Source organism: Carassius gibelio, chromosome A7 (assembly GCF_023724105.1).
Source record: "Carassius gibelio isolate Cgi1373 ecotype wild population from Czech Republic chromosome A7, carGib1.2-hapl.c, whole genome shotgun sequence".
Lineage (NCBI taxonomy): Eukaryota > Metazoa > Chordata > Actinopteri > Cypriniformes > Cyprinidae > Carassius > Carassius gibelio.
This window is the reverse complement of record NC_068377.1, coordinates 33,773,003-33,917,181: the sequence shown is the minus strand read 5'-3', so window position 1 is coordinate 33,917,181 and position 144,179 is coordinate 33,773,003. Positions and strand designations below refer to the sequence as shown.

At 35.3% G+C, this 144,179-nt stretch overlaps 5 protein-coding genes and 2 pseudogenes across 9 annotated transcripts; 3 read left to right on the top strand and 4 right to left on the bottom strand.

Annotated features, from left to right (window-relative positions):
- Positions 1–23,332: 23,332 nt before the first annotated feature.
- LOC128017334 (A-kinase anchor protein 13) lies at positions 23,333–93,312 on the bottom strand. 5 transcript variants are annotated; one of them, XM_052602679.1, is made up of 38 exons: positions 93,163–93,312; positions 84,146–84,189; positions 80,642–80,798; positions 77,706–77,993; positions 75,719–75,902; positions 74,778–74,967; positions 71,880–73,620; positions 70,295–70,377; positions 58,275–58,338; positions 54,945–55,066; positions 52,294–52,577; positions 49,094–49,141; positions 48,203–48,262; positions 46,619–46,805; positions 46,331–46,433; positions 43,701–43,743; positions 43,497–43,605; positions 41,722–41,884; positions 40,558–40,625; positions 40,380–40,431; positions 40,130–40,274; positions 38,842–38,945; positions 38,256–38,402; positions 37,040–37,287; positions 35,585–35,710; positions 35,380–35,497; positions 33,812–34,063; positions 33,162–33,238; positions 32,298–32,479; positions 31,709–31,791; positions 31,008–31,184; positions 30,654–30,806; positions 30,447–30,508; positions 29,059–29,103; positions 28,725–28,775; positions 27,452–27,889; positions 25,647–25,941; positions 23,333–25,413 (listed from the first exon to the last, which is right to left on the bottom strand). In XM_052602679.1, exons 2-38 carry the CDS (start codon positions 84,176–84,178, stop codon positions 25,355–25,357), a joined length of 6,741 nt encoding a protein of 2,246 aa, XP_052458639.1. In that variant the 5' UTR covers positions 84,179–84,189; positions 93,163–93,312; the 3' UTR covers positions 23,333–25,354. The 5 variants fall into 5 exon arrangements, with proteins under 5 accessions (XP_052458639.1, XP_052458640.1, XP_052458641.1 ...); XM_052602680.1 differs by having other exon boundaries at positions 28,725–28,772; XM_052602681.1 differs by lacking the exon at positions 48,203–48,262.
- Positions 93,313–97,820: 4,508 nt separating this feature from the next.
- Positions 97,821–110,452, top strand: LOC128017333 (synaptic vesicle glycoprotein 2B-like). The gene is made up of 13 exons (XM_052602678.1): positions 97,821–97,964; positions 100,067–100,735; positions 102,128–102,308; positions 102,609–102,760; positions 103,073–103,206; positions 103,751–103,840; positions 104,000–104,113; positions 104,316–104,404; positions 105,354–105,518; positions 106,052–106,185; positions 106,286–106,489; positions 106,566–106,725; positions 109,295–110,452. Exons 2-13 carry the CDS (start codon positions 100,276–100,278, stop codon positions 109,476–109,478), a joined length of 2,067 nt encoding a protein of 688 aa, XP_052458638.1. The 5' UTR covers positions 97,821–97,964; positions 100,067–100,275; the 3' UTR covers positions 109,479–110,452.
- A 2,550-nt stretch (positions 110,453–113,002) lies between these two features.
- mespba (mesoderm posterior ba) lies at positions 113,003–114,771 on the top strand. The gene is made up of 2 exons (XM_052600834.1): positions 113,003–113,707; positions 114,536–114,771. The coding sequence occupies exons 1-2, from the start codon at positions 113,003–113,005 to the stop codon at positions 114,587–114,589; spliced, it is 759 nt and encodes a 252-aa protein (XP_052456794.1). The 3' UTR covers positions 114,590–114,771.
- A 4,828-nt stretch (positions 114,772–119,599) lies between these two features.
- LOC128017331 (mesoderm posterior protein 2-like) lies at positions 119,600–121,104 on the top strand. Its single transcript, XM_052602677.1, has 2 exons — positions 119,600–120,337; positions 120,849–121,104. Exons 1-2 carry the CDS (start codon positions 119,723–119,725, stop codon positions 120,933–120,935), a joined length of 702 nt encoding a protein of 233 aa, XP_052458637.1. The 5' UTR covers positions 119,600–119,722; the 3' UTR covers positions 120,936–121,104.
- A 14-nt stretch (positions 121,105–121,118) lies between these two features.
- LOC128017330 (aminopeptidase N) lies at positions 121,119–133,990 on the bottom strand. Its single transcript, XM_052602676.1, has 19 exons — positions 133,222–133,990; positions 132,089–132,231; positions 130,062–130,201; positions 129,773–129,899; positions 128,660–128,814; positions 128,452–128,565; positions 128,222–128,365; positions 128,079–128,144; positions 127,914–127,979; positions 127,653–127,828; positions 127,365–127,572; positions 127,128–127,183; positions 126,886–127,033; positions 126,604–126,695; positions 125,813–125,923; positions 124,543–124,710; positions 123,899–124,039; positions 123,736–123,817; positions 121,119–122,941 (listed from the first exon to the last, which is right to left on the bottom strand). The coding sequence occupies exons 1-19, from the start codon at positions 133,824–133,826 to the stop codon at positions 122,789–122,791; spliced, it is 2,895 nt and encodes a 964-aa protein (XP_052458636.1). The 5' UTR covers positions 133,827–133,990; the 3' UTR covers positions 121,119–122,788.
- A 498-nt stretch (positions 133,991–134,488) lies between these two features.
- On the bottom strand, positions 134,489–140,012 carry LOC128017329 (aminopeptidase N-like; annotated as a pseudogene).
- On the bottom strand, positions 139,881–141,618 carry LOC128017531 (aminopeptidase N-like; annotated as a pseudogene).
- Positions 141,619–144,179: the final 2,561 nt, after the last annotated feature.

The following is a 144,179-nucleotide window of genomic DNA, read 5'->3' as shown; positions in this document are numbered from 1 at the left end:
TCGTGACCTCTTTCAAGGCAGAATTTTAGATCCCTCGCTGACCTTTGATGTCTTTTTAGCAAAGCCTCAAATTCTCTCTCTGATTTACACAATGCCATATCACAGCTTTTCAAAACACAGAGAAATCATAATGCCGTGAATAGATTTGAAAATACAGAGACCATGAAGAATACAACAGGAAAGTATCTGACATGGGTAAAAGACCTTGAATATGTTTATTTCTTAGGTTGTGCAATCTTTACAAACAGTGCCCTAATTCCTTATATTTTTGTATGTCTTATTTATGAAATATGCACGAAACCCAAAGCTTATACAGATCTCCTCATGGCAATGTGATCTACTTTGACGTTTCGTATTTGTTGTGTAAACATCACTGGACTCTGCCTGCATATTTCTGGGACATTTTCAGAATAAATGACTATAATAATGCATCACCACACATTCACACACAGATTCGCTGTTGTTGTAATCAGACGCCATGAAACTGCCGCATAATGTGACGTACTCGTGAATGAAACAAAATGAGGACAAAATGCAAGGACCATTCCATTGGGAATTGATTAGATTGCAAATATTGGCTGTTTCATATCTGAATAAGAGATTGCAGCTGTCTTGGATGAAAAAGGAATCAGTTCATGTTTATCTTAGCCTCCACCTCTCAGGTTCACCCTTGAAAGGAGCTCATCATATCCTAATGATAACACTTAAGCTACATTGAATTACTGTACTAACTGGCATTTCAAAGGTTGTGTCACCCACCACAATAGCATGAAGAAATGCCTAAATAGCTTTCATTTTCACCAGCTGTACTGTCAGACGAAAAGGAAAACCTTTTCAGAGGAAGAGCGAGTTATTACTGTACTTTATTTGGATGAATGATTGTCAAGACAAACGTTTTTCTTTGAAATGAAGTGAACTGCTGATTCAGGGAGCAGAGACAGTAAATAGGACCGATTTAGATGTCATGTTGTCCTTAAATCTGACATAAATGATCGGTGTTAGCTGTGTCCAAGCAAAGAGGGAACTGTTGCATTTATGGTTGGGAATCATTTTTTTAAAAAAGGTGGATGTTAAATGCATCACAATCTTCCCTGATTTTTATTTTCTAGCCTTATATCTCTCATCCTGCAAAGAATTTGGATTAAAACCTGCATAGTGAGCTGTGATATTTGACAGAGGTGCATTAATGAAGGGAAGTAAACATGTAGAATGAGTATTTTCTGTTAACTTGGAACTTTTACTGTTTGCTCTATTCAGCACCTGGTTTGAAAACATACACCCTTTCATTATGATATTTGTCATCTTATCAAACTATAATTGCCTTTTAAATTTATGGTACTTATAATGGTTAAATTAAGTATTTGAAGTGACAAGGATTTGTACAATTTGTACAATTCTCTCCCCTTAACTGCTCAGCTTGGCATACTGTTAGCCTGCTAGCATATTGTGATGATTATCTTTTATCACTTGTAAGAACATGCGAATAATATGATATTGTGGTAACAATAGTTGCTTATCAGCATGCATATTACTAGTATATTGGCTGTTAATTAGTACTTTTGTAGTTATTTTAATTATTGATTTAATAATTGGCAAAACACATTAATAATTCAGAAAAAATGTATGTAAAACATACCACATTTAGCCAGGGGAGCTAATTTTCATCTGTAGTCCCAGGCAGGGTTGATATTTAAAAATAATAAAATAACTAAATATATAAACAAACAAAAAAATTTGACATACATAGAGCATTTGTAACACTAAAATCACAATAAATGTCCACAATTTTGATTTGACAACAACTCTTCTATTTTATTCTATTCACTTACAGAATTGTTATTGATTTCATTATATAATCTTTATTTGTTGCTTGTGCAAGTGTCTACAAATGAAAGAATGTAAATGAAAATGTTGCAATTGAGCAATCAGCCGTAGATATTCCAGTGAAAATGTCAGCATTAGATGTGTATGCATACATAAGTGTTGTTTTTATTTCAATAGATAACATGTCTCATATTCAGACAAGGAATGCCTAAAACATCTCTTGGTTCTTCAGGAGTACCGCGTGCATCACACTAAATAATTGAACAATGTAGCGGTTAAGAGTGAAATATTTATGCATTTTCTGCAAAATAAGGGAAGGTTGGATATTGTGATTGAGCTCACAATATCTGGTGGTTTACGACGGCACTCAAACCAAACTGATTCAAGTAGTGCTTGTGTTAAGCGCCGGAGTGCGGGCGGATGACGGGGAAACAGAAGTGGGTAAGATCAGACGAACCATCACAACCTCTCACAGAATGTGTCACGTGGTCACAGATTTTGGTACAGTAAGTCATTAAAATGAATCTGTGATGAGATGAGCTCATGTAACCGCCTCCAGACTGCATGAACCCATTTGCCTCTTTCTGCATCTGCTAAATGTGATTGTCATAAACAAAATTGTCAGGCCCAATTACTTTTAGTCATATTGCTAATAAAATACTGTGTTTTAAACTGTGGCAACATTTAACATCTCATATGGCTGCTGTTTACATTTCAAATCTAAAATAATAAAATACTACTGAATAAAGTGAGGCTCCTATTCTTCATATTACTGCGCTACATTTTTGCCTTGACATTAAATGTGAAACAAATGGGTTCAGCCTCCCTAGGAGGACTGGAAATGTGCAACAATGAGGTGTCAAACTGAAGTCAATTGAATTTGGTTGCAAGAGAGCTAAAGATGGAATCATTCCATAAAGAGGCATTGATAGAACAGACCGTGACATACAAAAGATCCAGCACAGACACACACTAGACATGCTCATGTCATGTCATGTTATTTTACAATCCCTGTACACATGCATTGGTTTATGAGATGTAAAATGAATCAGTTGTAGATCAAACAGTTGATTTATCGGATGTTCTTTTCATATTCTGTACTGATTTTGGGCAATTAATTTAAGCATGGTAAAATGCGTTAAATGTGTTAAAAAAGTATCACGCACTGTAGCTGAAAGCATTACATTCACTGAACTACTGATCAAATAACATGCAGATGGGTATATGCAGAACTTGGTGAATTATTAATAATACAACCAGATGTTACAACAACAACAAGAAAGCAATGAATCCATGCTTACATTTTATGTTTTTAGATCTAAATCAAAAATGAGAATCAAAACTTTAACTTTAACTTTATTGCTGAATTTTATCATCAAACTATGGCTATTAATTAAACAAATTCCATGTTGTTACAAAAACAAGTAATGAGTGTAATGCATGTATGTCTTTGTATTTAGATTAAAATATATGTATATATGGGTGGGTGACGTGACATGGCAGTTTTGCTGTCTTCAGTGTCAAACATGTATGAATGCAAAATATATTTGCCAAAAACCTTCTCAATATTGTGCAGAACATTATGCTTTATGTGAACATATTCAACATTAAAACGGTTCATAACTAATTTTTTTCAGAATTTTCAACCAAACATAACAAAACTCATATGCTGTGACTGTCCGGCACTTGTTTCTCAAAGTGAGAACTTGAATAAAACAAAAAAAAATAAATGCAAAAATTCTCAAAAAAATACAGACAAATAATACAGATGTCTATTTGTGAGCCTACTGTTTTCAAAGTCCAAGCATAATGTTTTGAGTCAGTTCTTATCAAAAAGATTTTGTCACACAAATCAAATTCATATGGTGTGACACTATTTTGGGATATTTGAACGGACAACTGTTTTGACACCCTTGGGAAGGAGAGGACCTTCTTCAGCAATGTTGTACAGAACTAGCAGTGTATTTCTACTGTTCAACCTGAGGTGAGTCATCATTTTTATTTTTACAATAAATCAGATCTTGTTGGCACTCTGACAAAAGTCCCACTTCCAGATGTCTTTTGGTGTGACACATTTTTTTATAAAAATGCAAAAGAAATGTTATTATTTTGTCATAATTATATGTAAATCTATGCTGCTTTGTTATAGCTAGCATGTTGTTAGTATGCTAATGTGTAGCTACAAGACTCAAGGTTGTGCTAAGTGCAGAAAACATCATATGGTGTGACATGTCTGCCTGTCACGCCATATGATTTGATTGTCACACCATATGATATGAATTGTAATTCCCTGCATATATAACAATAAATAACAAAGTCCAATGTATGTTTTGTCTTTTTAAACATTTATTTGGGTCAATCATCACATAAAAGTTTAGTTTAGTTTAATTCGGTGATACAGATTTCTAGTTCATCAGACAGACACCGCAGATCCCTTCCCAGAAACCTTAGAATGCTGTTTAAGTCTAAACAATGTTGTCTTCATCTCAAACCATACATTTCCTTTTTTTTTTGTCAACTTGAGGCAGATAATGATGACAAGACTTGGGTTGGACTCCCAATCGAAGGGTTGTGGGTTCTAGTCTCGGGTCCGGACGGAATTGTGGGTGGAGGGAGTGCATGAACAGTTCTCTCTCCACCTTCAATACCATGACTTAGGTGCCCTTGAGCAAGGCACCGAACCCCCAACTGCTCCCCGGGCGCCGCAGCATAAATGATGAACACTGCTCCGGGTGTGTGTTCACAGTGTGTGTGTGTGTGTGTTCACTGCTCTGTGTGTGTGCATTTCGGATGGGTTAAATGCAGAGCACAAATTCTGAGTATGGGTCACCATACTTGGCTGAATGTCACTTCACTTTCACTTTCACTACTCTCTCCAAATTTGACTGGCTTATGTACAATGGAGTCTAGATGAACTGATTTATTTGTGGATCCACTCAGCTACGTTGTATGTTCACGGTTCATATGATATTAAAAAATTGGTTGTTTTACTTATTTTAATACATATTGCAGACCAGTTTTGAATTTAAATGAAATTTGATACACAAACATATGTTCATATGGTTCATACAATATTAAAACAATGTTTGTTTTATTGTTAAATATAAAATAAATCAATAAAATTTGAATATTACCTTGCAGCATTTAAGAGTGGTTAAATATTTCCTGCCATATGAGTGATCAGTACTCACCAATAAGTAGGATAATACATGGTTTGCATCGACACATGGCGACATTATCATATGGTGTGACACTATATCATTTGGTGTGACATTCCAAATTGTGAAAATAACATACCTTTATTAATGATAAAACCTGAAAATGTTCATGGAATACATAGAAAATAGTATCAGCAAGAGTCACAAATATTTTTATAATTTTCTAGCAAGGTTTGTCACAATAAATAGAAAAATTTTTGAAAGACCGACGGCATAGGTCTCACATTGAGCAATGTTTTAAAAAATAATACACAAATTTAATTAATTTTCACAAAACTATAATGGATCACAGTTTAGTTATGATAAATGACTTTGATAAAGTGAGTAACTTAAGAAAGATATAATCCATTTTCAGCTTATATACAATTATTTTCATGTCACACCATATGACGATTGTAAGCACTAATACAACAAATTGTCACATAAATTCTGATTCCAATTGAAAATTTTGAAACAACATATGTTTCTATAAAGATGAGAGTTAGTAGAACAAAAGTCAACCATTTTTATGCCTGTTATTTGAAATTTTTGAAAAAACACTTTTTTATGGTACATATGTCACTGACCCATATACATTTGGAGGATGCTTTCATTCAATTCAGATTAAATTCAAGGTACATATTTACTGACCACTCATCAGGAAAGTGTTTAAAACATGCTTTGAAATAAAGTTTGGGGCTTTAAAATCAGCAAGGTTATTATTATTTTTTTAAACATTGACTCAAACCTTCCACAAAAATGTTCAGCAAACATAACAGTTGTCCTAGATGGGTCATTTTTTAAGTTTACTGCAGTAATGTTTCATATCACTTTTATATGTAAATGTCCAATGCACTGCATGCCTGTCATATTAAAGCCTACTGTATTATGATATGTACATTTCCATGGTCTGAAAATTATTAATGTCATCTGATTCATAAATGTTACTTTTTTTTTTCAAGTAAAAGGCCAACAGGTGTCTTTTCGCTGTGAAACTGTGATGATTTGTATAAATTAACAACTTTTAAATTGTCAGTAATATTTTAAGACGGACACTTTGTTACGGCTGCTGGTGTGTAAATGAATGCGCACAAAGGAGACAATATACTAAAGGGCTCTTTTAATAATCACGGGAGAATAAGGACACAGCCAACATAATACAATACATCAACTTAATCACAGACAAGGAGGAACTCAAAAGACAGGGTATTTAAGCACGAGGGGAGAAATCAGGTGAATGGAGACAGGTGGGGATTAATCAATTAACCAAACAATAACAGGAAAATTACCAAATAAGGAAACAGAAAGTCAATGAATGTAACACACTTACTGGACTGAAAGAACTTATGTTCACTTGATTATCCATGCATCATTTTTTTGGAAAAATCATGCTAAATATTAAACATGATACATCAGGGGACGAAGAACGTTTAATTATTCATCTCCATGTATTTTACATTTTACGTCACATTTTGTGTTTTGCCCCTATAATAAAAACTATATAATTTTTTTAATAAAACGAAGCATTTTAAAAGAAATATTATTGGGAGATATACAGTAGAGTGACAACTGATATTAAATGCATTTTGTGTGAGTAGATCGTAGTAGATCTCATTGATTTATTTACTATCAGAACCTCAGCTCTCTTTTTGGTCATATAAATATCAGCAACTGCACCAAAGTTCATATTATTATTATATTCATATTATTTTTTCCTTCTCAAGTATGAGCTCCATATCATACTATATGAAGATAATACATCAAATACGATACTAAACAAAAGCACAAAATGCTCATTCAAAAAAAGTGACTTTTGTAACTATTATTTCACATGTCAGTCTTTTAATCACTACGTAAGGTCTGGTCAAATTCTCATATTATAACTGATGAACTATAGATCTTTTTAAAGATTCACACTTTTCTGAAGGCCCTCACTAGCCAGCACTTGTGACCCGTCGTGTCTTTTAGTCACATTACTCAGGTTAAACGATCTGCCCGCAGCTCTCGATGGGCGTGACAGCAGTCTTTACACCTGGCTGGAGCCCGTGGATCCTGAGGGGCCGTGCCAGGGCGTGGAGGCATGATGAATAACAGATGTTTCCTGATTGGCTGTGCCATTTGTCATACACCTGCCTCGCCTCAGCCGCAGAGAGCTCCACAATATGTCACTGTCGCCGGGCGGATGGCCCCAATGCATCACCCCATCTAAGCAACACTCAGCTCTCCAGATCCTTCTGCTTTTATAGAGTCATATTTCTCCTCCCAGCGAAAAAAGAAAAGAAAACCGGACAGCTCATGTTTTTCTTTCTTTTTTCACTCAGTATGTTCTTAGCTCAGGGGTAAGGTCAAATGGACACAGTTGGTTGGGTTTTTATTGTAAGTTGCGCTAGGCAGACTGCATTAGCAAAGCTGTGTCATGTTCAAACCACAGTGAGAAGGCCTTTAAGCACCCCTTTAAAAGTCTTAAATGTAAAATTGTCCTGACATCAGTAACACCACAATCAGAACCCTGAATATTTCATTTGCTTTGGTTATTTGGTGTTTGATATGGCAGCTTTTCCATTGGTTATGTGATTTTCAGTTCAAAGAAAATGATTTGTGGTGTGCAACATTGCCATTTCTTAAATGATTATACACTTAACTACGAGGTTCAGCACATTATTTTACACATTAGGTATCCTAAAATAACAATTAAAAATGTTTACAGCATGTACTACACTAATCAAGGTTAAATGTTCATTTCTACAGATATTAAAATTCATAGTTTAAGTTGCATAAATTAATATTAAAGCATTTTAAAATGTATTAAGAATCAGCATCTTCAAATAGTGGGTTGTTAGTTTAGGACAGGGTTTGTTCTTGGTAAATACAACGATTTAAAATGATTTTAGTTCACTGAAATGAAGATGATATGAGGTCAAATAAAATATAAATGTTAAACTTGAACTTAAAAATGTTGCCTTGGGATCTAACTGAAATTAAATAAGATAGAGCTTGTACAAATACGGCTCACTGGCAAAATATACAATCTAATAAAATGGAATATTAGCAGTATGCACATTTCTATCAAACAAACAAACTGATACATACATAAATAAGATGAATAATCAGTCGGCATCTAATTATGAATGGTCATTAATAAAGAATGGTGCAGTTATAACATCTACCTGCATGGACTAACTAGTACAGCACTTACTGTAAACCAGTGTTTTTTGACCTTTTTGACTCCAAGGCCCCCTACTGTTGACAACAATATTAGGAAAACCCATTACTTTATTCTTTTATGTTTTACTTGATTAAAAATAAAGATTTTTTTTAAGCAATACATTTACTTAAACTAAAACTAAAATAATAAAAAAAGCACATGAGAATCACATAACAACACCTGCACCTCTAACTAATGAACTTCAGAGCATAACACACACTGTACCATTCGTGCTACCTTACATCACTAACACAGGCTGAGAGGTGAGCAATGACATTTCTAAGTGACTTAAGAAATACTGAGACAGAAAGAAAATCCCAATGACTTTCAAATTAAGGATAAATCTGGAGTGAGTCATCTATGAATCAGCAGGACCTAGCAACTATCACAAACACAATAGCAACCACACAACAACAAGCTTACAACCAGAACAACATCCTGCCGTGCGTTTCCAACATTTCATGAACTAATGTGCCGGCTCTCATATTGAGTTGCTTAATGTAAGAATAATGCATTTTAATGCATCCCAATGTGAAGACAAACCTGAAAATCAAATTAGCAATCAAAGAAACCAACAAAAACCTGCTAAAACCAGAGTGAGCTTTTGCAAGACAAGGCCGAGATCAGAGGGAAATAAAATAAATCATAAAGGGGAAGCCTGTAGAAGGCTTTGGGTTTTTGAAGTTTTGATCTTTTGATCTTCGTGTATTACTTCTTCTTTTACAATCTATGGATGAAACGCTGATCTCTAGCCATCGTCCGAGGTCACATGTTGAATATGCTGATTGTCTGGTGTCATATCTTCTTTATAAGAGTAACCTGGCTGACATCTGACATGGGCAAATCTTATGTATGTACTTCACTTCACTTCACTGTACTTCGAGCTGCTGCTCAGCTTCATATTCAGCTTTCAAAGAACTAAAGAATTTACTGATTCCATACAGTGTTGCCGTAAACACACTTCTGACCTGAACTTCTGACTCTTCTGACCTGAAAAGTGATCAAAAGGAAGCCTGAACATTTTTGTAAAATGTTATGATTGATATCTAAGATTTCTCGGCCGCATTATCATCTCTGGTTCAGCCATGAATAATTGAAGAGAATGTGTTTTCTCTTTGCACATCTTATTCTGTACCTCATATCCAGGCATTATTCATGCTTGAATCTTTAACGCTGTGATACTTGAATGGAGTGGTGCTTTGTCTCGATCAGATCAGCTCTGCTTACATCAAACAACAGGCTGCAGGATTACGCACAGACGGCTCGGGTGAGTATTATTAGCACTCGTGATGACAACCAAGTTAATGTACGTGAACAGCTTTTTCCCAGGAATTACTTGAAGTATTTTTGACTATCAAACAACAGGCTTTTACTTTATACTTGAATACTATTCATTCGGCCAAGATTAAAGTCATAAAACCTCTAGAAAGCTATTCATTAGCTAACGTTAATGTTCCCAGTCAGAAGACAAGAGGGAAAATAATAAACTATTAACTTTTAAACTAGTAACAATTTTCAATCTCTGAAGAGGATCACTGGCAAAATATTTAATATAATATAATGGAATATTAGCAATAAATATGCATTGCTTGCGAAGAATAAAAATATGTATTCAGAAAACCCAGATCATTTTTAATGGCAACATGAAAAAAAACTGTTGTCATCTGATTGATAGTTTAGCAAGTAAAGGATGGATGGATGGATGGATGGATAGGTCTGATCTATCTGATCAAGTTGGATTTTTCTGCAGTAATGGTTCTTCTGGTGGAGAGGGATATATTTTACTCTCCATTAAATATCTGATTGGACACAGTGATATATAAGACAGTGATTGTTAAGTGTTTTATGTGGGTTTGAGATAACAGAATAAGCACTTATTCTGGCCACCACATGAAGAGGAAAGCTACATTTAGCATGTCTCATTAAGATCTCCGCTGTGATTTAGTGCCACTTTATGGACTCACCTGCTCAATGTTTTAGTGCAGTATTTGCCCCAAGATACAGAACAAAAAAAAAAAAAAAAATTGGGGGGAAATTACTTTTACTTTATAATACCATCATTTAAATATAGTTAAATGATGGGGAAATGTGACCGTATATATTGAGACACCACAAAAGTATGATTTAAGGATAATATTTGTGTTATAAGATAAAGTTGATTTAATTTTGCTTAACCAAATGTCCATATTGTTCAGTGCTTGAAAAATCATGTTAATTCAAGCACCTCTTATGACCCATGTTTTTCATCTTGCTAACAATTAATTTAAGAATGCATTTACATAATTTCCAAAAGCATCATGACATTAATAATAAATAGTTTTATTTTTATACACTAGTTTGTAATTTAAAGGAAATAATAATATAATAAAAATGTAAGAAATAAATTGAGTGGATCACAATACTTCAGTATTGTCTCAGTAAATGTAAATGTCTTCTTTGGAAGCATCGCAAAAACAAATTCAAACAGATCTCCATTACTTTTTCATTGATTTGTATTAAAATAATAATAATAATAATAATAATAATAATAATAATAATAATAATAATAATAATGCTTTAATACCTCTGCTCTGAATTACTAAATTATGGAAATAAAAATGAACTGAGTGTATAATTAAAACCAGCAAAATAGATCTCATCATAAAATATCTTAAAATATATATTGTTGCTAATAATATGTGATTCTGCAATAAATCATGACCCTGTCCCAGAATAATATTTTTTTAAAGTTAAACTGCTGAAAATAAAAAGCATCTTAAAAAAAATTGCAGTGAAATGCACAACAACAAAAAAAAAAAAAACGGTAAGACACACATGCAAACAAATTTTAAAAAAAGCCTCTTTTTATTATATCCGTGCATTACGTCTGCCTTTAATTATTTTTATTTGGAGGCTCTTCTTGATTATTAACATTTGATTATTAAACAACACACTATAAATTAATTTAATTTAGAGCCCTAATCAAGTCACCAAAAGCTACATACATGGCATCTAAAACTTGGCATGGCATGCAAGGAGAAAAACATACACAGCAGCAAATGAAACAGCAGTCATATGAGATATTCATGCGCATACCGGCATCTGCAGCCAATAAAACCACAAAACCCTCAAAGGCATAAGTAAATCAATTTATTGTTGCAAAGATGATGCTAAAAATTACATCTACCCTGAAGCAAGAACATTTGCATAGTGACTTAACTGACCGTGTGAATGCTCATTTTAATAAATGTGATTCAATTGTGTCTTTGTACTGCATTGATATGAAAAGCATATTTGGCCAAATGCAATAAAGAAAAAGAAAAAATCCGCAAGCCCTTAGGAAACAAAAAGTAAATACAATATCTCGTTGCCTCTGAGGAGTGCTGAGAAACTTGGAATGAGATTAAAGATTAATCTTCTCTGTCCCCTCTGAAGATGCTTCGGCACAATTCAGAAGTAACGGCACTACATTTTAAGCTTGTTCTATGCACAGAAGATCCAGAAGGACTCATTTGTATTCACTATATACACTGTTGTTAAATATGGCATCTGAAGATCTAAAGATCAACTATAAAACCAATGAAATGTTTACTATTAAGAATGCTTGACAATAAAACAGACTGAATTCATGTAAGAAAGCTTAATTTATTTAATATACTATGAATTAAACTGATATGCAAAGATTAGCCAACCATAATGAAATGTATATATAGAAGTCTCAAAAGTGCAGCAGGGTCATGTTATTATCATGTCGTAATTAGTGCTCTCGATCAATTAAAAAAAGTTACTAATTAATTGCAACTGTTTTCTGAAATTAATCATGATTAATCCCTCCTAAAGTTTTTAATATACTTTAATATTGCGATAATTTCACACTCAATCTTCAAATTAATGTAGAAACGACAGAGTATATTTAGAATATTTGTTTAATGGCATCTTTTGTATGTCTGAAGGTGAGTATACCAATACTATTGATGTCTCTATGAAATAGTTTTTTCCCCCTAATATTTAACCATTGTATACAGCCAATCAATATTACATTTACATTTATAAGACTTTAAGAAATAACAACTTAAGTGAACTAAAATGCTGACTGCAAAGTCATTGCCTGATAGGGCATCCAAAACAATGATGGATGTTAATTCTATAAGCAATATCAAAAACAAAACTAGCTGTAGACAAAACACAAGACATCTCAACACAACAAAAGCTATGCTTTGCTATATTTCAATGTGCACTTTTCTGTCTTTGAGAGGTTGATTTTTTAATAAACATACCAGATGTGATATTATTTAAAAACTACTTTTCAAAAGCATATTGTATTAAATTCTTAATTTAATATATGAAACTAATATTCAACCCAACTTTGGGTCTAATATGGACTAACCCAACTATAAAATTTTAAATAAAATGTTTACCCCAAAAATTGGTTTAGTTCACATTTGACCTTAGTTCACATTTGATTTCTATTCACCCATCTTATTTTATCTGGCCTTCAACAAACACATACATGTGAATCAAAACATGTCTTCCCATCAGCCTTCAGATCCTGTGCTGATTCTGCTCAATGGCCAGAGAGAAGCGAGAGATGAAAGACTTAAACAAGGAGAGGCACTCAAATATGTATGAAAGCACACATCCCTCTCACAGACAAGAGAGGGAGTGTAAGGTGCTGTCAAGGTGTTTGATCGATGTAATGGAGTCCGTTTAAGAAGCAGTGGGTGCGTGGCCGATTCCCTGGAGCAGAGAGTTTGATATGATAATGCACCTCGTGCCAGTTCTGTGCGCCATATGCCCATCCTTTCATTGGGGGGATTGGTGCAGATGGTTGGACTCGCTGCTAATAAGGGGAATAGAGCAGGCTGGGAAAAGGGATGAAGGAATCCCTGGTGCAACACTAATGACAAACCCACTGACAACACCTTCAGTCTAGAACAGCAGGGTCAACTTGTCCTGCCTTCTTCCAAAAATCACAGAAATCTGTCTTGTTGGCTACAGGCTGAACTCCTCCTTGACTCTTGAATAATTGATGTAGAGGTAAAGTAAGAGAGTCATTTCTGTGCCAATTGCGGCACCACATGATAAAATAATGATTGTTTCCAAACAGGTCTCATAAGGGAAGAGTGCTCATAAGAGTCATTTGTTTGTGAATCAGTATTGAGCATGCTGCAATTTACTAGACTATAGTATACTAGTTAGAACCTGCTCGCATGTAATTGTTTGTGAATTACCACTGGTCTTACTGCATTTGATTCATTTACAAACAAAGAAAGAACTCATAGTCATTTTTGTTTGTGGATTGGCACAGGTCTCACTCATTTTTTGGCCACGAGAAAAACATGTAGTTCCCTCAACATAAGAAATCGTGGCCACGAGAAGTGGATGTTGTTAACCTCAACATCATCTCGAGGCCATGACATAAGGATGTCGTTACCTCGACAAAATGATCTCGTGGCCACGACATAATATGATGTTCCCACAAGTTAATATGACGTTCCCACGAGTTAATGTGTCTTTCCCACAAATTAATATCTCGTGGCCACGACATATTATCACGTTCCCACAAGTTATTATTTCGTGGCCACGACAAAACTAAGCAAACCGAACCAAGTCACCTTACAGGCACCGTAATTTTCTCTCCACAATATGCTCTTCTGTATCAGCGGCACCACAAGGATAAGTTTACGTACATTTTACGACGTGGGGTAAGTGATTAAAGAGCCAGTAAGATGAAAATTCTAAGCTTCCTATCACTGTTTATAAGTCCTGTACATTAGGTTTAAATCCATCCAAGGTTAAAAAACATTGTCATTTTGTCAAAATATCATTTTAAAATTACCTCAATTCTCAGAGATCCCCAAACGGTTCGTGCGAAGCTGTTCAAAAGATTCAGTTTCCTTAAACCCCACCTTTTGGTAGCATACTGTGTTCTGATTGGTCAACTAACATAGTCAGGTTTGATTGGTTGTTCCGCACACACCTCCACGGTAAACTATGCGTTAGCATCATAGGTTAGCATCTGTTTGGGGTGAATTATGTCTTATTCCTCTCATCGCGAAGCAAACAGTAAAATATAAAACTTGAACAGTCTCGCTGCTTTTTCTTCTGCGTGGGTGTATTCAAGCCGCGCACTTCAGTTTGAATCTGAATAGCGCGTTCAGCGTAGGGGCGTGGTCACATTCGATATAACGAAGGGAGACATGAAAAATAGACATCGCGTTGTTATCATATGGATTACGTCATCACAGAATATCTGTTTTCGGCAGCACTTGTTTAGTTTTAAAGTAGACATGTCAAGCTTTCTATATATCTCTCTCATGTCTCTTTGTTGAGTATTCACAGAGTTACACTTCATTTTAATGACGTGTTTGTAAATGAAGATCAGCGCAGACAGGCTGCAGACAGCACACATACTGATAAGACGCTCGGGAGAAAACAGACACATAACTTCATAATCATACTTCGCGTTGTGATTCGGAGATGCTCGTTGTTCTAAATAAAGTTGGTAATGAACCCTCTTTTATGGCCAAACGCTTTGAAAATCCCGCTGTACTCACCGAGATTAGAAAAGCAGTCATCAGTGAAATGTTGTGAACACAACAAAAGGGATTTGTTGTACTGCTCTGGTATTGTTGTAAAAATTTATTTTAGCCATTGGTTCTTCTGATCTTCATTCTTTGGCAGTGAAAATAAAACAAACTTGCCTTTACAATTAAAAACACACTGTCTCCTCGACATGATGCTCTCACACCAAACAGAGCGTCTGTGTGTGGGGGTGGGGGGCAGGTCAGAGTTCCGTTTCTCCCAAGACGGTAGGCGGAGATTATTATGCAAAGTGTTCTAGTGACGTACATAGAGATTTGAAATCTATAACGACTCGTTTCAGCGATTCAGAGTCGACTCCTTACTTTAGAAGCCAATAACTTTATAAATCGTGTACTTTTTGGTTTAATTACTTTGCACATTGTTTACACTGATGGACAGCATCATCATACACTGTAATACAGCTAATTTTTGATTTCCCATCTGTGTGGCTCTTTAATGACAAAATGTTCAATTTGGTGTAGTATCCCTTTAAACGTTTACCTTTAAAAAAAAATACATTTCTATTTCCATTAACGTTTAATTTACTTCAAGCAACAAACTGTTTTTATGGTTTTAGTTAACTTACCCTCTACAGCTTTAAATAATTACATTTTTGCTATATTTCTTATCAGGAATGAATGACTGCGTGGCTTGTATTCAAACCGAGGCTGAAAGGAAGGTCTACACAAAACTGCACTGCATCCATTTGAAATTGACCTGCAACTGAATCAATAAACATGATTTCTGTTCATTTCTTTACACTCCACCTACTAATAAAAGGATTCAGAATATAATTCCTTTGAAAGCAGTGAGGTCAGAGCACAGAGCATTATTGATGGAAAGTTTAAGGCCTTATGGGTATCATCACAGTCTCTACTGATATTTCCATGCTTGCTTTCTCACTGTCAGCGGCCATCTGCTGTGTCAAAGTGTAAGCAGTGTTAAGTGATGGCAGTGTGGGAACGTTGGGTAAAGATTCATTCTCTCTGACTGGCATACAGTTCATGACAACAACTCAGTGCTGTCTTTAATACCTGGACAAGCATTGATTTTCCATGCAAAGACCACCTGCATGAACGTGAATATCAAGAAAGAACAAAAATTCAATGAATGATTTTCAGAAAATCATCTCTAAACTAAAATAAAAATCAGACACACAAGACATTTATTCATGAACTGGAGCCTTGTGGATTATTGTGATGTTTTTATCAGCCATTTGGACTCATTTGGACGGCACCCATTCACTGCAGTGAGTCCAATGGTGAGTGATGCAATGCTACGTTTCCAAATCTGTTTAAGAAATTATAGGGGGGGAAAAAAAGATCTTGAATGGCCTGAGGGCAAGTAAATATTCAGCTAATTTAAATATTTTGGTGGAATATTCCTTTAATTGGTAATCAATCAGTAAAACTTTAATGTTTTCTAAAATCAATAGAAAAAATCATTACTGGACTTAAATGATTGTTATAGGTGATAATATATTCAATAAAATTATTATCTATGCAGACAAACGAAAGAAAAGAAAAATGCATATAGATTTGAAGGGACATTTTTGGGTGAACTTTTCCAGTAATATTAAATGCATTTTAGAAATGTTAAAAGAGTTTGTTAAATGTGAATGCCAAAAAGTAATCTTTCCTCTGTGTCACAGAAGTGATTTCATGTTGTTTTGAGCAGCCGAAGATTCCAGCTGTTTTCTATTTAATTTGATAATTCTATATTATATATACCTTCAGTTCTGGCACATAACTCATCCCGCGTTTGATCAACAGTCAAGAACGATGCCTCAACTCAACGAACTTATAAAGGTGAGGCGTGTTATTACTTTTCTTTCTGAATTTAGATTTTTTGTCTGGAGGCTGAAAATCAGGCGAAACAATCCCACTCACTGATGACATGTTCAGACTCTGAGCCCCTTGAGGTCTTAGTCATATCTAGACAAGAAACAAAAAGCAGATATACACATATTTCTGTAACACTTTACAAGGTTCATAAATTAGCATTCAAATGAACTAAGCATGAACACAGCATTTATCAATCTTAGTTAATGTTAATTTCAATATTTACAAAAGCATTGTTTAAATCAAAAGTTGTGATTGTTAACATTAGTTAGTGCACTGTGAATTAACTTGAGCTAACAAATAACTAACATTAACAAAGATGAATAAATATTATAATAAATGTATTGTTCATTGTTTGTTAATACATTAACTGATGGAACGTTATTGTAAAGTGTTACCGATATTTCTTTGCAGTATTTCAGAGCGTTTTAAATCCAACACTGTCATGTAACTTGCAGGTAATGTGCATAAGGATTAAATTAGGACAATTGTTTTGTATGACTAGATTTCTGAAATATTATGCTTAAATATGCAAATATTATCTAACTAAATATGCACTAATTTGCATACAGAATAGAAATCTGAACATGAGACCAGATTCAATGTTTTTTTTTTTTCATTTTGGTTGGCAAATTCAAGTTAAAGGTTGTTTTATATCTATTTTTATCACTCCATAAATCAGAAAAAAAAAACTTCATCATATGGATAAACCTGTGAATTTTGGTGTGAAAGTACTTAACTGGAGATTCCTGACTCAGTGCATGAGACAAAAAAGCCAATTTGAGAAAATAACCTGTATTGAAATAGAAATCTACAGATGCAAATGGGTCATTACTTCTATATCATTAGAGAGCTTCTGGAAAAAGTGCATGTTTGCATCTCAGTAGTGTATCATTGCAGGCATGTGCTTTAAATATGAAAACCACAATCCATAAGTTACTAGTTTTAGCATTGGTTGCTTAATGAAATATTGTATGTCTCATTAATTGCATTCATTTGATTTATTCATTTTATATTGTCACACTAGCTGTGATTCAGATGCTTCAAAGAGCAGCTGAAGTCAAGAGTACCTCATGGCATCAGAAAAATGCAAAGAATATGACAGATGTCGGAGAAGTTGCCTGGGCAACAGGGATCTTTGTTCCATGATTGATTCACTGCAGTCACCAGCCAGACATTACAAATGAGTCAGAGAAATGAGTCCCCGGGAATTATTAATGCTGACAAATCTATTGACTGCTGCTCAGCTGAGGGGAATGTAGATGAGGAACCATAAAAACAGCGAGTGTGTGAAAAGCTCCACTACTGAATGGCTGAAGCGGCCATATGGTGCATTTGATCCCCTGAAGTCCACTGATGATGTTAGTCAAGACTAAGTTTGTATATGCACCTCAACAGAAAGTTCATACTGTGAAATTGCATTTATGGTTTAAAGTTTTCATTTATGAAAACATCAGCTTACGTGTTTCACATCAGATGCAATCAGATTCACATCAGTTGTGTTTTGTACTCTGTCCATAACACAGTCAAGTACATCAAACATTTAATACATTTTTTTATTTAATTATTTTTTTTAGTTTATTTTGATCTAATCCAAGGTAAAATATTAGATTTACGTTAGTATTATTTATATGCTATTACAGTATTTATTTATTTTTGTTTTTAGTTTTCAGTTTTAATTTTAGTTTGGAATTTGCACTTTTTCAATTTTTTCCCCCATTTATATATATATTTTATTGTACATTTCTTTATGTGCATTTTCTGAAAAAAATGTGAGTGGTGCTTGCTGTGGAAAATCTCAGCACTGGGGGTAGGTTTTTTTTTTTATGATCTTTTAACAATTCATTAGGATTTTTAGCATTTTTAGTATGTAGCTATTCAGTGCTAGCATGTTTATAATGTTGGAAGTCTTGTTTGCTAGCCTGAGTCAAATGAGCCAACTCATATGTTTATACGATGTTCTGATGCAAACTGATGCAAAGATTTAGGTGTTGCTAAACGGTTGCTAGGGTACCAAGTTTGGTTGCTAGGGAGTGGTTTGGCAGCTGCTAGTCCAGATACTCGAAAGGCTATATATAAAGCAACTCTGATGCCTTTATTGACATTTGGATTTGAAGATATGCGGCTTTAGGTTCGGGTTGCTAGGGTGCTCTAAATTTGTTTATTTTTATTAAACAATAAACAAATAAAAATATTACTATAGCAATAAAATTATTTTATTTTAGTTATTTACCAAGGATAAATATTTATTAATTTATTTATTTATTATTTATTTCAGCTTTATTTTGTTTAACGAATATATTTATTTACAAATAAAATCACTAATTCCAAACACAGTGCTCAGATCAGGATGTTACCAGTTGCTTTTGGTAACCTCCGGCTATCTGTAATCCAAGAACTGATTTTTAAAACATAAATAAATACCTCATCTGAGGAGAGTTTTGCTATCCAGTCAGAGCAGTATGTGATGAATGCTTGACACTGATCAGACGAGGAATATTCAGCTCCTCACACTGCACACAAGTCAAAGCATGATCGAGTGTTTCTCAGAGGGAATCATTTCACCGTGTGACGCAGGACAATTCCGCTCCAAACAAATATCGACATATAATACATCTTTTTAGCTCCAGTAATAGAAATGACCAGTATTCCCTGATTTAATGGGAAGAAAAGTGAAAGCTTTCTGTTGCCTGTGGGAAGTAGAGAAATTGAGTTTGGTAGTAATGAGAGAGTTAGTAAATGAGTCATTTCACTGGCGGTGGAGGAAATGATTTCACAGAGCTAAAACATGGATTGACTGAAATAGTATCAGAACACACTCAATACAATACACTGCAGCTCTATTGAGAGTTTCACTCAACACGGTTTAAATAGCTTATAAAAGTAACTGCTTAACTAAAGTCATTTCATTTTAATATTCTGAAAAGGTTTTGACGGGGGAATAGATGTCCTTTTTTCGATTACAAATGGCAATTGGGTTTGAGGCAACAGGGCTGTTATAGCAGTATTACCGTTTTCAATTAGCAATATAAAAATTATGATTAATGTTCATACTTTTTTTTTTAATTGTCTAGCCTAGCCCCCCTCCCCCATTTATTAGGATAAATGTAATAATAATAATAATTATTATTATTATTAATATTAATATTATTATATCAAAAAAATAAATAAAAAAAATCTAATATTTGCATTTATATATTATTATTAAAGGTTTATTTACAGAACAGTAAAATTACAATACTTATATTAATATAATAATTTGTACTTAATTTTTTTTTTTACTAATGTACTGTAGCTACAGACTGTAGACTAGCTGACTTTTGGTTTTATCCATAAGTTAAAGATAATATATATATATATAAGTTATTAAGCTGATTTCCCTGAAAAGTGTAAACACTGTGGTGCTTTGCAAAAGACAATTTATATTTACTTAAATGATTTATTTTTATGCAATCGGCAGGTATTATGTGAGTGGAACAACAGTAAAATTACTAATTTAATATTTAGTAAATGACACAAATCTGATGTACTGAAGCTAAACTGACTGGTTTTGTTTAAATTGTTTAATTGTTTATGGATGTAAAATACATTACTGACCTAAAAACAGTTTTTTTTATGCTTGTTAAAATATAAATATTCCCGCTAACTAGTCAACAATACACATATGAAACTGTTTCCTCTGAAAGTCATAAATGACACACTTTACCTTATTTATATATATAAAAAATAATAATAATAATAAAAAAAACTTTAAGTGACATCAGAAAGCTTTTAGGCAGACATGCCTTTAATCACATTATGGCATTATCAGTGTATTGATGATAAATATTGTTTCTCCACATCCTGAAGTTGTTTCCACTTTTGGTTCCGCTGGGCAAAAGCAAAAGTCAAAGCCAAAAGCCTTTCACATGCTGAAATGCAATTATAGATGTGTATTATTTGATCTGTTACTGGTCCAGCTTTCATGATGACTGATAAACAATTAGGAGATATGATCTCCATCAGTGACATAACATTCAAACAAGTTCACTTCTGAGAACAAAGATGCTCTCACAACTTATTGTCATTGCACTTTGAATCTTTTTATATATTTTTCCCACAGATACGCTATGTTTCCCTAACCCCTACATCACAACACAAAGGCAATATAGCAGAAATTCACACATGACTGAGCCAGTTGTAAAAATACAGAAACTGCTCGTTGCCTTTAACCTAACTCTTAGCGGGTTGTAGCAAACATCTAAAAAATCACTCATTCAATAAATCTTGATGACATTCAGTGATCCCTGCATCGTGCACTCACTCTCTTCCCAGCAATCTACATGGATTGTTACCTTAGCAACAGGTTTCTCAGCACTGCAACCGACAGCTGGCATCCCGCATCACTGCAATGGAGCTAACAAGGAAACACAGGACAGAGCATTTACACACCATCAATGCATTAAACATGTGAATGTCATTGCTAATCACAGACCGGCCTCAATCCTGTTATGCAACACCTTAAAAATATGCTTGAATGTGCACGTGCTGTCATGCATTTAAGTATTTCTCTAAAGGATACATATTTCTAGAAATATGCTCTGGTCAGTGAAAAAAAAGACATTAAAAATTAACAGGTTAGAAATAGAGCTGGTTAGTAATTTCAAAACTGCTTCATCATGCAAGAACACGTTTTTTTCAATACTGAGGTCATTTTTTTCGAAACTCTTCGAGCAGTCTCCAATGTTCAGCTTGGCAGAGCAGTAAATTTCACATCCAAAATGCACTGAAACTACCGGAAAATAATAATTCCATATCGCTAGCAAAGGTTGTCACCCAGCAAACAAACTTTGTCAATTTGTCGGTTGTACAGAAAACTCTCTAAATCAGAAACATCTTAAAGACATTTTTGAACGTCTACTTGACATCAAGGACAGCATCACTGTTTAATTATCTGGTGAAGGGGATTTACTTTACTACAATTTTCCAAACTGGCCTGTAGGTACATTGGATTTTGGTGATTGTTGTGTCTGAGTGAAATCGTGTTATTAGAAAGATTTTGGTAGTTTTACAAAGCAATTGGTTCAAATGATTCAGAAAACTTTGTTCATTACTAGCTAAAATGAACCACTGCTAAAAGTTAACCAACATGCGGATGCCTGATTTTAATATCTTCTGAAATACTGATATTACAATGACTTATCGAACAGTATCAAACCGTTTAGACTGAAACAAACCAACTCTTACCACAGAACTAAAGAAACTCACTGCTATACTAACTGATGTTTGTTTGTACCGTGGTTTTCCCTCCAAAATGATCTCACTTCCTGGGTGATTATGCCATTATGGAACTGTTAAAGGTACAATTTGTAGGATATTTGCAGTAAAATACCCCAAAACCACTAGGCTAGTGTTATATTTTTTTTTTCCAGCTGATTACTAACAATATCTCTAATGTTTTCAACTACTTGTAAATCATGAGAAAATTCCCATTCTGAACAGTGACACGGGGCAGTGCAGTTGCCTGTCAGTGACGTTAGTTCCCCTTTGTTACGGCCTTTACTGACATAGAAACCACATGACAACAGTGTTGTGGACAAATGCAGAAGTAGCTTCGTGACAAACTTCAACTAGAAAGAGACGCCGATGTGTTTTACAGGATAGGTGAGTTGTTATGATTCGCATCTTTACAGAAAACGTATGCTATTATAACGATCAACAAGATTAGTATTATGGGGTATACATGCCAAACGCGTGGCATCGCGTCTCTAGACCCGCGTGACGACGCGTCTGATCCATAGTCTGATCACATCTTTGCATTTGCTTTGTATGTAATCTACTCGCGAAAATTGTTGAACTCGCGTTTAATCCATGATTTATCTTTCCGTCTGATTGATGGCCGTCAGCGGTTGGGTAGAAGACAACAAATCCCATCATTCCACGCTCTTTCTTAGCGTCATCAAACCATGTGATTGTTATCGTTTTGGTAGTGCGCCCTCTAGTGGAAGGTCCTACAAACTGTACCTTTAAGGTGTACAGCATATGGAAACAATTTTGACCTTGAATTTAGATCTCATGTTTTTATTCTGCCAGTGTTAAAAATCATTTAATCCGCAAAAAGATAGCGGTTTCATTACAATGACATTAAATCTCTGGAGTAAATAAAAACATTAATATTGCTTAATATTACTATATTTTAAACAAATTCCAGCGTTTTCGCTTGTGTGCCTTTTTATATTTGTATTAAAATTCCTCCATGATATCTTAGCAGACATTAAGAAACACCTTGAGTTGTCTCAATAAATTGGTCAGAAGTTGGCAAACATGAAACATCTGCTCAAGCCTAAATTCACCCCAGTGTCCTCTCCATTGTAAAACGGATACAATTTTTTTGAAATCGAGTTTAATGTTTTCCAGTTTATTAAGACATGTGATGATGATGAAGAGGGGCATGATAATTAGAAATGACCCACCTCTAATCTCGGTCCATCAATGAGAGGTTAGTGGAGGAGTCATAGTGCAGACTGCATCGAGATCAAAGGTTCTGCATATTCTTCATACATTGGCAATTTCTTAAATAAATGCTTTAATCTTTTTAAAATCAAAAGGTAACCTTGATCTGTTTTGTCCAGTGAATTTGAATCAAACACAATAACCTGCACTTCAGTGGACAGATCACACACACACACACACACACACACACTACAAGCCACAAAATTAAATAAAAAAAATTGCAATAGATTTTAATGTGAGGAAATATTGTCTTCTGCTTCAAGACAATGGGATGAATGATAAATAAACCTTAAGTCTCACAAAACACATCTTACAAAATTAATCACAAATTAAACATTTTCAGAATTTTACATTTAAACATTAAACTCTAAAATATTTACATAACATTAGTTCTTTTTTATAGCGAAAAAACATGTACCTCAATGTACAAATGATACCTTACTTTCAAAACACAGATGAATAAACAAACCTATACTCCTGAGAGAAAGCTGGATTATATTTTAGAGCACACCATCATTTCTTTAAGGCTGAGCAACAGAGACGTGACAGCACTTTATCACCTGGATTGAGTTTTCCCTGTTCGGACAGAAGTGACGTTTCTAAAAATCATAGGCACATGAAATGACAAACCAATGATTCCCTTTGTGCATGTGAAGAAATAATAACTCCTGCACTGCGTCACTGTGTCTCCTCTGACATCATCACCGAGAGGTTATATAAATCCACAGAGGAGCCTTCAATTATAAAACGCTTCTCTGCTGCCCCCTCATGGTGAATTCAAGTCAGCGCAGGTGAAGACTGCAGTGCAAACCTACGCAAACGGGGCTTTAAGAGCATGCACTGCTTAAAAAATAAATTCTCATGGACCAATACATAGCTCCTAACAAAATCAGGCCAACAGAACAAAATCCTGTAGGACTGTAATGTGAATATTCCTGCATGATGAAATAAGTGGACACTCTCAAATGTATTTTTACTGATATTCATATGATATGGTGCTTTGATCCACAAGGGAGGATTTGTATAGGTGAGGTACCCTATCTTTCGTGGATGTTTATGTCTTTTACCTGTCCAGCAGGTTGCTTTAAATATCCCTCAGGGGTCTACAGTTCATCCAGTATTTACAGCTCATCCGTGCTGCTAAAGTCATGAAGTATTCAACGCAGAAGAATTAGAGAATCTCAAACTACCATGAAATGTTATGTTAAACAATGGCCCCCAAAAACTGTCCTTAGGTCTTTATCTTTGGAATGCTGATGAAAAATTGATTGTCACTTTCGGGGCAAGGGTAACATGTGAATGGTGTTAAAGTGCTCTGTGGCATTTCAAAGACGGGACTCCTCGGAGAAGGTAAAATAGAAAAACAGGGGGGAAATGGAAAACCACCTCTCTCCCCGAATCCCTTTAAATGTTAAAACTGAGATTAAATTTTAAATTGTCTTTCTTGCGCGCAATAAGCAGAAATGATTTTTCAGCCTTAAAGAGTTGGCCAATATGGGGAGCAGCAAACCCCATTTTTGCAATTTCAAATGTGTTGGTGGCACAATTCATTTGCAAATGAGTGCAATAATGGAAATTTATATACAATGTACATTTTAACAATGTATCCAAAGATGGGATTTGTCTGATAAACCTGTGACAGCAAGTGCAAATCTAAGAAATTAATGTGTAGCATATATATGCTGTCTGAATTAATCATTATATATATATATATATATATATATATATATATATATATATATATATATATATATATATATATATATATAAACACATACACATATACTGTATATACACACATGAGATTCCCATTAACATTTTTGCATGAGTTTTTTTTTTTTTTTGAATAATAATAAATAATTATTATTCTAAATGGTGATTCTCATTACTGTGATAGAACAAACTTTATTACAGCTGTAATAAAACACTATTTAAAGCAGTACAAAAACATTTACCATAGTATATAAATACTTTACAATTGAAATAATATTTTACTACTATTTATACATTACGGTAATGAGAATTTAGGGGCTAGACTGTTATTAAAATAATGCCACAGAAAATAAAAACAATCCTAAAATAGGACTGATTTGACTCATTTCTGTTGATTTTGCGGTGTAATGTGACCTGGACATGTTTTGTGAGAATTTTTAGATTGTAGAAAGATGAAGAGGGCACTTTGGGTGACTTCCTACATGATTTGATAGAAGACAGAAGGGATGATGGGTAAATCAGCAGAAGAAGATCTCTCCGTCCATTGAAGGCTCTGTCAGGGGCAGCAGATGTGATGCTGAAGACACAACAGAGCAATATTTGAGGAGAAGATTCATCTACACTGAACCACAATAGAAATCTTTCTCAACCAACGTAACGAATAACTGAGATTAATGCATAACACTCAGAAAGCCAGCATTTATACAGAATGTGCAGAACGGATACAGCGGTTGTGGTTTGCAGGCATTGAATCAATTCTTTATCATTATCTCAATACTGAATGAGTGTGTGTAGGTTCACAGTGTTTACCTGCATCCTGAGGAGGCTGGCTCTTGCTCTTCTTCTTCTTCTTGTCCTTCTTCTCCTTAGATGAAGCCAGCTGCAGCAGTCGTGTGGGCATCTGGTTTTGGCCTTCTAGGCTCTGAGTTTTGCTGCCCAGGGAGAAGAGGCTGCGGCCCTTCTGTTTGGAGTCTATCCTGGACAGAGAGTTCTTCCTGGGGCTGGACGATAAGTCTCCCTCCCAGATCTCTCGCTCGATGGAGCTGCTGCTCTGGAGCTTCAGGGAGTCCTCTGACGTGCTGGAGGGGGTGCGCTGAAGTCGAGCCTGGGGAAGAAAAGAGAACAAAAAACAAAACAACAACAAAAATCATGTTAAAGTCTAAAACAAATTCACCTTCTGTAAGTTTGGAACTTATCATTAATTATATTATATATTAATATAAATTTTCAAAGCTATTATTTGAAGAATGGATATATGGAATACAAAAATTCTGTCAGATAGTGATAAGCCAATAATAACTATTATTCATGTTATGCCCGATTATAATAAATTAAAATGATGTACTATTGTACTATGTACTCGTCCTTCGGATGAGACGTTAAACCGAGGTCCTGACTCTCTGTGGTCAGTAAAAATCCCAGGATGTCTTTCGAAAAGAGTAGAGGTGTGACCTCGGCATCCTGGCTAAATTCACCCACTGGCCTCGGACCATCATGGCCTCCTAACAATCCCCATATCTGCTGATTGGCTTCATCACTCTGTCTCCTCTGCACCAGTAAGCTGGTGTGTGGTGGGCGTTCTGGCACACTATGGCTGCCGTCGCATCATCCAGGTGGATGCTGCACAATGGTGGTGGATGAGGAGATACCCCTGACTGTGTAAGCGCTTTGAGTGCCTAGAAAAGCGCTATATAAATGTAATGAATTATTGACTAGATAAATGTAAAATAATATTATACATGTTTGGGTTCAGCAAGTAATTATTTTTTTTATTTTTTGGAAAACAATTCTGTTAATCAGCAAGGAGACAATAAACTGATCTAAAGTGACAGTAAATCCCCCCCCCCCCCAAAAAAAAAAAAATATTTCAAATTAATGCTGTTAGTTTCTATTTAACAAAAAAACTGAAAAAAAAAACTAATGATGCTGAAAATTTAGCTTTGTCATCACAGGATTTTTTAATATATAAAAACAGAAAACAGTTATTTTAAATAATAATATATTTTGAAAATAATAATTTAAAAAAATTAACAATATTACAGTTTTTAATGCGTTTTGATCAAATAAATGTGTCCCTGCTAAGCATAAGAGACTTTTCAAAGCATTATATATTATATATATATTTTTTTTTTTTGTATATTTACCTGAGGGGAGAGAGTGCTTGTTTATTAGTCAGGATCAAAATGTACATTATGAAAATTATTCATTATTTATTTTGAAATGTTCTAATGATTACATTCAACATCCATAAAAAAAACTCTAACACTGGCTGATAACTGATATGATACCAATGTACTGTATTCTGCATCCCTAATTTTTAGTACTTCATAGCATGCATGTTTTTATCTCACAATAAAATGTGAACAAGACACTGTGCCAATAGTCAAACATCTGTCGATGGTTCATTTTTTAAATTAGACGTTTCTTAATTCTTCTCATTTTATTCAGTCATATGCAGTCAAATTTTAAGAACTAAGTCTTTTAAACCATTTCCAAACCAGTTTTTGGATGCCCTCAAATTTTCAATTAAATATTGCGTGTAGAAAGATGATGGCCTTCGGATCTCTATTCTGAGTGAATTAATATTGTATATTACTGTAGCTTGAATGTCTCACCTCCACCTCGCGGAGGTGCTCCACTCTCTCCATCTCCTTCTGCAGCTGCTCCTTCTCTCTCTCCAGCCTCCTCTGAGCGTCCCTCAGTCTCTCTAGATCCCTCTGATAGTCCTCCTTCCTCCCCTGCAGCTCCTGCCGCACCTCGTCCAGCTCTTTGTTCCTCCTGCGCATCTCCTCCTCCTTCACCTGCAGCAGCAGCTCGTGGTCCGTCAGCTCCTGCTCCTTCACATCCCACTCCTTAACCTTGCGCCGCTTCTCTTCGGCGTGGACGGCCTGCTGGTGCTGTAGGGTGACGGCCTCCTGTCGCTGACGCTCCAAACTGCGCTGTTTCTCCTGCTCCACCAGCGAGGGGGGGCGAGAGGAGGACCGGGACGGGGTGCGCTCGTTTAGGGCCTGACGCTGGTCCTCGATAAAAGTGTCCTGCTGCAGCACCACGGCCTGGAAACAAAATCCATAAAGTAACCATTTAGAACAAGACACGGCTGTCTTCAGGTGACACCACAGTATTAAGAATCAAGCATACGTAACTTTTGAACAGGGCCATTTGTTTACATTCAACAAATATCATCTCTTTTGGATTACATATAAACCTCTTTTATGTGAAATATCTTGTTCAGGTCAGAACTAAATAAAAAATAACATGTATTTTGTATGATCCTTCTTATTTTACTAAAATAATTAACATCTTGCAGATACTTCAAAGTGTATGTAAACTTTTGATCACACCTGTGATAAAATATATATTTACACACAAACACACACACATGCATTAATATATATATATATTTATATATATATATATATATATATATATATATATATATATATATATATATATATTTTTTTTTTTTTTTTTTTTGAAAGAAATATATCGAAAGATCAAAAGTGACAGAAAATGTATTTCAATTAAATGGGGTTCTTTTGAACTTATAAAAAATAATGATATCAACATTATTAATAAGAAATGTTTCTTGAGCAAATCAGCATATTAAAATGATGGATCATGTGACTCTGAAGACTGGAGTAATGATGCTGAAAATTCAGCTCTGCGTCACAGTAATAACTTACAATATATTAAAATAGTAAAAAAATAAATAAAAGTATAATATTTCATGATTACAGTTTTACAGTATTTTTACATTCATATTTTTTTTTTTACAGTATTTTTCTATTTTAAGATGCCAGTTCAGATGTATTCTTTTATATTCAGATTTTCAAAATGATTTCTTATTTGTCACATCAGCATATATAATATCGGCTGTGAGATACACACCTGAAGTGAGGTCAGGAGGTCATGCAGGTGAGTGACACCAGTCAGGATCTGCTGTCAGGAAACACAAGCCATCAAGAAAGATATTGTCATTTGTCTCGATCTCAAAACAGCATGCAAAAAAACCTCAAAATGTGTATGCTGATTGTTAACATATTTATAACTAATTATATCGGAGACTTATCCAAGACAAGACAGTTGTTGTTATATCTACATGTTATCCAAGTACACTTTGATTCTTTGCCAGTTCTGCAAGCTAAAAACGTCATCCACAGCCCCAAGATGAGCTGAAGGATAACACCCTGAACTCTAAAAGATGCGTGCTCTTCTGTCTTACCTCGCTGTTTCTCTTCTGCAGGAGCAGCAGGTTGGCGTTTCCTCCCTGTGGAGCAGACAAGCAGAGACTGCAGCTTTACTGAGCCCAGCTGAGAGTGTTTAATCAGCCCAGCACCAGACAGAGCGAGCGCAGGCCTGAGCCCAGCTCACGCTGCTTATTACACACATTACAGAGTCAGCCGATGCTGGGCGCTCCTAATGCACGCTTATTCATTTTCCACCCTCCACTGAGCCCTCGCTCCACTAATGACTCCCATTAGCTACAAAACCTGACAGCACATGTGTGTAGTAAACACTAAATGACACTAGGGGGGAGTATGGTTCTGGTTGGGGCTGTTTATTGATGAGGGTTTTCATTTTGTTTTAAAATATTTTAATAAATATATACCCACGCTGAAACACACACACACACACACACACACACAAAAACAGGCGTTTATAGTTATTATGTGACATTAATTTAGAGCAGAAGCACAGCAATCATTAGAAATTAATATTTTTGAAAAATAAATCACACTATTTTTAGAGTGTCAATTTAACCTGGATGTAGTGTAATGAAGAAATGTGGAAGACTGTATAAAATACAGAATTTAAGACCAGCAAAAAGCTTTCAGTTGCATCAACTAAAAAAAAAAAAAAAGTTTATTAAATTATTTTTATTAAATTGAATGTGTCGTGCTTTTAAGATTGTTCTGACAACTGATTTAGATGTATGTGATTTGCGTGATGCTGTTCGGACTTCAATATTCAGATTTATTCGCTATTATCTTTTGCATTCTGACTTTTGCATCAATAACTCCTAGTTACTGCTTATTAATAGTTAGTTAAGATTAGGTACTGGGTAGGAATAGAGATGCAGAATATGTTCATGCAGAATATGTGCTTTATAACTATTAATAAACAGCCAATATGCTAGTCATCTGCATGCTAATAAGCAAACTAGTTAATAGTGAGAATCGTTCCCTAAACTAAAGTGTTACCAATATTTATCATGGAAAAACAGTTTAATACTATTTAATTATTATAGAAATGCTTTTCAACTTTAAAATGTCCTTACTGTCACTTGCTGAAGAAATGCTTTAATTTCTTTCAAACAACAACATATCATACAGACCCCAATCTTTTGCATATATTTTATACATATATATATATATATACATATATTGAATTATTAATATAGTAGAAGTAATTTATTGTAGTTTTCATTTTAAATTATTCAGATTTAGAATGATATACTCAAGATTGACTTCTGTATATTTCAATATATATCGAAACAACAACTCACATTGTAACTAAAAATTCAGGCTTTATATTTATACATTCAGAATTATGAACATAAGTTCAGATAATATAATGTTGGACCAAAGCTAATACTTCTAGACTTCCTACCTTCTTCAGAACACTGTCAGATCCTGTCCTCCGAAGATCTTCAGCTTCCTCTTTGTCGCCATCTACAGACACACAAACACAATGACTGAGAGCAGAATCGACTCCGTAACTGTGCTTTATATACAGATTTATTACATTGCAACCATCAGCTGCACTGCCAGATCTGAAGCATGAGAGTAATCATAATGAGCAGATTAAATGTCTCACGTTTGCAGATGTTTATCTGGTGGCTGTCAAACCCTCCGAAGGTCTCGGCTCTGCGTGGCAGACACACGGGTCCCATGTTCCCCGGAGCGCAGGCCAGCTGCTGTCCCACCACCCCTCCCAGACTGCTGTTCACCAGCGCCTGCAACATCTCCACTGCCACACACACACACACACACACACACACGCACGTCACTAACCGCATTACATTAAGTGAGTTACTAGTCCTGGAAGAACATTACAACTGGAAATGAGATGTTGCCACAGCTGCCACCAGACACAAATGACTCATAAACAACACATCAGCTTTCAGACAACAGGTGAGGAGCATCTGAAGACGCTGGTGGCATTTCTTACCCTCTCTGAGAGCGTCCATCATGATGGGTTCCCCCTTGGGCAGGTCCTCGTTGTTGGCCCTGAAGAGCATTTTAACCGCCGAAGCGGTGTCGTCGGACGAACCGCACATTTCACGGAAAAGCTTCATCTTCTCCAGCAGGAGTGAAACAATCTGTTCATCCTTCCTCTGGAGCATGTCTAAGACACACAGGAGTTTGTGTTATTTGCATATATATATATATATACACACACACACACATACATATATTTCCTGCACTACTATTCGTGATGAAGAACAACACCATGTCAAAAGATTGCTTTTATTTCTAATTTTAGGCTTAAGAATTTATTAAACTAGTTAGCTTGCATTGTCCTTGCTGACTGCATGCCACAAACAGTACAAAGTGATTCACAAGCAAATGACTCTTTTGAATCAGTTCATTTTAATCAAATGGTCAAAAAGGCTTACAAATCAGACTCAAATCTTGAGTTACTATTTAATGTGGCTTAAATGCTTGTACTTTCATAAAATTGTTAATGTTCTATACACACACACACACACACACACACACACACACACACTCCTAAACAAATCAGTTGTGATTATTTATTTATTCTCTATATAAGAAATATATTACTTTGAATAATTGGAATAATTTGGGGAAAAAATGTATAAACTGAAAAATGAGCTAAAGTAACAGAGAGAAAGGAAAGCTGCTCACCTCTCATTTCTTTTGTTTTTGTTTCGAGTAGCTTCCTGTCTTCCTCAGTTTCACTCGGGATCCCCTCATCATCATCCTTTTGTCTGTGAACACACACACAAAAAAAAAGAGAACCTTTAATATATACTGGTAATTTCTGAACAATACCATCCAACTACCCTTGCTATTTTTTTAATTTAATAATAAAACATTCAAAATTAGTAATTTTGATATAATTAAAATATTTAATCTTTAATTTTTTTTAAGAGAACTCATTTTAAAGCCATAACCACAGCAAAAAATATTTTTAAAATCTTTCTGTAAAATATCCATAAATGGCGATGATCAAGATGACTGAATAAGGAAAAAAAAAGACTAATAAGACTATATTAAGACAACTGTTTCACTGAATATATCCTAATTTAATGATGCTCATGCTTTAAATGAGAAAATTTGTTTGTTGATGCATTGTTAGATTTATGCTTGGCACAAGAAATAATTATTACATTGAAGCAAAAAAATTAATAATTAGCAATTTTGCTCCTCAAATAAATGCACCTTGTTTTTAAGCCACGATGCAGAGGGAAGTATGCGAATATCTGCTACTCACATTGAGTTCATGGCGTCCTGAATCAGCTGCATCCAGGTGTTACGTTCCTCTCGGGAACTGGCGTGAACCTCCACCATTTCGGGGTTTGCGATGCCGGCGGTGATGAGGAAGAGACCTCGCTCCTCGTGGGCCACCTCTCGCACGATCAGCTTCTGCAGGGAGATAACAGTGGCTCGCTGGTCCTGTTGATGAGAAGAGGAAGAGGGCGGAGTGAAGCAGAGAGAGGAAGAGAGATCAGAGAGACGGTAAACCAGCTGATTGAACCAAACTTCAACAACACTGTAGTGTAAAATGTGTATTCAGTCAACCCATGTGTTTGCTAACCTGAAAAAAAAAAAAACTCTAAACCCAAGTATTAAAATTAATGTCACATTTGTGTTACGGAAATTTTATTTAATCTAATTCTTTGCTTTGATAAGGAGGCTAGCTTTTCCTATTATATTCCCATGAAGAATTTTCCGTTACACTATTTTTTCAGATATGAAGTCAGATTAGATATGTATTCACTGCAAACGCAAAGCATAGGTCCATTTAGGAAGTTAAGAATCAAAAATAACAGTGGAGGATACTTTTTTTCTGAAATTCTGGGGGGTTTTAAAATAAAAACATCATGAACAAAGAATGCCATGAATAAATATAATAGAAGCGCATTATTAAAATAAATCTTAACACTTTATTATAAGGTATAAGGACACTTTTATTAAATATAGTTAACTAAGAATGAACAACTTCTACAGAATTTATTAATCTTAGGTCAGGAACATTTCAACACAATTTCAACATATACTCATGCATTTTTTAAATCAAAAGTTACAGCTTCAGCGTGTGACATTAAATATAAAAAACTGATATCAAATCACTCACCAGAGACGCAAAAACATATTTCTGGTCTTTTTCTTGGAGGAACACAAAGACATCCGAAAGAAGAAGTGCATGGACATCTTAAGATAAAAACAAAACAAAAAACAGCTGTGACAGTAAACATTAAATTCTACAATATTACATTTTTATATTTAAAAGAACAACTAATTATCTAATAATATTTGTGGAAATATGCAATATTGTATGTACCTTTGATAAATAATTTGTATGTAAACTTATAACTTAGTTGGTAAATATATATATATATATATATATATATATATATATATATATATATATATATATATATATATATATTTTTTTTTTTTTTTTTTTTTAAATAAAAAATACAATTAAATAAAATGTAAAAAAAAAAATATATATATAATTACATTGGTGATTTTGTCCCCTGTGATGATTGAAATAATAATTTAATGTTAACTTCCCATTAATTACTGGCTAGCTAAATGGTTTAATTACCTTTTCCTTCAAAATGAAAAATGTCATTACACTCACACATCATTACCAAAGGGATCTTAAAGATGTTGATTTTTTTCGAAACGGAAGAATCCCTCGTTTATAAAAGCTGTGAGAGGTGGAGAGTTTTCTCTTCTATCTACTGCTGAAGAAGATTTAGGGTGAGAGAGTTTTACCCTTCAGTCGTCCGGCAGCGTTTTTCAGCTGGAGAGGACCATCATGGAGAAGCTTGCGACTGCGCTGCAGATCCTCTCGGGCGAACATCTGACCGTTCTTCATGCGCGTGATGGACTTGCTGTCTGTACGGCCGTGGATTTCTTTCAACCTTTTCTTCTTCTCATGCTCATTCACTTTACTGTCCACTGAAGCGATGATGTCTTTCACCAGCTGTAGCGCCTGCGTCAAGTCTTCAAAATCCTTCTCGTTCTCTGCACAAGCACACATACGCTCAGGTTCAGATGAAATTGAGTTGTAAGAAATTCCTATAAACAATAAACCAGGCTATTTTGTTTCTTTATAGTCTCAATCAAATCCTCTTGAGAGCAATAAGCTCCTTCTCAAATGGCCCCTGAAAAGGATATTTGCTATACTTGACACTCTTATTCACTTTAAAACCTCTTTGTCGGGAACGTGACCAAAAAGCCTTTCAGACGGCTGTGCAACAGTTGGAAGTGATTTGCAGTGAATGTGAAATGTTTACACGCTGTGTCTCTATGAGGATCTGTTTGTCTCATTTGTGTCTAGATATCATCATCTCTGTGTTTTTGTGCAGATCGGAGAAGTTCAGGACCTTCAGAAGTAGGCAGTGATGACTCAATCTGTCAAATACAGTACCCGAAAAAAAAAAAAAAAAAGTCTTTTTTTTTTATTTATTGACACTATTGTGAATGATTATTACAATTTTAAATAATTGTTTTCTATTCTTATATAAAAAAATTACAGTTTTATATTTAGAAGAACAAATAACAAAGCAAAACTATTTATATGGACGTGAACAATGTTTTGTACTTTATGTATCTTTGATGGAAATTTTTTATTTTAATCTTGTGATTTTGGTTAATACAATTAAAATGCTATAGAAATTTCTACATGAGTGGATTTGTGTACTCTTATGATTTTTTAAAAACGCGATTATAAATATTTATTTTAAAATGTCTTTTTTTTCCTGTGATGCAAAGCTGTATTTCCAGCATCATTCCTCCAGTCTTCAGTGTCACATGATCCTTCAGAAATCATTCTGATACGCTGAACTAGTGCTTGAGAAATATTTCAGATTGTTATCAATATTGAAAGCTGTTTGTTTGTTAAAAAAAAAAAAAAAAACGCCCAAAAGAATAGCATTTATTTGAATCTGAAATATTTTGTAATATTATAAATGTCTGTACTGTGCATCCTTGCTGAATGAAACCATTATCTTTAAAAAAATAAATAAAAAATCCTGCCTACCCTAAGCTTTTGAATGGTAGTGTAATCTTTTTTTTTTTTTTGGTCTATTCATTGAACAACTATTGGGAATGGGGGTGGAATGGGACTGGATCACATGGGTCACAAGTGAATTAGAGCTCCCACAAAATATGCATTTTCTGCTATAATAACCATTTAGCCCAAACACTACTACTAAGAACTGATTGATCGATTTCTTATATAAAATAAATAAATAAATAAAATTCATTTTGTGGTGGCCTTCATAAGATGCTCGAACCCCTGACAGCTGGTGACTGAATCCAATCAGAGTTAATCTCACCTTTGGTGTGCAGCAGGATTCGCTGTAAAAGCACCGGGTACTTTGTTATCCTCTGAGTCACCAGTAATATGCACTCTGGGATGCCCATACGCCGGACAACACTGCTGCTCATTTTTTTCTGGAAACAAGAGCACATTGAGGACTGTTAGGTATCTCTGTGCATTTAATGGGAAGAATGACCAACATAATAAAGTGCAGCATTTACCCTGATGAATGCCTGGAAGCGTCGGTCTCTGGCATGCAGCTCCTTGTAAAAGTTCACTGCTTCACTGTGTCGACTGCAAAATTTGCCATAGATTTTCTTCATGCCTTCTGCATTGGAGTCTGAGAACTGAAGCATATCATGTGGCATAAATCAACACAGGAGCTTGGATATGAACAATGAATCTGTGGTCTAATTCAAGCTGACATCTGCACGTCATACTCAACAAGACGTCTTTATATGCTAATAAGTTACAATACAAGGCAACATTACTACTCACAAATGTAGTATAATAGCGATTTGCAAAGTTTTTTGTCAGCCAAACCCCTTTAATCTAAAATATTTACCCTCAGACTTTAAGTTAACATTTTAATAATTTAAAGACACATTTGCATAATCACAGTTCTTTGATGTTGGTTAAAGGTCACATGACATGCAGGTAAGCAAATAAAATATTTAATCTGTTAAATACATAGTCTAAACAATACATATTGATTATTTATTATATTCTTGACATTTATTATTTTCTTTCCATTTTTAGGATGTAATTAATTCTGCAATTAATAATCTTTGTAGAAATGCTGTAAAATAATAAAGAAATAATTTAGTTTTTGTTTTCATACATTCAAATTTTCACTAATAACATCTGCAATTTCAACTCAATTTTATGAGTTTTCAGAGGGGATTAGTAAGCAAACCGAAGTGCAATGAACATATCACTGTAGGATATAAATATTGAAATTATTTTACCATTAAAGCACCAAGTTAAATATTAAATTATAGACATTTACATTTTTTATACTGTTCACTATATATTATATATATATATATATATATATATATATATATATATATATATATATATATATATATATATATATATATATATATATATATATATATATATATATATATATATATAGTATAGCATAACAGTTCCATACAGAAGAGTACAGTATATCATACATTATCACAACAAAATTGTATGATATACTATAGAACAGTGAGGTGCATGCTTCAAAACTGGTTTTGTTACAGACTCCAAATTTTACATTTAAATGGCAACAGTACACAAATTAACAAGAAAGTCCTAAAATTCACACAGAAATGCATTTATTTATATACACACACACACACACACACACGTATGTTTTTGTGAAAAGTGGGGACATCCCATAGGCGTGATGGTTTTTATACTGTAAAAACGGTATATTCTATGGCCCTACACCAACCCTACCCCTAACCCTCACAGGAAACTTTGTGCATTTTTACTTTCTCAAAAAAACTCATTCTGTATGATTTATAAGCATTTTGAAAAATGGGGACATGGGTTATGTCCTCATAAGTCACCCTCTCCTTGGAATACCTGTGTCATACCCATGTCATTATACAGAGTTGTGTCCTGATATGTCACAAAAACAAGAACACACACACACACACACACTCAAACACCCATACCTGGTTGACCAGCACATCTCCTATCCTGTTGATTATGAATCCGTCCGTTGCTTCCAGCTTTGCTTCCTTCTTCTTCTCCAGCAGAGCGCTGAAGAAGAACGAATGGAGTTCCAGGAGCTCGTCCAGCATGGGGAACATCTTCTCCACCGCCTGGACCTCCAGCTGGAGATCTCTCTGCAGGCCCTTACAGTACACATCAGACATGATCCGTAACGTCCGCAGGTGATGCATCTCCGTCTGGACCAGCTCTGGATTGATAAAGGAACAGGATGTTTAGATCCAGACATCTGCAAGTGCAGCAGTTTGCGCGCTTCTTGCTTTCAGAGCAATCAATGGAGATGTAGACTCCTTGAAAAGGAAGAGATTCCCATGTGTAAGTTGTCAACTACTTCTGAACTATTCTCTTCAACTGTAAACATCCACTTTGAATTAACTTAAGTTAGTTGTTACTTTTTACCTATTGTTGATCAGAGAAACTAAGAGCAACTATTAGCAAACAGCTTTAGGACTTCAAGTAATAAACTTATGGAAAAGTTAGAAAAATCTACTTGACAATAAAAATTGGCTGTGCTTTCAGCAAACATAATAAAATAAGATTAAGTACAAAAGAATTATAATCTATACTTGTGGATGATAGTTCAACAAGCTATCATACTGAAGTTAGTGAGTGTTAATGTTAATGTTGTACATTAGTGAAGTTATATTTTATTATTTTCACAGACCTTTCCTCAAATCAATTTAACTTTAACTTTTTTACATTTAGATTGTGGTCCATGCAACCTTTAAAATAGCGTTTATCTGACAAAACGGAAGTAAACATGAATAAACATTTAGGTCAAAACTTCCACATGCAAATAAAAACAAAAAAAAAACAATTGCAACAGTGTTACTTTGGTATCACTGATAAACTATTATAGTTTATTATTTAGATTTTTGTATTGACCTTTTTCTTTAAATTTAAAGTGTTCGTAATTTTTAGTTTTTTTATTGGTTATCGTTTCTTCAAAAGTTTAAGTTATTTTAGTACATAAAGTTAAACTAAATGAATGTGCTGCAATAAAATAAGTTTACGAGTTTTTTTTTTTTTTGTGGTTTTAGTTAAGTATTATAACCCTCTTTAGCATTTTGCATTACCATAATTTATTCAGAGTAAGTGAATAAAAACTCACAGAACAGCAAATGCTTATAAAGAAATGGAAATTGCATTAAATTCTACCATAGATGACATCTTGTCTCTTAATGACGTCCTTCTTGAGTTGCTTCAGATATTTCTTATCTACAGTAAGGCTCCAGGAATCGGCCTCCAGTTCTTTAACATCTGCTTCAAACTCTCCCATCAGCCGGCTGTCAACCATCTCAGTTCCTATTAGAGATACAACAATACAGTTAGCTCACGGTTCAATAAATATCTCAGTTTTTGGTTTGGTTCGCATGGCGTGGCACATCAGTGTGTGTTTTTTTGTTATTCTACGCTTTGGCGTCAGGAGCAGTAAGAGGTTAAATATTTATTTCTTAAAATTCCACTGCACACAATCTTAGGGTACTGTAAAATATACATAAAATAAATGGACGGTAGTAGGAATGCATGGTCAAAAAACAATTTCATTAATAGTGAAAGTGAGGAATGACAGGAAATAACTGAGTGGAAAAGAAAAGGATAAAAGACCATGAAGCCACAGCTCTGACAATTAATAACCTATACACTCTCCCCTGAAAGATCTCAGCTTGAAAGCTCTTTGAAGCTTTTGAGAGGGCAAGAAATTGTACCTGGTATTATACTGGGGGGAAATATGTCTGCTTACCTTCATCTAAAGACTCAGTGGACGCTGTAACCTTGTGGGGTTTGTGGAGAGAGTCTGTGGATTGAGACAGATACCGCATGCCTCTTAGAGGCATATCGTCAAACCTACAGGAAGAGGATGAGGTGGTGTGGTTATGACAGAAGGTCAGTAAGGTCAAGTGCCCTAAAGACAGATTCACTGAAGATTCTGTTCATTTGTATGTTGGGAATGGCTTACTACTGTACCACACTTCTTCTGCTAAGAATGCAGCACCCATGTTGTCTTTATGCACTGAACACCCATATAACCTACAGTATAACATTTGTCCAAATGTGTAGAATACTGGGGTAGAGCCCACAAAGGAAGAAGCTTCATTTGATCTGATTTTGTGTGTTTTTTTTTTAAGTCTACTTAGTGGCTTATTTTATTTAAGTTTCAACTCAAAAGTAGATCCAAAAATGCAATATTTGTACATACTGCTGAGAAGATACCAGTTATCTGTAAACATGCAACATGAGGTAATGGTCACACTTCAGTTTGGGGACCAATTCTCACTATTAAATAACTATAAACTATGTTTTTTCCTCAATAAACTCCTAGTTTCTTATTAATAGCTAGGAAGGTAGTTGTTAAGATTAGGTATTGGCTAGGAATACGAGATGTAGAATATGCTAATGCAGAACATGTGCTTTATTACTTCTAATAAACCGACAATATGCCAGTAATATGTATACTACTAAGAAACTGGTTCATAGTCAAAATTGATCCCCACACCGAGGTAATTTTAATTTATTATACTGTACAGTTTCATAGCCATCTTTTCATAATAGTTGGCAGGAAGCAGCATATTCTGTGCAGTGTTAATTTAGTATCATTATATACTATTATAGTATTTATTTAGATTTTGAATTAGCATTTATATTTATTTTTTTTGGAAATATTTTGATTCAGCTTTACCTTATTTTTATTTCCGTTTAGTTTGAGTAATTTTAGTTTGGTTTTACTTAAGTTTGGCTCAGTGGTAGAGCATTGTGTTAGCAGAGCAAAAGGTCATGGGTTCAATACCCAGGGGGAAAAAAATGTAGCCTGAATGCACTGTAAGTCACTTTGGATAAAAGCGTCTGCTAAGTACATAAATGTAAATTTTTCTTTTATTTTACTTTATATTAATCTATATTTAACTAGGTTTATTTCAGACAGAATGATTTTTCATAGTTGTAGTTTGAGATAACTATTACAAACATATACAGTAATTTCATTCTCAGTTAAAACATAGAATACTTGTTGGTATATGTGTTTAGGAACTAACATTGCAATGTTGTTGATGGACATGCTTTTCGAGAGGTTGCTGCCGTGGAAGGGCATAATACTGGTGGCTCGTCTGGACGGGGCAATCACCGAATGCTCCTCTGGAGAAAAGATAGCAGACCAGGGACGATCCCGCATTGTGGACGCTACACACACACACACACAAAAATAATAACTCACATGCAACATTAAGATCAGCTGCCATAAAAAAAATAAGACTATACAAAGAGAAACAAAAACAACAAACCCACATTTTGTTCGTAGAGTGACGGCAGGCATATTGGTGGACTCTGGTACAGCAAACTGTTGTTTACGAAACAGAAAAAAGGAAGATATTTTAAACAGAAGACAAGGCAAACACCTTTCTTGACATGTAACTGAAAGAATATGGTACATTTTAGAATAAAAAAAAAAAAAAACGTATTATACCTGCATTCTGCTTTTGGGACAAACTGGGATGTTTTCTCTACAACTCTTGTGAACTCTCACATTGCAATCTGCATAAACACACGTCAAAAGAACACATTAGGAAAGTACTCACTGCTTTGATAAAGATGCTATATTACAGCGTTGCAGTATAATATTTCAGTTTGCTACCCAAGCATAAACACAGCTTTTTCTCTTTGCAGAGACTTCATGTCCATAACCAAACACAAGGGACTGATGTAGCTGGAGGTCTATGTTTGTTATTTTGCTAATCTGGCTCATGGTCGAAGTGTTAAAGACAGTTGGGCTTATGCTTAGGAATTCCTTCCAGTAAGGAAACTCCACCAAGCACACAAATTAAACCCCACGAACATGACAACAAGAAACACACTTCTCTCTCTAAGAGCAAGAATCTAACCACAATGATCTTTAGATGCTTCCTGGAGAAAATACAGCATTAGTAAACACAACAACACTTTCAAACCCCATGAGAGAACTAATTATGTGTGATCGGAATTAATTAAACAGTATATTTTCTTTGTTTATTATTTCTTCTTAGCATAATTTTTTTTTAAATAATTGCCATTACTGTATGTTATATCATTTTTATTTATTTATTGTGTTATTTTTATATAGATCTACAGTATTGGTTGGTCTAGAAGGCTATGGACAGATGCTTAAATAAATTCATCGAGAACTTACGGGACATTTATACACCTAAATGTAAAAAAGCATCAAACAAACAAAGAGGAGGGAAAGGAATAAAACAATATAACAAAGACTTCCCCCTACATGAATACGTTTTTCTCTTCAGCAGCTCCATGAGGAAGTGAACAATGTTACCAAAACTGCTTCCTATTTTTAAGCAACGAGTCTTTTGAAATACATGACACATCAGTTCAGACATCTTTAAACCCCCTTAGCATTTCTATTCTGTATTCATACTGATAATCAAAAGATATTATATGTGTCCTGCACATACCATGCATGATTCTGCTATTTTTCCTATTTATCACTGCTTTGTCTGTACCCAAAATAAGCACTGTACAAATAAAGGTAATAAACGATTATACTACACAATATCTTTGCATGTGAAATCTAGTTTAAGGGAGTAAATAACTCAAACGGCGGTTAACACCAGAGGTGCAATGCCGAATGGCTTCTTACTTGTGCAGCTGACAGTATCTTTAGTGTTGAGGGTTTTGTTGCATTGCTGGCACAAAGCTGGATGCAGCAAGTTTGACGTGCTGAACACGTGTCCATTCACTGATTTCTTCTCTCTCTCTTTGGCCTCTCGGACTTTCTCCCGATTCTTTTCCTTTTCTTTTTCCTGTGCCAGAAAAGGAATAAGAAATATTACAATAGGCGACAGACTCGGTGCTTAAATATGCCAGGCACCGTAATGCCCATCAATAGCTACTTTAGTTTAAACCCATCAACTCAAACTGCTCATCGTTTTCTTTAATAGCATTTCTGCAAAGTAATTTACTGCACCACCCTGTCGTCACGTTCTTAAACAAGGTGCTTGTTTGCCATTACTAAACTTTACAGGACAACATTTTAAAGGATGAGCACCCCAGATCAGAGCTGATACGTATGCTAAACAAGAGAAGGACCTTTAGTTGGAAACCCTATTATCCACAGCTGCTCATTTGTGTAATATATTAAAAAAAGAAAAAAGAAAAAAAGGTGCGATGTCATTTCAAACTGAGTGCATTTTCATTGTGATTCAGACAGTTGTGCATAAACATCCTCTAAATTGTTGTCAAGTTCTCCTGTAACAAAGTTCAGCTTCCTGCTTATTAAAACAGGCCTCCAGTTAAGCAACTGTATAGAAACAACCATTTTTGGCAATAAGAAGCAAAAGTAACATACCATCTGGTTTATTCTAAACTTTAAATATTCATTTAAATTGCACACGGTTATAAATATGTATCTTTTTTTAAACAACCGTCAATAATGTGTCAGGTGTGGATGAAATGCACTGAAAAGACCATCGCTGTGACAAATAAACAGTGAGCGTGTCACTGTTAGGCAACTAAGGAGTTCAGAAAACGTGAACATCTAGAAGTGTGAACAGAAGATACACAACAAAAAGTCAACGGGACAAATCATAGCTCTCGTCAAAAAAAGCGATTGAGATTTGGCTTACCTCTTCTCCCTTCAAGGTCCTTATCTTCTGATAGCGGCCCTGCACCTCGCAAAACTTTCTATATAACATTACTGTAGGAGGCAGAGCCTTTGCAAGACTCTCTACCGAGACAACAAGTTCAGCATCACCTCAGATTCGGGAGGAAGTGACTCAACCCGAGCTGGGAGGTGCTGTGACTCTTACTTCCTTTTTTATTACACGGTCATTGCTGGTCTAAGAACGGCAACGTGCTGATGAAATCTGTACGTTTTGGTGTAAAAACACCCTTATGAAAACATTTCTAGCCGATAGACGAAAGCCTTTCAGGGTATAAATTAAATGTGTAAAGTATTAAATTGATTTGAATGCTTTATTTTACAAAGCACAAAATGTGTAAACGTGAAACTAGGCCAAAAATATCTTGACTTTTGGGAAGTTTAGAGTATTAATAGGAGGTCAATTCTGAAATGATATATGCAAAGTAGCCTAAAAATAAAAAATCTGTGCCTCTTCCCATTATGTCTCTGCAGTTTGTAAATAAGGTACTGGCCCTTTAAAATGCTAAAATGCTGAGCTAACATTAAAGAATGAAACATTACCGTGCCTTCTCTTCCTGTCTTATTTCCTCTAATGCTCAGAAAGAACCTGACAACATTTACTTCTTCATTCATTTTAGTACCATGGTAAATTCCTGTCTTACGTTGACTGACTTTGCATCCAATCATCAGTATGAATGAAAAACATGATCTAATCTACATTACTGGTATAAAGGAAGTAAACTGAAAAAACTTGACAACAAAAGTTGACATACTCTGGCCTTCTTGTACATTTTGTTCTTCAAGTAGCTGAACGTCCGGCTCACTTTGGTGGTATTTTTTTCAAAATCTCCTCTTAAAGGACCAGGTTCCTCCTCTGTGATGCTAAAAAAATAAAAAATCAAGATATAAATGAATACAATACTCTGTTTCCACAAATGCCTAAATGAAATGAGCCAAAATAGTCATGGGTGTCTGACCTGTATCCCATTGAGCTGGTGGCACTGGTGAATGACGTCATGCCTGTAAGTACACAATGGATTCAAATTAGCTTCGCCAACAACAAACAGCCTTCGTGCCCGGTGATAGAGCCTGATTTACGTACACATGCAAAATCATCTTTTTGCAGTAAGAGTTAGTGCTAGGTCAAGCAATTTAACCAGATTAAAAGAAAAAAAAAAAAATATATATATATATATATATATTTATTTATTTATTTCTATTTATACACACACACACTTTTTTGGGGAATCAATAAAAAATGCTGGGGAATTTCTCACAATAATATCTAAATATGATTGTAAATATAAAGGCAGGGGTAGTAAGATAGGGCTAGTTCAGAATATGACCATGTCCAAGGGTGATATAGCTAAATGTATCTCTCAATATTTTCACAATATTGATATACACTATTGATGATACTTTTACTTTGCCTGAATTTTTTTTTTTTTTTTTGCCACCTCATGAAAAGACATGATCTGCATACCTGAAACAGCTATTTTTGAAAAAGTACAAAGTTACGCAATATTGCCTAGTTTATATAGTCAGCATATTTTCTTTTTTCAAAACCAACATTAACGTTTTAATGAAAACTGAAACTGAGAATAAAATGTTGGTAATTAAATTTGTGTAAGTAGGCAATGTTTTCCAAGTCTTTTGTTAAGTCTTTGGTACTTTTAATTGTGATGATTTTGGCTAATATTTAACAAAAACCCACCAATTCACTCTCTCAACAAATTATAATACTTCATAAGACCAATAATAATAAAAAAAACATTTCAAGTGAATTGTTGGCCTTCTGGAAAGTATGTTAATTTACTGTACATGTTCTCAATACTTGGCAGGGGCTCCTTTTGCTTTAATTACTGCCTCAATTCAGCGTGGCATGGAGGTGATCAGTTTGTGGCACTGCTGAGGTGGTGAGAAGCCCAGGTTTCTTTGACAGTGGCCTTCAGCTCATCTTCATTGTTTGGTCTCTTGTTTCTCATTTTCCTCTTGACAATACCTCATAGATGCTCTCTGGGGTTCAGGTCTGGTGAGTTTGCTGGCCAGTCAAGCACACCAACACCATGGTCATTTAACCAACCTTTAGTGCCTTTGGCAGTGTGGGCAGGTGCCAAATCCTGCTGGAAAATGAAATCAGCATTTTGAAAAAGCTGGTCAGCAGAAGGAAGCATAAAGTGCTCCAAAATTTCTTGGTATATTGGTGCAGTGACTTTGGTTTCCAAAAAACACAGTGGACCAATACCAATAGATGACACTGCACCCCATATCATCAAAGACTGTGGGAACTTAACACTGGACTTCAAGCAACCTGGGCTATGATCTTCTTCACCCTTCCTTCAGACTCTAGGATCTTGGTTTCCAAATGAAATACAAAACTTGCTCTCATCTGGAAAAAGGACTTTGGACCACTGGGCAACAGTCCAGTTCTTCTTCTCCTTAGCCCAGGTGAGAAGCCTCTGATTTTGTTTGTGGTTCAGGAGTGGCTTAACAAGAGGAATACGACAACTGTAGCCAAATTCCTTGACACGTCTGTATGTCTTGACCCCAGCCTCAGTCCATTCCTTGTGAAGTTCACTCAAATTCTTGAATCGATTTTTCTTGACAATCCTCATAAGGCTGCGGTTCTCTCGGTTGGTTGTGCATCTTTTTGTTCCACACTTCTTCCTTCCAGTCAACTTTCTGTTAATATGCTTGGATACAGCACTCTGTGAACAGCCAGCTTCTTTGGCAATGATTTGATTGTCTTCTGGACATATGGCATGTCACAATATTCTAATTTGTTGAGAAAGTGAATTGGTTTTCATTAAATGTGAGCAAAAATCATCACTATTATAAGAACCAAAAGATTTAAACTACTTCAGTCTGTGTGCATCAAATTTTATACACGAGTTTCACAATTTGAGTAGAATTTCTGAAATAAATAAATTTTCCCACAACATTCTAATTTATTGAGATGCACCTGTATGATAGCACTCTTTTATATGGAGGATCATACTTTTAATTTATTAACTGAGTGTATATATATATATATATATATATATATATATATATATATATATATATATTTATTTATTTGAGGGACAGGTTTCGAGTGTGACTAAGATATTTCATCTATCTCTACATCTGCTGTGAATCACAGGACATCATCTAGGGATGAGATGCTGGAGGTCACTATACTGAAGATGCTATTATCCAGTTCTTACTGTAACTTACTTATGATGTCCTCCTCATCACTAGATGAAGAGGTGACAGCAAAGACACTTTTAGATTTGGGGAGGAGTGGTGAGAGCTTGAATTTAAATGAGATCTGCCTCTTTCGTCGAATTCTTCCTATCGTTGTGCGGCCGCATTGGGGATGGAAAAGTCAGAGCAAGTACTTATTAAACCATATGATTTAAGGGCTTGAGAAAGGGGTGGAGGACAACTAACACAAACCAGATGAGGAAAACAAATGATGTTATATTGATACCACCTGTTTGTGTACAACCTCTGAAACAAGGAATTAAGTAGAACAATCTGACACCAAAAGATGTTTCTAACTATAACTCAATCTCTAAAAGCCAGAAACTGAGAAAAGAAATGGAAATAAAGCAGCTTTACTTACCATCTATGTCCCGTTGGCTGATGGAAAGCATAGAGACTGATTTTTTGAGGGGGAGAGTCACAGATGGACCACTGTGTCTGAACTGATGATACTTCCTTGATTTCTGAAATCAAAAACTCAGATGCTCAGTGATAAAGTTACAGAAGTAAAAATGTCCTGAATGTGACCTAAATGTCCTGATTTGGAGAAAGTTACAGTAAGTAAAACAAGTAGCTCATGTCGTTTCATGCTGGCGTCAAGTAAACCTAAATGTCCTGATTTGGAGAAGATGGTTCTTCGATAGCTCACCTGACCAGCTGGTATGCTGCATTCTCCCAAATCAGACTCAGGACCTTCTTCTGTGAGAGACATCAGTGAGCCCCTCTCCTCACTTTCCTGCCTCTGAACCCCTCGCTGATGTGTGGATGGACCTCCGGACTGCGGTATCCAACGTTTGCCATCCTCAATCCCTGCTGCTAGACCCTCCAAACTATAACTGCAACAGAACACACCATAAAGAACCAAGTTAGACTAAGAAAGAAAAAAGAAAAAAAAATGATAAAAAAATGCATGAATAGAATTTAAAAAAGTAAAAACAATTTAAAATAGAACATAATACATAATAACAGTTAATTAAAAAAAATTAATTATAAAAAATAATTATAAATATGTAAAATAAAAGAAAAATAAAAGAAAGAAAGAAAGACTTTGAGAGTCGCCTTATTTAAAGTGATACAAAAGAAAGCAAAGCTGAGCGTGTGCGGAACATACTGTTTTGTACCTGTTGATCATCACGTCTGTCCCTCACAGATTTTTATATCACATCAAAATAAATATTTTGTTTACATGATTTCTTTTTCACCCAAAAAGGCATACACATGTCTTTTTTTTGTATACTACCAGCCAACAAGATGCAAAATATGCAAAGTGCATGTTGATTTTACACTAAACGCACCAAAGTAGCATCCAAAAATGATTCAGAACTTATTCATTTTACATTATAATGACTCTTATGCTGTAAGAAGTTTTTATCAAGTTAATTTAAAGAACCCATTTGGACATCTTCAAAAAGTGCATTATTGAAATGTAGTCGGTGGTTTTCAGACTATGAAACGTTCACAGATTTAAGCTATTTCTGTTCAATCTAGCACACCAAAATAGTGAATTTCAACAGAATGGCTGCTGTTAGTATGAGACACCAAGACTCAAAGCTCAAAAAAAGCTCAAAGCTGCACACAGAGTAGCACAATAGCAAACCAAGGCAAACTGAGAAGTGTTTTAGGATGCTAAATATATATGTGAACATACAGGTGGCTAGAATATTTCCAGCTGTATCGAGATAACAATTATTTTAAATCTCAAAATGGATAAATGGAATAGTAAAAAAACGAACAAAAAACAAACTACACTGAAAGTGAAAATGATGATTACGTCTTACTGATCTGACACTTAAACATAGATTTAATTGGTGTAAACTATTTTAGTCAAGTTAAATCAGGCATATTCAATATTTATTTAACATTTCGGTGCCACAATCTGAAGCAGGTTTGTTACAAACATCCGCTTACCTGACATTCAGAGCAGTTTCGAGTACAACAATATTAGTCATCACGTAACAACAAAAGAAGCTACAACAAAAACTACACCGCAAAAAGCCCCTCCTATGTATCTCTGAAGGAACACGTCTAACTTTCAAAAGCCATCATTTCTCTAAGCTTCGCCGAGGCTGACTGAAGCAGCACAGAATAAGGCCTAAACAAACGTTTCACTTTGCTCTGACAAACAGGTAATGCAAATGTTGATGCAAAAGCTCTTTGTGCAAGTCAGAGGGGTTGGCTCTTCGGTTGGATTTACAGGAAGCTTGCACACAACGCAGTCGTACACTTGCAGTACCTGATGAGCTCTCTAATTTCTTCCAGCTCTCGACAGGGTTCACTGGGGCACCAGCTCAGACTGGACAAAATATAGGGGGCGTCAGAGGGCACAAACCAGTTAGAGGAGTAGTAGAGCGGAAAAATGAAGATTTGTTCAGTTAACAGTTTGATGAAAGACACTGGGTTGATTATTACGCTCCTATAGATCACAACAGTAGGGTTCCAGAAGTTAAAATACTATTCATTTTCTCCATAAAATCTTCTTATTTTGGGGGGGAGGGGGGACAGATGGGGGGCAAAACATATATTAAAAAAATTTATGGGTTTAATTTCCATCGCCAGTATTGCAATTTATGCAATGCCAGCATGGAAATTATAATATAAAATCTATTTAATATAAATGAACGCGCACACACACACACACACACACATATATATGAATTAGTAAATAAACAATAAAAATGAATAAATACATTATTAAAAAATAAATTATGCATTATTTTATCAATAAATAATTAAAAAAGAATAGCTAAATAAAAAATTTAAATAGATAGATATATAGATAATATATCAAATATATTTAACAGAAAATAAAATGTAAAAACAAATATTTAATACATAAAAATGAATAAATTATAAACAAATAAAAAAATGATAAATGAATTATAAAATATACAAGTGATTTAAACAAACAAACAAACAAATACATGCATACATACTGGGTTTATTAACTGTGGGGGGGGGGGGGTATGGAGAAAATGAACAGTTTTTTTTTTATTTCAAAAACATACAAAAAATTGGGTTTCATTGTCAAATATTCATTACTGTGATGCATGGAAATGGGAATTTATATTGATTTCAGATACTAATGAAGATCTTGAAATAAAGATTATAAACGAAAATATGATACCTTCTTCTGTAAAACACAGGCTTTCTCTCTCCTGCACTTCGTACAGAACTGGAAATGAAAAGATGAGATGACATGAAAATATGAAAGATTAACCTACTTTGACTTCAAAGATCTGTATGATAAGAGTCTCTGAGAGGTAAAAGTGAAACTAGTAAAGTATGGAATTACTTCTCAAAAATGAGTGAACGCAAATGAAGAGCAAAGGGAAGAGCGAGGTGAGAAAAGGGTGTCACATGATGAGAAGTGTGAGCGATGTCATTCTCACAGCATGTCATGTTTAAGGTGCTAATGCATTAGCATTCAGTGCGTTCTGAGCGGGAGTTAATTCAGTGCGTTAAAATGTATTATAAGTGAAAATATTTCTTAAGCACAAAATCAGCATATCAGAATGATTTCTTAAGGCTCATGTGACTCTGAAAACCAAATATAGAGTTATGTAAATATGTAAACTTTTCAGTTGTGGTCTGTCTGTATATTAGGATCGCTAAGATTCGTCTTGCATTGCAACATTATGACAATTAAGCACATTACATTTTATGTGTCTTATTTCTTAACTACTGTAGAATTTTTATTATATCATTATAAATTAAAACCAATACAACAGATAATATTATGATGTTTAAATAAACCATTAAAAAACATGATATTTATCTTTTAAATAATATTTTATTTTAATTGACGTTCTGACGTACTCCGTTTTCACAGAGCTGAAAAATAATAAATGTTCCTAAGAACAAGCTTTAGCATCATCAACATCTCCTCGTGTACCTCAGAGGTGTCAAGTAACGAAGTACAAATACTTCGTTACTGTACTTAAGTAGAAATTTGGGGTATCTATACTTTACTTGAGTAATTATTTTTCAGCCGACTTTTTACTTCTACTCCTTACATTTTCACGCAAGTATCTGTACTTTCTACTCCTTACATTTTAAAAATAGCTTCGTTACTGCTATTTTATTTCGGCTTGTTTTCATTCTGGCTTGTCATAATTGAGAAAAAAAAATATCCAGATAAATCGCACAATCCGGATGGAGTGAATTTGATTGTGGTTGGATGAGAAGTATAAACATATACCATTCCGACACCCACCCTATTGGTCTGTAGGCGATCCATCCATCGCACCTGCACATGACACAAATCACATCACACTCCAGCAAGGACATAGCCGGTTTTGGGTTATTTTATCAAAAATTATATTTCTTAAAAGTAGGGTGGAACTGGCTTCCGATCGCCTCAGAGTCAGTCCCCTTAAATTTCATATGAAACCGGCGTCAGACCGCGGTCTCCTCTCTGTCTTTCAGCGCGCTCTGCAATCCGAGCTCAGTGATCAGCCGTGAAACAGTGATTCAATGCGAGCTCAAACAGAGACAGAGGACACAAGGTGTGTGTTTCTCGATAGATTGTTAGAATATCTGTATCCGTGCAGTTCTTTGTCATAAATACAGTTTACAAAAGGTCACGAGTGAGCAGTCGGTTTCTCATGATGAGAATCTCATCTAGTATAAAGTTTTCGCTTGTCACCGCGCGCTCATCACAGCCGTTTCCTCCAGCGAAAATCTAGCCCTTAACACATATGAACGAACGCATATTTTAATTACTCTTATTTAAATATACTTAATACACTACTGTGCAAAAGTCTTAGGCACGTTAGTATTTTCACTTAAAAGAATGGTGTTCGTCATGATGGTGTGTCAGTATAAAATATCAGTTTATATTTCCTAACATCCATTTTGCCGTCGTCAAACTGCTTGTGCATTCAAAATCGCACTAGATTATTATTAAAATTAATGGCAAACTGATTTTTCCTAAGGACACACTACAGCAAAATATATAAATAACTGACTTAAAACACTCTTTTTGGGGTGAAAATACTATATTTTCTTTTCCATAAAACTTTTGCACAGTACTGTATTTTAAAAACGACATTGTTGCTACTTAATAAAGAATGACCATACAGTAATTCACAGAACTGATTAAAGACAGTGACAGACAGCACTCATCTTAACTAAATATCAGAGTGAGTGACAGAGCTACAGTAGAAACATTATGTGTACTTTTGTATTAAATAATGACCCAGATTGTGAAATACATTTATTAGCCTTATTAAGGGAAGCACAACTTGGGAAATGAGAGCATCCAAGGTGAAAGTTATGGATTTATTTTAAATATTTATAATATTCTCTAATGTTATCCATAGTTTTTTTAGGTTATTTTTTTTTAAGTAGCGTTTAAGGCACCGTTTAGGCGCCGGTACCGTTTTAAAAGTATCAAAAAAGGCACTGGACCCTTCTTAAAAGTTATTATTTCTCACTGGCTCATTTACCAAATGGGCGCTTTCTCTTCATCCTCCACAAATTAAGCTGTAGCTAGTTCGGTAGCGAGACGTTTTAATAAATTATCGTTTGCGAATGACGACGCGATTGACAATTTTGTGATATAGGCTTTACCAACTTTGTAACCCCGAACACTGGACATAGCAGACATATGTACCGAATACAGGAAGCTATCGATCAAGAAGGTATCAGGATTATGAGTTATTTTTAGTTTTTGATTAACAATGTGGATTAATCATTAATTTTGACAGCACTATAATATTTATTGTATATAGACAACCATACAAGGGTAATTGTTACTAAGCCTGCACCAATGTTCTTGTCCATTGCCCTCGCAGATTCATGCAGCTAAGCTTGGATTTACATTCCATTAAAGCTTATTGATGACATGCCTCTAAAGTTTGACTTTTTGCACCATAACAATAGTTATTGGCAACTAGTCATCATATCTCTAGCTCTTTAATGTATTTGCATTGTACTAAAATGCGTTCATTTTCAGTGGGCATATATGCGGCTGAAAAAAGGTAGCCTAGCCCTAGTGCATCACAAATTTTTCAACATGAACATTTTAATATAACATTATAGTCATTATGGCCTTTAGAAATTTTTTTTTTTTTTTTTGAGAGGTGGGGTAGTGCACAATAGGCCCCTCTGGCACGGCCCAAGCTTTTGTTCTTAATGGCATTTTTTCTTACATTACTTTTACTTTTATACTTTAAGTAGTTTTTTAAACCAGTACTTTTACACTTTTACTTGAGTAACAAGCTTGAGTTGATACTTCAACTTCTACAAAAGTCTTTTTAAACCCTAGTATCTATACTTCTACTTGAGTAATGAATGCCAATACTTTTGACACCACTGGTGTACCTGCGCTGGTTCATTTCTTCTTCCCCTCCCTGGTTCTTCCCAGGACCCCAGCTGTGTCTGCGTAATGGAGAGAGGGAGCGTACGGTGGACCGGCAGAGAGAAGCAGGCAGTGGCACCTCCGTCAGCCTGTCTTTGGCCTCCTCTTCTGCCTCTCCTCCTTGCCGCACCTCCTCAGAGCTTTCGGCCGAGGAGCTGGGATGTCCCACGCTGGCCGTGTCGTCCGTGGAGGAGCAGGAGACGGACACCTCGCTCGTGCTGTCGCCTCCACCTACAGCCTCGTGCCCCTGAGCAACAAACACCAATCAGACACAAATTAACTAACAGACTTTGTTAAGACAGATGAAATTATTCAGCACAACAAAGCACTACTGTGCTATAAAACCTGGCTATGTCTCGTAAACAAAAAAATAATATTTAAAAAAAAAAAACTTAAAAAGCTCAAGCATTTGTTCTGCCAAAAATCCTACTGAGAGTATTTAACTAAGTACCATATTTTCCGGACTATAAGTCTCACTTTTTTTTTCATAGTTTGGCTGGTCCTGCGACTTATAATAAGATGCGACTTATTTATCAAAATTAATTTGACATGAACCAAGAGAAATTAACCAAGAGAAAACATTACCGTCTACCGCCACGAGAGGGCGCTCTATGCTGCTCAGTTCTCCTGTAGTCTAATCACAGGGCAGCATAGAGCGCCCTCTCGTTTTATATATTTCTATTTAGCTTTAATCAATTGTTTTTTATTCAGTTAATTTCAGATTTTGTCAACTTGTCAGTTTCCAAGGCAACATCTCTAATATTTGTAAAAGTTTGTTTTAAGTTTTCCATCTAAAATTTTGGCTTTGTTTTTGTTACATGGAATAAAGATGTATATATATTTCCCCTCCCTGGATCTTCTTTCTATTTACCTTTCATTTATTTTTATCTCAATTTTAGATATTTTAGTATATACTTTTTTAAAGTTTTTCTTAAAATTTTTATTATTAAATTATATTTTGTTTTATCATCTAATATATAGTGTGTGTGTCGGTGTGTATTTCTATTTAGCTTTAAATTATTTTTAATTAAGTTTTAGTGATATTAATTTTAGTATTTCAGTTAGTTGCAAAGGTAACATTTCTAATTTTCATTAAGTGTAGTTTTTTTAATCTAAAAATTATATTTTATCTTTTTTAGTTTTAGGTAACAATAACAAAACTAATCCTGACCTCATGACCTATTTTTGATTCACTTTTGAATTCTATATGAAATGTAATATTGAAGACTAAATTTTGAAGTTTGCATTGAGAACATTTCAAAATTGAACAGAGCAATAATATCATCGTATTATTAGCATTTTTTCTCCTTTTTATAGCTTTTTATTTATTTCCTCAAATGTATTCTATAAAACTGATTCACGTCTGAAGTATAGCTAAACTGTAAGAGTTTGTTTGCCTCAAACTTGTGTGCATCTCTCAGACTGCTGTCTGTCACTTTAAAGTGAAAAAAGTATGTCACTGAATCATCACCAGGGTGAAATGAGTCTGCTAGACCGACCAAGACGTCTACACACCAACACACACTCACAGACTCCTTATTTTCATCCATCCAGGCATCTTGTGACACACACAAACCGTATCCTATGTTCTCACACACCTAAACTTCAAGCAGTTGTGAGCCGCCTTGGTGTGAGGTTTTGATGAGTCTATTGCACCGAGCGCTGGAGAGACAAGGTGAAGAGGATTTGAGCTTCTGACACACATTGAGGTTTTTCGTCTGTGTTCTGGGGGGATGAAAGCCCTCTATTCATGCACCCCTGAAATAGCTTCTATTGAGCGTGTGTGTGAGGAAGCAGAGGGGGTGGTTTGTAAGTGTGTGTGCGAGTGTGCAAGAGGTTTAAAAAAGGGTTCTGGAGAACTTATAGACACGTGACCTAGTTATAAAAAAAAAAAAAAAAAACCTCTAGAGGTTTTTAACATTTAGGTGTCCTCAAAATCAACAAAAACCCTAGTGCTCACATGAACACACAAAATTACCAATTCTGCATTCATCACCGGATATGTATCATACTTCTGAATTTCTTTTCTGCATTAAGTGGTTATTAGCGTTTTTTTTGTAAAAGCAGGGCTTTTAGTCGGTGCAAGATGGGCCAGAGAAATGTTCAGAGAAAAAAAATAATACAATGAAATTAAATAAAAGTAAATTAAAATTAAATTGAAATATTTTATAGTATACATATCTCTTTATATTGCATTAAAATTTGTAACTCACTTTAAATCAAGGGGATCATCACATCTGGAGGTCCATGGCATGAAAACATTTTAAATCCCCTGTGATAAGCAATCGCTTTTACTGTTCCTCATGTTTCAAGTTAGGGACTTTTCAAAGCTGTTAAACCTCGGTATTAAACTTTTATACATGAGTCATCTTGCACACTTGTGCAGACACGAATGAAACCTCACATGTGTGCAGCTAGTTGTGCTCTATTCACTTTCAAAATAAGCAGTCCAATTGTTTTGCCCGCTGGAAAAATAAAATAAAATATAATAAAATAAACACTGAGAGAGACAATCAAGCCATATATAGGGACCAAAATACCAAAGACTTAAGCAGTAAGCAACCATATAACAAACAATGCACATTTCTTCCAAAAATGTAATGATTTTGCTCACCTTTCTGAAGATGTTTTCCTCTCCAGTGTCAGGACTGAGAAATCCATCTGTATCGCTTCCTGAGTCCCGAAACGTGACTGTTTCAGAGTTGCAAGTGTAAAACTCTGGATACTGCGAACTTTCTGCAACAAACACACACAGTTTCACATGATGACAGACAAATTTATAGCATTTACTATAAAAAGCAGCGTGCTAAAATAGCTTGTTTATCCAGATAAAGTCTATCATAAAAGTCTCCAAAGAAGTTCTCTTACTGAAGCCCAATGTCCTCTTAAACAAAACATGTGATGTCCTCTTCAGAACAGATCTTTGTACAACAGCACATGTGTTCACGACAGCAAAGTCTGACTATCTTGATAGAAGCATCTGAAGCGTCTCTCAATAACCATACCGCCGCGTGGGTAACAAAACCATTTCACGAGGGAGACAAAACCATCATGATAAACCTCAACAGATTCCATAACCTAGAAAAATACCGCCTGTTTCCCTCCCTCTCTCGCTTTCTTCTAGTCTTTTAAAGTGCAACACACTCACTGTCTAAGCGTTAAAGAGAGTGAGTGTGAAGGCTGGGATCAGATCTGTCATGAGGGTGTGAGCTTCATCAGCTGTCGCACAACACACAGGTGGCTCCATGTTTTGGGATGTGAAGGAGGGGACTCGCTGGGACCGCTACAGTTGCCCTTTCTCTACGCGTCTGCTCTCAATGCTAAAGTAAAAGCAAGCGTCATTACCTCAGCCGCAGATAAACAACTGACAACATAAACACACAGGTCATGACAGGCCCCTGAGAAAGATTCTGATTTTGAATTGATTTCTCATAATTTTTTTAATGCTAAATGCCTGAATGCAATGTAAGTTAAAATTAAAAATTAAAATTTATGCATTTAGCAGACGCTTTTATCCATAGCGATTTATAGTGCCTTCAGGCAAACATTTTTTACCTAACATGTGTTCCCTGGGAATCAAACCCACAACCTTTTGCGTTGCTAACGCAATTCTCTACCACTTAGCCACAGGAACTTACATAACAAAGTTGCTTTGGATAAAAGTGTCAGTTAAATGCATAAATGTTCATGTAAATGTAAAATACTTTTTTGCATGTTATTAAAAACAGAGGAGCAAAAAATAAAAAGAACAATATCTTGGCACGTAAAAAAAAAAAAAAAAAGTAAATTAAGTTTAAAATAGTCATATTTTTCAGCTGGTTTTAAAAACATTGTAATTTGATGAAACTGCAACCATGCAACTAGAATGTGATGTTCAAAATGGAACGCACCACAAAGAAATGCAATGCAATGCAATGCAATGAAATTAAAACATTTTGCTGCATAATAAAAAGGTTAAAAATGAATAGTAAATCAAAAAGAAAAAATTAAGCAATACAAATTAATTGAATAATTAAATACAAATATAATGGAACAATATGTTTAGCATGTTAATGAAAAAAATGTAAATAAAAAATATATGTATTTAAAAAAATATTTTTTGCATGGTTTTAAAACAGCACTGTGACAAACCTGAAACCATGCACCTATATTGCTACATTGTTAAATGTTTAAAAATGTTTGATGATTGCAAGGAAGTGATTAATAAATCTCAACCCACTTCCTGCATTTACAAACACGCATCAGTGATCAGTGATAAGTGATAAAAGTTGTGTGTTTAAGACAATCCATTCAGGGTAGTCTAACTGGAAAAAAGCAAGTTATGCCACTTATGTTCACAATTGGTGAAAAAAAAAAAACTATAGTACAAATACACTTTTCATTAAACAGGAAATCTCTCTTTTTAGCACTGCATCATGTTTGCGGCTTGAATGCATTCATGCATTTGAATGCATCTCTCTTTTTTATACCAGAAACTGTTGGTGTATTAAAAGGTGAACAGTCTTCAGAAAGGTTTCATGTAAAGATCAACAATGCCTTCATGCTCCTCTATACGAGCACGTGCCATTACTATCTTCTGTTCCTTGCGTACCACACAATTCATCATACTTCCTTAAGAACCTCACTACAAGAAAACAAGTTTTTCCTTTCTCTTTTGAAATTAAATGGTTCAGTCTGTGTAGACACACTCTCGTGTTTTTACAATGCAAAGTTTACGCCTTCCTGGAAAGCAAGCCAATCATAACTGAAGTCATTTACATATTGTCATTTACATATTTGTAGAAGTCTTAAAGGTACAAACATCAAAACAGCCCGTTTATTTCTAATGGTCAAAGAGAGGGTGGAAATGTTTTTATACAAGAAACTGTGGCTAACATTACAGCCTACACAGACAGCATCCTATGCGTCGAGGAACCTCATAAGCAGGCACACATGCCACACAAAACACTGCTCATCACATGAAGTGCATGAGCGACGTGACTCACAAATGAATCAGAGAGAAAATTACGTTAACATGTTTCCAAACCTACAACATATGCACAAAAAAGCACACAAATACATAAAAGCAGAATGATATAATTAGATTTTAATTAACTGTTTCAGACAATAGTTTGCTATCAAATTTTTGCAATAAGCTCCCATTAGTTAATGCATTAACTAAAATTTACTAAAAAATATCAATTTATTTACTGCACTGGTTATTAATCTGTTTACATATAAAAAATACTGTTTATTTTTACTTCATGTCAGTTCAGATACATTAAATATTATCAGGCACTATTATTGATTTTATGTAACTACAATTAGAAGTATTTTTCAATGTTTGTTTGTTAACTAGTTTAACTTATGTTAATAAATTATAATTGTAAAGTGTTATGAAAACTTTTTAGTACTGAATTAAACACACACTACCATTCAAAAACGTATAATGTATAATGAAAATACATTAAAAGCAGTAATATAACAAATATTATTATATTTTAAAATAACCATTTTCTATTGTAATGTATATATTTTAAAATACAATTTATTCCTGCTATGGCAAGGCTGAGCTTCCCATTACACCTACGTCACATGATCTTTCAGAAAACATTTTAATATGCTGATTTGCTGCTCAAGAATTTCAAGAACATTTCTTATTATCATCAAAGTTGAAAACGGTTGAGCTGCTTAATAATTGTGTGGACACCTTGCTACACTACCACTGAAAAGTCTGGGGTAGGATTTAAAAATGAATGCATTTTTTTACATTAATAATAATAATAATGAGTAATTATTAATAATTGAGCAGCAAATCAGCATATTAGAATGATTTCTGAAGGATCATGTGACACCGAAGACTGAAATAATGGCTGCTGAAATGGGTAAGCTTCAACTAGATAAATATAAGCATTAAATGACATAACCATCAACATGATATCAGGTCGTGGAAGTGTGATCTTACCTGTGGATAAGTTGTGTCTCTTCTGGGAAACACTGGAACACAGTGCGTCTTTGTCTCTGTGGATCTGGGGACAGAAAGAGGAAGATATGGTCTTACTCATGTGACTGTCTAGCTGGAAAAAAGTTGTTTAACATATTCAAAGCAAATATAAACATCAGACTGCATTCAAATTTGATGAGTTTTTTTCATTTTCTTTCACTGCTGAAAAGGTCAATGAAACCGTGGGTTTCTAGTGAATGCCTAGGCCACAGAAGCAGCAGCTTTGCTCACATACGCTCAGAGTCTGCAGCATATATGAGGTTAGAGCTCAGTCTGTGGTTTGTGGACCCCATAACAGCTGCATCTCACTCATCATAGACCACACACCACCTCGCACCGGCCCTGAGGGACCACAGCGGCTTCAGCAATCAGGATCCAATGCTGAGATGCTCCCCACAAGCCAGACATCCAAACAAACTACTGCTGGCTGGATTCAATCCAATGCATAGAAGAAACAATGGCTGCAATTATGCTGCACCTTATAAAACAGATAAACCTTATAAAACAGATAAAGCTCAAATAAGATAAGCTAAGTTTGAATATGTTGTAAAATAAAGCAATTAGCCATGAGAGGCTGTGCGCTACAGTGATTTCACTCCCTTAATCCATAGATAAGTTTAATTATTACCTATGAAATATTTTATTTCTATGTAAATAAATGAATACATGGAGTTATACATTATAGCAAATATTTTTTTTTTTTTTTTTTTTTGGAAAGAGGAAATTGTGGTAAAAAAAAAACATTTAATTAAAAATATAAATATTATTTTTTAGCAAATATAAAAACACATTAAAAAATGGTGGCCAACAGAAAAAAAAAATCCCTATTGTGTAATTTTAAAATAACAATTATGAAGAAAAATAAACAGTTCCTCCACCAAATATGGCTTTGAAAAAAAATATATATATATATATTATTAATTCTGCAAAGACACATTAAATGTATTAGTATATTGAAGAGACCGTAAAGACATGAAAAAAATATTTCTATTTCAAATAATCCTGTACCTTTTAACTTTCTATTGATCAAAGAATCCTGAAAAATGTATCACGGTTCCCTTTTTCCAACACTGATAAAAGTAAGAAATATTATATATATATATATATATATATATATATATATATATATATATATATATATATATATATATATATATATATATAAAAATAATGATTTCTGAAAGATCGTGTGACACTAAAGACTGGAGTAATGATGCTGGGGAAAAAAAGCAGGGAGTGTATTTTGCAATTCTTATTTTGTTTTAAACAAACCAGCAGACAAAGTAGTCCTAACACAGGTCACATATGGCTTGGTGCTAAAAAAAAAAAAAGTATTATACTAAAGAGGCCCAATAAATTTCATGCCTGCTTGCCTTCTCTATGTCAGCTTTTGATCTGAGGCACTAAAATATGAATAAATACAGGATATTGAAAATGTTTACACAGATCTCATGTTACGAACAGCAACCTGTACAAAGCACCCACAACAGAAAGCCTGTATTACAGCGATCTGCACCGCTGACGGTTATTCACTCGGCTGGAAAGCACACTGAAAAGCTCTTTTGCCTTTGTTATAACCCAGCTACAGGGTCGTTCAGGTGATGCAAGATCGGATGGGGGAGAAAGACGGCCAACAATAGATCCCTAGAGGGAGGGAATACAGGAGAAAAACGTCAAGAATGAGAAAAATGGCTTCTGATTTGACCCAAGAGCAGGGACTAATTATGTTCACACCCTCAAAAACCAAGTGGCCATGCACAGTTTTAAAGCAGTTAACAATGCACAACGCTCCACTGATGAGCACGTCCATGCCAGGGCTCTGACTAACCACTGTGTGCCTCTGGGAAGGCACTGCGTGTGGAGAACACTGTCCCAAACACAAGCCCTGCCTACAGACAGGCCAGAGAGCACAAACACACACTCTTTGGGTTTCTGTACAGCAGTTCCCATCAGAGTGACTGATGATATCACACATCCACTGCGGCTGAAACGCCAACAAAAGATGAAAAAGATTACAAATGAAAAGAGCTGTACTGTTTAGGCATAAGCGGCAGAACTCTAAAGAGACTTATAGCTGCCAGACCGTGAGCGAATAGGTTGAGGGTTTATTTAATTATAAAGTGTACGAGATGTTTTCATTCGATGAATGAATCCCTTCTTAGGCATTGTTCACACTAAAATCAGATCCATTTGTCCAGGGGAGTCAGAGACGGCACGTATAGAGATCACATGTGCGAGATGATTTTAGGAAATATATTAATAGTAAATTATGCACAAAACAATTACAATCCATTTGTGTCTGGTAGAGTTTTTTAATGGTTTTGAAAGAAGTCTCTTATGCTTAGAAAATGGTCCATTTCTCCTCGTGACTAAACAAAGGGTGCAAAAAACCACAAGGTGCCAAAAACGCCTCAGGCTCATTTATTGGTTTGACGTGCCCTGTTAAAAACTGGCTGACCAATGAGATTGGCACTTTTGTTCACGTGCCTGGAGCTGCTGAAGTTACAGTAAAACACAACTTGGTGGCGCTCAAGCACAAAGCGGTCTTGCCGAGCACACTTAATACCTAACAAAGAAGAGGAAGTAAGTAGACCAAGAAGATGCATCTTGGCAAGATGAATGTTGAACTGCTGGTCTCATTGGTGTCTGAACACAAAGGGTTTTACGAATAACGCAACAGCGACTACAAAAATCAATAAAAGGGAGTCGTTATGGAGAGGGATTGCAGATCAAATAGGATTCGATGTGTCCCGTGGTTTTTCTGTTTTTCAGTAAGTGCCATCTAATGTCAGGGAGTGAATTTGCACAATTTAATGTGATCTTCACAAAACACAAAAGACGCGTCGAAAAACACCGGCGATAAGCGTGCGATAATCATTCCGGTGTGTACGAGGCTTAATACTGTGAAATTTATTTACAATTTAACATAACGGTTTTCTATTTCAGTATACTTTATAATGTAATTTATTTCTGAATTTTCACTATCATTACTCCAGTATTCAATGTCAAATGATCTTTCAGAAATCATTCTAATATGACGATTTGAACTTGCTTATTATTATTCGTTAACCAAGAAACATTTTTTTCATTGTTTAATGAATGTAAAGTTCACAAGAACACAATTTATTTTAAGAATTTCTTGTAAAAGTGTAAAAGTCTTGCCACTTTTGCGCAATTTAATACATCCTTGTTCAACAGTGTTCGAGTTAGAGTGTTCGGTTGCATTTTAAAGTATTAAAAAAATAACTTTATCCATAATATATTAATACTGAGTCAATGTAAAAGTTTGACTGAGCAGGAGACCACAAACTGATAGGGCAAAAGGGTTCAGTTCTGCTCCAGAAACAAATAACTGAAATATGGCATATTTAACCTATCAATCGCATTCAGTATGTACAGTAACAGAGACTTTCTTTTGTTTCAAAAAGCAACTCCATGAATCAGCTTAAGGGGACTAAAAACCAAACCAGCTTGAATATAAAATAAACATTTGCATCTCTAACTGCCACTGAGCTATACGTACTGTATGCAAAAGAGACAGACATTTAAATATATAAACAAGATTGATATAAGAGGCATTTACACTTTTAAAGGGGGAAGTCATGGCCTAGTGGTTAGAGAGTTTGACTCCTAACCCTAGGCTTCTGGGAGTTTATTCATCAAGTACTCATTAATTTTAGTTTACTCAGTTCAAAATGCAATTAGCAAAATCACTGAATAAGTGTTACAACAAATGTGCTTGAATCAAACCATAATCCATCTAACCGTCCATCCATCTATCTATCTGTCTAAAAAAGAATGAAAAAAAAAAACTGCATGCTTACATGTCAACCACTATATATTGTGATGCTCTAAAGATGCTTCAAACCGCTCTCCATTACACAGGCCCAAACCCTGAAGTCTGTTTAGAGCCAAACATGGCCCAGTGTCCCATTCCAGAATCTGGCACCGCTGCCGTTCTCACTGCATATTTGTGGCGCTAGGGGAGAAACCAAAAAGGCCATGCCAGCAGACTCTGTCAAGCTCAGAGCATTCAGAAGTCTACCCAATAAAAACACATCTGGTTTGAAAAAGCACAGACCATGCGCTGGCTCTCGATGCATGCAGCGGGAATTAAAAAAAAAAAAAAAAGCTGTAATACAAAAGCAACTGCTTAAGGATAAAATGTATGGCATGATAAGACCACGTTAATCAGTTAGTGGGACATTTTGAATCTAATTTCTGTTCCTACAACACCATTTGTGTTTCCAAAACCTGCGTCTTCAAACTGTGCAAAGCTTCAAAATCTCTAGTTTGTGCTGATTGTAAAGATGGTGATTTTTTAGCTGCGGTACAGCGCTATGAAGTCACTTGGCCGACGGCCCGTCTCCATCATTCTCTCCAGGCTGAGAGCCAAAGGAAACCGTTAGGATTTGAGAAGCGGCTCCCAGACGGTCACCAAACTGAGCTGCCCCTTCCACTCACGCAGTTCCTGACCTCAACATGTAAGCGCAAACACACGCACACACTCATGCACAAACTCCATTTACAGTCAAAACATTGTATCTGAGCTTTCCCAGAGGCATTTCTCCAATCCAACAGCCATCCAGTCTTTAGGAGTCATTAAGCACGGAAGGCTAGAGAAATGCACTAGGATCACTTGCAAAACATTTTACTTTTGAAATACACTACAGTGCTATAGTTAGGGGTCAGAATGATTTTATTTGAAATAAGGATGCATTAAATTGATCAAAAGTAACACAAATACTATTTTAAATAAATGCTGTTCTTTTGAAATTTCTTTTTAACATAGAATCCTTGAAAAAAAATGATCAGTTTTTACAAAAAAATATTAAGCTGCAAAACTGTTTTTTTTTTCTTTTATAAGAATAAGAAATGTGTCTTGAGCAGCAAATCAGCATATTAAAATGATTTCTGAAGGATCATGTGACACTGAAGACTGGAGGAATGATGCTGAAAATACAGCTTTGCATTAGAGGAATAAATTCGATTTAAAGGATATTAAAACAGAAAACCGTTATTTAAATTGCAGTAATATTTAACAATATTTATTTTTATATCACGATATACTTGTATTTTTTATCAAATAAATCCAGCCTTGTTTAGAGACTTTTAAAAAAACATTTAATACATTTTACCTGAAATTTGAGTGAAAAACCATAATCGAAAAGAAAAGGGTGTGGGAGTTAATTTGATAAATCAAGAATTAATTTTATTGTAAAAAGTTGACTATGATAAAAGGTTGAAAAACAAAAGGGATTGATCAAACATTATTTTTTTTTACAAAAACTAGTACTTCTTTGGAATAATGTGCAATGATGAATCATTTACAATAAACCTATGAACTCTATTTATATTGGCTTCAAATACACTGAATCAACTGTACTGAATCAAATGACTCCGTGACTCTATGACCACAGGCATTCAAATTCAAAAGAGGAAATTGAGTCATGGACTGCCATGTGAGAGCCACTAAACAAATAGTTCAATAGTTTACTGAGAGCTTGGGGATTTAAGGTTTGGAAAGAAGTGACATCTGTGCTAATGACTGTTAAGACCGATCAAGCCACACATCTTCATTGTTTGATCAAACTGGCAGATCAACGCTTCAGTGTGTGTGTCTGTTGAACCACATTAAACAGCTGAAAACAAGTGTTCGGTCTGGCATGATGTGTTAATGGCAGAATGTCAAGCCAACAAAAGAACTATGAATCAACAAATAAGACATGAGAGAGTTCAGACACTCAGAAATAACAGCTGACTGCAAATGCACAGACATGGCTTACAGGAACAGACGCTTTCTATGAACATTAGCTTGGAAAATCATATAAGTTAGCAATACTTTCTGAAAATCAATTATAATAAGTACAGAGCCATACTTGAGTATATAGGAAAGATCATAAATGAGATATCAGTTGTGATCTGTTCTGAAACTCCTGAGGAGACCCATGTGAGATTACTGTATATATTTATTAATGTCTCAAACTGCGATTGATGGCAATGTCTGTAGTAAAATGTCAGAGATCTCATTTAGTCATTTAGCAGCACTTTTATCCAAAGCGTCTTACAAATGAGGAAAATGGAAGCAATCAATCAGTTTTATAATGATTTAGTAATTTGACAAAAATCCATTTCTGTACAAGCTTTGTGCCGTGAGACTAGTTTAAAACCTACAATTTATAGCATATATAGTCACAATGCTGCAGCATCGAATGTCAACCTTTCTTTTTACAGATCTTCTTACCTTGATTAAAACTACATCCACAGTTCTCTCTCCTTTGGAACAAAAACTATATCTCCGCTTGTATCGCTCGTACATCTTTCCAACACACGTAAGAAGAAACCGTGACACTGAACAAAGCTTATTTCCCACATGAGGTCCTGACAGGCACAATCTCCACGGCTCAAGCGTTTGGAAAAGTGAGACGCTCCTAATCTTTCACATCTGTGTGAGGACCGGCCCCTTTCCCTCGCTCATCCTCCACTCCCCTCTCTCTCTCTCTCTCTTACACACACACACACACACACTCGCATATGCAAACAGTCTCTTTTCCTCTTTCGTTGCGCCTGCCACCCCATCCCACCCCATTGACTCTTTTCCTGCACACGGGTCATTCCTGCAGTACTTTTAAATAGTCCAAAGTGTATGCGAATCATATTATTTGTGCACATTATTATGCGCATTATTAAGTGCACATGAATTTAAAATCATTTCTTTACTTTGGTATGAGCAGAAAATGTGTCATGCTGCACCTACTAAGATGAAAAACTGTCTAAAGAAAATTTCCATGGTTTCCCGTTTTTTGTTTTTTCTTCCTCCAATCAAAATGTTGTTTTTTTTTTAAAAAGGTTTCCTGAGAGTTTTTATTTTTATTTTAGCTATTTATAGTTAACATTAACACTAACTAAAACTAAAAGCAAAAAAAAAAAAAATAAAAAAAAAATAAAAAACATTTACATTGAAATGAAATATGAAGAGAAAAAAAAAAACAAGAAAAACATTTCTGATTTTCATTTGGTTTAAGATGAAGCACTAAATTAGCTAAAACTAAAAATGAAAAAAAAACAATGAATAAAAACTAAATAGAAATAAAAACCAATAACTAAAAAAAACAACAATTACTCATATTTAAATTAAAATTGCAATGAAAACAGAAATTGCAATGAAAACAGAAAATACATATGAAAAAAAACATCTAAAATATAATTAAATACTATATTAGTATATTAAAAAGAAGAAAAAACCCACATTGTTAAAAGGTTTTTCTTCTATGTCTTTAATATCCATATTCCCATGCTCTAAATGTTGTGTAACATCCCTGAATTCACAAAGCCAGGTCCTTGATTACATCATCCTCCAGGAAGTGACATCATTTGGGAGGGAAAGCAACAGCAATGCTAATATCTAATAAATATTAGAAATGGATTTGAGGAATTCTGTCATATTAGTTGGCTTATTTCAGTTTAACACGGGTACGTTAACTTTCACACAACAACGGCTAACTTAAGCTATTTTATTATTATTATTATTATTTTCCTGTTAAACGTCGTGCCATTGCGTAAATAACCAATTTCTAATTAGAGCATCTTAGCTTGTCCGGAGCACAATCACAAACATAGGAAACGAGGCTGAGCAACACTGACTAGTGATTTCTTCCATCTGCTCATGATGTCCAGAGGTCAAATAAGCAAAAAAAATAATAAAAAACGTGGCTTCGTGTGTTGCCAGGATGGGGCTGGTTATAATTTGCAGTAAAAGGCCTTCAGCACTTGTGGTTCACATAAAAGGGTAATCCCAGCCCCCCATTCCCCCAAACGGATGTAAAGAAGCCTGTGGATGAACAGCTGGCCCAGATGTCACGCCATTAAACTGTCAATGTCCAACAGGAGAATAGCTGATCTTGCCAAACTACAGCTCAAAACACTGTGCTGTGAATAATCATTTTGTAACCTGATACACCGTGCCTCCCAAAAAGTCAATTAACTGCATTTCGTCAATTGCTTCACATGTATGCATCTCTATCAGCTCTTTCTAGTGCTCCGATTTGAACTTTAAAAAAATAAACAAATCCACGTTGCTTCTGGACTTCACGCTAGAGCTGTAGTCAAGTCCGGCTTTGTCGAGTCCAAGTCAAGTCCAAGTCCAGGACTAGTCGAGACCGAGTCAAGACCGAGTCCAAAGAGGTTCGAGTCCAAGTCAAGTCCAAGTCCAAAAGTTTTGAGTCCAAGTCCAAGACCGAGTCCAAATGAGTGAAAAAAGGGTCCTATTCAAGACCACATACTTAACTACTGATAATGTTTGTGATGCGAGAGAAAGCATATCTCCTATTCTAAGAAAATCACTTTACATTATTATTTGTAATGATCAAAAAGCATGTGCAAAGTAACAACTCTGTAGGACATGGGTCTCCAAACTACATCCTGGATGGCCAATGTCCTGAAAAGTTTAGCTCCAACTGGCCTTAAAACACCTGGAAGATTAGTGTGTCTAGTAAGAGCTTGATTAGGTTCAAGTGTGTATAATTAGGGTTAAAGCTAACAGGGGCGTTAAACAAGATCCTGGGCCCTATGCATAGGCAGTCCTGATGGGCCCCCATGCCCCCCACCCATGAAAATATCCAGGTAAAATAAAATATATTTCAGATTCATACTTTTCAAGGGCCCTCTCTTCCTTTGGGGCCTTGCTAATGAGTACTGGTTTTACCCCCAGTCCGACCCTGGGAGCTAAACTTGGATAAACAAACAAAGTTTGGAACTGTAAGGTCAAATAATTTTTATGTACTTTATTTTTTGTTCACATTATATCTGTGGTCAAAAATGTATATGACTATGCCTAATTGGCACAGTGCACAGACACACGCAAAGCTCGGGATATGACAAATGCACGCAGCAAGGCTAGAATGGATACGTTTGGCTCTACTGGGCATGCGCACATAAATACAGCAATTTTTGTCATACTGTGCTAGTGTTTGCATAGACTAGTCGAGCACTGTCGGAAACAATCGACTACTCCAGCATGTATTAACCATAATGCATACAAAGTGTTTGCAAGTACGACGTGAATTTTAGAATTACAATATTGCGTGGAGCTGTTACTATATGACCTTATCTATGTTGCATGTAAAAATAAAATAGGCCTATGTAATGTAATAATTAGGGTTGTGCCTGAAGCCGAATACCTTATTCGGAATGGCACGGATAATGGCTTAAAAAACGAATAACGGACAAGGAATAATTCTGCCTGAATACGATCGGCTGAAGCTGACACAGTCTGGTGTTTGCTAGATAACAGGTGAGCCAGGGCATCAGCGCCAGAAGTGAATGAATGTAAACTTTATGAGTGAAAAGCGCACAAATCAAACACCGCATTGTTGTCGCCTCTCTGTGCATCTCTCAGAAATCAGAGCGTTGCAAGAGTAATTTTACCTATAATAATACATCATAGCTACACGTTATATTATTTGTATATATTTAAAAGGCAAATATTGAAAGCTTAGGCTACCATGATACGAATGAATGGAATAAGCACAGCGCGCTCACCAATCAAACAGCCGCGCTGCGCGTCTCAGTCTCTCAAAAACCAAATCAGTTCTCTCTCAAAAGTAGGCTAATAATCAACATAGATATGGATACATTGTCTACTTGTCCTACATGTTTGCATCTTTATGTTTTGCTGGTTTGCGCGGCACACACACATCTGTTTAGTGAAGTCGACTATACATTATAGACTCGCTCAAAGTGTTCTGCGTAATGAGAATGTGTGCATTGAATGGATTCAGTCGTGTTCAAATGATCACTATGACACGTTTGTCATGACATCTCTCTGCTTTCATGATAAATATTATTTTAGAAATTAATAATTAATTCAGTTTAACACGACATACTTGTTCAGTGATAACTACGAAAAAATATATAAAAAGTCATAACAGTCTTATCAAGTAACTGTAGGCTACGATGTTGTATCCGAATGCAGATAGGAAACAATTTGTGATTGTTACAGATACAAATACTGGCTGTTACATGAAAATGTAAATATGTAATGTCATATATAAAGTTTTTAAAATTTACATATTTATTTGTTGCATAAGGCTATACATTAATACGCGTTTATTGATAAAAAAAAGGCTATCTAGGTGTAGACGTAAATAAAACACAATCTAACAGGTAGAAAATTAAATTAGAAACATCTAAACATTTCAGATCGCAATAAGTGCACCACTGGTCATGCACATCCTTTCCCGGAACAATACTGAAAGCTAAGGCAAGATGGAGAAACAGATGATCATAGTTGTACAAGGATAGCCATTTTTTAAATGAATCTATTAGCAGAGCTACTGCAAGTGATTTTAAGTGTTGGAATTCCATTTATTCTTTGCTGAAACTTCTGCGTCATCATGGAGAGCGGGTCATGGTTGCCCAGCAACAGCAGACGCCACTGGAGCGCGAGCGCAGATTACAGAGTGCTTTGGAAATAAGGAGAGCGGCGCGCCTAGCGTTTTCCACACAGTTTCAGTCGCGACATCATGCAAATGTGGTTTTGTTTTGAAGGAGACATTTTTTATTTTATTTTTTTGCTGGACTCGGTCGAGACCAACTAGAAGACTTGGCGAGTCCAATGGCCAAGTCCGAGACAAGTCCGAGTGCAAATTCAACGAGTCCGAGACAAGTCCGAGACGACAGAAAAATGTCTCGAGTCCGGACTCGAGTCCAAGACCGGACTCGAGTACTACAGCCCTACTTCACGCCTCAACGCTACCACATCTAGTGTTTCTGTGAACCCAGACACACAAGCAACTTTTTTTTACCTTGAATAACAAGAGCACAATCACATTGTGTGTGCAAGCACTTTAGAGTAAACCAACAAAACTGAAACCAGAGCATATGGCTGCATATACAGTACCATTCAAAAGTGTGTGTTTAAGTCTCTAGTTCACCAAGGCTGCATTTATTTTATTTGATCAAAGAAATACAGTTAAATCAGTAATATTGTGAAATATTATTACAATTTAAAATAGCCATTTTCTATTTTGATATATTTGAAACTGTAATTTCTTCCTGTGATGCAAAGCTGAATTTTCAGCATCATTACTTCAGTGTCACATAATGATTTGCTACTCCGGAAACAATTCTTATTATAATCAGTGTTGAAAACAGTGGTGCTGCTTAAAATTTGTGTGTAAATACTTAATTTTGTGATTTTTTTTTATTTTATATAAAAATCTTTTTAACATTATAAATGTCTTTACCATCACTTTTGATAAATTTAATGCTCTATTGATGAATAAGATAGGAAAAGATAAAAACAATATGAACAGACTTTTGAACGGTAGTGTATTTCTTTTCTGTATTGTATTCTGCACTGGCTCCACATATCCAAAGATATTACTTCGGGATATTCAGATGTTTATAATAATTCTCAGATCTTTTCATAACTAGCAGGCCTAAAGATAAAAGGGAGGACCACATCTGTTATTGCTTATACATGTGCCCGACACCATAGGGAACCGAACGAAATGCTGCTGAGTAACAGGACGTTAAGTTATGTTGTTTCAGGGAAATATCGCCCCCATTTGGAGCTCGGTATTCAAAATTATTTACTTCAAAGCAACTGTAAATACTGATGAATGTTAGGATCTCACTGACAGAGATACTGGCAAAAAAGCACGAAGCTATTTCAGTTTAAAAAAAAGGTTTGAAATCAATTTAAGTGTCCTGTTGGGACAACTAAATAACTCTTTTAAACAAAAATGGCATGTGATTCTGAAAAACAGTGAAACCTAATAGTAAAAATCATCTATTAACATACATTAAAACAAAGTAGTAACAAAAACAGTATTAAAAAAATAATAATAATAAAATTAATAGTTGCTAACTATTATGGGATGTCATTAATGTCACAACATACACCCACAGCGTATTTCATAAGTCAAGTGTAGTAAATTAAATATAAAGTCTATAAACACTATATGTTTAGTACTTACCACTAGTGCATCATTTTTGTCCATGATATCCGGCCACATTGTCCTTTGAAAGTCCATCTGATCTTCCAAACGTGCATCCGACACTGTGACAGAACATTTCAAATTCATAAAATCAGTGAGATCTTAATGTTCAAAAAGGTAAAAGAAAAAAAAAAAACTGTATAAATTTGTTCGTGAAATTAAAGAAGAAAAAAAATTATTATTATTATTATTATTTTTATTATATATTATATATATTATATATTATATATTATATATTATTATTTTAATAACATTATTTGTAGTGCACTCAAGAATGGAATATACGAGTCATGATAAATGAACTAAAAACATGTCCTGCACTGCAAAAGCATCAACCAAACAGGCATATTTCTGGAAATAGTAAATCTGGCTATTTTAGTTTAGTTGCGTAACTCAGCAACGATAACAGTACTCTTTTAAAAACATGGGTGTACCAATGTACTTTTTCGGTCACTGTGAGAACGGAGAAAGTTCAGTTCAGGAAATGGACGCTGACCTCGTCTTGGAACTTCACTTTCCTGGACATCCCATAATGACATCACCTGTTGCTAAGTTACATTTTGTTATGTACATAAATCACGATGATATACACCCTGTTCGCTCAGGCATGTGTGTGTGTGTGTGTGTATGTGTGTGTGTGTGTCAGAGATGCACAGGCTGCTTTTAATCATTATGTTGGATCAGAAAAATATAATAACTTAATTTTGGTTGATCATTGAAGAGACTGTCACAAGAGACAATCAAACTGTATTGTTTCATCAGTGATGAAATTAAACAGGAATCTTGGTTTCTGATGGATTCATACTAAAAAAAAAAGTTTTTGAACCACTAAAACTGTAGGAGCTACAATAAATACTGCATACTGCATAATAATGCATATTGCAACTTTTATTCCAAAGTGACCTATGCAATTTACATCAAGCATACAAAACATGCACAAAAATGCACATATTTTAGATTTGTGTCTGATGACAGAGGTGCATGAGCCCACGTTTATCACTTCATCTCTCTAAATAAAGTTGTATAGCCTTGGCCTTTGTAATAAATGTTTATAAGGAATACCACTATAATTTATAATTGTCTATGCATTTTTCAAGATTTTGTTGTTGAGTGACTGAAATTAAAATACATATCAACAGTGTTTACAATGTTTGTTTACTGGCATTTCACATTATTGCAGAATAAAATCCTGTGATCCCGTGGATGTATCATTTCCGACACGCGCTGTACATGGTAGACCAATCACAACAGACTGGGCCATCTGGCCAATCAGAGCAGAGTAGGCTCACGGAAAGGAGGGGTTTAGAGAAACAGAATCTTAGAACACTTCGAACGAATCATTTGAGAATTGTTAAAAATAGAGGTTATATTAAATGCATATTTTGAGAAAACTAAAGTATTTTTTGACCTTGCATGCATGTAAACCTACTGTAGGAGATGCCCAAAAGAACATTAGAAGCCTTAAAAATTGCATAATAGGGGTACTTTAAAAATGCAATTTTGTTTTTTTTTCCAGAAAGCATGGTACATCATCGATATTTTAAAGTTCTACTGTTCCGCTCACCTTTCAGTAGGTCTTCTTCACCCATTTGCTGCACAGCCTCCTGCACTGCAGCTTCTGTTTCTTGAGACACAGGATCTAAGTTTGCTTGGGCTTGTTCAGGACATACAGAAGGAACTACAATGCCATCCTCATCCAGAGCATTTGGGACATGTATGGCACCATCTACATGGTCACTGAGGACTGAAGCACCAAACAGATCTTCTGCATTGACTGCCAGGCTTTCCTCATTGAATTTAAACTCATTTGACTTAAAGATACACTGATCTCCAGATTCATCTGTGTTTACAAAAACAACACCCGCATCCTCTTCTAAAAGGTCTATTTCTGCTGTGTCCTGCATGACCTCATTGTTTGAGGTCATATCCTGTCTGGGATCCTGAGAAGAGTCATCTCGGAGACTCACTTTCTCCATATCTGTAGGAATAGCTGAATCAAGAAATTCACAAACGGGTTTGTTGTTCTGGTTCCCTTGAACGTTCTCCGTCACCTCGCAGCCAGAACCTAAAGGAACTTCTAGATCTTCAGGTTCTAAGGTGTCCTCACTAGTTGCTGCGGAGGATCCAGGTTCTGGATTGAGCTCAGTTTGTAAGACGCTGGAAGAACTAAGTTCACTTCCTTCCACCACTACGTCTTCAGTTGAAAGAATTGGTTGTTCTACACACAGCAGCTCTTGAATTACTTCACGCAGGTGTAAAACGCTCTCATCTTCAGCAACTGAAATCCTTGAGGGTGTATCACTAAGTTCTTTGTTCTGTTGGTCTCCATCTGTTTCCATGTATGGCATTTCTAGACTCTCCTGAAACTCCTCATCAGCCTCTTCTTCTTCTTCATCAAAGGTTCCTGGAGGTTCAAGATCTCGTCTACCTTCCACACCACACGAGATCTTCTCACAATTGTCTCCCAAAAGTTTAAGGGTTCCTAGGTCACCAGTTGTTTCACAAATGCTTCGACAAGCATGCATTTCATTTTCCACCAAAATTTGGTGTGAGCTATCTAGAGGTGTATCTCCATCAGGATTCACATCCGGTGCTTCCTTGCTTTCTTCTCGCACCTCCTCTGATTCTGTGAGATCTCCGCATCCATCCTCTTCCTCAGCATCAGTCTCAGTGCCTAGAGAAGAAGATCCACCATCTGAGCTTTCTGGCGTGTCCAAAGACTGAATGATTCCCATATCTCCTTCCTCAACGGTGGGGCTACGTTCAGATAGCTCTTTCTCCTCCGAAAAGTTCTCCTCTACAGAGTTTTGCCCTTTTTCATGATTTTCCCCCAGTGCTTCACAGATTAAGTCGTCTGCCTTATCAGCTTCCTCTTTCTGTTCTCCGCAGGAAGAGGTTCTGTTGACTATGCACTCAGAACCACTCTGCAAACCATCACAACTATCTCCAACGTCACCGGTACTAACTACACCAGCAGTTGAACGCTCCTCTTGCTCTCTGCAATCAGTCTCACTGTTTTCACAAGCATACGCCCGGTGATCTTCGCTATTTCCATTGTGTAGGAGAGCCGGGGCAGTTTCACAGCTGAGCGAGGGAGCTCCGTCACCCTCCCTGTTTTGTGAGGGATCCAGCCGGTCATTACGTCCTTTGTTTTCTTCTGTGTTAAAAGAAGTGAACTCTCGTTCTCTTGTATCAAGGGAGTCGTGAGGTGCCTCTTCACAACAGCAATCCCTGGTCTCCAGGTCGTCATCACATTCTTGGGCAATGTGCGGAGAGTCTGAGCTCTGCTGAAAGGCAACTCCTCCCTGAACACAGAACAACAGCTTAGGGTTTTCTCTCCTTCATGCAATTCTCTAATTCTACAGTTATGCAACTGCAATGAATTGCAGATCTACAGCTGTTGGAGAAAAGTTATGGTGGAGGTTGCAATCTGTGGGATATTTCTTCCCTTTTGTAGACCGCAAAATAGTATGTATTCATTTAGAAAACATTTCTGATATCCAAAGCGACTTGCAACACTTATTCAATTAAATATATAAAATAACTTTTTACAATATATTATAGTATCACATAAACTACAGTTCAAAACTCAGTAGTATATTTTAAAGAAACTAATACTTTTATTCAGCAAGGCCACATTAAATTTATCAAAAGTGACAGTAAAAGACATTTATAAAGTTACAAGAGTATGAATTTCTTTAATCATCCAAGAATGATGACAAAACAGCTTTATGGCTTCTACTAAAATATTAAGCAAAAACATATTATAATATATATATTAAATAGTATATATTATATTATATACTATTTAATATTTTCAAGTAGAATTAATAAGAAATGTTTCTTAAGCGGCAAATCAGGATATTCAAATTATTTCTAAAGTATTGTGTGCCACAGATAACGGATTACGGAATAAACTGGAAAATAAAAACATTATTTCTCATCCCAATTACATCTTATTTGCATGTTGAAAATTAGCTTGGCATCAACATTACATATTAATAGGTTACAGGTATAATTATAAAACCATAAAAAAACAAAAAAAATGAATTCTACTTAAGTGTCACATTTATTGAAATGAAATGTATAATGCATATTTATATTTTTGCTATTGTTGTTTTATTTTCTTTAAAATATATGAATGTTGAAAAGAATAACCACTTTCTATTCTGTCATCTCAACTTTTTAGCAAATTATATATCATTTTAAATGAATTGATATTACAGATTCAACCACATGGTTGAAACTAAAGTTATCGTTTGTCTTTGTCAATATATTATTATTATTATTATTCTTATTAACACATGCTGTCCTTGTCGTGCTGAATAACTAAATCACACTCAAAAAAAAAAAAAAAAAAAAAAAAAAGTACAAAACCAAACAAACAGACAGAAACAGACCAAGTTGAACATCTAGAAAAGGGAGTTTCGCCAACACATCTCAGCAAACTGTCCTGACTCACCTTCCCTTGAAAATGGCAAAGCATCAGTCTGTGCAGTTCCAGGATGTCGGCCTGTATGTTGGGTGGTGTGCCGCCCGGCTCGGTGCCCAAAGACAGGGTGTAGGTGTTCAGAGAGGGGTGGTGCTGTACCACACAACTGCTCGAGGAAGAGTCCTGTCTGAGCGTCTTAACATCTGTATCCAAATCCTCCCTAAATCAAAACAAGCCATCAGATGAACAGGATATGCTCAAACTGTTCCATTTCAACTTTCAACAAAATAACACCCTGCTGTCATCAAGACACTCTACATAATTACAGTTCTTATAGATGTACTGCTTTGATTTATTTGCTCAAGAGGCAGTGGGGAATGATCGAAATATACAAATGGAGTAATTATGCAGCTCCATGCATATTTTCTATTCGTCCGCCAGCTCGAGAGCATTAATAATAAGAGGTAATGGTTCAAATCTGGGCCTAGAGTGTTGACTAATGCAGGGTGGAGTGATTTTTGTAACAGGAAAGCAACTGTCACTGTTTTCTGAAGCAGCACGCAGCAGATGAAAGAACAATAAGCGATCAGAACATTTAAATGTCTCAACAATGAGATTCCACGGAGAGCTAATGGAAACTTCCTATTTCTCTGATGTTTCTTGTGTGGGAATAAAAAAGCTTAAAAAATCTTTAAAAATTACAATAGTTGGTGAACTTAAAAAACTGTAAGTATCAGACAGCTTTATTGTCAACAAACCATAGCAGAAAAAAAAAAAAACATGTTAAGCTTCATAAACGGTTTACTCGTGTTTTGGACTATTTAACCTAATGCAAAGATAATGATCTATATTTAAAAGCAGACTGGTGGCCCATAGAGTGACAACTGACTTCCTGCCTCTCCATCATGACAGATTTATGCTGTGTTTATTTAAATACGATGCTGTGTATGCACAGTAAGTGCATCACTCACAGGCTGAAGAGCTCCACCAGAGCTGCATATCCTCGACTCTGGGCGATGACCACCGGTGTGGCGCCCTGTTTGTTACACAGGTTGAGGGCCTCTCGGGCCCCTGGCTGCTTGAGGAGAAAACTGGCCACTCTGAGGAGCCCGCGGCAGGCTGCAAAGTGAAGGAGGGTCTCTTGAGGTTCCCGTCCTGAAAGGGACAAAAACAGAGGGATGTAAACCAATGTCTGTCTGACCTAGTCTTTTGGCCTAATTTACAAGTACTAGCATTTTATTTAATTGCAAATAAAAAATAGTCTATGACATGAATCATACAAACTATGTTTATCATGTTTTTTTAAAGTATTTATCCTCCTATTAGCTAGATTTATTTGATCAACAATACAGTAAGAAACAGGAATATCTTGAAATATTATTACAATTTAAAAATGACTTTTTTGATATATTTTAGACATATGTCCTGCTTAATATTTTTGTGGAAACTGCTACATTTTTCAGGATTCTTTGATGAACAAAGTTAAGAAGAGCGTTTTATTTAAAATGGAAATCTTTTGTAACATTATAAATATCTTTACTGTCATTATTAATCATTTTAATGCATCCTTCATAAAAGTATGAATTTCTTTTTTAAATAAAATCTTTACTGACCCGACAGTTTTGAATGGTAGTGCGTATACAGTATATTTCTATATGAAGAATGTTTTTGCATTGCATAACAAAATATCATGTGCTATTTGTTTTAAAAAAATTAAAAAATAAAAGAGCACAAGCACAATTTTCAAGCATAATAATCCATTAAAAAAAGTTTGTTAGGACAAGGACATAGTACTGTGATTCAGCAGAGAAGAACAAAGCCACAAATTATGTCAATTTATTAAACAGATTTGCCACCTGTAATTAACATCACATTGTAACTGACCCGTAAACTGTCACGTGACCTCATTTAGGGACGTTTATTTGGCTGCAGATATGTGCTGTAGAATAAAATCAAGTACATTCTCTTCTAAATTTGTAATGATATAAAAAAAAAAGAATGAAAAAAAATTGAAAAGAGATTTCCACAAAAGTATTATTAACCCTCTAAAATTGTGCAGTTTGTATTTTTAATTTATAATAGATAACATTTTAAATTAAATTTGGCTGTAAATTTTATTTTTCATTTGATTTATTTTATGGAATAAAATAACATTATGGAATGTTAGAAATGGAACGTTAGAAATCAATCAATCAAGTGTGATCTTGATGATCTACTAATGCTATAACGCCCCCTAAAGGATCAACGCATCTTAACTTCTGCTGAGACAATCCTCCAGTTTGATAATAAATATATGACAAAGTCCTATTGGATGATGTAAACAGATCTTAAACATCTCAACCATTAAGCCAAACAGAAAACTTTAAAATAAAACATTAAAAGTAGATGTACTTAACTTCTGAAATCAAATGGACCACATTCAAAACCGGAACAGATGTAAAGAGTTGCCATTTTTCCATTTTATATGAAATAAACAGCCATCAGACCTCCACATGCACTTTTCCTTGTCATGATCATTTAAGCTACAAAATTATGCTGGTTTAAGTTCTTGTGATTAATAGTCACAACTAATTAAATTAAAACATTATTAGAACATGAATACTTTCTTTAGTCTAAAACCCTTTCTGTAAAAACCTTTGACTCTAATAAAACAAAATGAAACAAGAATCTTAAATCTGGCTTTATCCAATGCTCAGATTTCTGTTGCAGAAATGTATGTAAATTAGTGCATATTTAATTACATAATTTCCATAGTTAAACAGAAAACCTTTTTCCAAAAACAAGTTTGTAATTCTTAACAGATAATAATTAACTGGGGAAATTTTCACCTGGGATGTCTTGCCTTAAAGAACAAATACAGAAGACAATTACAGTCACACATGGTGTAACGGACGATTACTTGAACCTTTTGATTACCAGCCCAGATCTAAGCACTAGCCACCACCAAGCCGTACTCACGTTTGTTATTACTCAATAGGCTCCAGCCAGGGGGCAGCGTGATATGTTTGAGGGCCAGGGACAGATTCTGGTCCAGCTTTTCACACTCCTGCAGTGGGATCTGATGCTCGTCCAGTAGCAGAGCCTCTTCCAGTAGGTTTGTCTGCCCCACCGTGCTCACCAGGAACTGGGCCATGTCGTAGGCCAGGTCCTGTACGAAGTGCATGCGCTCGGTAGCCAGAGTATGAATGTTACCATCTGGTCCCATTGAGCACAGGGTGACCAGCACCCGCTCACAGCAGTTGTGAGCTGTACAGAGAAGAAAGGTTCATGACAGTCAAACACATCCAGTACAATAAATAATGTTGAAATGAAATGAAATAGGTCAACCTCCAGGGAAAAAAAGGACAAACTTATATTTACTGTAAAAGCATTATGTTATGTGCATAGTACAACTCTCTATAGTTAGTTACTCAAATAGCATTCATAGTAATATACATACATTCAAAGAATGCTTAAAATCTACTGCATATAACGCTATGCAAAATTACTGCTTTTGTAATGCACATGACTTTGTAACCCATCAGCCACGTGACAAAACTGTAAAAAGTCAAAAAAATTATGTAATTTATATTTCCAGGAAAAAAAAATAAAAAATTCTGCAATGTCCCAATAACACACTTTATAACAGTCATGCAAGAACAGGACACCGGTTTTAGAAACATCATTACTCCATAATGTTACATATTTCAGATCATCTTAATCTTAAATAAGAAATAATACAGAGTAGGACCCCAAATTTTATCCAGAAAGTGATGCTTTAATGTTACTGGTTTACTATAATTTGTCCCTGACCCAGTACTGTAAATTATTACATTTACATTTTTGTTGTTGTTGTTGTTGTTGTTATAATAATCACTGACATCCAAGATGTTGATGAATTTGTTTCTTCTTCTTGACAGATTTGGATAAATGTATGTATTGTTACATCACCTGCTCACCAGTGGATCCTCTGCAGTGAATGGGTGCCGTCAGAATTAGAGTCTAAACAGCTGATAAAAACATCACAAAAATCCCCTCCAGTTCATCAGTTATCATCTTGTGAAAAAACTGAATGTTTATAAGAAACAAATCCCTCATTAGGGCATTTTTGACCATTGCTGCTGGATAAAATATGAGTCCTCATACTGCTGCAAAAGAAGCAAAAACAGTCAAAATGGCTCTAAACAAATATTTTAGTGGATTTTTTTTACTTTTTCAGGGAAGTATTATTATGGATTATGAACATGTATTTTGGCCAAACAGCTTTTCACTCCACAGGTGTGAATTGATGGAGTGGTGTGAATTACGGTGATGTTTTTTTTTTTAGCTATTTGGACTCTCTGACAGCACCCATTCACTGCAGAGGATCCTTTGGTGAGCAAGTGATATAATGCTACATTTCTGATGAAGAAACAAACTCTTCCACATCTTGGATGGCCCGAGAGTAAGAAAAACTGCAACAAATTTTCCTAGTATATTTAAATAGAAGGTCAATTTTCCCATTGACTTCAATGCTAACTCTATATACAAACAAGAAGCAAACACAGCCTCTCCCTGTAATCTCCCTCCATCAGCGGATCATCCCCTTCACTGACTGCTGAGGCATCTGACACTGAACATAATGACTGAAACACAAGCATCGCCATTCATTCAAGCTGACCGAACATCTCCATAGAGAACAGGTTCGCTTCAGTGACCAAACAGCCCTAAATAAACGCACATATCATTCAGACGATGAGATAAGAAAAGACCAATGCTGTATAGATATGCCTAAAAAATATACCACAATCAGTTTCTCCACTGAACTCTCTCTATGGGACTGAGCTACACCGTGTTCAGTGTGACTCAATCCACCCGAGTCCTTAATAGGATCACCAAGCAAACGTGTGTTGACAGGACCAAGTGCTGCCACCTTTATCTGTCCGCAGTGAGGACTTACATGAGGGTTAATTCATATAACACTATTTTTCTTTAAACTTAAAACTCAGATTATGTATATGTGCATGAGCAAAATTAAAATTAGTCAACTATGGAGAATGCAAATTTCTTTCATTTCTTATTTTTACATGCAGTTTATTTTTAATCTTTGTAGTGCTATTGAATACCTAGAGCACCAAATCACAATTTTACAACAAACTTTATATTAAGACTTTTTTTTTTTTTTTTTTTTTTTTTTGCCAGCCGGACCTATTTGACCTAAAATATTTCATGTCCTGAGAATGTCACAGGACATGCAGGTAAATGTCACATGACATAGCTTTTAGTAAATGTTTTAAAGGGACACTCCGCAACAAAACGGAAATGTTGTCATTAATCACTTACCCCTATGTTGTTCCAAACACGTAAAAGCTTAGTTACTCTTCAGAACACAATTTAAGATATTTTGGATGAAAACCGAGAGGCTTGTGACTGTCTCATAGACTGCCAAGTAAATGACATGGTCACGGTCCAGAAAAGTATTAAAAGCATCATCAGAATAGTCCATCTGCCATCAGTGGTTCAACCGTGACGTTATGAAGCGACAAGACTACTGTTTGTAAGCGAAGAATGCAAAAATAACGAATGAAGTCGTTATTTTTGTTTTCTTCACTTCATAACGTTACGGTTGAACCACTAATGGCAGATGAACTATTCTGACGATGCTTTTCATATTTTTCTGGACCTTGACAATGTAACTTACATGGCAGTCTATGGGACAGTCTCAACTCTCAAACCTCTAGGTTTTAATCCTAAATATCTCAAATTGTCTCCCGAAGACGAACGAAGATTTAACGGGTTTGGAATGACATAAACCCAGTTTTGGGAGATGTGTGTAACAAAAAACTTTTTTTCCAGCAGAAAAAAGGCTGAGAGGTCACAGTTGGGATGTAGTTAGCTATAACATCACAGATCTAAGGGCCCGATTTTATGCTCACCTGGACACACAGCCTGAAGGGTGGCATGGTTGACCTTCAGTGTGCTGGTAAGATGTCTCTGAGCAGAGCCAGTGAACAACAGGAAGAACTGCACCTCCCCCTGTTCTCCTTCACCGAGCGCCTCATCACACAGCTGAACTGTTAGAACACACTCGCCCTGATACAGTAAAAGAGAGAAGCATCAAACACCAAGTAATGTGTTTATGAATAAGGATTTTAGGGCAAAAATCACAAACAAAATCTCAAAATGATCCAAGCCTCCACCTGTCCCAAAACCTTTTGATTAAATGATGTGTTCATATTCTGCACTTTCAGCAAACTTGATCACTAAACTACCATTTGAAAACACAAAGAATACAGTTCTACATTATTTATTAGACGCAAGCACTTGATGATTGTGAATGGTTTGCAAAAAGTTTACTATCCTTGCTTCTAAATGGAACCTTTCATACATGTTTAACCCTTGAACTCAAAAGAGCCAAAACTGAAGTTGTGGTTACAACAGGATATCACACTCGTGTCGGTCTGCACAGATTAGCACAGATAGCAATGTGAATTTAACAGCACACGCCCCTGATGTTCTAGATGAGAAGCTTCTCTCCTGCTGTCACACTTTCACGAATGAACACACGGTGGGGGGGGGGGGGAAACAACAACAATATAATTCATATTCAAACAACCCGCTCAGAGGCCGATGGAACCACCATTGCAGAATTTAGGAAATCTAAGTTATCTAAATTATTTCAGGAGAGGAAAGACGTCTTTGGGGATATAGACACAAAAAGGAGTGTCACACATACTTCTGTGCTCAAAACCGACCTAATCCATCCTCTATCACTTATCACCATTGTATTCATTTATCCCAGCCCTTTGGATAATCTAATATCAGTTGATTACAGATGTTAACACAAAGATAAGTCTCTTTGAACCCTCATCAGATTTCAAAGCAGTGGAGGGAAAATCCCTTCTCTTTGTTGACTGTACTTCGTACGTTGGATGAGCTTCTTGTGATAGAAACATTATACCACTCATACATCCATACAGTCATATTCCCCTTCGGGTCTAGATTAGCCGTATTCCCTAGGAAGCATTCAATCAGGGGTCACTGCTATCCTGAATGAGAATTTGATTGATGCTTCAAGATCTGTGTTGAAGACGACTGAAAGGATAGCTGACTTTGAGTAGACTGGTGAAGATAGACTTTTTTTTGGAATAGGATCTGATTATATTATTGCAGATAATGTATGTGGAGAAATTTCTTTCTAATTCAGCTTCTTGAGCACAGACAACTATAAGACAGACATGTGTTAGTTGATCTGTTTGATCTATTTGTTTGACCATCTTGAACATCCTGACTCAGCATGATCAAGCAAGGAATTCAAAAGAAAAACACAATAACCATATCAATAGCAATATTGAGAAGAAAAGTAAGAGAAGTCTTGTTTTCAGGAAACATATATTGAATTGAGTAGGGCTGGACGATATGGCCAAAATTTATATCACAATATATTATTTCGGTCGTTACGATATAATTCTGATATCGATATGTATTTTTTTAAAAAGCCTAGTAAAAACCAAGAACGCCCCACAACAGATGTCTGTGCTGTGCATACAAATTTATCAAAAATGTATTTGCCAAATCTATGAAACATCATTTAAATTTGTATAATATTTTAGAAAAAAATCAGCGAAAATAAGTTTATGTTCAGCTTTTTTTTTATTTAGGCTTTATACAAAAAATAAATGTGAAATCACTGTCAAATAATCATCTCACTCACCTAATTAATATTAATATCTTTAACAAACTATATACACTACCAGTGAAAAGTTTTTGAACAAAATATATTTTTTAATTATCTTCTGCTCACAAAGCCTGTATTTATTTTATCAAAAAAAAAAAAAAAAACAGCAAGATAAGTAACATTTAGAAATGTTATTACTAATAAAAATAACTGTTTTATATTTTCAAATGATTTAAAATTTAATTTATTTATGTGATTTCAAAGCTATATTTTTTGCATCATAACTCCAGTCACACGATCCTTCAGAAATAATTATTTTATTTTTGCTGCGCAAAAATATTTTATTATGTTGAAAACAGCAGAGAATATTTTTTTCCGGTTTCTTTGATGAATAGAAAGTTAAGAAGAACAGCATTTATCTGAAATGGAAATTGTAACATTATAAATGTCTTTATCGTTACTTTTGATCAATCAAATTTTGAGCATCCTTGCTAAATAAAAAATTCTATAATTTCTTTAAAAAAGAAAAAAAGAAAGAAAAAAAAGAAATCATATGGACTCAAAGCTTTTGAATGGATTAGTGTATAATTTTACAAAAGCTTTATATTTCAGATAAATGCTAATCTTTGGATCTTTATATTCAAAGAATCCTGAAAAAAAATGTACTCAACTCTTTTAAATATTGGTAATCAGCAAATCAGTATATTGGAATGATTTCTGGTTTGTGTGACACTAGAGACTGGAGTAATGATGCTGAAACTTCAGCTTTGATCTCAGGAATAAACTACATTTGAAAATAAAAAATATTTTAAATAGTAAAAAAATTTGTATTTTTTTTTACAAGCAAACTGGCCGATTCCGATACCAATTTTTTTCTCTTTAAGCAACAAACAAGAAGGAAAGTATGCATAAACAAAATGTTTATTTGGTATTTAATAGGCCAAACTGGCTTTTGTGTATTTTAATCAAAAACTGACCAGTTTTTGATTAAAATACACAAGCGGAAGAACTAGCGGTTTGTTTCTCCAGTAATGTCTGTAATCAAAGCAGCTCTGCTTATGGACGATTCTATATCAGATTAAATGAAAATACCAAACTTTTCTGAAGATAGACGGATACCTTCAGATATACATTCATATAAAACACCCGCAACGTGTTTTGATTTTGAAACGTGCAGTTTTAATGTTTATTCAACAAAGTCAAATGCCACAAATAAATCAATGTATGGAAAATACTCGTAATGTATATCGAGAATGTATCGGAAATATGTTTAAAAATCACAATAATCCCTAATCGTTTATATGAGATGAAGATCTAGTGTATGTGAGAATATATGAGAGAGCCTTGGTGACATTGTAGATGTGTGAGCTCTACTATCCCTCCAAGTTTCAAGTCTCTACAGCTTAAATTTTGCTCTGCCCGATCAGTTTTACTTAGAGAATGCTGATCCTTGGCCATTCTAACAATAACAATCAGGTTTATGCGCTACAGACTTGATCCCCTAAAAATCCCAAATATCGGCCTATATATTGACCTGGTTGATTGGTCATCCACTGGCGCAGTCAATGGACAACAATTAAACTTTCTAGTATGATCACATTTGCTGAAATTGCAGCTACCTAACACTTAGCCTCGTTTGAAATTACTCACACACATGCTAATGTCTAATTGTGTTTGCATGAAACAAAACTGCATCTCCATCTGAAATAGATTTAACTGAGCAAATAAAGAGGAATGCAAACTAAGCATGAAGTATACTTACATATAATGGGGCTTGACAAGGACTAAGTTTCATGACTCTGGACACTGAAAAGAAAAAAAAGCAGTATGAAGTCAGTGCAAACAAAGCCGTACATCATCAAATCAACCAGAATACTGATGCCGTTTGCAGCCTAATTATAAAAAGAGGTTTATGATTTAAAATAAGTTTGAGCATGAAAATACCCTGAACAAATGTGGAATGAATTCAAATTAGTACCTCTACTGACAATATAACAGCTGTTTGATAAATGGCACTTCAGGCCTAAAAGATATTCACAAGTGTGACTCACACCTTCAGTCTCGGTGAGTGCAAGACATGCTAAAATACAATGCTGACTCACAGGCCTGTAATTACCAGAAAAGCGATCTCAAGAAACATGTCAAGATGATGTCCTGGTCATATTTCAAAGCAATAATCAAAAGAAAGAGACAGACAGGGCCATTCTTGGAGGGGTGCAACTGACGCGGCCTCAAGGGGAACTAAATGAGGGGGATGTTTTTATGCTGTTTACCCTTATAGAACAAAAATTCTTAAACAACCAATCTGACATGCAATCCATCAGCCAGCCACTCTTTCATTGGTTAAAACAGCGCTGCTATATTTAAGGTGAAAGGTGAAAGGATAAACAGACAGCTCTAATAATACCCATCCTAATCCTCTTCTCTTGTACTCAGGTTGCTCTACCTTCCCTCCTCACACAACCTACAAATTTTACCTTTTATATCTGGTTTTGCAATGCAAATTACTTTGTTTTTAGCATCATCTTGCTTTCAAGAAGAAAACATATCAGCATTTATGTGGGAGGCAAAATAGTGTTTTCAGTTTTACTTGGGAGTGAAGTTTTGTTTACAGAAAACACACATTCACACATTTCCATGTGACTTCTTTTCTCTCTATAGCTGCTTTTAACACTTTATTTTAAAGACCAATTCTCGCCATTAACTTGCATGCATATTACTAACGTACAATTGGTTTATTAGTAGTTATATATAAGTATAAAAAATTGTATATACAGGTGCTGGTCATATAATTAGAATATCATCAAACAGTTGATTTATTTCACTAATTCCATTCAAAAAGTGAAACTTGTATATTATATTCATTCATCACACACACTATATTTCAAATGTTTATTTCTTTTAATTTGGATGATTATAACTGACAACTAAAGAAAATCCCAAATTCAGTATCTCAGAAAATTAGAAATGTGAAAATTAGAATATTACTTAAGAGCAAAATATGAACATGAAAAGTATGAGCATAGGGGTGGTGTTGAAGCATTGGATAAGACACATGCCTTTGGTGTGAGAGACTTGGGTTCTAATCCACTGTGAGACACCAATGTGCCCCTGATCAAGACACTTAACCCCTAGTTGCTCCAGAGGCATGCGACCTCTGACATATATAGAAATTGTAAGTTGCTTTGGATAAAAGCATCAGCTAAATGAATACATGTAATGTAAAATGTAATGAGCATGTACAGCACTCTATACTTAGTTGGGAAACCTTTTGCTTGAATTACTGCAGCAATGCAGCGTGGCATGGACTCGGTCTGTCTGTGGCACTGCTCAGGTGTAATGAGAGCCCAGGAAGCTCTGATAGTGGCCTTCAGCTCTTCTGCATTCTGGGGTCTGGCATATTGCATCTTCCTCTTCACAATACCCCATAGATTTTCTATGGGGTTAAGGTCAGGCGAGTTTGCTGGCCAATTAAGAACAGGGATACCATGGTCCTTAAACCAGGTACTGGTAGCTTTGGCACTGTGTGGAGGTGCCAAGTACTGTTGGAAAATGAAATCTGCATCTCAAAGTTGGTCAGCAGCAGGAAGCATGAAGTGCTCTAAAACTTCCTGGTATACGGCTGCGATGACCTAGGACCTCAGAAAACACAGTGGACCAACACCAGCAGATGACATGGCACCCCAAACCATCACTGACTCAGAAAACTTTACACTGGACATCTCAATGTCAAATGCAGAAATGTTAATCCATGCATTTATGACCTCAAGGTTAGACTATTGTAATGCTTTATTGGGTGGTTGTTCTGCACGCTTAGTAAACAAACTACAGCTAGTCCAAAATGCAGCAGCAAGAGTTCTTACTAGAACCAGGAAGTATGACCATATTAGCCCGGTCCTGTCCACACTGCACTGGCTGCCTATCAAACATCGTTTAGATTTTAAAATATTGCTTATTACTTATAAAGCCCTGAATGGTTTAGCACCTCAGTATTTGAATGAGCTCGACGTCCGCTGCGTTCTCAAAACGCAGGCAATTTGATAATACCTAGAATATCAAAATCAACTTTGGGTGGCAGATCCTTTTCCTATTTGGCGCCTAAACTCTGGAATAACCTACCTAACATTGTTCGGGAGGCAGACACACTCTTGCAGTATAAATCTAGATTAAAGACCCATCTCTTTAACCTGGCTCACACATAACACACTAATATGCTTCTAATATCCAAATCCGTTAAAGGATTTTTAGGCTGCATCATTTAGGTAAACAGGAACCGGGACACTTCCCATACCACCCGATGTACTTGCTACATCATTAGAAGAATGGCATCTACGCTAATATTTGTCTGTTTCTCTCTTATTCCGAGGTCACCGTGGCCACCAGATCCAGTCTGTATCCAGATCAGAGGGTCACTGCAGTCGCCCGGATCCAGTACATATCCAGACCAGATGGTGGATCAGCACCTAGAAAGGACCTCTACAGCCCTGAAAGACTGAAAGACCGATGGAGTTTCGGTTCCTTGCCGCTGTCGCCTCTGGCTTGCTTAGTTGGGGTCACTTCATCTACAGCGATATCGTTGACTTGATTGCAAATAAATGCACAGACACTATTTAAACTGAACAGAGATGACATCACTGAATTCAATGATGAACTGCCTTTAACTATCATTTTGCATATTGACACAATGTTTTCCTAATGAATGTTGTTCAGTTGCTTTAACGCAATGTATTTAGTTTAAAGCGCCACTCAGCAGCAGTCCAGTCCAAGACGCTTCTGACGCTGTTTGTTGTTCAAGAGTGGCTTGACACCAGGAATGCGAGAGCTGAAACCCATGTCTTGTATATGTCTGTGCGTAGTGGTTCTTGAAGCACTGACTCCAGCTGCAGTCCACTCTTTGTGAATCTCCCCACATTTTTTTATGGGTTTTGTTTCACAATCCTCTCCAGGGTGCGGTTATCCCTATTGCTTGTACACTTTTTTCTACCACATCTTTTGCTTCCCTTCGCCTCTCTATTAATGTGCTTGGACACAGAGCTCTGTGAACAGCCAGTCTCTTTTGCAATGGCCTTTTGGGTCTTGCCCTCCTTGTGCAAGGTTTCAATTGTCGTCTTTTGGACAACTCTCAAGTCCGCAGTCTTCCCCATGATTGTGTAGCCTACAGAACTGGACTGAGAGACCATTTAAAGGCCTTTGTAGGTGTTTTGAGATAATTAGCTGATTAGAGTGTGGCACTAGCCGTCTTTAATATTGAACCTTTTCACAATATTCTAATTTTCGGAGATACTGAATTTGGGATTTTCCATAGTTGTCAGTTATAATCATCAAAATTAAAAGAAACAATAATTTGAAATATATCAGTCTGTGTGTAATGAATTAATATAACATACAAGTTTCACTTTTTGAATGGAATTAGTGAAATAAATCAACTTTTTGATGATATTCTAATTATATGACCAGCACCTGTATGATTTCATGCAAATTAGTAACTCTGCATTGTTACACAGTCTCTCAATACTCAATTTATTAACATTAGAACTAGTTCAAGAACAAATACATGTGTATGAATGTTTTGAGAGTAAGGCATAATTTTTTTGTGAGAAGACCTTCAATGCGTATGAATATATATAATTTATGCAATTATTAGTAAATGACAGATGATGATTTCTTCTGTGAAGGACCGAAACACCTGGCTGAACCTGAATGCAATAATGACCAGTGAAAGTGCCTTTAAGCTGTCTAAGATTTCATTACAATACACCTGTGCTGTAAGATGATATATAAGCTTATACTTCAAATACATGGAAGTATAACTACATCAAAGGAGAAACATGGCTTCCCACCTTGAGGTGTGGCTCTTCTGGGTTCCTTTCATAATGTTCTATTGCACAAAAAGTAATGCCAGCAACAACTTAAAAGGGGAAGTTGTTTCATCACACAAAGGCATTGAAATACTTTGCTGATGTGACAATAGCAAAGATCAAATATAAATTTCCTCCCAGCTGAATTGGTTATGGAAACCTCTTTCTCTGACACCTGCTTATTCATAGTAATAAACAATAATGACTTCATGAGGACGGAAGGAAATCTGACAGCAGACCTGAAGATGAGAAACTGAGTTTTATCAACACAGGCATTTAGAAACAGTTATATGAACAGACTGAGTTAGAACTGGAAACATATACATAGTATATATAGGTAGGTATATTTTATACCACCTGCAGGGATGATGTATTTTTGAAAGCTGAATTCAGATGCTGAAAATTCAGCTTTGCATCACAGGAATAATTTACTTTTTAAAATATGAACAGAAAAACCTAATTTAAAATTGTAATAATATTCTTTTGAAAATTGAAGTTAAATCTTGAGCTTGAGCTCTAGAGAATTACTGAAAAACCTATTAGCATGTTTCACCCTCAATTGTAGCATTCCATCGCATGATCCATGAGGACTCTGCAATTAATGTCTTCTTGAATTCCATGCATCTGAAAAATGAAAAATTATAATAATTTGATCTGATCTAACAATCGGGGCAGCTTATCTGAATTATGAAATAATTATCATGGGTCAAAACTCTGAATGGAGGCCCAAAACGATTATTAAGCCTCTGAGTTAGAGTAAATCTCTGATAGTAATCAGCATAGTGCGACTTTTGTGTGGCAAAATACTATACAGTCAATGTTTAAAACAGACAAGAACATGCTCAGGTACTGGCCTTGCTGGTGTAGAAATAATCAGGACTGCAGTAGTTCCTCAGGTGTGAAATTTAACTAGTGGACAATGCTGCTGAAGAAGCACCTGCTTTCGTTTTGCTTTTTAATATTTTTTTTCCCCCTGTGTGACAACAAACCCCTCTACATTAAATGTATTTCCATATTGAATAAGCCTGTTTTTTTTTTTAAACAAAGCAGAGTTATTATGCACACACTAGGAGTCATTTCATACAGAAGACCACAATATAGATGTCCATTCGAATTCTAGCTGGATATTTAGATGAATATGAAAATGATTATAGGTTTTTTTTTATATGATATGATGTTCTCACCTGGTGGATTGCAACCCAAAAATGGGCCACAAGTCTGATCTGGTAAGTTTGTGGACAACAGAAATGTTTTTTTATAAATTCAAATAATTAAACAATACAATTTAGATTATTTTTTAACTACGTAAATTTTAAAGTTTTAATTTAGCTGAAAACAAAACTGAATAATTAATGTATTCAGGCCACCCTGTTTTCCAAGATATTGGCATGAGCCACTAGTATATGAATAGCCAAATAAGTAGGTTTACAATACAGTTAGAGCACTATTTTTGTGGGTTTCAGCTATCATTCAGAGGAAGTACCGAAACATACACCATATTACCAAGTTCAGGGGGTTGATTGCCAATTGTGTGAGCAAAAACCTGATCGCACTATATAGAAAATTGTACTGCATCAGGTGAACACCACTGTTTTTGTTTCAAACACATGGAACCTCAACACTCAATAGTGACATCTGATACTGCTGTCCCTTACTGAAACCTGCTTGCTTGTGACTACTGAGAAAAAACACATATAGTTTGACTGGAAACGTATAACCAACAGGAATTTCAGTTTCTCCCTGCATCAAAACAGATAAACTTCTGAAATAGTAATGAAGTAGTTCTCAGTGACATGAGTCTCAAGATTTGTCATGAATATCATAGTGCAAAATTATGCCAACAACAAACCTCAGTCATTATGAATGCAAAATTATAAATTTTCCTTCTTGGTGTGGAAACTGAGTGCTATTAAATGTCATTTGAGACATAAAGCTTCTTTTATTCCTCTGACCAGAAAAGACCACACCTTCTGATCAATGCACGTTTTGAAGTGGTTCCTGATCTACTGCAGTTCAAAAGCTGCAATGAAATCGTAACTGTTTGTAGTCTACGTAGTTCTTCAGAGAGCCACATTAGTAATGCTTGAGTAAGTGAGTGTTTGTGTGTGTGCGCGTGTGTATTGGGGAAGGATCACAACTGAAAGGTATGGAGGTGGAGCTTGATGTTGTCACGGTCTGGTGTGCAAAACAAAGCACATGACGAAGTATAATCAAAAGATTTCTTTTAATAATCCACGGAAGAGAATGGGCACAACCAAACACAAATCCAAACAAATAAACATCAACAGCAGACAAAGGAACAACTACTAACAACTAACTAGTCAGGGTAACGGAGACACAAAAAACTAACCTAAAACAGAGCATACACGTGACAGATGTGTAACTACTCGGTTTGTTTGAACTGCCATAGCAAAGATGATTAAAACTTCAAACCATGAGGGCTGCAATTCTGTCCAAGACCATGAGATAAGTGTAACGACTGGAAAACCACAGCATTTTTTTTTTAAACATACCCATTGAAAACCATCTGTTTAATCAGATATCTACCTGCCAAGACAAGCAGAACTTTGATTCCTCAAAAACTACCATTCAAAAGTTATTGAAACAAATGTTAGTTTTTTTTCTACTTCCTGAAAGTGAAAGTGAAGTGACGTGTGGCCAAATATGGTGTCCCATACTTGGAATTTGTGCTTTACATTTAACCCATCCAAGTGCACACACACACACAGTAGTGGACACACGACTCTCTATCCATTAGCCCACGACTGTCCCAAAAAGACTCTTTCAGGCCTGCTGCAGTGGTCTATGGTAACGGTACTACCTGGTGTTTGGCGGTACACCAAATGCATTACTTGTCCACCGTGGTTTTGCCCCCACTATATTTTTGCTTTTTAAAGAAATAAAAATCATTTAGTTCAGTTGGACAACGGATGCTACAATTAAGAGTCTGCTCTGCTCCATATAATGCATGCTCCAAAGCCACAGCAAAGTTAAAGACTAAAGAAAACCCAAGACATGTTCCTCGAAATGGGCAAAAATGCAACACTCAATATGGCCGCTATATCGGGGAGGAGTTTCCTCATCTCAGCACATAGACTCACGGGGACACACTAACAGTGCCAGTTAAGAGGAAAAATAAAACACAGAAATTATATTAAAAAAAAAATAAATAAAAAAAAAATTTGCCAAAAAAAGTAATGACTACTTTATTGTGCTCAATTAAGAAATCAGAAGGCGGGAATGGAGGAGGGATTGAGCAGGATTTCGTTGCTATTGATTTGTTGCCTCTTTTTAATGAAAGGCCTTATGCATTTGTCAATTTGTCCCTCCTTGCTATTCAGGGAATGAACCCAGCACTCTGATTGGTCGAACTCTTCTTCTTTTGCTGTAGCTTGATTTGAATACTGTGTGTGCACAGAGGCGTCACCAGGCTTTTGCGTATTTTAAAGCGACAAATCGTACCAGCGTACTTTGAGGTTAAAATGCGTACTCGCTACGCAAAAAGCATAAAGGTTAGCAGGTCTGCGTAACAAATTAGAAAACATTTCAACTAATGAAAAAAAGAAATGAAAGGAAATTCTAAATTCATTGTCTGCTGCCAATCACATGACACAGGTTTTTATTACATATATTTCATATGCATTTCTCCTCACATTTTAGCAAACTCCTCGTATGACATCTTACCTCAGATCTTAAGAACTCCAAGCTGAGTCCATCAGAGCTCATAGAAGCATTTTTTCAGCATATTACATGTATCAAACGTACAGAAAAGCACAGCTAAATCTTCATGCATGTCCAGTGCATGGCAGGTTAGGTCACAGCGCCGATTACTGCGAGCTAAATGCAGCTTTGTGTTTGGCAGCAGATAAGAGCTGTGTGATGTCATGGGTGGGGGAGGATGAGGAGGCTGTGGCTCAGGTGTCTGTTTCCAAAAGCACTTGAGTAACAGAGGCCATTGCTGCTTGCTGTGCTGCCTGATGCCTGTCTGGTTAATGTTCTCCTACCTGATGCTCTCAAAACCTGCAGTTATTGCTGTTTGCTCCTGCTGCTTTACTCCCTCAGGGAACGTGTCCCTTGTTTATAGGTCAACATTTACCTGTATTGCCTTACTGATGTCACATTGTGAAAACTGGAGGAGGAAACTCTGCCAAGAAACACTAAAAACAACAAACATGACTAATCAATAGATATGATAAATGGGTCATTCCACCAGAGACTGAGAAACTACCATAAGTTTCAAGAGAACGTCTCTGCATTGGTGAACTGACTTGAATGAAAAATGTTACGCTTCAATTAAAGCAATGCATTTTCATATGCTACCACAATACACCAGACTAATAAATAAATAAATCAACAAAGAAACTTCTATCTAAAAGGTAAATGCCTATGTTTCAGATGTAGCTGTGTTAAACTGCATTATTTTTCAGTCTAAATATGAAAGTGAGAATAAAACACAAAAGAAAAATTTTTTTTTTTCAACCCTTTATTTATGAATAAATATAATGTAAATTTACAGCTCAAAACTTTTTTGATTATTATTGCATTGAAGGCTTTTTTTTTTTTTTTTTTTTTTTTTTTTTTGATTTAGGCTAAAAAAAATATCACAATTTTAGATGCTAAAGATATAAATTCAGTTTTCTGAATATATTTTGAATAAACACTTGTCATTAGGCGAATTGGTACAGTCTGTACACCTGCTGACTTTTTAACAAGATGAATCGACAGTCAAATTTTATTTCTTTATAACCGATAAAAAAACATTTCTAAACATTAAACTTGTTTTGATGTTTGCCCTTTTAAAACCACGTCCGTGATAATACACGCCGGGTATTTCCAGAAAGTATAACTAAACAAAAGCTGTCAAGCATTCACACGCCTCTATATTTCTCCTAGAATGCATGAAATAAACCACTTAACTTACCTCTTAACTACACACGTCTACCTCCGTAGTTTGCCTTTAGGACGCATGCGGATGCAAATAAACTGGAAACAAGTCGGATGAAATCCACTTTTCATGATACTCTTTGAGGAAACATATTAACCGTGATCTTTAACCAGTGAGAGGCAAACGCTGAGCTGATAATCAGAAAACTTCCCTATCAGTGTTTTTGCGTCTTCCAAGGGTGGCCCAGAAATCATAATCCACCATTGAAATACATTGAAATCTAAGGTCATTTTTTTCCTTAAGGCAGACGTTTGTAAACCGAAAAGCATAATCATTTGTATTTATTATATATAAGGAACAGAATATGGCAATCAAAGAGAAATCCGCTTCAGTAGTCTCTATAAAATTATCACACAAAATGCATCATTCTTTAATCACAAACGACTGTGATTGGTCCATTTTGATCAGCGGTGAGAAAATAATCAGGTATCATGTGACAAGGGCTGCGATATCGGCGTTTTGAATAATAAATTACTATTAACAATGACACTAAGAAAAGTTGCTATACAGTGAATTTAAACTACACAGTAAATAGTTAAAAAGTAACAATTATTATCTAGACCTTGCCCAATCACAGTCTAGCTTCGTGCCGTCTAAGCCACGCCCTTCCGATTTCACTCAGAGGAAACATCATGTGCGTCTCTACTATGTTCTCTGCCAGAGACGGTTCACGAGTTTGGTTTCTAATACTGGTAAATTAAGAGCGTTTTATTGATTATTTTCCCTTATGCACTTCTAATGTACCTTTCTTTTTTTTCTTTTCTTTTCTTTTCTTTGCTTTTTTTATTATTTTTTTTTTTATTTGAGGATGTTGAAACAAGTTGAATATTTTCAATCAGATTTGTCATCAGCAGCAGGTGTTTTATAGTTCATTGTGCCGCCCCCTGGCGATAAGTAAATAGACTGCATTTCAAAAACTCTTAGTGATATCTAGAAGTGAAACCAATTATATTAGCAGCTTGAGGTCAATTAGCAACAAATCAAATAATGTTCAAATGAATATGCTTCTAATTTTATATTCATTCTGTCAATATGAATAAATTTGCCCAGCACAGGGGTGTTCAAACTTGGGACCCCCTTGAAGGCAATAAGGGGTCCGTGAAAAGTGTATGTATATATTTATTTAGGCTATTTATTGTATAATATGTATGTTTAGGGCTGTCAAAGTTTGCGTTAAAGATATTAATAAAATACATTTATCATAATATTTCTTTACATTTAGCCCTATGTAGTTATTTAATTCCCCTTTTTAAAGACTAGTCAGAACTCAGTAGATGAATTGCTATTTTTTTTTATATTAATATATATATATATATATATATATATATATATATATATGTGTGTGTGTGTGTGTGTGTGTGTGTGTGTGTGTGTATATATATATATATATATATATATATATATATATATATAAACTTTTAAAAACTTTCAAAGCTAATATTTTTAAAAGAATAGTTGAACAATTTTAGTAAATTAACAAGCGAAATGTTTTATATTTATTTAAAAAAAATTACTAAGTTGAAAACATAATATTTAATATTTGTTTCTCATCCAGTAGCCACATTACATTTTCATACAACCAAATATATCAATGAGGTCCGCACAATATTTGGTGCCCTTAAAAAGTTTATCAAAACATATCCAAGATATCTTGCCCTGGAACCATTAGAGTCTAGATGAAAAGTGTAGTGTGAAAGAGTAGAAAAGTGTTTACGTCTAACACTATTAACCCTTTAAAAACAAATAATATTTCCTAAACATACTATTTGCATATATATAGTGAGGCACAGCTTGTGTGCATTGTGGATGGAAGTTCATTTCAGATCTTCGATGGCCTGTCCCCAGTGTGTTCAGAGAGCCCTCTCCCCCCAGCAGAGTTCTGAGGTTAATGATAAATAAGGAAACAGTGAAAGAAAAGCCTCTTCTGTGTGTGTGTCACACTGAGCTGCACTCACACACATAGGCAGAGATATGCAGAGTAGGGGGAAACGTGACGTGAATTTCAATATCCCTTCTGCAGTCCGTCGCTCCCAGTCTGCCACCAATGAAGAGAGATGGGAAACAAGCTTGAAACAATGAAGAACATTGCTGCCTTTGTCCCATCACAAAAGCTGTTTTGTATGTTGAAGGACATGCTGGAGGAGGAAAGTGACAGGGTGGGCTGTTAGACTCGGGCCAATTCTGTCAAAGTTGATTCATGCAGATTTGGAGATGTTTTATGGTTTGTCAACAATGTTGTTGTGTCTTCCCCTTAATTATGCATTCAAATATGACCTGTATTGCTACTACTGAAGATTTAAAAAGACTTTTAGGGTTATAAATAATTAAAAGGCTTTATAATGTAAGTTGTAGAAAAGCATTTTGTCTCCTTCACTCATTACTGATATAATTAACGATATTGTAAGTATATTTAACTTATTTTAATATATTTGTTTTTGTTTGATAAATCTATCTCTGAATAGAATGGTGTATAATGCTCATTTAGTTTTAATTTTATATGTATTGAATTTATTTATAGAATTTTGCTCAATATCAATATTGTGTGGTATTCCTGTGTTTTGAAAATAACGCTTCAATGTTTCTGACGATGTTTAAAGGTGTGAAATACACAGCCATTCTGGTAGGAAAGATTTTTCATGATTTTGATTTTGATTTCTTTGATCAAAAATAGAGTAAAAGAGGTGATTTTGTGAAATATTATTACAATTTAAAATAACTATTTTCTATTTGAATAGATTTTTTAAATGTTATTTATTTTAATGATGGCTAAATGATTTTTCAGCATCAGTAATCGGCTCTTCAGTGTCACATGATCCTTCAGAAAAAATGTGTGTGTGTGTGTGTGTGGGCATGTTTTTGTGACATATCAGGACACAACTTTGTATAATATAATGACATGGATATGACACAGGTATTACAAGGAGAGGGTGACTTATGAGGATATAACCCATGTCCCCATTTTTCAAAACGCTTATATATCATACAGACTGAGTTTTTTTTAGAAAGTAAAAATGCACAAAGTTTCCTGTGAGGGTTAGGGTTGGTGTAGGGTTGGTGAAGGGCGATAGAATATACAGTCTCTACATTATAAAAACCATTACGCCTATGGGATGTCCCGACTTTTCACAAAAACAAACGTGTGTGTGTGTGTCTGTGTGTGTGTGTGTGTGTGTGTGTGTGTGTGTGTATTTTTATATATGTATTAAAATTGACATGCTGCAAACTGCAAAATATGTAATAAATAGTAAGCAATTATATTCCATTACTTCGTTGCTATTGTCTTTCTCCAAAGAAACGCTAGATGGCGACTTTCTCTTTCCCTGTGGACTAAATTTGAGGATATATGAGCCTTCAGCCTTATTTCTCAAGTCTTTCAGTCTGGTGACTGGAACTGCGGTCACGCTCCTATCAGCTCTGACGGTTTTGATTGGGTCACTGTGGTTGTGACGCTCTACCGTCTTTCCTTCCCACCTACGTTCCACCGTTCGTGACCTCTGACCTCTGGAAAACAAGATAGACAGAAGACGACTGACCGAGTATGACACCAACACAAACAATCAAACACTGTCATCCAATAGAAGATATTTTCCCCTACTTGCTTACATTTTAATTTACAGACAGCTGATCCCTGGTAAATATACTCTGGCAAATATTATAATTTAAATATTAACAATGGTATTAGTAATCATAATAATAATTCGATCAACAAGGGATTAGTGCAACCTTAAATACCTGTGATTCAAAAATGAAATAATATATCATTAAATTAATAAGAATTACATTACATTGGAATAATAGGGATTATTAGTAACTTAAAGTTTTGGACATAAAATCAGTCCAGCAAAATGATGGATTAATTGGTGACAACAGGACATTAAATGTGGAGTATTAAGTGGTCAGCCACTGACAAGGTTTGAGAACAACAGTGTAAAACCAAGGGTTTGTGGAGGTAAAGCTGGTCTTATTGTAGATGAAGTTTAGATGAATTGGTGGGAGGGGAAAGTAAAGAGGCAGGGCAAGCAGAGAAATCACAGGGAATATGTGATCTAAAAATAGCCAGTGGTTCTGTTGGGGTGGAGCTAATCCTCTTTGCGGCAGAATTACTGGCTGTGGGATTAGGCAGCTTTACTGCAGGCAAGACTTCTACCCTCTATAATAGGCTACTGTCCTGGAGCAGGCCGTGCAAACCTGCGCGGAAAAGGACTTTTTACTTCAGCTAATTAGCCCATAATATGTCACTGATGTCAATCTGAGAAGGAAGTGATGTCAGCAATCTTCTGTGTCCTGAAAGAACACGTTAATAAGAGTTTGGAAAATGTTTGCTTGTACTGTTGGGGCTAGGAAAGCTAAATTATACATTTGGCCATTCAAAGGCAATAGTGCTGTATCTGAATAAATAAGTCAAAACATGATATTTTCTCATTCAATAACATCTCATTGATTACTTAAAGCATCAATTGCATAAGCATGTGAGGTAAATTGTTTAGCATTCATGATTTTACTGTATTCTCCACCCTAAAGCATGCTATAGCATCTGCTATGGACCAGCATGTGTTCTTTAAACTGGATTCTACCATTTGGTCTGGCAGCATCAAGTTTAGGGAGAATCCATCTGGATGAGCCGGAGGTGCTGATCATGAGGTCGACCCATAATCCTCTGGTCTGCCCACCAGCCTCCTGTTAAGGTGACATTTAGGGCTTGCCTTATGAAACTCTGCCAGGATTTTTCCTTTGGATTTATGTTGAATGCCATTAAACATAAAGGAATACTAATTCTGGTAAGTTCATTTCATTTCATTTAGATTTTAAGCTATTTTAAAACTTCTTTCAAAGCCTTTTGCTTTTAAATAATGCATGCAACTTTAAATGTCAGTAGTCCTACAAATTACAGATCACAACGGTAAAATTAATTAGAATTACAGTTTGAAAGTGACTGTTGCATGTTAGTATTTTGCAGATCTATAAAGCTGATGCAAAGCTTCATGACACATTGCCTTTTAGATGGTTTATTGACTTTTAGCCATTGACATTTTTTGCTTCCTGTCCTCCAATGCCATTATAATTATAAAATGACAATAGCTCTAAAATGAAATAGCCATTGAAACTCTATAGCAAGAGTATGTCACAAATGAACTTAGTTGGGAAGATTGTATAAACACTTCAGTTTAGCTTTCAGATGTTTGATATAGAAATGTTGGTTAATGTTTTAAATGCAATTTAAAATGTAAACAATGAATCATTATTATAATTAATTAATTGTCAATATTTAATATTGGTTAATATGTTAAATGAAATTTAAAACATACTGATAATTTTTTATATATATATTTTTTTTTTATGTGTAGCATGAATGCTCTGTAAATTGCGTTGGTTAAATCGTCTGCTAAATGCATAACATTTAAATGATATGAAATTTGAATGTGTATTCGATATATATCTGATATTGTGCCAGGACATGTATGTTCACACTAGTTTTAAATGCAGATGGCATTCAGAAGAATATCATGATCTAATCCCATAGAGCTAGCTGCGTGCATTCGCTAGGCTCGCTTTAGCTTATTTTGTCACAGTACAAGTCTAAAGTTACGTAATGCCCATCTGGGGCTGTCAGATCACAATGGATACTTGGGGAATGTAGATGTATCCTCTCAGTAATCACTTTTCTACTGCTTTTAATGTTTGGGCAAAGGACAATTGGGAATGGGTTGTTTTTTTTAAGTGTTGAAGAAAGCATTTCTCTGCAAACCAGTAAAATGTATGGATCTGGATTCAGTCATAGAAAAGCAAGAGAAAATATGCCACACGAAAAACTGTTTTTATATTATTTAGTGTGCATTGTCATAAAAGCAGACACATTTTGTTTTTTCTTGAAATGTATTTATCAGGTGCACAAAACTGTTCAATATAAAGTGCTTTGATTTCAGGTAGCAATGAGCTGGATGTGTTGTCTCTGGTGTGGTCAGATCAAATACCTTGGACTGGATAAGAAGGGGGTTTAGTATGAGGTCCAGTCTTGACCAATGAGAGTGTGGGATTATTGTCTTGTACTGTATTGTCTTGTGCTAAATGTAACCATTGTTTGTAAACATTTCAGAAGTTATTGGCAGCACATAAGCCTCGATGCTTTTAAAATTGTTTTCATTAAAAAGTATATTCACTATTTAAAACATTTTGATAAAATAGTTTGATGACAAGTAGGTTTACTTAAGTGTGTGCATTTTGTTGTCTAATTACATTATTTTTAAGTGTTTTTTTTTTCAATGTAAATTTGCATTTGTGGATAAAGACTTTTCCATATATAATGAGAACATATACCAAATTTTGAAATCAACAGTATACTCATAAAAAAATAAAACATCCTCTTTTTTAGAGTTGCAATTAAAAAAAAATAAAAATAAAGCCAAATCACACCAAAGAAGTATCTCACATTCACAGAAAACTGCTTACTTCCACATTGTAAAATAAATTGTATAATTTGAACGAGTTCACTCCTTCATGACCAATGAAAATAGCGAGATTCACATACGAATGACTAATGAGTTGGTTCTTACTAATGAATCAAACAGCGGGGCTAGTGCACTTATATCCCCAAATGAATAAAAAACCTATCGAATGTTTTATTTATTTTTTTTTTTATTAAAACACACACACAAAAAAGATTGTAAAAAGTAATTACCCTACAAGTTTGTGTGTAAACAAGTTTTGCAAGTCTCCCAAAAAAAACCTAGCAGCCCATTGAATGGACGGCACATTATGTCTCAGCCAGATTTTCATTCATGTAACATTAAATGTAGGCTATAATCAACCCTGAGTCACGTTTATGAGCTTATTTTTTCCCCAAAACTTTTCCTTTTTCTAACTAATGTTCTTTTTCTTTCAGGTTCAGCATGTGGCCTTGTGTAGAGTCAACTAAAGGGAACTAACTCATTTGCCGAATGTACTGAGTCCTTAACTTAAGCCAGGTGCAAATTTTATTTTAAGAAGTTTTGGATTTGGAACTGTCACCAAAGGCTCATAGATTTCTGAGGATTATGCTAATTTAGCATTTAGCTATTTTTGTCTTTGAGAAAATAAAAAATTCAGGCCAAAATGGATGACCCTTACCAAAACAATATAAACCAGCAGGGAGAAACATATCCCACATATGGAGGAGGAGAGTACACTTACCCCTATCAGACAGACTACCCTCCTCAGGAGGAGGAAGATGCTGCTAGTGATGTCACCGAGGGGCATGATGAAGATGAGCAGATGTACGAGGGCGAGTACCAAGGCATCCCTCATCCGGACGAGATCAAGGAGGCACGGAGAGCCGCCCGAAGGGAGGCCCGCATGAAGGCCAGGATGGCAACTGATGTGGAGGAGGAAACATTGCCTGAGCAATACGAGTCCATCATGGAAGACTGCGGCCACGGCCGCTTCCAGTGGACCCTCTTCACGGTGCTGGGTCTGGCTCTGATGGCTGATGGGGTGGAGTGCTTCGTAGTGAGTCTCGCCCTGCCCAGTGCTGAGAAGGACATGTGCCTGTCGAATGCTGACAAGGGCATGCTGGGTGAGTGAAGGAGTGGGGATCAGAATCAGCTTCGTTTCTGATCAGACAAAATCAAAAAATGTTCAACGCAATGTTTTCTGAACTAAAAGCTAAATGTGCAGTAAATATTTTTGGGCTGGGAAAATGATAGCAAATATAAATGCTCCTGCTCTCACATACTTTTGAAGAATATCTACACTGCGGTACTTCTAGTGTCTCATATATGTGTGTATAAATATTACATTTATATAAATAATAGTAATTAATATAATTATTTTTCCCCTCTATTATTATCAATATTATTATTATTACATAAATAATACAATTACATTACAAAAAGAGAAGAATAAAAATATATATATGCTGTTTATAAGTTTGGAACTTTTTTAAATGAAATTAATACTTTTATTCAGTTAGGATGCATTAAATTGATCAAACGTGGCAGTAAAGTCTTTTATAATGTTATCAAAACGATTTCAAATAAATGCTGTTCTTTGAAACTTTCCATTGATCAAAAAATCCTGAAAAAAAAAATACTGAGCAGCACAACTGTTTTTTAACATTTAATAATAAGAAGAAATATTTCTGAAACACCAAATCAGCACGCTAGAATGAAAAATCAGCTTTGCCATCTCAGGAATAAATTACATTTTAAAATACGTTTACATAGAAAACAATTTTGATTATTCATAATATTACTGCTTTTACTATATTTTTTGATAAACTTTTAAATGTTAGAATATAATTATTGTTTGACACTACATTCTGATTTCTGACCAAATATTGCTAATCAGAATTAGAATATTTTCTTTATTTTCAAGCAGACATCAGATCCAATGTGCACCCTGCAGTATATCTCCCTGTCCTGTTTTTTGGGTGTCGGTGAAAGCCTACGGCACGCGATCAAAGAAACATTCTCATTTGACCTGTGCTGAGCAGGAAGAGTTTCAATCAGGGATGAAAGTTGTCTGCTGTCTGATGTGTAATCCACAGGGAGGTTCATAATCCCTGCCACGTGCCTGATAATCACTAATCCCATTCTCTAATTAGCTGTTTGAGACAGTGTGTGTGTGTGTGTGTGTGTGTGTGAGAGAGAGAGAGAGAGAGTAGCAGACCACTGATAAATTCAGAGACAGCGTGTATTATTCTGACGCTTTGTTAAATACTGATTGTGATAAAGATCGCAAGTTTGTCCAAACTAATAGGATTTGTCACACAAAATTAAAATTCTGTCATCATTTATTCATCCTTTATTCAAAACCCATATGACTTAAAAATGAAAGGGAAAAAAAAGACAAAAATGCTACTAACTTTCGTTTTTTAACATTTGATTTCCAAAGTAGTTGGAGTATTCATTTTGCTGTCCTGTGTTATTGTTCCTCAGTAGCTGACTGTGTGGCTCTGTGTGTTCAGGTTTAATAGTGTATGTGGGGATGATGATCGGAGCTGTCCTGTGGGGCGGTCTGGCTGATAAACTGGGCAGACGACAGTGTTTGCTCTACGCTCTGGCCATCAACTGTATCTTCTCCTTCCTGTCCTGTTTTGCACAGGGCTACGGGATCTTCATCTTCTTCAGACTCTGCTCAGGAATCGGGTGAGACTCTCCAAAATCAGCAGGGATTCATTTATGGCTATGCACTTCCGTTCAAAAGTCTGGGGTCGATAACCCTTTTTAATGTTTTTAAAAAGAAGTCTTAATGACCCCATACTTTACCGTGGTAGCGTACATAAACTTTTTGCATTCATTTAAAATTAATGTTAATGTTAATTAGAATTAAATTGCTGTAGAGTACAGCTAAGACGGATTCACTCACTATACTGGCTTTATGGATAAATTGAATCTGATCGGTCCATTATATGATATTAAGACACAGTCTCTGGTGATCTCCTGCAGGATCGGCGGCTCAGTCCCTGTCGTGTACACGTACTTCGCTGAGTTCCTGCAGATGGATAAGAGAGGAGAACATCTCAGCTGGCTGTGTTTGTTCTGGATGCTTGGAGGACTGTATGCTTCCTTCACCGCATGGGGAATCATCCCACATTATGGTCATCCATTAGAAATCATAATAATTCATTTATAATAATGGCAGTTAATGCAATTTTTTAATGCAATTTTGAAAGCACGCTTGAAACAATAATTGCAGTGTGCAAAGAACTGATATATTCCATTTGAATGAGCCTTTTATGAATGTTAAGTCCCAGTGTAGGACTTTGTAGCTGAAAGCAATAGTGTGTAAATCTATAACAATATCAGATGCTGTCTGGAAGTAGCTGGACCTACCAAAACCACATGTCAAGATTTCATGTTGTGATGTTTTGCCTGAAGTTTGTAAGGGTTCGGGTTGTTTTTCGTCTCAGGCTGGGGTTTCAGTATGGGGACAGAGTTCCAGTTCCACAGCTGGAGGGTGTTTGTGCTGGTTTGTTTCCTTCCCTCTGTGGCTGCTCTCGCTGGACTGGTGTTCATGCCAGAAAGTCCCCGTTTCCTCCTGGAGGTAACATGATGGAGTGCATGATAGTTTACTAGGCATACAGGATTTTAGCACTTTTTTTTTTTACATACATACATAAATGAAAAAATTATATATATATATATATATATATATATATATATAGTTTTCCCTCTCAAATTCCAAAATGTTATTGAAATTTCATGGAAAGTTATTTCATTTGATTTTCAATGACATTGTGACATTATTAACATCATGACAAATCAGTAAATCTGAGTAAAAAAGCACGAAAGCCTGAACACAAAATATTTTCAAACGTCTTTATTCAGATGCCATAATAATACAAGAGTGCCCAGTGTACAATAAAAAGTGCGCAAAGACGAAACATTTTCAATATCACATCTTCATCGTTGTCTAAAACAGTAAAATGCAAATAACATGTCAATGAAATAGAATGTATAGTGAAGAATTCATTTCTGTAAATTATCTGTTGTTTTGTAAAGTCCTATTGTGTAAAAATGAGTTCAAATAATAATTGGTGTGCACCCTGTTAAATATTTATTGATTGTACTTTATTTTATTTTTTCAGAGCGCACGACACGATGAGGCCTGGATGATCCTGAAGCAGGTTCATGACACTAACTGGAGAGCGAAGGGAGAGCCAGAGAGAGTGTTTCAAGTAAAGATGTTTACTTTAAACTATTACAGAGCTGACCCTGGTAAAACAGCTCATATCCATGTCTGTAATGAGTTTACTGAGTAAAGGCTTGATTTTTATAACTATAAATAAATCCACTTACATGCTCTGACTTAGGAAATAAATCCCTCTCTCTTTCAGGTTTCACAGATCAAAACTCCTCAGACACAGGATGATGAGTTCATAGAGATTCAGAGTGAAACTGGCACTGCCTTCCAGAGATTCATGGTCAGACATATGACTCTGGTTAAACAGGTATGCACCTGAATGATGGCTAAAAGTGTAAGGCTTGTTGAGGAGGAGAGGTGTACTATTACCTTTCCTTGAGTTCAGAAATACAGTTTTTGTCTGGCAGATGATAAAAGCATAGAAACATGCAATAAAAACATTGGATCTTAAGATGTTTTTTTTTTTTGCTAAAGCAAATGCAGTGAATGTTTCCTTTGTTTTCCAAAAGGTCATGAAGAACATGCTGTCACTCGCCGCACCTGATCTCAGAATCCATGGTTTGTTCATTGCCATTGTGTGGTTTACCATGGCCTTCAGGTGAGCAGCTCTTGATAGAGAAGCTTCATAGCCGAAAGAATAAAAAATAATAGTTAAGTTAAAAAACTTAAATATGCAAACAAATGTAAATAAAGAAATGCTTAAATACACAAATGCAATGCTAATATAATAAGTTGTAATTAATTATTTCAAACAATATTTAAAAACATATTAATACACTAATATTCAAAAATTTAGGGTCAGTGAAACTGTTTTATGTTCTTGAAAGTTTTTTTATGCTCACCAAGGCTGATTTTATTTTTGTTATTCAAACATATATGTGTATACAGTATATGTGTGTGTGTGTGTGTGTGTGTGTATACTGTATATATATAAATGGCTCTTTAGTTATAAGTTGAAAAGTATCTGGCTACTTAAGGAAGCGTGAAAGTGTTTCATTTTGTTGCATCAAGTGATTTTTTTGATGAATGAAGATCAAAAGAAGAGCATTTATTTGAAACAGAAATCTTTTGTAACATTATAAACCTCTTTACTGTCTCTTTTTATACATTTAATGCATCCTGGTGGAATAAAAGTATCCATTTCTTAAAAAAAAAAAAAAAAGTTACCCAAATTGTTGTGTATGATAAAATTGTTATCTATGTATTTATGCCTATTAAATATATGCCACGCACTAATTAAAAAACAAATATAATTTTATAATATAATTTTAATTATTATTATTTAAAGGTATTTTTCTGTGTATAATGCATTTTGAGTATATTTATAATCAACATTTCTCTTCTTGTTTCATCTGTCATCTTTAAAGATTATTTTGCCTGCGCTTCTGTGATTGCCTTCTTAGTGAAAGTTGCATGTCAGGCTGCCTAATGAAGTATCTTTAGTCGCCATCATGTCTGGAGCGTGTAAATAATGATCTCTCTGTAGGATGAAATGACTCCTTCAGCAGTAAACAACCTACAGTATAAATCAGTCTCCCTCCACACAGCTTTTACGGCCTGGGAGTGTGGTTTCCTGACCAGATCAAGCTCCTCCAGTTTGAGGAGTTCGAGTCCAATGTCAAGATCTTTCATCGTGAGAAAGTGGAACGCTTTCATTTCAACTTCACTCTGCAAAATCAGGTCCACAAGGAGGGGGAGTATATCCATGACAGGTACATTTATTTATTCATTTACAGTAGTACACGTGCCAGATTTTTATCTTAACCCAACCGTCTCTCTGTCTTGATATATATGATGTTTTATAAAAATGAAGGACGATTGCAGGTACAAAGTTTGGGGTTGGGTAGGATTAAAAAAAAATAATAATTTCGAAAAAGATATTTTATGCTCACCGAGGCTGCATTTATCTGATCAAAACTCCAGTAAAAACAATAATATTGTGAATTATTATTACAATTTTCTATGTGAATATATTTTAAAATGTAATTTATTCCTGTGATCAAAGCTGTATTTTCAGCATCATTCCTCCAGTCTTCAGAGTCACATGATCTTTCAGAAATCACTCTAATATGCTGATTTGCTGCTCAGGACACATTTTTATTATTATCGATGTTGAAAACAGTTACACATATTTAATTCTGGATTCTTTGATGAATAGATATCTTGTGTATTAATATAAATATCTTAACTGTCACATCTCGACTTTTAGTCTGCCAATTGTCAATTTTTTTTACTTTTTGTACAGGTTTATCAACATAGAAATACGAAACGTGAAGTTTGAGGAATCACTCTTCGAGAACTGTTATTTTGAGGACATCAGATCAACAGACACCTTCTTTGAGAACTGCACTCTTAAAAACACGGTCTTCTACAACACTGGTATTGAATGTGTTATATATTAACCTCGAGTCCTTTAGATATTCCAATGATTATTTGGGGTTTCTGTTATTTTACTGTGTTTTTGTCACGTTTCTCGCAGATCTGTGGGAAGATTCCAAGTTCATTAACTGTAAGCTGGAAAATACGACATTTCTGCACCCCAAAAAAGGCTGCCATCTAAATTTCCAAGAGGAAAATGACGTCCTGATCTATCTAGTCAGCTTCCTGGGCAGCTTGTCTGTATTACCGGGCAACATCATAGCAGGCCTATTAATGGATAAAGTAGGACGACTTAAGATTATAGGTGAGTGTTACACAAGACTGTTATGGATTTCAATGGGTTTATAGTATCTAAATGACTTGTGTGTGTGTGTTTGCAGGGGGATCCATGTTATGCTCCGCTGGCTGCACGTTCTTCGTGCTCCTGTGCTTCAGTCAGTGGGCGGTCGTCCTGTTCCACTGCCTCTTCTTCGCAGCCAGTGCCGCAGCTTGGAACGGCATTGAGGTCATCACAGTGGAGCTCTATCCAGCCTCCAAAAGGTACAAAAGATCTGTCTCCAAAAGACATTTCTAATGTTTCAAATTCATACAAGACAGATGAGAAAACATTTGAAAGCACTTGTTGAATTACACTAAAATATTTTTTTTTATATTTTGAATGAAGCCTCTTATGTTCACCAAGGCTATATTAATATTGTGCAATATTATTACAGGTAAAAAAAAAAAAATGATATTTAAATATATGTAATAAATTATTTTATTCCTGTGATGCAAGGCCGAAATGTCAGTCTTCAGTGTCACATGATGCTTGATGTTTTGGATCTCAAAAAAAAAAGAAAAAAAGTCTTATTTACATTAATATTGTAAGTAAAATTGCTGGTTGATATTTTTTATGAAAATTGACACTTTTTTTTCAGAATCCTGCTAAATAAAAATTTGAAAAGAACAGCATTTATTGGAAATATTTATAATTATAAAGCTCTTTACTGTCAATTTTGATCAAATTAGTACGTCCTTGCTGAATTAAAGTAGTAATTTCCTTATTTAAAAATCATACTAATCTGAATCTTAAATGGTTTGTACACAGTAGAATAAATCCATTATGGATTTCAATAATTCAAATTCTTTACCTATGATACTGTGGTCAACATGTAAAGCATAATTTACAGTGTGTACAGAAAGTGTTCAGACCCCCTTAAATGTTTTACTCTTTGTTATATTGCAGCCATTTGCTAAAATCATTTAAGTTCATTTTTTTCCTCATTAAATGTACACACAGCAACCTATATTGACAGAAAAACACAGAATTGTTGACATTTTTACAGATTTATCAAAAAAGAAAAACTGAAATATCACATGGTCCTAAGTATTCAGACCCTTTGCTGTGACGCTCTCATATATATATAAATCGTCCATTTCTTCTGATCATCCTTGAGATGGTTCTACACCTTCATTTGAGTCCAGCTGTGTTTGATTATACTGATTGGACTTGATTAGGAAAGCCACACACCTGTCTGTATAAGACCTTACAGCTCACAGTTCATGTTAAAGCAGATGAGAATCATGAGGTCAAAGGAACCGCCTGAAGAGCTCAGAGACAGAATTGAGGCAAGGCACAGATCTGGCCAAGGTTACAAAACAATTTCCCAAGAGCACAATGGCCTCCATAATCCTTAAATGGAAGATGTTTGGGACGACCATAACACTTCCTAGAGCTTGCCGTCAAGCCGAACTGAGCTATCGGGGGAGAAGAGCCATGGTGAGAGAAGTAAAGAAGAACCCAAAGATCACTGTGACTGAGCTCCAGAGATACAGTCGGGAGATGGGAGAAAGTTGTAGAAAGTCAGCCATCACTGCAGCTCTCCACCAGTCGGGGCTTTATGGCAGAGCGGCCCAACAGAAGCCTCTCCTCAGTGCAAGACACATGAAAACCCCTGTGGAGTTTGCTAAAAAACACCTGAAGGACTTCAAGGTGGTGAGAAATAATATTCTCTGGTCTGATGAGCTCAGGATAGAACTTTTTGGCCTTAAATCTAAGCGGTATGTGGAGAAAACCAGGCACTGCTCATCACCTGTCCAGTACAGTCCCAACAGTGAAGCATCATACTGGTTGCAATCGAGGGAAAGATGAATGCGGCCAAGTACAGGGATATCCTGGACAAAAACCTTCTCCAGAGTGCTCAGGACTTCAGACTGGACCGAAGGTTCACCTTTCAACAAGACAATGACCCTAAGCACACAGCTAAAATAACGAAGGAGTGGCTTCACAACAACTCTGTGACTGTTCTTGAATGGCCCAGACAGAGCCCTGACTTAAACCCAGTGAGCATCTCTGGAGAGACCTGAAAATGCTATCCAAAATGCTGGAGGAATGGCAGAGGATCCCCAAATCCAGGGGTGAAAAACTTCTTGCACCTTTCCCAACAATACTCATGGCTGTATTAGATCAAAAGGTGCTTCTACTAAATACTGAACAAAGGGTCTGAATACTTAAGACCATGTTATATTTAAGTATTTCTTTTGTAATAAATCTGCAAAAATGTCAACAATTCTGTGTTTTTCTGTCAATATGGGTTGCTGTGTGTACATTAATGAGAAAAAAAAATTAACTTAAATGATTTTAGCAAATGGCTGCAATATAACAGAGTGACAAATGTAAGGGGGTCTGAATACTTTCCGTACCCACTGTGTATATGCGTGTATATATATTACCATATTTAATTATATACCTTATTTATGAAATTGAGGCTGTTAGAGTGTTTTGTTAATCTATTTACCTCTTGTTGTTTATTATTATTATTTAGTTCCTTCTTTAATTCTCTTGTTTATCATTTTCTGAAGTGTCAAGTAGTCTATCTGAACATTTTTTAAGGTCTATAAGTTTGCAAATTTACACACCTACTTTGTACAATGTTTTTGTCTGTAAATTTGTAAAATACATTTTTTCACTATGATATGAACAATCAGGGCAAGACAACAGTGCACCGTATTAAACAACATGAACCGCTATCCCTCCTAACCTCATTAACTGTACATCAAATGAAACATGATGCTGACTCTGAATAAAGCTATGAAGTGTGTTTAACTCCTCCATGGTTTGTGTCCTCAGAGCCACAGCTTTCGGTGTGCTGAATGGCACATGTAAACTGGCAGCTATCATTAGCACTTTCATCTTCGGCAAGTTTATCGGCATCACCAAGATCGTCCCCATCATCCTGTCCTTCTCAGCGCTGGTGTGCGGAGGACTGCTAGCGTTTAAGTTGCCTGAGACACGAGAGGTCATTCTTCAGTGAAAAAGCCAAACTCCTCAAGGCCTCAGCGTTGGGTCCAGCTGGACACTGGATGACCGCATGCTGGACAGTTGAACACTTCCAGCAAAAGAGAGAGCTGAGTCACGTCAAGCTGATATGTTAGGACCACTGTAACCTAGTATTACTTTAAACTAGAGTTGTAGAGCATATGTTTGTTTAAAGTGTTCACAGTGGCTATATTTTGAATAAGGAATCCAAATGTGGAACTATATTTGCTATAATCACACAAAATGATTTAGAGGTGAGTGCTAATATCAAACCCCCTTTTTATATTGGAACAAATAGTAATTTTAATATGTAAAAATTAAGCTGTTTTTGCTTTTTTGCAACAGAAATCTTTATCACCAACGTAATTTGCTCACCAGATTTTGGTCATCTGCTAGTTTTTGTTGTGTTGTATTTGTTAATGCTGTGGTATACTGTATATTTATTTCACATTAGATAATTATATTTTTACTTAGTTTTAACTTAGTGGATTCGCGTCTTTTCAAATATTGTTTTTAATGCCTTTTAATTCGAAAATGATCATACTACATCAGAATGACGTTGTTTGTATGAAGATAGACATTTTTTTAATTTGACTTATGTGCAGTGTGTATAATGCTCATTTCCTGTGAGGGAAATATGTAGATTATGTGATTTAGATTTTTTTTTTTTTTTTTTTTCTGTTTTGAACGTGTGAGTAGTAATTATGAAGGAATGGTTCTAAAATAATTGTTTTACGTCTTTCTTTTTTCCACTTTCGACTGCAGAAAAGGTTATTCAAATGTATTTTGTTTTAAGAGGTCAACACTGATTAAACGCTACAAAAAGGCATCCACAGTAAGTCTTGCTAGCTTTATGTCAAATCTAAAATATATTCTTTTTATATTTTATGTTCAACAATTTAAACAAGGATCAAATTATTGTTTGTTCTGGTTTGTGATGGTATAAAAATAAAATCTAAAACAATTTTACTTTTGATTTTCAGTGATTTCTCAGCACAATATAATGAAAGTGGGAAAGAAAATGAGAAAACCACAGTATTTTTGGTTTTAGATTTAGTTCCCATGCTTCTCGGAGTATGTGCACATGGAAAGGCGCTTGTAAAAACAAGGCCAGGGCTCACGTGTGAATCAGTCACACCTCTTGTTATGCTCGCTCACTTGTGCAAAGGTGTGAAACAAAAATCTAATATACCAAGTTAAAAAGTAACTAAGTGCAGTAGCTAAAGTCAAAGCGGTTAACATGCAATTTACCAAATGTACAAATGCATTCATGTATGTATCCACTGCAAATACAAGCATGAGGAAGAGATATTTTAGTAGTGTTTCTGTGGGAGTTTGATGGAAAGAGACACACAGGTGCCAGCTTCACTCATTCTACGGCAGTACAGAGGTGCCAAATCTAGCACGCTGCTCATTCACTCTCACACCACAGAAAACAGAGAGGGCAGCCTGGAGGTCACCGAGCTCGGAGAATCCATTCTCAAGAAATGAATCGTGAATGAAAATGTTCATGGTTACCTGGTTAGATTAAAACTGTGAGCGCACACTAGTCTAAACTATTGAGATAGGCCTACACACAAATGCTAATTTTTATTCTTCGAAAGCCTCTGTGGTACTGATATGATAACATCATTGGAAATCACTTTATTGTAAGAAACACCGGTTATCAGATATGGATAAGCTGTTTTGTGGAACTGGTTTAAAGTTCCGGCGTGCTTGTGTTTATACACAGTTGCGTAAAGACAACATGATGTCATTGTCACACACCTAAAATAAGCGGAGGCTTTTGAGTGAGCAGAGGAGGCCCGGCCGGCTTGAGAACAGTGCAGCTGGCGGATTCAATGAAGGAGCATCTGTTAGGCTTGAAACAACCACATGTGACGACCCCAGGCTGGACTCCGCTTCACCCACGGTGAAAGCTAATCCGGCGATCCACAGCGCAAAGTTGATGTTTTTCCTCAGTGACCAGTACGGATCAGCTCCAGGCCTGGCAAAGAGGATATCATCCTCTTTTGGAAGGCCAAACAAAGTAGTTTCACTTTAACAGTGAAACACACAGCGTCTATACGACAATGCGGTGGAGGCAACAACAATACTACAACGAGAATAAAAGTTACATCTTCTTTCTTTGCGTGAACATCTGGGAAGCATTATGCAAATCTTCCTACATAGTGACGTAGAGATGTGGACTTTAATAAAGAATATCTCTTTGGATTTGAGACTTTAGTTTTTGCAACTTTGCAACAGATCTTCTTCATGCACCAAAGAGCTTGTAACCCTCCAAAGAGAAAGAAAAAAATAATAATTGCATCATATGACCCCTTTAAACTGATAGGTTGTGGAATGCATAAGAAGTTTCTTAACAGCCGGTCACTTAAACATAAAAAAAGTCTTTCCATTTCCATATTTTCAGGTTACATTTAATATAATTAGTCCTATATATTAATATTTTTCCATGTGATAAAATTATATTATCTAAGTAAATATAATTAATTTTTACTATGCATTGTTCAATCAATCAGATATAATTTGTTTTTTTGTAATGTCCTCATTATCACTTTGAATCTCTAAATTCCCACTTCACTGACCACAGTGACCACAGTCGACCACTAAACTGCAAACCTGCTCACCAGTGTGTGTGAATGTCACACCTCAAGTGCAGTCTGCTAATGGAGTTTCCTAAGCATCATTAAACATCATTAAGGTCAATTATGCTGTTTAGCTCTTTGAAATACAACTCCATACAGACAACTAGCAGCAGTTTTGAATTATTGAGCTGAGGACTGGGACTGTATCATATATATATATACCACTGATAGTGGGAATCATCAAATGATCAAGCTCAACTGTTTTACATTAGTTTGTAGTTTAACCTAAAACTAAATGACATAAAAGTACTATTGAAGCATGCTTATTTGATATTCATTATAAGATTTAGGGTCAAGATAGTTCAAAGAAGTTTCTTATGTTTACCAAGACTGCATTCATTTGAATAAAAATACAGTAAAAACAATAAAGCTTATTATTACAAGTTAAAATAACGTGATGCGTTTTTTCTTTGTTGAATCGAAAGTTCGGAACAGCATTTGTTTTTATATACATATCTTTTGTAACATTATAAATATCTTTACTGTCACTTCTGATTTATTTATGCTTCCTTGCTGAATGAAAGTATTTCTTCAAAAATTATTATTTCCTTTTTTTTTGTGAATCATCAGAAGTAAGTTTCTTAGATAAATTAAAATCGATTAAACAGAAACCACATTGTTTGGTGGGTTGCACGAGATGAGTATTCTGGGAGAGTTGCTGCACTAGTTTGTTGTTTTGAAGAGGAGTCAAAATTCACACCTCTGCTCCTGTGGCCTCTCGGAGTCTTTCCCAGACAGATCCAGGCCGAGTCCTGGGGTCAGAGAAACAGCGATGGCTACCACAAGCCTGCAGAGGTGTCACCTCGCACCTCTGAGTCCAACATATAAACCTCCAGCCCTCCATCCCTTCATTCACCCTCAGATTCACAGTATGGAAAGCTCAAGCCACAGCCAGCAGAACCAGTGGAGCTGCTCAAGCTCAGAGTCAGAGTTTTACAGTGTTTCCTCTCCAGACACCGTTTCGCCGAATGCATCCATGGAGCGGGGCTTCTCTCCGTCCCACCAGGCCCAGCCTGCATGCTCAAAATCAGTCAAACCTGCAAGCATCGTCAAGAGGAAACGCAGATTAAGGCTGAAGAACCCGAGCGAGCAACGGCAGAACGCTAGTGAGAAGGAGAAGTTGAGGATGAGGGATCTGACCAAAGCTCTCCACCACCTCAGGACCTACCTGCCGCCGTCTGTAGCTCCCGTAGGCCAAACGCTGACCAAGATCGAGACGCTACGGCTCACCATACGCTACATCTCGTTTCTGTCTGCTCAGCTGGGTCTCAGTGAAGAAGAGCTGAACCAAAGGAGGAACGTGAACTCCAGCAGCTGCTCATATTCTCCAGAGATCGTTGGTTATTTTCAGTACAGGACTATGGCTGGAGACTGGGTTGCGGCGCAAGGACAGGGTTATGGGCATTATGAAGGACAGTATGAAGGTTTCTCTGCTCACACAGGGCAATCTGATGAGATCAGCATGGATCAGTATGACGGTTCCTCACAGCAGCATTCAACAGAGCAAATCTTCTCTGCAAATATAGACGGCTTCCTCCAGTCACAACAGTGTGCTCAAACAACACAGACCTACCAGGTAAGTAAATAATACTTATTTTTTTATGAATGATAAAATAACTATATATATTTTTTATTATTATTTATTGTAGTATAATGTCATTTTTTTATTTAAATATAATTTATAATATATATTTTATTTTATTTTAATATTAAATAAATAATATTTCATATTAAATTAAATAACATTTAATAAATATAATATATAATTATACTTTTAAATATAAAGCATGTATATAGAAATTTTCTAATATATATATATATATATATATATATATATATATATATATATATATATATATATATATATATATATATATATATATATATATATATATATATATAGTGCACAAGCAGTAAAATAATCATCAGAGTCAAAAATAAATCAATAATTGCCAGACCCCTTTGCATCAGCGCCACTAGATGTCGCAAAACACCAGGTTAAAGATCATTTGTGTAAGTTTGTATTTTTAGATACTGCAAGTGTGACTAGTGACTATTTTCACTTTTTCAACACTTTAAATAACCCATAAATAAATAAATGTAATAGTAGAAAAGTTAATAAGGAAATAAATAGCTTGAAATTGAAATAAAATGAGTTTTAAATTTTTATCTATCCATGTAACTATCTACATGTTTATCAGATATATTTGAAATGTATTTATTCATGGCAAAATATTATATGAATTCAAATTGCCTTTTTATATATTTGTTTTGAGCATTGCACACAAGGCATTTTTTCTCCACCATCAGTGCCATGCGATTAACAGCTGGAAATGAACAAATCAAGCAAGCTAATTTATTTAGATATACTGTACCCTAACCAATTCTCTATCCTGTACGTTAGGTTTATGGCAGAAACTTTGGCCATCATCTTGTTCCTCGATCTTACTGGAGCTGACAGCAGAATATGACGTCTACTGTATTGTTTACAGTAAATGAACGTGGCTGTTCGGCTTCCTATCTTGTGAAAGCAATAAATGTGAACCAGAGTTCATACTGTTAGTCTTATAATGTACGTTATATATGTTATCCATGTATGTCTTGTGTAAATACAAAACTATATTTGATATGTATTTATAATAAAACATGTATTATTACAATATTTATATTTTGTTATTTAGAAATTCTTTCACATGTTGATTTTATATATATATGTATATATGTCTATGTATATATATATATATATTTTTTTTTTTTTTTTTTTTTTTTTTTTTTTTACAGTAATTCCAAATGGAACAATAATATAACAGGGTATCTGCAGAATTTTTTTTATCAAGTTTAAGACTTTTTAAGACATGTGCAAATAAAATGAATACCATATAAACGAGATAGGGCAATGTGTATGGTAACATATTAAACTGTGAAATGACATTAAATTAAATAGCTGCTAACTGCCCATTGCTGAGATGTTCAATAAGATTCACATCAAGGCTCATTGAAGGCCACTTCTCAAAACTCTATAATATTTTGGAACAAAGCAGCCCTGAAACAAAACCAATCCTTCATGTTTCATAGTAAGTTTCATTTAGACCTCATGTGACTTGCCAAAAAGCTTTACTTTCTTCTCATTCGTCCAAAGGACATTCTCTCAAAAACATTGTAACTTGTCAGTATGCATTTTAGACAAATCCAATCTGGCTTTGTGTACAGTTATGTGTATGTGCTGCTCCTTAGAGGATGAGAATCATATTTTTCATTCTCATTTGTTTTTTAATGCTTCAAAATATACTGCTGATTCATAAATATTAAACCTGTCAAAGTTAGATGGATACAGTAGATCACACAAAAATGAAAATCTGTCATTAATTACTCACCCTCATGTTGTTCCAAACTCTTAAGACCTTTATTCATCTTCAGAACACAAATTAACATATTTTTGATGAAATCTGAAAGTTTTCTGACCCTGAGACAGCAGGGGAACTACCAGATCAGATCTCTGTGTGTAGCACTGGCTGCTGTCAGACTCCTTGTGCATACAAATATCTCACTGGACTATTATTGGCAAAAGAAAAGTTCTAAACTTATATTTCCTATTGAGATACTATAGCAAAATATAGAAATAAGTATATATTTATATATATATATATATATATATATATATATATATTCCTATTGAACATCTATTTGCTCATGAAGAGCAGCACAAACTGCCTGTACACTGAGAGATACAGAAATCACTCCACTGCAGTATTTGCCTTTATTGGTTGTTCAACTAATTATTGGGTTAAAGGTCACATCATGTTGTTCCAAAGACCTCCGTTTATCTTCAGAACACAGTTTAAGATATTTTAGATTTAGTCCGAGAGCTCTCAGTAGGCTACCTCCATTGAAGCTGTGTGTACGGTATACTGTACATGTCCAGAAAGGCAGGAAAAACATCATCAAAGTAGTCCATGTGACATCAGAGGGTCCGTTGGAATATTTCCGTTGGAAAAATACATTTTGGTCAAAAAATAATAAAAATTATGACTTTATTCAGCATTGTTTTCTCTTCCGTGTCTGTTGTGAGAGAGTTCTAAACACATCAGTTCAATGATATCGGGTTCGCGAATTAATCATTCAAGGTAACCGGATCTTCTTGAACCAGTTCACCAAATCGACTGAATCGTTTTAAACGGTTTGTGTCTCGAATACGCAATAATCCACAAATGACTTAAGCTGTTAACTTTTTTAATGCGACCCGTTTTAAGCCTGGTTCACACTGGCCAGACAGAGGAAATGCGGCTAGAGACTTCTTAAAAAAAACATAACAAATTCTAACAGACCCTAAACCTTTGAACAGTGTGTAAAAATATCATGGCAATACACCAAAAGTCTTTACTGCTTGTTGGATAATATTTCACCCTCATTAGCTGTTTCCACATCTTTTTGCCTGTTTACAGTGTATTGCCACTAGAGGTTGTCAGTTATGTTCTGATTCAGTGAATCATGTAATTGTGCTGCATCAGAAAAAACCAAGCAAATGTGCCGTTTCCTGCTAATTTAACCAAAACAATGACCAGAAAGGAAACTACTTTGATCACAGATAATTTACTTGATATGTTGTAGTGTATTCCATCCAACCCATCCGGCCCTGATCCATCAGATGTAATGTGTATTCAGTCTGTGACAGATGAAGCCTATTGCTGCTAATAAAGTTCAACTGACTGTGAAAAGCCTGTTCACACCGCAAAGTCTAGCCACAAATGTAGCCGTTGAGACCCCCCTCACAATACTCATGTCCTAATGTGAGCGAGATGTATTTTGTATGCATAGAACAGTTGTGTGTGATTTACAGTAAGTTGTGGAATTAGTCCACAAAGTTTATTTTCCAGCTCGTGAGGGATATTTGATGTGCAAATCCCAATGTCAAATACACACATTCGGCTCTTTCATCTTGGAAGGCAAATACACGATTAAAATGTGTGAATGTGTCACAATCACATGTTAATCGGCTCATAATCCCTTGGATGTTAAACAAAGTTAGAGGATAGCCCCCAAATTAAAGTGGGAGTTCACCTAAAAATGAAAATTTGCTGAAAATGTACCCATCAAAGATGTGGATTTGGCTCACCAATGGATCCTCCGCTGTGAATGGGTGCCGTCAGAATGAGAGTCCAAACTGCTGATAATTAACATAAAAATAAATCCATCAAACCCTTTGCTTCTGGCCAAAATAGTCTTCATCCATAATCCATATCCATCCATAGTCCATGCTTCATAATAACGCTTCTTTCGGTAAAAAAGTAATTCTTCAGTTGTTCTCTCACGTCTAAGTCCACTGACATATTTTTTTTAAACTGTTTTTCACTTGTTGTTTCACTTGATTTGGGCATATATCTTCCTGATTCAGATTAAATTACTTTTTCACTGGAGAAAGCAATATGATGGATAGAGGACTTTGTAGCTGGAAGCAAGTTTGAAGTTAAAACCTCATAATTATGGATTTGTTTCTTACAAACTTGCAACTTTTCCTGATGGACTGGAGTTGTGTTGATTACGTGTGGATAATTTTGATGTTTCTATCAGCTGTTTGGACTCTCATTCTGACGGCACCCATTCAGGATGCATTGGTGAGCAAGTGATATAATGCAAAATTTTTCCAATCTCTTCTGATGGATAATCAAACTCATCTACATCTTCTTTGGCCTAAGGGAGGGGGGAGTAAATTTTGAGCAAATGAATGAACTATTCCTTTAAGTTACATAAGACAGCCTCTCATTCTGGTAGTTTAGTTCGGTTTACCAAATTTCAATTTCATATCTACAATCTACAGTCGGGTGTGGATTCAAATAGAACTGAAAACCAGCATGTCTGTCAAAAATAGTGTTTTTATGATAAAGTTCATCAGAACTTTCTGAACCAACTCTGTAAACATTTTCATTCTTTGCACCTTTGATTGGGAAACTACACAATCTTCCTAGTTAGAATTAACATTTTGACTTAAAATTACAACATATAATATGTGTTGATATCTATGTTTATGTGTGTCTCTGTTGATGCAGGAGTCAAATGCGACACTTCTGTTTGTGGGAACTGCAGGCACTGATCTCATCCACCACCATCATCTGCTTCATCACTACAGGAGCCCTAAGAAGGTGTTCCTTTCAGGTCAAAGCTTCATGTCTAGCTATTAATGTAATCAAAATAGTGTTAATCGTGTTAACATGAAGGAGCGGGTGTGATGTGATTGTGTTTTTCTCATGCTCCTCTCCTCACATATTTTAATGGCAGCCACAAAACTGAGCCTTATCTGTTGACTACTTTATTTGTAAGTCAGGGGATGATTTGGATTTGTAATCTGAGATGCAAACGTCTCAGACCTGAATCAAACATGTCATCAGCAGTAAATTAGCATTGACCTTGAAAAGCCCAGGGACTCTAGAGTCTGAGGTCATGAGGAAAATACACACAAACACAAATAAGAAGTTCTTTATGGTTGTTCAGCTTCAGACGGAGTGCAGCGAAGCCGTTACTGCATTCCTCAGAAATACTGTAGATGTGACGACCGAATTGTTCTGCACTCAGTTTCAACACTAGCTTTGTATCTGGTGGTAGAAAATAACATGTGCATCAAGATTTATGTTAAGAATGTATAGTTGATTAATGGAAAGTGCTGTAATTGGTCATTATTATATGTTTATAAAATTATATTATATGTTCTTTCAGTTAATTTATTCTTTTGTTGTGATAAATTAAAAATATATATTTTTTAATCATTTTAAAAATATTACATGTAGCTGGTAAATTTGCAAACTGTGTGTGTGGTGTGTGTGTGTGTGTGTGTGTATATATATATATATATATATATATATATATATATATATATATATATATATATGTATGTATTACTGCATATGCATACTACCTTTATGAATTTTGGGATCAGTAATATATATATATATTTAAATAATCTCTTATGCTCACCAAGGCAGCATTTATTTTATCACAAAATCAGTATAAATCAGTGTATGGGCATCAATATTTATGTTAAAATTGTATAAATAATAAAAAAAATAGTAGATGCTCTTATTATATATTTTTATATTTATTATATATTTATATATATATATTTTTACACATACCATAAACATGATGAAATGGATATTAATTGTTGTTTACATATATCTGAATCAATTTTAATTATAATCTTTACAATAATTACACTCAAAAATCAACATTGTTGCTGTTTGCAATTTTCAGTTTTGTTCATTGCATCATGAGTTTATCTATCTATCTATCTATCTATCTATCTATCTATCTATCTATCTATCTATCTATCTATCTATCTATCTATCTATCTATCTATCTATCTATCTATCTATCTATCTATCTATCTATCTCTTTTTCTGGCCCTCACACCTCACATCTGAGGCAGGGGAAGCTGCTCTTTCCCACAGACCCCCTACTTCTGGTGTCACTTCTCCTCTCAAGTACTGACTGGGATCCACTGAGGTGCCAACTCACACCTCACAGAGGATATATACAGCAGGAACATGCTCCTCCAGAAACCACAGCCTCATTCAGCAGACAATTTCTCAACTCTGCAGCCATGGATATCTCCAGCTCTTCTCTTCAGCTCCAAGACAGCAGCGCTTCCAAGTTTGACTGCGAGAACCTTCTGGATCAGAGCTACGCTGTATCAGATGCGGGATACTACAGCGCCTGCAGCAGCCTGTCTCCAACCTCTTCCCTCGATTCCTGCGGCTTCTCCCCTCCGGCTGACCCTAGCAGAGCGGGACAGGACATACTGCAGATCTTCCCTCATGACAGCATCACCACCCAGGAGAAGAGCAAGGTCCAGCCCCCCAAGAGAACCGGACGGCCAAGGTCAAAATTCCCTGGAGTGAAGCGGCAAACGGCAAGTGAACGTGAGAAGCTGAGGATGAGAGATCTGACGAAAGCTCTTCATCACCTCAGGACGTACCTGCCTCCATCAATGGCTCCTGTCGGAAAAACCTTGACCAAGATCGAGACGCTGCGGCTCACTATCCAGTACATCTCCTGCCTGTCCGCTCAGCTGAAACTCAGTGAAGACGAGGAACATCGTGGATCTCAGGCCGAGGTCAACGCTGCATCAACCATCTTCGACAGCTTCACTGCGACCCCTTCAGATCCTTTCAGAAGTTTCCCAGCTCAGCAGTTCCCATCTATGACCTGTTCTCAGGTGTGTACATGGTACTCCAACAGTATTTAGATACTATTTTAGATAATAATATTTCTTATTACATTTAAATACAAAATAAATACAGACTTTATAGGAAATGTTATACTTAGGGGTTTTTTCGTGTGTAAAACTGATATACTATTATAGTGTTGTTCTATTTTTTTACATGTTTAGTAGATTTGGGGATTTTTTTCTATATAGTTATTATTTTTATTATTATTTATTTATTTATTTATTCAAGTTGTTTAGTTTCCTAGGCACCAGGCTTTTAATTTATAAAAAAAAATTAATTATTTTTAACATTTATTTTAAGTAAAATAAAAATTATGGGTTTAGTTTTAGATTTAGTTTACTATAATAAACCTGGTTATTGTGATGTGTTATATATATAACATATGTTTCCATAATAATAATAATAATAATTCAATTCTTTGCATTTTAACAATTTAATAGAGTAATAAAAAATGCTCCTGTTCTCTTTCTTAATTTGATCTGTATTTTATTCTTCCAGACTCCAGTCGAAGGTGATTTCCTTTCAATCCCAGCTCCAGAATTTTGGTTTCTCGAGCAGGACAATTCATTCCATGGACAGTGCTGATCAAAATGGTCTGAAATGCACATTATCTTAATTCAGATATTAATTTGCATTTAATGTTTGTACAATAATGAAAATGAAAGACTTTATATTTGTAAATATTTGTACAGCTATTTATATTTTTCTATGTTTCAAAATATATTAATATTTATGAATTTTCTGGAAAATAAAGCCTTGGAATGTCACTTTTTTCATCACTTTTGTGATTTGTTTTTTATTGTTACATACAAATGATTTCAATATTATGCTCTTTAAACAATGTACAACACAAAGCAGATCCAGTTAAGCAGCATCCTAATGAGAGACAGCTGTGACGGTCACTCCATCCCGCTGTAATTCACACATTTAAGGAAACAGCCCTGCAGAGGGAGCATTAATGTGGGAAGGAAAGTAAACTAACTCTCACAGCTGAGCTCCTTTAATGCCCCTTAGACCTTAAATGAAGCTCTGTGGGACTCTTCTTCTGAAATGCAAGATCTGATGCATCTTACAAGCCAAAAAGATAAACTGACTTGTTTCCTGATACCTTAAATTCTCTCGAGGTACTAGGAAAAGTTCACCCCAAAATGAAAAATTGCTGAATATTCCATTGGATCATCCCAGATGAGTTTCTTTGTTCATTGAAACAGATTTAGAGGAATCTAGCATTATATCACTTGCTCACTAATGTATCTTCTGAAGTGAATGGGTGCCGTCAGAATGAGAGTCCAAACAGCTGATAAAAACAACACAAATATCCACCAGTAATCAACAGAACTCTAGTCCATAAATTAACAAAAGAAGTGAAAAGGTGTGTGTTTGTAAGAAACAAATCCATAATTAAGTCCTTTTAACTTTAAACCATAATTTCTGGCTAAAATACAAGTCCATAATAACCCTTCCTCCATTCTGACGGCACCCATTCACTGCAGAGGATCCATTGACGATCAAGTGATGTAATGATACATTTCTCTATATCTCTTCCGATGAAGAAACAAGCTCATCTACATCTTGGACAAAGACTACACAGCAATAATACAAATGCTGTGACTGCATTAAAGATATTAATAGCACCATTAGTGACGTGAGTGACAGCTGTTCTTCGATGTCCGTTTTTCTGTGTGGTAAAAGTCGTAAGATTCCTGAAGGTGACGATTCTGCAGCTGCTTTCAGACACCATGATAATGAATCACTTCCTCATCCTCCCTTCCTGCCATTTGTCCTGTCTTGTCTACTTCCTCTGTTGAGGCCATAATGACACAGAAGAACCGACCATGTTCATCTAGTTATAGAAACACAGAAGAACTGACCACGTTCATCTAGATATTCTAGAAACAAGAAGTCCTGTAATGTGCCGTTACAATTACTGAAGGTCCACTGTGGATGCTGTTAGTTCATCTTTCATAAGCAGTATGTGCAAAAGCAGTATTTTTCCCATTCATTTCCTCCATAGGTTTTTCAAAAACAATTAAAACGACAAGCTTTTGATTTCAGGTTGACATTCATAAAAAGAAAAAAGCCAACAAAACTACTTGTTCTATGAAGAATTGCCAATAAATCATTAATGAAAAAATGATCATCATAAATGACAATACACTATCAAACTGATGATTTTGAATATAAAATATATTTGATGAATATTTAAATGCATACAAACATTTTTTAAGCGAAGGAAAATTGACATCATAATTATAAACAACCATTATAACATACTGCAGAATATTTAATCACTCTTATTTACTAATTAAAGGCACAGAACGGCTGATAAACGGACTTGATGAGAAAATGTCTGTATTTGTTTTCAAAACATAAATAAATGGCCTACTCATGTTAGTATGAAAATATTCTCCAGAAACATTGATAATGAGAGTGATTGATTAGGCTGATTGTTGAGTCAGCCAGTTCATCACGTTTGCTTTGTTTTCAGAAACCCATTTCATGTTGGCTTTTGTCTGTTCAATGGCCTGCTCTATTGCTTGCATACCAAAACTAAAACCGCTTGCTTCGATGTCCTCTTTAAATCTCTGCAACTGTGATGTGTAAAAAAAAAAAAAAAAGAGAGAAAAAAAAGGGATGAGTCACACATTTTCATATTTTCTATTTATGTCTACCAAACATTATTTTTTTTAAGATATAAGATAAGATATTTCTTAAATATATACATATATGTGTATCTACATAATAAATATACACATACACACGCATATATTATGTAATCAAATGTTTTGGATGCGATTATTCACGATTAATCATTTTTAATCATTTGATAGCACTACTATATATATATATATATATATATATATATATATATATATATATATATATATATATATATATATATATATTCCATACATACACATACACTCTTTAAAAGTCTGAGGTCAGTAAGATTTTTTAGAAGTTAATTTGAAATAAAAGCAAAGATACACTCAAGTGATCAAAAGTGACAGTCAAAACATTTAAAAGTCACAAAAGATTTATATTTCAAATAAATGCTGTTCTTTTGAACTTTCCATTCAGCATAGAATAAAAATGCTTCTTGGGTTCCAGAAAAAAATATTAAGAAGCACAACTGTTTTAAACATTGGTAATAATAATAATAAATATTACTCGAGCCTTGCCATCAAATGAATAAAATAATGATTTTCTTCTGTAATAGTTTCGCAATTACTATTTTTACAGTATTATCTATAAAATAAACTGTATTTTGGTGAGGCGTTCAAAAACATTTGAAAAATCATACCGACCCTAGACATTTAAACAGAAGTGTAATCATTTTTGTTTTGCATTTGCAAATAAAACCTCTTATTCAAATGGCTCAAACCTGTTGCAGTTCAAATTTTGTAGAAAACTTTTTCGTGATGCCTTGGATAAGTCTTCCAAAAAAGAAGAATCCATCATCATAACTGTGGAGATCACAAGATAAAATGTATCAGTAGAGGTTATAAATATACACTGAGAAAGAAAGAAGGAAAAACAGTGCTTACTCTTCAGTTAGACGTTTCCAGTTGGCTCTGATAAAGTCCCAAACCAACGGCTGCCCTATTACATTGCCTGAAATATACACAATGGCGGAGGTAACGTCCTGCTTCCTGACCAGATTTGGGTCTGTTGTGAATTCCAGGTACCTTCAGAAAACAGGCAATTAAATGAGTATACATTACATTAAACCATTAAAATAAATACATTAAAATAAACAGATTTCCATCATACAGCATTTACGGTATACACAACCATTCACAAGTTTGGGTCAGTAAGACATTTTAAAACTAGCCTCTTATGCTCATAAAAGCTGCATTTCTTTGATCATAAAATACAGTGAAATCATTGCAAATATTGCAATTTAAAAGAACTGTTTTACGTTTGAATATATCTTAAAATGTTATTTATTCCTATGATGCAAAGCTGAATTTCCAGCATCTTCCCATAATTCCCATACGCTGATTTGCTGTTCAAAAAGCATTAACTATTGTAGGATTATAATTTTTATGATTCTCTGATTAATAGAAAGTTAAAAAGAAAACCATTTTTTTGAAATGGAATGTCTTTACTGTCACTTTTGATCAATTTAAAGCATTACCTTTTTTTTTTTTGGTAGTTTATGTTGTAAGATGCAGTATATAGGACTCACCTGTTTAACAGCCAGGGCTCTCTAGTGCATGACAGACCAAATAACAGCTTCTTTGTCTCTGCAGCAATGGTACAGTTCCTGAACATCTGCCATCCGAAATCCCACTCTTCAACACCACCAGCGGCAATGGCAGTGCAGTACACGGTGGTCTTCAGATTTGGGGCAATTCTTAAGAGAGAAATAAATAAGTAAATAAATAAATATTGAATGGAACTGAACCAAACCAGAAAGATCTGAAGTGAACTGATTTGAATTAAACTGAACAATATCTGAATGAACAGAACTAGAAAGACCTGAGATTGTTTTAACTGAATTCTGAATTGAACTGAATTAAATTTGACTTGCTGAACTAAACTAAAATCTGTGATATCAATAGACTTAGAAAGATCTTTACTGGAACTGAATTGAATTAAACTCCCATAAAAAGATTTAAAAAGAACTAGAAATAAGTGAGAACTGAATTCTGACTTAAACTGAATCAAAGTAACTGAACTAAACTAAAATCAGTGGCATGGACTGGACTGAACTAAATTTAGAGTGGAACTGAACTGAACTCCTAGATATAGAAAAAAATGCACTGAAATGGCTTGAAATGAATTCTGACTTGAATTAAAAGAAAATGTACTGAATTCAACTAAAATCAGGAGCTAAAGGGGAAATTAAAGGGATAGTTCACCCAAAAATGAAAATTACCCAATGATTTACTTCCCTCAAGCCATCGGTGTGTATGACTTTCATCTTTCAGATGAATACAATCAGAATTATATTTGAAAAATGATGGCAGCGAATGGGGGTCGAGAATTTGAAGCCAAAAAAGTACATCATAAAATGTTCTCGACATGGATCTGTGGGAAGCTATAAAGGTCTTCTGAAGCGAAGCAATGCATTTGTGTAAGAAAAATGTCCATACTTAAAACTTTATAAATCGTAATCTCTAATCCAACCCCCATTCACATTTCATTTTTGGGTGAAATAGCCCTTTAATTGAACTTGGCTCCCATAAAGAGATTGAAAATAATTCAAAAGAAGTGAATTGAACTGACTTAAACTAAATACTGATTTGAATTGCACTGAATGAAACCGATTAGCTGAACTAAACTAATGGCATGAATGGACCTAGAAAGAGATGAACTGGCATGAATTGAATTCAGAGTGGAACTGAATCACTGAACTGAACTAGATTCAAGTCAATCAGCAGAATAAGAGAGAGCTGATCTGAACTGGTATGAACTGAATTCAGATTTCAGACTGAGAGAAGTGGTTTTCATACGGGTTACTGTCAGGGTTCTTCATCCACTGTCTGTACCACATGCTAGTGAGCTCTGAACATCCTTTCACTCCAGTTTTGCAGGCCATTAAGATTGCATTTACTTGGTTGTATCTAAAAACAGAAGTTACACAAACAATATTTTAGTTAAATTTCCCCTATAGTGAACATCCCTTATATGACTATTTTTTTATGCAAAAACAGAAGTGTTATGTAACTTCTCTTTTAAAGGGTTCATATCATGCTTTTTTCCCCTTTGAGGTCCACTTAGTTTTTTCTCTAGTAATAACGGTTATAACTGTTATAATTTAGTCTTTCATGACCATATTTCACCCCCGTCTCTGAAACGAGCTGTTTTTGCGGTTGTGCCTATATCACTTCTAAGTAAACATCCTCTTTGCATGGAAAATTACCTGTGGTTAGCACAAGCTCTGCCAGATTAACCTACACTTGATTCATATTTACCACATTAGTCTTGTGTTTGTGAATAGCATATCATTTCCTCAGTACTTCACTGTGGTAATGTTAAAGTGTGTATGTGGGTGGTCATTTCTTCTTGTGGCCTGTCTGACGTCAATACAGAACAAGCAATGAGGAGAAAGTTTTCACAGTAGCCTACTTTAACTTTTTCCAAAAATCAAGAACAATTTGATTTCTCATGATGTGACCCCTTTAAAATTCTTCATAACAGCTTCATGCTTTTCATAGAATTTAAGTTGTAAGTGATTGTGGTGGCTCATTGTGGTGTCACTAATATTTAGAATAAACTGTGAACAAAGTGATGGTGTATTTACTGGTCCATGTATCTTGGAGGTTTCTGAGTCCAGTTTGATGTGATAACTTTGAAGTGGTCAAAAAGAGGCTGCACCTTTCTCCGCAGGTAAGTCTGCAGTGTTGTAAAGAAATGTATAAATTATATATACTGTATATATATATATATATATATATATATATATATATATATATATATATATGTGTGTGTGTGTGTGTGTGTGTGTGTGTGTGTGTGTGTGTGTGTGTGTGTGTGTGTGTGTGATACAGATATGTTATATTTTGTAATAAGTAAACAAAGATACCTGCAAAGGTCCATAGACTTCTGTTCGGTCAAACATGAGGAAAAAGTACTGTAAATTGCTAATTGCAGATTCCCACGGTATGTACTCCTTCTCCTCGTACAGATACTCGGTTGTTCTCAGAGCCAAGGTTATGCTGATTATCTGTGCCCTACGAATAATCATATTCAGATTCCCAATAATGTCATTATTTACAGCCAGTTCATTTTGTCCACTGATGAAATATATTTGCAGCAAGAGCTTACCTCGCCAAATTAAATGCATCATCTATGATCTGGCCCCTATTAAGAACTGGAATAATCTATGTGAGAACAGGGAAATAACAAATGTTATTCTATGTTATTATATATATATATATATATGGATGCTAAATGGATCATTTGTGATGCTTACTTTAAACTGATTATTTTGGGGATTTTATTCAGGTATGCTTCTTTGATGCTCAATGTTTAAAATGAAATGAAAGGTAATGAGCGACTTACTTTATGATTTGTAGTCAGTTGTTTGAGGAGACGTTCCCAGTTCTGGGGATCATAATTAACCCTGTAGTATCCCGTGACATTCAGGTTGGCCAATAACCAGTCTGTTTCAGTCTTCATGGGTTCGTATGAAGCTGTTTTATTACGCAGCCAGTGCTGGCCCATGTTTTGGCCATTCTTCATCCATTTGATTGGCACAATCCATTCATAACTGCAATCATTTTTGAACATACACTCAGTATACTTTAAAAGGACAGGACTCTGTTGGCACATTTGTCAGCGTAAACATACTTGTAGTCAGATGGCTTGTACACTACTGCCTCTGGGTGTATCAGGAAGTGCTGCTGAGAGATACTTCCTGTTCGAGTGTCAATAGTTACGACAGGGAAACCCATCTGAAGAATCCAGCGATTCATGATTTCATTGACTGAGGCTGGGAGACGGATTCCCGAATCTGCATCTACAACCTAAAAAAAAAAAAATTGTAGTTGTAAACACAAACAGACTCACACTAATATTTATTGATTCCATTGCATTATTTTTGCAACTTACTTCCTGCAGTTTCTTCCAAAGATCTGTGTACACAGTGTTGCTGAATGCATACTCTTGCAAATAGTACTGTGGAAATCATACACGGTGGTTAGACTGTGAAAAAGCCAGTCGAATGAACACATCATAATGCCTCAAACTTTAAATCCCCAAACCCTTCAGACATACATGAAGTCCTTTAGCAAAGACAGACTCTGTCAGAAACTCAGAAAGCATTCTCAGGACTGCAGCCCCCTGAAACGACAGCATTAAATTAATGCTGAAATATGACACTGTTTAATAGTGATATTTCAAGCTGTCTTTAGCACAACCTTGCTATACGTGATGGTATCAAATAGCTGATTGATCTGATCAGGTGTGATGATTTCGTCTTCTCGTGAAGAAAGGGGGTGGGAGGAAACAAGAGAGTCGACGGCAAACGCTCTCTGAACCTGTTGCTGCACCATCAGCTCTTTCTTCAGGAGAGAAAAGACAGTTCATTTTGTGTGCCTTGACAGAGGGCAGGTGGCAAAATATATATATATATATCTAAAAAACTTACAATATTCCAGGTGGGTTCAGCATAATCAGCTCCAAGATATGAAACATAACTTGCAAAACCTTCATTGAGCCACAGGTCGTTCCACCATCTCATGGTCACGAGGTTTCCAAACCACTAGTCAATATATTAACTCATATAAATTAATTTGATTTGGTTAAATAGCACTATTTTTAGAAAAAAAAAAAACATAGACACATGCTCTACATACCATGTGTGCAAGTTCATGTGCGATTACAGTGACCACCCATTCTTTATCTTCATTAGAGGACACTTTAGGATCATAGAAAAGCGATTGCTCTCTGTAAGTGACCAGACCCCAGTTTTCCATTGCTCCAGCAGCAAAATCAGGCAATGCAACTTGGTCTATGGAGAAGAACGTATTAGTCTGACTGCTATTAGTGTTAATGGATTGATGTCAAGGATTTAGGAAAGAGGACCAAATTGCAGTGAGATATAACAAGGGTTTATTGACAAAAGACTGATACAAGAGGGTGGTGAAGTGCACAAGATGCCACAACAGGAACAGCTAGGGAATGCCACTGGGAAGGCTTCAGAATACTTTGGCAACAGAGGGGGCAGCAAGACCAGGCTAATAGAGAAGACCGCACAAGGCACCATAGAGCAGAGCTCAGGAACTTGTTGACCACAGACTCTGTCTGAGACAGACCAAATGCCAGGCAGGTTGAACCAGGGCAGGACACATGGGCACAGGTCAAGAACTCGAACACAAGACTAGACAGGACAAAGCTCCACAAAAACACAAATTAAACTCAAGACAAGGAAAAATATAGACCAGTGAACTAATAAAAGGTTAAAGTAACAAAGTAAGAAATTACCAATTTAACCAACTCAGAATAAAACAAACAAAGCCAAGAATCAAGACTAAAAAAACTAAATATTACAAATAAAAGCAAAAGGCAAGAACAAACAAATTACTAAAACAAGGAGCAAGACAAGAACATGAAATTACAAGGACTAGACAAAACAAGGGCACAAGACCAACCAGACAGGGAGACATGGACAAATATTCAGACCGAGACAGAGGGGGTGTGAATGACCACGATCCAGCAAACACAAAAGTGTAAGGTGCACTATAATTAGGGAGGAAAACACATGAGGGACAGGTGAGCACAATTAGACCAACTAGGCTAACAAGAGGGTGTGGTAAAGAGGAAACAAGGAGGAGGGGCTAAAGGAGCACATGGCCGAGAAAATAACTTAACAAGGCCATGTGCTGACACTAGACACAGGAAACAAAAACATAAAACAAAGTGACAGTCCAAAACCCTGACAACTGAGACCCAAAGTTTGAAACTCTCACCTGATTTGGATAGAGGGTATGTGGTGTTGTAATATTTTTCTAAAAACTTCAAAATAGGGAATGTCACATTGAGGGCATAATCTCCATGACCACTTTCAATGGCTTCTCTACGTCCCCATATTCTGATCTAAAAAGACAAATAAATTCATGCATGTTGCTAAAAATAATGGAAATTATGTAATAGAAATCAGTATATTTAATAACCATTTTTAATTTTATATCTGCATTTCAAATACATGTATAAAAGGAAAGAAGGGAGCAAGAGAGAGAGTTGGTCTTGAATGTCTACCAAAACATTGGCCTCTAGTGGGGATTGTATTTTGGTAAATTCGCTGACGATAAAGGCCAGCAGATATGTTGACATTTTCTGAGTTGGCTCAAATCTGGTCCGTAAAACTTCTTTACTGTCTATAGTGATGCGTTCAGTGCCTAAGGGAAAATCAGAAGATGAGGGACGAATTAAAATATGTCCACAGATAAATCCATGAAGTATAGGGTCAAAAGTTGGGGTCTATAAGATTTATATGTGTGTGTGTGTGTATTGCCATTTAATCCTGATGGAAAAGCTGAATTTTCAGTAGCCATGCATTATTCTAGTCTTTGGTGTCACATGATCCTTCAGAAATCATGATCTGATATCTGATTTGGTGATCAAGTAACATTTCTTCTTATGATCAATGTTGAAAACTGGAAACCATGATGGGTTCTTTGTTGATTTTTTGTAACATTCTAAACGTCTTTACTGTCACTTTTGATCAATTTAATGCAATATTGTTAAATAAAAATAATAATAATGCCAAAAAAAAAACATTTAAATCCTACTGACCCCAGGCTTTTGAATAGTTTGGAGAAAAAAAATAAACTTATTGAAAATAACTGTTTGTATTTTTAAATACTGATGTGAAAATATGGCCTCAGTAAAGCCCCTTTCACACTGCACGTCGGACCCGGCATATTGCGGAACATTGCTGGGTCGCCTTCTGTGTGAAAGCAAACACGTCCCGGGATTGATTCCGGCATTGAACCTGGGTCGGGGACCTAGTAACATTGCCGGTGTTGTGCCCAATTTTGACCCCCTGACAAATTATTACCACCCTTGGCAGGTTTAGGAGTAGGTTTGGGGGAGGGGTAAGGATTGGGGGTGAGGTTAGGATTAGAAAATCAGGTAGCGATTTGAACGAGGAGGGTAATAATTTGGCAGGGGGTCGCCGGGTTCAACCCGGGATGAGCGATGTGTGAACAAAAGCCAGATCTAAAGCCGTGTCGAAGTGATGACTCTTTTACCAGCTGTTCAGAAGGATGATCAACGTTCGCAATGAAAAAATATGTGCAAACTGTAATGAAGCAGAGATCAGTTAGTTCCTCATTTTTCGCGCTGACGCTGAGATCGTTTTCTTGCTTCAGTGAAAGTATAATGTGCCTTACATTTTCGACTCGTACTTTACACGTCACGCGCTGATGTCACGTGTCGTTACGGGATCCTTACGGGTTGTGTGTGAAAGCACGCACATATCCCGGGTCATCACTGGCAGTGTGAAAGTGCAAAATCTAGCAACCCGGGAACAATTTCCGGAACACTGTATTTGCACCGTGTATTTGCAGGATTGGCAGTGTGAAAGTGGCTTAACTGATTAAAGAGCAAGTTATAAACCATCAAACAATCAAGGATAGCATTATACAACTTTAATCAATCAATCTGACATAACTAATAAGCTCTAAACTTCAAATTCTTTCAGACTGGTTATATGTCTTCAGCTTCAAAAAGGATTTTGAGCTCAGAATCTCAGATTGCTAATCGGCCCCCTGGGAATTATAAGGTCAAAATTATAAAATATCAAAATTGATCTATTCACATATTCTTATTCAGTGTCAACGTATTTACATTATGTGATAGATTTTTTGATGTTGTGTACATTATGGGACTTTGTATTTAAAAAACAATAAGGTTCTAACTACACAGTCGAATGGAACACAAACATTTTAAAGCTCAATATCTCAAAACTACTCGGAATGCAGATAGAACCTTATAATTCCAAGGGGATGTAATGTGTCTTACTGTTAAGACCACGATGTAGATGTAGTTGTTTTTAACACTATACTATTTTGTTTTATGTTTGTTTGAAATAAAAGTTATGCATCCCCTGTAATCCAGAAGCATATGTGTTATTTGATAATTTAAATTATATTTATTATATACAAGTTATTTCAATTTAAAAAATGGCTTAATTATTTTCTCAATTAACACAACCAAATCATCCTTATAAAAAAATATGTTAATGATATAAAATATCATCAATCATTAATGTGAGCACTCACCCAGCTCCATGCCATTAGCAAGGGCCACAGTTCCAGGAGGGTGGAGGAGAGTCAGATGGAAGACGGCCTTCATTGACGGCTCATCAAAGCAGGGGAAAGCGTTCCGGGCAGCAGTGGGCTGCATTTGTGTTGTGGCAACAACTCTACCATGATTAAAGTTATCTCAGTTAGACATGCCATTTTTCTAGCTTAGCTTGCAAATGTCTTCATAAGTGAGTGAAGTGTAGCCAAGCATGGTGACCCATAATCAAAATTTGTGGTCTACATTTAACCCATTCAAGTGCACACATACACCATGAACACACATCCACAACAGTGGGCAGCCAATGCTGCAGTGACTGGGGAGCTGTTGGGAGCTCAGTGCCCTACTCAAGGGTATCACCTCAGTCGTGGTATTGATGGTGAATAAAGCTCTGGTCCCCACCTACAATCCTTACCGGAACTGAGACTCGAGCCATGACTTCCCCCTAGCTAAATGTTTTTTTGTTTCATAAATGTTTTGTTCAAAATTCAGTGGAACAAAGGGAACCATCCAGAACGCCTAGTAATTAATTTACATTTTGCATTTAGCAGATGCTTATATCAAATCTTCAATAATTATAACAAACCTATGAATGAATTAAAATAAAATTATAATAATAATTATAAAATGTTACAGAAGTTTCTTATGGTGTGTTTTTATAATTCTTGCAAAACATTTTAAAGCTGTATATATTATATATATATATATATATATATATATATATATATATATATATATATATATATATATATATACATTCAGTTTTGTATTGAGATACATAAAACATTTGTACACCACAGTAGAACTTAAATCTAAAAGATTATTCAAATTTGTGGGAAAAAACATACTGTTTTTTTAACTGGTTCCAGGATCTAAATACCTATACATAAGTAAACAATAAATAAGCTAAGTTATTTTGTACATAAAGTGTTAGTAAACTACCCACTTAAATAATACATAACTAATTATAAATGGTATCATGTATTATTTTACATTCATAAAATGTATTAAGTTTGTATTATGGTTTCTCATTTAATTAGTATTATAAGAATTTACTTTTCAACCCTTTCTTATTAAATTAATGTCAGCAGTAATAAAAGTTACGTCTTACTTTTTTACACCATTTTCTGTGTATTGGCTTTTGTAAAATCCTTCTAGATCATCTGACAGCTCTCCATGGAATTCCATGTAGAGCCAATACGATTTTCCAACTTGTAGTTTTTCTTTCAGCTGGATCACCATGAATTGTGTTTGTGTTTGAAACCAGGTTTTCAGAATGCCCGGAGCGCTTGTCCCTCCCAAACCCGACAGCGTGGCATGGTGCTTCTCCGAGGTCAAGGTGAAGTTCAGCTTATTGGAATGAATAATGATCAGGTTGGTTTCCTTGACGCACGTGAATGCAACTCCAGATATCCCATTGAAAATGTACATTCCATGCTCGTCCGGCACCAACCGTGGCCAAAGCGTCACGTTGTAGTATTTAGGAAGAAGAGTGTCAGGCAGTCTGTACTTGTCCCAGGGCTCGTTCGATGGAGCTGGGGTGCTGTAGGGAGCTGCAGTCGTCACCGCTTGGGTCCCATTTGTGGACTTTACTTCGTTTCTCCGTTTCTCTTTAGTATAGACCACTGACAAAGAAAAAATGGTGAGGACGGACACAACACCCAACCCTAATAGCACAAACCCTAAAGGCCTACTGATATAAAAGCCTTTCCCCATGACCGCAGAGTTGAAATGAAGTCCCAGGAGTTAATGATGGGGCCAGGACAGGATCAAGTCTGTGCAGACAGTCATGAAGTGCGTGTGATTAAATAGTGATGACTGTGATGAATCATGATGTGGTTGTGTCCGTGCCACTTCTGCAGAAAACCGTTAGTCAAGCCCGAAATGTTTGCATAGTTCTCATTTTCAAATCAACAAAACAATGGCAAATACTGTATGTCTTTAGATTTTAGACTTTTTGTTTGCCAAGTTAAACTTGGTCAAAGGGCTTATTTATGATCGTTTCAGAGTAATTACAGTGCATTATTCTTGAGTCTTGAAATCGCTTTATGCCCATTCCAAGTTAATATATTAAATGCTATGAAACAGCCACCTTGCTTTTGTGTGTTTATAACAGTGGTTATCAAAGGAAAAAGACTCAGCGGATGTCAAGCAGCATCCTTTAACATATTTTGAAGTTATGTGTCATTATTGCAATTGTATAAGCTCTTTCAGAAAAGAGGAAGATGCACACTAAAAATATGCTGACTAAACTACACAGCTCGAAATTATGATTTCGAAATATCAAAAATGGCCTTAAAACCATTGAAACGGTCAGTAAAAAGTCTCTTATGCTCACGGAGGCTACATTAATTTGATCGGAAATACAGTAATTTTTTTAAAAGCTATTTTCTATTATAATATTGTTACAAGTGAGGTAGTGCTAAACGAAAGACAAAGTGCTAGAGGAGGATAGTGATCAAAATGAGGAGTTTACTGGATGACGAAGGAGACTAACAGACAATATACTATATTACATTCAGCATTAACATAGACATTCACAGATACATTCAGATGCACATTCAATCACGGACGAAGAAGAACTAAACAGACAGTGTATTTAAGCACACAGAAGGTAATGAGGGGACTAGAGACAGGTGGGGAATAATCAATTAACCAAAACAAGGAGGAAGGTGACCAAATAAGGGAACAGAAAGTTCATGAACGTAACAAATATATTTTAAAATGTTATTTATTCCAGTGATGGAAAAGCTGAATTTTTAGCGGCTCAGGTAACATTTCTTATTATTATCAATGTTGAAATCGTCCTACTTAATATTTTTGTGGAGACATTTTTTTTAAAGGTTCTTCACTGAATAGAAAGTTCAGAAGAACAGTAGATATGTGAATTTACCGTATAAATGTCTTCACTGTAACTTGTGATCAATTAAATTCACTCATTCAATTAAAAATACTGACCCCAAATATTTGAATGGTTGTGTATGCTTATACTTTTACATATTATCAAAATTGCAGGATGCATTCAATAAGAGCAAATTACTGAATATGAGCACTGAATATGAGCGATAATGATAATAATAGTGATGCTTGACCACTAATTATACACAAGTTCTGAAACGGGTTCCCTGTTTATTCAGTGCTGAGGGATCCACTGTCAGTGTATTTAGTAAAGTCTTTTATGTAAATATCAGAGCACTGATGTGTCCTTGAGTAATACATTTCTCAGGTTTCTCCAGGAGGGCTGTCCTTTTGTTACGAATGCACCTTGGGTAAAAACAACCTGACAAAATACTGTTAGCATCCATTTATCAGGTTACAGGATAATGAATTCACATGAGGCTGGAAGAAGCATCAGAAGTAAGAAAATCATCTGGATTTGAATGACTTGAGGGTGAGTAAGTGGTGACAGAATGATTGTTTTTGAACTTCCAGTTAAAATGACTGAATTACTCACAGAGATGTGAGTTTTACGCTGATCCTGAGAGAAACCACTGCAGAACCGCCTCCTTGTTCATGTAATCTTGGCCTGCTGCAACGCTTGAGTTCCTGATTCGAATCTGGTCTCAGCGTTGTCCTTTTGAAAATGTTTAGACTGAACAAAGACAGCAAGGATATGACACTTAAGTCAAGTTATGTCTCATAAGCCTCTCACAGTGCATGCAATAGTTTGCAGAGTGGTTCTGAGGTCAAAGGTCATGTACCTGACTGAGTTCAAATGGTGTGCAGAGCACGTCTTGAATCAATCCGGAGAAAGTGAATGGTCCAGTACCGTACCTGCTGAATAATACCAAAAGTATTATCTCTAGTATTATCTCTAAAAGTATTTCTCTTTATGGTGTCTGGCATACTTACAGTTTGAAGAAATAGTCCCAGTTTGTCCTGACAAAGTCCCACGTCAAAGGTTGGCCTATAATATTACTGCCAATGTACCCAATGGTAGAAGAGGTGTCCTGTTTGCGTATCTTTTCTAGGTTCATAGTATATTCCAGGTACCTTTTTAAAGCATGAAACAGTTTAAGTTATAATTCACAGTTCCTAAAGTACTAAAATGCATGTGCACAGACTTATTAGAAATGCATTTCCGACAGATGACTTGTACACCGAGTTTTATATAATAAACATGTTTCTAATTTCTGAATTAAAATGAATTTTGATATTTGTTTAGTGGGGCTTAAAGTAAAAAATGTATTCTCTTAAAAAGTATAATTTAAAAAAGTCCATAACATTTTTTTTCCATAATCTTTTATTGTAATACATATAAAAGCATATTGCATAATAAACATATGAATATTAAGCAGTATTACTATTTGAAAAAAAAGTGTTAAAATATTTGTGTTATTATATTATAAAACTGGAAATTACATTCAGTGATAATCTGATGCTGTAGGATGCTTAAAAATATCAGAACATGACATGACAAGTTCTGTTCAGGTTTATTAGGTATAACTCCCAAAAATGTGTTTGTCATTCAAAAGCTGACATTTTTACATTCCTTCATTCCAGACAATACGTGTTTGCCCCTCATGCTTTCCCAGAGCTACCTGTTCAGTAACCAGGGCACAGCCGATCTCAGATTGAGAGCTTCAGCTGTGACTGTGTCCTTCTGGAACATCTGTCAGCTGAAGTTCCTCTCTTCTGCTCCGCCTGCAGCGATGGCGTCACAGTACACCGTCAGCCTCAGGTTAGGATGAATCCTGAACACAGTTGACTTTCATTATTCATTTATTTGATCAAAAATACAGTAAAAATGTTTCCTGAGCTCCAAAAGTGTGAAATATTGTACTATTTACTATTAAATTTTATTTATTTTTTCTTTTTTTATATATAATTTATTTCTGTGATTCAAACCTGCAGTCTTCAGTGTCACATGATCCTTCAGAAATCATTCTAATATGTTTTGCTGCAAAAGAAACATTTCTTGTTATTATCAATGTTGAAAACATTGAATTTTTGGATTCATAGAAAGTTTAAAAATAAACATTTATTTGAAATGATTCTTATTTATTTATTTTTATGGAATATTTTGATGTATAGGAAGTTTAAAAAGGAACACACTTATTTGAAGTGATTCTTATTTATTTTTATGATTTATTTATTTTACTTATAAATTTTTTGATGAATAGAAAGTTTGAAAGAACAGTGTTTATTTGAAATATAAATCTTTTTATGTGTGTTTTTAGTGTCACTTTTGGTCTTTTTAATGGATCGCTTCTGAATAAATGATTATTCTTTTTTAAATATTACTAAACCGAAACTTTTCTACTGTAAAGTACATGCAATGTGCAAAATGCATATTTTCAATTTGTAATATTTTCATTTTGCATCAGAGAGGTGTATCAGAATATTAAAGGTGTTTATTCTTATTGTTCACAGTAATGGTGCACTATATTAAAATGCTTACATTTTGTAAACTTTTATCAAAATGTAATAATTTGCTATAAGTATGAAAGTACTTTGCTTTAAGATGGTGTTATGAATTGCACTTTTCAACCCCTCTCTTCCAATCGCCTGCCTCCGTTCTGGTATGTAACACTCACTTTTACACTCACCAATCACATGTTTTCTCATTGAATATCTTGTTTCATTCTGCAGCATCACACTATGGAAGTAAAAAGAGTTGTGAGATGAGATGAACCTTAGCACACTCTGACTTAAAGAATTATAAACTTTTCTTTAAAATCAGGTAATAATGAAATTTTTAGTTTACTGTGTAAAACTAAGTTTAATTTCCTCCACTGATTTTGAATGTCAAGCGCTTGAAACTTCACAAAAACACAACACATATTGTACAATACACCACTTTGAAGAACTGGTGGTATAAGATGTCTAAATTGCTTCTAGGACATGACATGCAATCATGCTCAAAGGAAACGAGGTAATGTCCTCTGAGGTTTGCACTCACACTTTGTTAGGAGGATATTGCATCCATTTTTTTTAACCAACCCTTACCAAAAAGTAATATACAGTACAGTACTTCAAGTTTATTTTATTAAGTATACTTAAGTAAAGTTCAAGTATATTTTTAAATATACTTTATTTACCAGATATACAAATATCAGTGTTCCAGTATTATACTTGTAAGTGTACTATTTCAATACTCCTTGGGACAAAATTGGCCCACTTTCTAATATATAAAAGTATACTTTTAAGTGTAACAGTAGTAAAACTTTCAGTACACAGCTAGTTTACCTTTGTGTTTATAGTTTGTACTGCAATTATAATAAAAGTGAACTTACAGGTTTATGGATAGTTTACTTATTAAAAGCTGAAAAAAGGCAATGAATTGGATTCAGAATGATAATCAAAACGTATATGGAGTCGATCAACACCCCAAAGCTTGACTTAATTATTACCTCTTCATCAGGCATTTTATTCAATAACGTTGTCATAACATGTCAGATGATCTTGTTACATGTGTTAGTATCTGTTGTTTCTTTTCTTTTCCTCACTTGTGTTTTTTTGGAAATTCTGTGCAGAAGATGTGTACTAGCGCCCTCTACTGTATAATACTGAAAACACAGATTCTAGGAGTATAGCTCAAATATATTTAGACTTTTTGTAAATATAAGTCAAGTATACTTAAATGTAATTTTAAGTATATTTATGAGGTGTACATAAAGCCCACTTCTGAGAAGTACATACAAAGTAAACTAAAAGCATACTTTCCTATTTTTAGTTTTAAAGAAGTATACTAATAGCACACTTGGATAAACTTATTTTTCATAAGGTAACCCCTAGTTAGTTCTCTGCAACCCTCCATGCCGGTATTGACATTGTGTGAACCTGAGGATAAAAAGAAAACGGCTTATTTTAAAATATAACTTTATCTAATAAATCAAATTGAGTCTGGGAAACGTGACATATGAAAAATGTGTCCTTATTGAACAGAGTGGTCAGAAGGAACTGCTGTCCAGTTTGAGCTGATAGTCCCTAAATATTAAAAAAGTGGTTTGACTTGTTTCTTAAGATTAGCCTGCATGTAATGCATCTTTTTTTACTTCATGTTTAATTATAAAAATGAGATTTACCTGCAACCTGCATTGCACCATAAACTTCACTGCGATCGAACAACTGGAAAAAATAAAAAAGCGCTGCCTCCCATGGAATGTATTCCTGCGCATGCATGAGATATTTAGTTGTTCTCAAAGCGAGTGTAATGTTTATAATGGATGCTCTGGAAAAAATGCCAGTTATATATGAATACAGTTATTCACATTTTTTTTTACCAGTGAATTTCTATGACTTTTTATGTCCTGTTCAATTGTTTTTATTTACTGGATACATCCACACTTCTAAAAATTCCCTTGATTATGATTCACTAATTTAGACTCATAGCAAAGCACTAACTCAATTCACTCACTAACAGGAAGGGACGGACTGGGAGGGAAAAACGTTCCCTGTGGAATAACAAGTAAGATTTGACTCTTTGCCTACTACAGATTGGCCAGATACTACTGTGCCGGAGTCCAGATATCCATAACTAAAAGAAACAAGTGACCTGCGAGTGAGTAAGACCTGTTGCAAGACCATGAGGTAAATCTAAAGTATAAAGTGACTTTAGATGTTGTAACGTACCTGATTTCTGTAGAAGCTCCTGAACTTTCTTCATCCATTTGATGAGCACAAACCATTCATAACTTATAAGAAGGGCTTTCAAATGTTAAATCACAATGATGATGTTTGACAACATACTTGAATTCAGATTTCCTATCCACCACTGCTTCTGGTTCCAGTAGAAAGTGCTTTGGGCCGACGTTCCCTGTTTGAGTGTCAGTAGTGACTACTGGGAAAACCATCTGTAGGATCAAGTGGTTCATGATCTCGTGAACACTTCACGGCAATTTCACGCCTGGAGTTTGATCTACTGCCTGGCTGAGACGTGAAAACCAGCAAAACACCGAGCTCCAGCATGTCTTACAGCGTGTACTACACCACATATAGGGCTGGGCAACATGGCAAAGAAATTACAACTTGATTTTTTCCAGAATGTTTTACTGATTTATGGAATAATTTTTTTTTTTTTTTTTTTTTTTACAGTCTCACAATAGTGAGTTTACATCTTGCAATTCTGACCTTTATTTTTATCGTGCGATATAAACTTGCAATTGCGAAAAAAAAAAAAATCAGAATTGAAAGATATAAACTCGCAGTTCTGACTTTTTTTCTCACAATTCTGAATTGCAAGACACTGCAAGAAAAAAAGTTAAGTATGTTTCTCCGCGACATTTTTTCTTGCAATTGCAAGTTTATATCTTGAAATTCTGGAGTTTTTTTCTTGCAGTTGCGAGTTTTAATCATGCAAATCTGATAGAAAAGTCAGAATTGTGAGATGTAACTCACATTTGTGAGTTATAAAGTCCAATTCTGAGGGATAACACAATTTTCTTACAATTGCGAATTTATATCTTGCCATTCTGATTTTATAACATGCAATTACGATTTTTTTTGTCATGCAATTCAAACTTAATAACTTGCAACTGCCCAGCTTTACCACAGATAAATCTCAAGCAGTTAAACCTTTTGAAGATATTCCCCGAGATCGGAATGCACTGAGCTTCCTGCTTCAGATAGTTCTGTGGTAGAGAACAACACAATTGGTCGTGAAATACAACTTGAAAGTAGCATGAATTCTTATACTTGTTCAAAAACATGAGAGTACAGTAAAACTTACACCGAGTCCTTTGGCAAACACAGGCTCTGTCAGGAATCCAGAGAGCATTTTAAGAACCGCAGCTCCCTGTATTTTTTGTACCTTTTTGTACCTTGCTGTAGGAAATTGTGTTGTAACATTTCGCTAATTTCTGAGGGTGTGTTGACCTCTTCTTCCTTTCGGGAGAGGGGGGAGGGGGGGGGTCACTAAAATGTTCTTGAGTGATGTTCTTACCATGTTCCAGGTGGGCTCAGCATAATCGGCGCCCAGATACTCCAAGAATGAAGCAAACCCTTCGTTCAGCCACAGATCATTCCACCATTTCACTGTCACAAGGTTTCCAAACCACTGGAAGACATAAATCGCATGGCAAACTGTGCGAAGCAAAAAGTACTCTGAGTCCTCTTGACTGGGCCTAGACACACCATGTGAGCCAACTCGTGAGAAACCACAGTCACAATCATCTGCTTGTTGCCATTGGCAGATGTCCGTGGATCTTATAGAAGAGCGGTCTCTCTGTAAGCAACAAGACCCCAGTTTTTTTTATTTGGCTCCTGAATTGAAGAAAGCGGATAGCTATTGTTAATATTTCTCAGAGAACTCCAGTTTTGGCTGGGTGATGTTGAGTGCATATAGTCGCCTTGCCCGTCTTCAATGGCTTTTTTTCCTCGCCCATATTCTTACCTTTGACAAGCCAAACAAACAAGTTTTGAAATAACTTCATGTCTATGAAATATTTCTCTTCCTTAAGTTAAGATTTATAAATGGGTGTGGAGGTGCTACCAAAACTACCTTCTTGTCTTTAGCATTGATGTACGTAAAATCACTGACAACAAACGTGATGAGATACGTTGACATCCTCTTTGTTGGTCCAAATATCATGTCATGGCCGTTCCATCAATGATGACATTTTCTGTTAAAAAACAGAAAAGCTAAAAAAAAAAAATATATATATATATATATATATATATATATATATATATATATATAATTAGAGCTATTTGTTTATGAAATGTAGGCTAGCTGCCAAGTAATTATATGATTTTGAGTAGAATTACATTTATGAATTTAGCATTTACATTAAAATTCAGCATTAGCATCATAGCAATACATTTCATTTTAAAATAATTTTAATTTACATTTTTGAATTAATTCAAAGCAACTTATATTGCATTTAAAGGGATGTCATTATTTACTCACCCTCACGTCGTTCCAAACATGACTTTTTGTTTTGTGGAACACAAAAGAAGATATTTCGAAGAATGTTGGTAAACAATTAGTTTTGATACTCATTAACATTCATTATATGGACATATATATATAATGGCACTCAAAGGGAATAAAACCTGTTTGGGTACCAAAAATTCTTTAAAAAAAAAATGTTATGTGTTCTGCAGAAAAAATAAGAAATGCATAGAGAATGCGTGCAACAACATGAGGTTGAGTAAATAATGACAGGATTTTCGATCTATTATGTCAGTTTGTGAATTGAACCCATTGGTGTTGCTTTACTGTTTGAGCTACAAAAATGTTTACTAGTTAATAATTTAAATTGTGGCTATTTAACAAAACTGAGTCCCTAAATTAAGATAATAAAATACATTATTACATGTATTGTGGCATGACAAATCATAGAATAGATAGTCATTAAAACTGTTTAGAAGTCAATATATTGACTAAATCAATATGTCGTTAAACTCATGTCTATCACTGGCCTCCAGTCCACAGCATTCCATTCTGCAATTGAAAAGCATGTTTAATCTTAAAACATCTTGACAGGGTTTGAGTTATGGGTTACAGAAATGCTGTTTTGACTTGAAATTGGCCCTGCAGGCTACAACATGACTTGAGTTTGTCAAAAGTTTGTTCATGTTTAGGTTTGAAGATGATGACAGTTGAGGGAATAATTGCACAGAAAACAAACTCAGCTGAAGTAAATGCCAACATCAGGAGGACAGATGGTGCAGAGTGATGCATAACCCGCAGACACAAAAACCACACAAGACATGGGAATGAATATGCAAACTTTGCACTTTAAGGGAATAATCCATTAGTCATCACCGTCATGTTGTGGTAGCTTTCTTTCTTCCATGGTTTACTGATTGAGAAATTTCTGCTTTTTTTTTAATTGAAATTAAAGTCCTTATTCACTGAAAAATGTCCACTCTGCAGTAGCTTTCAGATCAAATGTGGTGTCTTTGCACCGTTTTTGTGACACAAAGCTAATGTGTGGTTTTAGACGGCTATGCATACGGAGTCATACGGATGTTAGATTTTTGATCTTTACAGATCCAGTCCCCAATAACTTTCATGATATATAAAAGAAAACTGAAATTCTAGATGAATTTCTAGATATACATGGAATAAGCAGACTCTTTTCATTTTTTAATATACTAAAAACTGGCTCAGGAAGTAGTTACAGCTCAGTTGGACAGTTATGGGGCCCTCTTGTGGTCTGAGAAGGAATATAAATTATTTTTTTATTTTTTTTATTGAACATTTAATGTTTATACAATGATTGTAAGTGAATATATATATATATATATATATATATATATATATATATATATATATATATATATATATGTATATATATATATAAACTAAACTATAAACTATAAACTTCTAAACTATAAATTGATTTCAACAAATGTCAAATTTGTCATATAATTTATAGTGATATATTTTGTTCTCATCACTATATTGAAATACTTTTTGTTTGTCAGTGAGATGTCATATTTCTACATTTAAATGATCTACAGTTTTTTCTAAGACTGAAAGGAACATCAAAGAATTATTTTTTGTTTATTTGCATTACACATTAAAATATCCAACCAAGTGGCATTTGTTTTAAAGAAATATAGCACACGTACACTTTCAAGGCAAAACATTTTAGAAAAACATTTTTGTTAGATTTTTATACACTATTTGTAAGTTTGGGGTTGAGTTAAAACAGTAATATTGTGAAAATATTATTATAACTTAAAACCATTTTCTATTTTAATGTATTTTAAAATATGCTTTATTCCTGGAATGCGAAGCTGAATTTTCAGTGTCACGTGATCTTTCAAAAATATTTTTTTGTTGAAAAAAATGTGGAAACCTTTTAGCTATTTGATGAATAGAAAGATTATTACTTTTTAACATTACTTTTGTAACATTATGATTGTCTTTACAGTAGGGCCGGGACTTTAACGCGTTAATTGAGATTAATTAATTACACAAAAAATAACGCGTTAACTAAGATTAATTAATTACAGAAAAAAAATTCCCGCATTTTTTAAAAAATGTTATGTGTTCTGCAGAAAAAATAAGAAATGCATAGAGAATGCGTGCAACAACATGAGGTTGAGTAAATAATGACAGGATTTTCGATCTATTATGTCAGTTTGTGAATTGAACCCATTGGTGTTGCTTTA

Excerpts from the sequence above, each read along its gene's own strand:
- mespba (XM_052600834.1), top strand. The coding sequence starts at position 113,003 with ATGGAAAGCTCAAGCCACAGCCAGCAGAACCAGTGGAGCTGCTCAAGC. Across the intron at positions 113,708-114,535 it reads AAACAACACAGACCTACCAG|GTTTATGGCAGAAACTTTGG; the intron begins GTAAGTAAATAA and ends CCTGTACGTTAG.
- LOC128017334 (XM_052602679.1), bottom strand. The coding sequence starts at position 84,178 with ATGAAACTTAGTCCTTGTCAAGCCCCATTATAT. Across the intron at positions 46,434-46,618 it reads GCAGCATACCAGCTGGTCAG|AAATCAAGGAAGTATCATCA; the intron begins GTGAGCTATCGA and ends TTTTGATTTCAG. Across the intron at positions 38,946-40,129 it reads TCCATCAACAACATTGCAAT|GTTTGACGATATGCCTCTAA; the intron begins GTTAGTTCCTAA and ends CTCTTCCTGTAG.
- LOC128017330 (XM_052602676.1), bottom strand. The coding sequence starts at position 133,826 with ATGGGGAAAGGCTTTTATATCAGTAGGCCTTTAGGGTTTGTGCTATTA. Across the intron at positions 132,232-133,221 it reads ACAGAAAATGGTGTAAAAAA|AGTTGTTGCCACAACACAAA; the intron begins GTAAGACGTAAC and ends TAATCATGGTAG. Across the intron at positions 128,366-128,451 it reads CTGAACCCACCTGGAATATT|AAAGAGCTGATGGTGCAGCA; the intron begins GTAAGTTTTTTA and ends TCTCTCCTGAAG.
- LOC128017333 (XM_052602678.1), top strand. The coding sequence starts at position 100,276 with ATGGATGACCCTTACCAAAACAATATAAACCAGCAGGGAGAAACATAT. Across the intron at positions 103,841-103,999 it reads AGCCAGAGAGAGTGTTTCAA|GTTTCACAGATCAAAACTCC; the intron begins GTAAAGATGTTT and ends TCTCTCTTTCAG. Across the intron at positions 106,490-106,565 it reads AGGACGACTTAAGATTATAG|GGGGATCCATGTTATGCTCC; the intron begins GTGAGTGTTACA and ends GTGTGTTTGCAG.
- LOC128017331 (XM_052602677.1), top strand. The coding sequence starts at position 119,723 with ATGGATATCTCCAGCTCTTCTCTTCAGCTCCAAGACAGCAGCGCTTCC. Across the intron at positions 120,338-120,848 it reads CATCTATGACCTGTTCTCAG|ACTCCAGTCGAAGGTGATTT; the intron begins GTGTGTACATGG and ends TTATTCTTCCAG.